General features: G+C 40.1%; 2 protein-coding genes across 3 annotated transcripts; both read left to right on the top strand.

The window, feature by feature from the left end:
* The first annotated feature begins 16,501 nt into the window (after positions 1 to 16,501).
* fjx1 (four-jointed box kinase 1) lies at positions 16,502 to 21,334 on the top strand. The gene has a single exon (XM_006789565.3). The coding sequence runs from the start codon at positions 16,930 to 16,932 to the stop codon at positions 18,226 to 18,228; it is 1,299 nt and encodes a 432-aa protein (XP_006789628.1). The 5' UTR covers positions 16,502 to 16,929; the 3' UTR covers positions 18,229 to 21,334.
* Positions 21,335 to 43,112: 21,778 nt separating this feature from the next.
* trim44 (TRIM family member 44) lies at positions 43,113 to 91,532 on the top strand. 2 transcript variants are annotated; one of them, XM_006789566.3, is made up of 6 exons: positions 43,115 to 43,354; positions 44,117 to 44,798; positions 45,851 to 45,928; positions 53,825 to 54,121; positions 61,061 to 61,083; positions 90,146 to 91,532. In XM_006789566.3, the coding sequence occupies exons 2-6, from the start codon at positions 44,154 to 44,156 to the stop codon at positions 90,228 to 90,230; spliced, it is 1,128 nt and encodes a 375-aa protein (XP_006789629.1). In that variant the 5' UTR covers positions 43,115 to 43,354; positions 44,117 to 44,153; the 3' UTR covers positions 90,231 to 91,532. The 2 variants fall into 2 exon arrangements, with proteins under 2 accessions (XP_006789630.1, XP_006789629.1); XM_006789567.3 differs by lacking the exon at positions 61,061 to 61,083 and having other exon boundaries at positions 43,113 to 43,354; positions 90,146 to 90,178.
* Positions 91,533 to 112,478: the final 20,946 nt, after the last annotated feature.

Genomic DNA, 112,478 nt, shown 5'->3' with positions numbered 1-112,478 from the left:
ACTCAACTTTGTAAACTGAAGCCATGCTTGCATGTTCTTTTGAGAGACAAGAGGCTTCCTTTCTGGCCACCCTTCCAAATAAAGCATACTTCTTCAGGCTTCTTCTAATTGCACTACAATGAACTTCAACATTTAACATAGTAACTGATGCCTGTGGAGTCTGAAATGTAGTTTTTGGGTTTTTTGCAGTTTCTGAGCTTTGCACGGTCTGAACTTGGGGTGAATTTGCCAGGAAATCTATTCCTGGTAAGACTGTAACATTGTGTTAACACACTCTTCAATGGTCCAGACCAGCAAACTGCCAAAACCTCTAGTTTTACAGAGGTGGTCACACTTGCTGATGTTTAATTAATGGAGTGTATTTGATTAGCAACACCTTGTTGTTACTTATTCTCTTGCTTTCTATAAAATCAGTAAGGTTGCAATTTGTTTTTTACAGGATTACTTAAATAAACTTTATTTAAATCAGGTTGCAAATACCCTTATTTGACACTTGAAAACAACAGAAAGGTAGCCAATGAAAACATTTTTTGTGTCTGTTTACCATTGCTTTTATTATTATTATTTATTTATTTATCTATTTGGGTCTGCTGGGTGGGTGTGTTTATTTCTGCTGGACGTGACACTGGAATTAATTCATTTGTTGTTCTTTTCCCACATGGAAAGCTGCATGTGAGAGCTCATGGTGAGCACAGATCAAACAACTCAGAGAAAGTGAATCAAATATCTCTGGCAGTTTCCTGAAACAGCAGGGCTTAAACCACAGAGTGCACACAAACTGTAGTCTATGTATTTCTTTGGTAGGAAAACTGAATAAAGACTGAAATGGAAATAGTTTGTAAAGAAAAAAGTATAACGGCAGTGGGATGAAGAGGGAAAAGCAGCAGAAGGAGGAAAGCAGGAGAAGAGAGTAAAAGGAAATGGTATTTGCCTGAGTGCAGTTTCTACCCACCTCCCACCACCCCTCTTCTGTTTATCCAGATGCATAATAGTTTATTATGTGAAACCCAAGGCTTTGATTGTAGAGACCTACTACAGCTGCAGTCTTCTGTCTCTAGAGAGCACACACTAGATGTGGTATTTATATTACTATTTTTTATGCATAAAGAAAATAACTCAAGTCTAATACTGAATAATACTGATTCTGCAAATCATTATAACACTTTTGTGTGTTTAAGACTCATCCAGCAAGAGATGTGTTTGAAAGCTGTGTATTATTTTAGTTATAACTCTGTATTTTTGTGGTTTTTTGTTTTGTTTTTTAGAACAAACTATATATGGGTAGGTAACAGATAAACAGATTATCTGTGTTCTAGACAGTAACCCATTCTGTGTCCACCGAATCCAAGTGACAAGTAAAGGGGATGAGATGGTTTAGGTATGTGCAGAGGAGGGATAGTGGCAAAGTAGATTTAGTAGTCTGTCTCAGCTACCGCTGCGAACTCAGTCAGCTAACTTAGCGAAGCGGCTACATTAGCTTATTCCATGTTAGCTTATTAACTGTTTGCTAACCGTATGAGAATGAGAACTGCTTTGCTTTGCTTTTCACCAAAATGGCTTGGAAAAAAGACAAAGCTAAAGAAAATTAGAATACTTACTGTGATACAACAGTGATGAAGACTGAGCCACCTGACAGCTGGTGTTTCTGGCTTTTCCATGAGTCTTTAATCCCACTTGCTCACATTTCAAAATCAAACCACGTGCAGTGGGCGGATCTTCATATGTGACTGGACATGAACAAAATTAAAAATCTAAAGGCCAGTTGACTGTTTTTACAGCTTGAGAATAATGCAGATTTTGTAATGTTTATTTTTTTTTTATATTTATGTAATATTTCACAAAGAAATAAAATCAACAAAAAAAAGCAAAAAGAATTTGTTAAACTTTATGCGTAATATTAATGCAACAACCTGTGAGCAACTGATAAAAGACAAGAACATTTTACTTTTACTCTGCTGGCTTTTCTCAGAGGCTAAATAATGTCAGCTGTTATATCAGATCAAAGACTAATATCTCTAATGTTTGTTTATGATTGTTTATGTTTATGAGTAATAATATTTTTTTAAGTAGTGGGTACTTAATATGCAAAATTATTGAAGTTGATCAAAAATAATAAATTGAACTAACTCAAATGGAAGAAAATGTAAGATAAACTTAAGCTAATTGAGTTACATTACTTAATTTATTCCAGTACTTTGAGTGTTTGGGTTTACAGTGCAGTAGAAAACATTTAAAATGTTTCCTTCTGTGCTATGTCCTGTATAGACGTTTTGGAGTCGGAAACCACTGAAAAACTTTCAGTAATAAAATAAAATAAAATAAAATAAAATTTGATGAGCTGTTATGTGTAATTTCATTTTGGTCACACTACCTGACAAACAGAAGCCTGCTCCATCCATCATGTTACTGTAGTTAAGGCATTTTCACAAAAGAAAACATTTTCTCATGACCTAAGTTTATTCTGAGCTGCATTTTTCTCAGGTAGCTCCACAGTGATTGTTGTTTATGAATGCCCACAGCACATAGAAAAATCTCATTACCAAGTACATAAAGGAAGCAGTGTAATGGGGGTGCATTTTCTAGGGGCCATTACGAGAATTCCCATGTTGGCTGCAGTTATGTTACTAAATCTGTTCAATGTTATTTGTAAAAGTTCAGTCTCAGACTGGCGTCTAATTGGTTTATTAACAGTAGCATAAACTTGTGTTTGAGGTCTGAGGGTTCTCGTGAGGTCAGACATTAGGAAGGTGTCTGACTACGGAGACATGTGGTTTTAATATGAGCTGATTTAATCATGACATCACATTTCATTTCTATGGTTACACACTGGACAAAGACAGCCCTCCCATCCCCCCCAACAATTAACTGTCTGGCCTTATCATGCCCCAGCCTGCCATGTCCATTACCTTACTTTCAGTATGTGGAATTTAAGCCATCTGCTTCGCAGGTAGGCCAAGATGCCAGTAAGAGCTTTTACGCAAAGCCAGTGACAATGTTTTCCAGTAGATGTAATAATAAGGTGCAGTTTAGTAACTTAACGCAGCAGAACAGTTTGAGGACACGACTTTTTATAAATCCACTCATGTATTTGCTGAACTTTTTGTGAACTCTTTTAATGTTAAGCACCCTCCTCTTCACAGCTGTGTTTATACATAGTTCTGTCACCAAGAAGGAGCAGAGCCATTTCTGTTCTTTTCACTTATCCATCATTCCCTTTTTTATATAATATATATTCAGCTAAAGAATAGGTGAAAAGTAACTCATGGATATTATCACTAAGAGGATGGATGATTGGATGGATGGATGGATTTAGCATTTTGAATGAATGAAGTGCCCTACACATTTATATATGCTTATGTGTACATTTTCCTGATTTCACTCACTCTGCTTGCATAAAGTCCATAAAGCCAATACTCTAATATCTGATCAACTACACGTGTGTCATACCAGATTCAGTGCTTTAATACTGTCAAAGTCTGATTCATACTTCAGTATTTTCCATGACTGAAATGCATACAAGCTATGTTAGACACATCTAACATACCTTTGACTCACACGTTCTTACTTGTTGCGTTTAAGTCACTCTCCAAATTGTCACGGTCTGTTTTTGATTTACTTGAATCCATATTTCAGGTCAACATTTACACACGACTTTACATAAAGCTCTAAATCTGCCCTCTTTAGTCTCCACCCAGTGACGTTATACAGCTATAGCTGCTCTGTCTGTAAATGACAAAGACTTGGATTTCATCTGGTTAATCCCAGAACAAAAGATCCATCTGTGGGATATTTGTAATAGCAAGGAACTACATTAGAGTTAATACCATTACAGCACACTTAGAGTCATCTATAGACAGAATGCTGGAAAGACGGATGCCTGTCTGAGCGTATGCATATGTTCCCGTATGGAGGAGGGGAGGGGGGGGTAGTTAATTTTTTTGTTTTACTGAATGAGAACAAAGCTGAGCCGTACTGGTGATGTTTTTAAAAGAAGCAATTTATTTTAATGGAAAACAACACCATCTAAATTGTGGCATATGAAAAATATCTGCAAGCCTCAGCTTTCTGTGCTAACTCACGCAGAGCAGAATATAAAATCTGCTAGTAATTACTTATAAAGCAGTATTAAACATATTCTTTCGATCTTTAACTATTTATTCAAGATTTAAAAACTTGAAACCAGATGCTGTATATGCTCAAATAAGGGAAAATCTGGTGCAGCCTTAATGAGCTTTGGCTTTGGATGAGCCCATTCATGTCCTTGGATGTGTTACATGTCATTAGATTTATATTATGTGAATATACTGTGTGCTTGTGTGATACTAAGCATTAATTTTTATTATTATCCTTATTCCCCTCTTTTTTAATAACTTACAGAATTCTATTAATCAGATCACTCCATCCCTCATTTTAATTACTAAAGCAAAGATGCTTCTTTTTAATAATAAATCTTTAGCTAACGAGGTTTCCACAAGGTCACCTTGTCTTTCCGCGCTCTGAGAGGGAGTTGTCTCTCAAAGAGCCGTGCGCCATCATCTAAATGGCTCTCAAGATCATAAATCCTGTCCGGTTAAGTTTATAGGAAGGCTGAAGACGCTGTCTTCTGATCATAGTTTCATGTTGTGACAACTGAATTATTGAATGGGAAAGAACAACCGGAGCTGGTGGCAGTAGCACTGGAAGCTTATCCAGTGATTGCAGACAAAGCTCTCCTGCTTGGAGAGCTGGGATAAAGAAAAATAAATAAATTAAAAGAAATCATATAATGGAAATCTCGGAGGGACGTGCAAGGAGAAAGAGAAGGAAAGTTTGGCATGCCGAAGGAAGGAATCTATTCTGGGCTCCAAGTGGGAGTTTTGAAGTCTCTCTGACATCTCTGCCTTTTGCATTAGACAACTGCATTTCCTTCCCTTCATCTGTGTTTCCCTGGAGTGACCTTTGTCGTGTCATTGCCACTAAATAATAGCCACGCTGAGAGTTTGTTTTGGTGTGCCATGGAAACAAGGTTTCTGTTTTTATCCCCTTCCTGTCAGTGCACTCAGTGGAGCACCAAGTCTGTGCCACTACGGTGGAAATAATTTGGTCAGCGAGATACAGGGGAGGCAAGAGAAAGGAGAGGCCAGACTCGAAATGTGAGGCTGAATGAGGTCAGCATGAGACACCACAATTGGAACCACTAAGCTACTTTAAAGTGAACCACAGCAACCCAGAACCCATTAAGAGAAAGCCCAACGTTTAACAGCACCTATTCTCCTCCTCTCCAGCTTTGCTGCTTAGAGAGCAGTTTTTCCTTCTGATCTCTCAGTGTTTTGTTGACGGTTTCCATTGGTTATAGCGCTTGAAGAGTCTCCAGACAGGAGCTCGTGATGTCAACATCTTCTCAGTGGCATAATTTGGATTTTATATAAGGAATGGAACAACTGACAAGAGGAATTTAGATTTTTATAAAATATAACCTCTTATTGGGAAAAAGAAACAGGTGCTACCAGTCAGGGGGTGAGGTATGGACATGAAGCTATGCACTCTCAACACTTGATCTGTTGTGTGTATTTATAGAGGTATTAATTTGGCATTATGTTTTATGAGCGAGTTTGTTGCTTCGCAGCCATCATCATAACAGTGGACCAGGTTGGTATCTTTTTCCACTGAGCTAAATATGAACCTACCATGTATCACGCAAGAGCACACTTAAAGAGATTTAGCATAGGGAGAAAAATATCTCTGTGCTTACACACAGATATTCTACTATTAAGCCATAAATGATGACTTTCATCCACCTAATCACTGTTGCAGTCCAAGCACATCACAAACAATAGCAACAGCACACCTTAATGGGAGCAGTCTCCTTCGGCAGGTTAATGAACCATGCCACGTCCCAGAAAGTGCTCCGAAGCAGCCAAGAACATGACACAGAGCACAAGGCGTTGACCCGGCTTTCGAATGCACCAAATTTCTGATGTGCTGGAACAAGCCTGATCCAAAGAGGGCCCACCCACTGCAACACCTACAGCCCCAAAGGATCCATTAACAACATCCCATTCCCAAGATCCCACATGGGACATACACAAGAAGAAGTGTCCATTGTTCATTCATACAATATACATATATACACACCTTTTCGTATAATGTTTTTTTTTTTCATGTCTATTTACATCGTAGATTTTCACTGAAGGCATCAAAACTAAGAATGAACACATATGGAATTATGTAGTAAACAAAAAGTGTGAAATAACTCAGAACATGTTTTATATTTTAGATTCTTCAAAATAGCTACCCTTTGCTTTAATTACTGCTTTGCACACTCTTGGTGTATCTCAATGAGTTTCATTAGGTCGTCACCTGAAATGGTTTTTCAACAGTCTTGAAGAAGTTCCCAGAGATGCTGAACACTTGTTGGCCCTTTTGCTCTTGATTGGGTTTAGGTGAGGTGACTCTGGAGGCCAGGTCTATCTGGCACAGCACTCCATCACTCTCCTCCTTGGTCAAATAGTCCTTACACTGCCTGGAGGTGTGTTTGGGGTAAATAAATGATTGTCCAACTAAATGCAAACGGGATGAGATGTTGCTGTAGGATACTGTGGTAGCCACCTTGGTTCAGTGTGCTATCAGTTTTGAATAAATTCCCAAGGCATCCCCATCCCCATCACACCTCCTCCTCCATGCTTCACAGTGAAACCATGCATGTAGAGTTCATCTGCTCAACTTTTCTGCGTTGCATAAAGAGGTAATAATGGATTGCATTTATATAGCACTTTTCAAGGCACCCAAAGCACTTTACAATTCCACTATTCATTCACTCTCACATTCACAAACTGGTGGAGGCAAGCTACAGTTGTAGCCACAGCTGCCCTGGGGCAGACTGACAGAAGCAAGGCTGCCATATCGCGCCATCGGCCCCTCTGGCCAACACCAGTAGGGTAAAGTGTCTTGCCCAAGGACACAACAACCAGGACAGACAGGCAAGGGATTGAACTGGCAATTTACGGTTATGGTTACAGATTACGGCTACAGTTACAGATGCGCTTCCCAACCCCGTGCGCCACGGTTACCCCCTTTTCTGCGTTGCATAAAGAGGAGGAACCAAAGATCTCAAATTTGAACTTATGAGACCAAAGCACAGATTTCCACTGGTCTAATGTCCATTCCTTGTGTTTCTTTGCCCAAACAAATCTCTTCTGCTTGTTGCTTTTCCTTGCTAGTGGTTTCTTTGAAGCTATTTGACCATCAAGGCGAGATTCACACAATCTCCTCTGAACAGTTGATGTAGAGATGTGTCTGCTACTGGAACTCTGTGTGGCATTTATCTGGGCTCCGATCTGAGGTGCTGTTAACTTGTGATTTCTGAGGCTGGTGACTCAGATGAATTTTTCCTCAGCAGCAGAGGTGACTCTTTGTCTTCCTTTCCTGGGGCAGTCCTCGTGTGAGCCAGTTTTGCAATGTTCTGGACTGACTAACCTTCAGTTCTTAAAGTAATAACAAACTGTCATTTCTCTTTAATTTGATCGATGGTTCTTGACATAATATGAATTCTAACAGTTGTCAAATAGGGCTGTCAGCTGTGTACCAACCTGACCTTTACACAACACAACTGATGGTCCCAACCCATTAAGAAGGTAAGTAATTCCACAAATGAACCCTGACAAGGCACACCTGTCAAGTGAAAACCATATCAGGTGACTACATCATGAAGCTCATTGAGAGAAGGCCAAGGGTTTGTAGCGCTGTCAACAAAACAAAGGGTGGCTACTTTGAGGAATCTAAAATATAAAACAATTTAGAGTTATTTAGCTTTTTTTTTGCTACACAATTCCATATATTTAGTAGTATATATATTCATATATTTGATGTTGTCAGTATCTATCTACAATGTAGAAAGTAGTCAAAATAAACAAAAACCATTAAATGAGAAGGCATGCCCAAACTTTCACTGGTAGTGTATGGACATGTCCACCCTGCAAAAAAATAAAAAATAATAAAAAAATAATGAGCACAATAGCTTAAAGAGCAACTGTGTTCTTTAAATCAGTTTCTTGAGATACATGTGTGCAGCGGCCTCTTGTGGCCAGACAGGAAAGTGCACAGTATGCTTGTACTCGAAGGGGAAAGTGTGTGTATATTCAGTGTGTACGTTCAGTTACAATGTAGTAATTCAGGAGATGAACTAGTGCCGTGTCTACACGTAACAGACAACTTAGAAAAATTAACTATTTTAAATTGTATGTTACTAACAGACTATAACCTAACCATAAAAAAACTCATAGCTTTTCCAATTTCTTTAGTTAAATCATCTAATAGTATTTTTGTACAATGAATGTTATTCCCAAAGACCTAGTAAATAAAAATCTATATACCTAAAACATTAAAAAAAAAATGGTGTCAAATAAGTCCTTAAAAAAGAAGAAGAAAAAACCTTCAGAAACTGGAGGAGTGGGGAACAATAGGCTCTCCATTCTCCACTCACAGGCTTTAAACTGAATATGCAGATGAATGAACAGGGATAAAGGGCTGAGCTATACAAAATTCTAGAAAAACTTGACTGAAAATCAGTCATGTTGACTCCAAATTAATACATTTGGAGGTCATAAAGAGAGAGGCACAGTAGTAACTGTCTACATGTATCTATATAACATGGTGGAGGCTCTGTCATATTTTGGGGCTGCATTTCAGCCAGTGGTGTTGGGGATCTTGTGAGAATTCATTAAATTATGAAATTGGTGGAATTAAAAGTACTATTAAAAGTTAAAAGTACTATCATGGATTGATTGACAACAGCTTCATATGTTTTTAACTTTACAGTCATCCCAAACATACCTGCATACCTGGATAGAAAAACACATAATGGCTTCCCCAGAAACTGCATCTCAACATTGTAGAAAAAGTGTGGGATTTTGACTGAAAATGGAATCAAAGGCAGCCAGTATCCAAGGAAGAGCTTTGGAATATTCATCAAGAAGCCTGTAGGACTATTCCTAAATAAATAACAACACACCTCAGGCCTGAACTCAGAGAGTTCTCGCTGTGTTGAAGAATGAAGGTGGCGATACCAAATATTGACTTTCAAGCTTGTTAGAATTGTACGAACTGGTTTTTGTTTTCAGTATATACTGTATTTCTAATTATGTTTGCACATCTTCCAACAAATTACTGCACGTCTTTCACATTATCCTAGTAAAATATGAAGAATAGGAAATGATTTCAAGGCCACCATTATTTAAATAAAAAAGCAAGGCACATTTGGAGCATCTGTATTATATTTGTAATAAAACTGACATAACAGAAAGAGAGACTGTGCTTGCGAGAGAGAGCCTGGTCAATTAAAAAAAAAAAAAAAAAGATCTATGAGAACAATGAGGCATAATCAACACATCTAAAATCTAAAAATGAATCTAACAAAGAACAAAAAGTGTGAAAACGTGTGTAAGTCGCTGAAAAAAATGAAATTGCACTTCTATTTTCTAACGTTCGTACCTCTGCACTTGTAACTGCTGGTGTCATTCTACTATTTAACTTCAAAAGACCTTTGATCTTCACATGTGTTGTCTCTCACTGGAAACTTTGGAGAGGAAACTCCATAATGTTAAAAGGCTAGATCTAAATGAGTAAAATATCAGAAGATTACTTATCTATTATTGATCTCGGATCAAAATATTTTAAGACTTTTAAGACTTTAATCAAAAAAAAGCACCATGATCCTGATAAACCCTGCTGATAGCTGAGGATCTGTTTCTCCCTAAAGTTATCCTTACAGACCTGTTACATCATGTGTTGCTCATGCGGATGTCTAAGCTCTTACAGTGCAGGCAGCTGAAGCACAGAGCGTGCAACATCGGCTGTGGTCTGACTGAGCCTTCTGATGTTGATGCAAATATATTGTTTTCTCTTCACTTACTCGGTTGTGACTGTGACAGCAAATTGACAAAAATGCTGCAAATAATCTCAAAGCATGACCATAGAAAAGGACATTTCAGATGTCTAAATTGTGCAAATTGAGTCACCAGTGTGGATGTGACTTAATGTATTGGTAGAATGCCACTGTGTCACTGAAAAAGTGTTTTAAGTAATTTATGAATACATTTTAAGACAGAAGCAGCTGCAAAAGTAAGCCAAAACCCCCCAGAACAGCAAGCCAATACTGAACTCAGCGGTAAACTATATATATATATATATATATATATATATATATATATATATATATATATAAATATATATATATATATATATATATATATATATATATATATATATATATAAATATATATATATATATATATATAACAGCATGTTAGTGTGTTGATATAAATATGAGTACAAAATAATTAATGTCCTTTCATTTCATTATTAACACTTGGTACGTGCCAGAAATTCACAAAAATGTGTGTGTGTGTGTGTGTGTGTGTGTGTGTGTGTGTGTGTGTGTGTGTGTGTGTGTGTGTGTGTGTTGCTGTTAATCATCAGGGCCTCTAGGGGGAGTCAGAGCCTGCAAATCTATTTATTTCTTCTCCAAGAAGATGAGATCAATCTCAAGTATAGCCCATAATAGGCTAACAGGAAATGTAGGGTGTTTTATTTTATTTATTTATTTTTTATTTTATTGTAACTTCTGCAGCAACATCACACAAACCAGATCAAGGAGAGAAGAAGAACCAAAACCAGCTTTTGCATTACACAGAAAACACATCCCATCATTCCTACTTCCATCTGTTATGGAACATATTGATTTGCCATTGCAGGCAGAAAAGCAGAATCACAATTTTGACTAAATGTCAGAGCGAGAGGGATGTAAGCACTAGGCGCCGGACTGGAACGGGGCACCTTAACTAATTACTCTGATCTTATTTTTCGTATTTTTATTTCCGCGCCTTGCGTGAGAGCTGTTTGATCAGTTCTCCACTTCTTTATCAGCAGCGAGCCACTGTGAATACCCACTGTGCTAAATTATTCAATTGGGCCTGCTTTGTTGTTAATAGCAGTGATCATTCTTCTTTAAACCCCATAATGTATGTGCTGACAGCCAGCAGTGATACAAACCTGTCCTGAGGGACACAAATCTATCAGTGGTGGGTGCTATCAGCTACATTAGTGATTCCCAGCAGCAGTGAAGCATAGGCAAGTAAAATACACTGAGCATCAAGGCCTGTGGAAAAGACTCGCTCTGCAAGGCCACAGCCATAAATGATCAGGCTTTCACTCCACAGCCGGCTTCAGAGAAAATTGCCAGCATTTTGAGCCTTCTCTTCATAGTTAAAATGACAAAAACTATCTAACATCTCTTTCAGTTCTACCAAATATTTGTTGATGCAGCACATGTAAAAAATACAGAACAAAGATTACAAGATAACAGTAAAGGGATTATTCCTGATTTAGACATCCTGTGCTGTGAAAAGTCTCCCAAAACCAGCCAGTTCTTTGAGTCAAGTCGCAAACAGCCTATAATGCATGCTAATTTCGAGCAGAGGACTAAGCCAGCTTTGAGAAAGGTTTTCCATACTCTTGTTGGTCTTGCAGCACTTGCCTGCTAGCCTTTTCCATGTGGCTTGTTTGCCTACCCTCCCCCACTAGCGTCCTGTCAACACTACCAGCCTCATGGGTAGAAAAAAAAAGGTCAAAATGCAAAGGGGTCAAGCTCGTGCCCGGGTATTTGGCCTTTTCCCTCTCTTACTACAGCTGAGGAACCGTAAAAACAAGACTACCACTGGGAAACGCAAAACATAAGGTTGAAATAACAGAAGCTTTTTCAGATGTTACTGACCACAAGGTTTGTATTCAACCTAATGTGCCTTCATTGTATCTGGCAGTTTGTGATCAGCAGATCTGTGGCAGCCTCATACATTGGTAGCGTATTGCAATTTTTCTTTCTGCCCAGTGTCCAGCTGCTAGATCTAAGGTGCATTTTGAAGTGACAAGATGAAATAAATGTGCAAGCTATAGTTACTGTGTAAGTGTGTATGTGTGTTTGCAGTGTGCTCCATATGGTAAATTAATAATATTACAGATCTGCACTGTCCTGTGGACTTTAGCCTTTGAATTTGAGCTTAAATAAGTCATTGAAAACACTCTTTGTACTCTATCTGGAGCACAGTATGGAAAACAATAACTTAAGTTTTTCATGATGTGAAATATGTCATGTTAATATGAATATCTGGATGCATCAGTTTAAAACGAAATGTGACTGTGTCCCCTCCTCTCTCTGTGTAAGCTTGGGCCATATGCTGAAAAGGTCCCATGTTTTTCATTAGTGGTTGCTTTAAACTGGTTTGAAATCCTGGGAGGGTGGGGAGGAGTTGAGAGAAGATGCATTTAGACCGCTGCACTCTTCCCTCACACATGCAGCGGATTCATTCCAGTGTGATATGAGAGCAAGCACTTCACGCTGTTCTCCCATTAAATTTGAAGCTGCTAAATTTTTCGCTGAAACGCTAGGAAGACATTCAACCTCCATCTCTAATCTTAACTGACCACATGACCCCCTCGAGCACTGGGGAGGGGAGGGGAACCAGATCGCAGCATCACATGGTGCATTTCGTCTGAAAAAATACCAAGGCTTGGAAAGTCATGACTTTGTAAATAAAGATCAGATGTTCCTAAACCCTCCTTTTAGCCAGTTGAAAGGCGGACCTCACCACAAGGCACTGAGCACACTTGAGTCAATAAGCCAGTTAGCAGAAAGGAAAGAAAAAGAATTCAATTCTTGACTTATTTAATAGGGGATTTGGCATGGCAGGTCAGAGGGTGTAATCCAGGAGATTGGACACTGATTCTTTAATCAAGTGGCTCCACAGTACATCTCCTTCCTCCCCTCCTGATTTCACTCTTGTAAGAGGGTCTCCCTTGTGTAGCGCTGAATTTCAATGGCCCACTCCTCAGCTCGTTCAAACCTCCCCTCTCTAACTTCTGCTGCATGGAAGCCGGGCGGAGACGAGGGTGCAGTACATGAATAACCCAACCATCTTTTCTTCTGTGACTGCTGGATAAATTCAGCATTTATTAACAATAACCCATTCATTATTAGCAAATGGCATCCAACCACTCTTTTAAAAACCTTGGGCCTGCGTATCAGGAAATTGGCAAAGGCAGCCTAGCGAAACTGCAGTGAATAGTGGAAAAAAGGCAGCCGTTTGGTGGCTGTGTGCCATGTTCAGCAATGCAGTGGATCGCTTGTTGTAGCAACAGCTTCAGTTTGATTCTGCACAGGCTACTTGTTTCTGCTCACTCCCCGTACTTCTGTCTCAATGAAACCACGAGTGAAACTGCTTTTAAAAATGGCATCATTCTGGGAAGACTCTAGCCGAGAATTAAACTGAATTACCTCTCACATTTAAGACCAGCAACATCTGCCGGCTAATTGAAGTCAGGATAATCTGCTGACGATAAAATCAATTTTGGGCAATGTATGCAGTATTCCAAAGCATTACTTGAACCAAGTACTGAGAAGATTGTATCTGTGTCTCCAGTACATAAAATAAATGTCTTATGTCTCTCTGAAGTATTCATTGCAATACTCTGCTAAAGCTATTCTATATTAATGTGATGGGAGAGAAAGAGAAGAGCATGTTGGGTTTCTTGAACAGATAGAAATGCGCCTCCTCTTGGATTCAAAGCTAGTATTGACACCTCACATATACATATACATTACATAATCCCGTCAACTTCTAATCCCCTTGGTATCATCTGCTCCACTCTCTTCTTTAGAATAAACACTTGTAAGCATACATCCACATGCAGACATCTCTGCACATACATAAACCAGGAGACACAAATTCATCCCCATGGATCTCCTCCGCCCTGTCCCCAAATCCCAGAGCATGAGTAATTGTAAGTCCTAGTGAAATAATCGTAGCTTTCAACACTAATGGAAGTCCTGCACATTCATTATTCAGTCCAGGAAACAGAGTGCCACAAAGTGTCAAGGGACCCATGAGTTATTACTCAGCATGAACAACCTAAGACTACAGGGGAAGTGATAGAAGCTCACTGCACTCTCTCTTCCACTGTCTCCGTCCCTTAATATCTCCTTTCCCTCCCTGCGTCCATCTGCGCTGGCAGACAGGCACCACACAGACTCCACGAGATTGTATCACAGCTATGGCGTTGTCAGGCGACTCGTGATGGGTGTACTGTGTCGCTGCAGACAGAATGACAGACGGTCTGAGCTCTCCCGTGTCACTGCGGCACTTGACTACGGACAGCCATGACCAAGGGGAGAAAAGGTTTCCATAAGTTACAGCCCCCCCGGGACTGCTGTGGGAGGAATGCAGCAGCAGGGGGCATGACAGCAGTGGGATGTCTGTGTGTGTGGAAGAGGGTGGGGGATGGGGGTGTAATGAGGAGAGAGACATAGGGGTTAGATGACCTGCAGATAACACATAGCAAGAAAACAGATAGGTTTGATATGTGAACATGCCCACACTTGTGCTCGGGAAAAGCGACACCAAGAGCCAGCCATTACTGTTAGTCCACACTCCTTTTAAGTAACAGCCATCAGACAGAATTCCAGCAATGCACTTAAGCCTTCTTCATTTTCTATGTCTAGACACTGGAAGTCTTAAATCTCGCTGTTACTCACTTTTCATGTGGAACTGAAGGAAAGTGGCAAGGTGGTGAAGGATTGTTATGACTGGAGATCAAAGAGAGAGATATTTCAAACTACTTCAAGGTACCCTTTCAACGTAATTATAAAGTTGTATATATTTAGCGAGCCTGCTGAGTGCCCTAACTATCTGCAATCTTGAGTAATTGGCGGCATGCAATTAAGAAAGGCTAATTTGTTCTACACAGCAGGTGGAAAAGCCTCACTTTCACCAGGAGTGACTCTTTTGTCAACATGTCAGAAAAAACAGCCTTGTACCACTCACCGCTACACAAGACTGTTGCATTCGTTATTTCCTCTTTGCTTGCACAGAATCGAGAGGTTTTTCCGTCTCTCTCCACACTGCTCCGTCAAGCTGCAATGCAGAATCAAACATGCTCTCAGAAAGGAAATTATCCTGCTGATGTTAATGTAAGCACACAAGAAGCATGTCCCAATCCGAATCATTTCGCCTGCCTGTCTGTAGGAGTTTTTCTTCTATATGGGATTATAAAAGATAAATTCGATTTATTTATTTTATTATTTTGTAATTCACTATGTCTCTGTTCAAGCTATGATATAATATGAATGTCAGTGGAGATAAGAGTTTAAGCGCTCTGGGCATTTCGAGCAGACATTAGTGGACATCTAGTTTACTGGCTGTAATTGAGTATTCTTGTCCGTGGCTGTCTTTTCGACTCAGGCAATTTAGCATGCCAGCATGTTGCTATAAAAATGACCCAATTAATTTGATTAGGAAACCAAGGTTCAAGATACAGAGAGTGAAAACACGAGTGGAATGGTATAGGTTGCAGTGGGATGTTAATGAGAGAGAATATTAGTGAGGGAGAAGTGGATAAAGGAGTTTATGTGCACGCATGTTACATCTGGTTTAACAAAAAACGTGAACGAAGAGCAAACAAGCAGGGGTTCACTTTAGTGTTCATAGGAGAATGGTCAAATGCTTAGCAGCAAAAAATGGAAATAACTGTGCTCTTTTTAAATATTAATCAAGAGTGCAAACTATTAAAAATACTGGAATAGTGTATTTGTATCCGCTATGCATAACTGAGCAAGTCTTATCTGCTAATAAGGACTTGGCCTTCTCTTAAGGGAATAATGTTAAAACTGTATTTTATAGAAACTGGGGGAACTGTAGCTCAATTGAATTAAAACAGAATGTAAAAAATGGGCTCAAATTGTTTATTACTTGTGATTGCATTGTTCTTAAAGAAGGAGACTGCATTTGGCTCCCAACAAACTGCTTGAGTCAATAAATTGGAATATACTGAATCCTTTGCCAGGTTTTTCGTTTAAGTATCTGCTTTTTGTGTTACTCTGGCTCTTGGCAGAGAGGCAATCAAATCATCGTGATTAGATCATTTGGTTTATTTGTTCATATATTGTTGCTTAGTTTGTATGCTCTGGAACAAAGAGTCTTGTGGCCAATGTAGATATAGATACTCCAAAAAAAAAAAAAAAAAGCGTTAAAGCTGAAATTCAGTACTGCCTTGACTTTAATCTGAAATCTGCTGAAAAATACAAAGTAAAACAACAAAGTAAAATACTTAGTGGTTTCTCTTATTCATAATGACTCCTTAACAGACATAAATTAAAAGATGAATTCGAAAACAATGAAAAATGCTATGCAAAAAGAGTGAGGTCTGCAAACTCTCTCGCCTGGACTCCATTCTTGTCTGCCTCGCTGATGCAAGCACAGCTTTCCACGCAGGTACGTAATACGAATGTATTAAAATGCGGAGTATTTATACTCTGGATATCAATTATCATAATGGCTACCTTTTTTGTAATAACACACAATCGTCTGACATCACACAAACACATAAAACGCACAGCGGTGCACTTGCTCCGCTCCTCTTGGAAGCCTCCTTCCCACGATCCGCCCACCATCTCGGGACTAAAGTCACGTGTCTCACCGCCTAGTGTGTCTCTGCTAACCGACTCCACCACAAATCAAACTCACCCAGCGCCCGGTGGAGAGATAAAGGCAGATGGGAAAGAGTGTGGCGTGCACGCACAGAAAGCCCTTACGACGCCAGTGGGCTGTAACGGAGAACGTCCAATAGCGGCTATCGGGGTGAAGCGAAATGCGCTCTTTTTTTCCCCATAGAGTAGGAATATGACAAGGCGTGTGAACAGGACGGGAGATGAGCTTCACACAGTTTCGGAGACCCTTTTCTCCTTGTGATCTTACCCAGTACGCCTTTGAGCCGCAGGGCTTCGGGCGTGTAGAGGACAGAAAGCGCACCGCTCAAAGCCGCTCCGGCTCAACTGCGGATCGGAGAATTTTTTTTCTGCCTGTATCTTATTAAAATCTGCTGGAGTACTGTGTGCCAAGAGGAATGGTGGCCGTCACCATGAGGGTTCTTTCAGCGAACTTGTTTTCTCTGCTCCTCCTGTGCGCCCTCGCAAGTGTTTTCTACGTCTGGAGCGCACTGGAGGACCGTTTGGAGCGACACAAACGGAGGTTCTCAGTACCAGGTGCAGTGTCCTTTCACCAAGCTCTCCCAGTGGACCTTTCAGCCAAAACTTTCCGTGCATTGCTTGCTGTCCCAGCGGCACAGAGACTGCACTTTGGAGACAGACTGAAGACTCGCCTCAACCTCACCAATCAACCTGTCTCTGCAGGAAATCGAGATTACAATATGAATGGGGATAACAAGAGGTCAGCCCCGCGGGAGGGCCCGGTCAAGTTGTCCCCATTGGAAGACGGAATATTTTGGAACGAATGGCTGGAAGATACCCTTCCTGCGGGATTCACGGAGGAATATGCTGTGGCTTGGCAAAAGAAAGCGAGGACGTACCGGGTGGTGAAGCTGGAGCCGGGATGCGGCAGGATATCCAATCAGCTTGCCACGTTTGCAGACGGGACCAAAGCTTGTGTGCGTTACGGGATAAACGCTGACCAGGTGCAGGGTGAAACTTTGACTTACTACCTTGCACGTTTGCTTGGCATCACAAACCTGCCCCCTCTCGTACTGTCCCAGCTGGACAGTGACAGTGAGCAATGGGAAAGTGTGAGGACGCGGATAGATGGTTTACAGTGGAATGACCGAGCCGTGGTTTCTCTAACTCAGTGGATCTCCAACCTGACAGGGGTCATCACACCTGCGCCGCTGAGACAGGAGAGCAGCGGGCTGCATCCTGCGCTCAAGGGGCTCTGGAACAAGACAGCGGCGGAGCTGCTGGAGCTGATGCAGTGGACAGACCTGATCGTATTAGACTACCTGACGGCAAACTTCGACAGGCTCGTCAGCAATTTGTTTAGTCTGCAGTGGGACTCCCGTGTAATGGAGAGAGACACGAACAATCTCCTGAAAACCCCTCGCGGTGACCTCGTATTCATAGACAACGAGGCCGGATTAGTGCACGGGTTTCGAGTGTTAAACATGTGGGAGAAATATCACAATACAGTCCTGAGCTCTGTGTGCGTGTTTAGAAAAAGGACCACGCAGCGCGTGGCAGAGCTGCACACGCGCAGAGACTCCAGGCAAAGGCTGCTGGAGCTCTACAGAGACAGCGAGCCTTTGTCTCAGGAATTAGGATTTCTCTCAGATGAGCACGCCGGTGTTCTCCAGGACAGGATAGACAGATTATATAAACACATTGTGCATTGCAAAGGCAAGTACGGCCAGCTGTGAACATTCAGCATGCACAGGTGATGGATTTGTTGTCTGCCTGCACAGTAATGAGCTTTGCAAACGCAGCTGGCACACCTGTGCTAAGCTGATGCGCATTACACAGAAAAAAAATGTCTTGAATATCCAGCTGAACTACCTCCTGTGAATAGAATGTGTTTCCTAGTTTATCAATGAATCAGTTTGACACGTTTATAAGCTGAGATGTTCACTGTTCGCCTCACTGTGAAGAATGACCCTGTCTTTACTTCACCCCTCTGATGTTCACCTGAATATGACTAAATATAAAGAGTAGACTATGCGCGTTGGGTATCATAAACTACCCCTTCATGTGCGGTTTGGATTGTTGATTTGTGTTCAATAATCCCAATGATAAACTCCTAAGCCTTAATGTAAGTTGACTCTTGAATATTGTATTTCTGTTGACGTTCAGCTCGCTTTTTTAGAGAAGATCTTTTGCACACACATTGCCAGCACCTGCACTCTTGTAATTGTGTTTGGATAGCGTACTTAGCCTTAATTTCACAGGTGGAGCATATTCATTTGTGCATTTGTCTGATGTAAATACTGTCTGCCAACCTGTTTTGGAAATTTGATGCTAAACTAATTTAATGTGCTTTTTAACATTCCAAAAAACTCTTGTTTTTGTTTTTTTTTATAAATATGCTGTAATTTAACTTCTCTGTTAATGCGTATTTTGTATGCAGTTTGTTCTTAACTGCCTTATTAGAACGCATCAAATATTTACCTATTTTGTGTGGAGTGCTGGTTTTTTTTTTTCCTTTTTCCTTGTTTTTGAAGCCTCTGTTGCCTCCGTACTTTCCCATACAGTGCTCTCATTGTACTGTAGAAATATCTTGCACTGGCACACTTCCCCAGGAGCCATTCTGTCAGCCACAGGCACGCTACAACAGGCGTCTCTAATCCCCTTTATAATCTCACCCAGAATGATGAACTGAAGGAGACGACTGACATTATTTGACATCATTTGAAAAGGAATTTGCTGTTCCCTAACTATATTATGACATTTCCTAGCTATACCGTATATTGCAGAATATTTGTATATTCCAATATAAATTGGTCAACCTATAAGCAGTCTGCCTTACTGGTTGCATGTGCTGCATGTGCTGTTAATGAGTGTTTTGCCCTCAGTGGAGAGACTTGTTTACGGCTTTTTATGGGTTGGAAATGTAACCGTGAAAGGTTTCGAAGAGAAAAACATCAAGGCCAGCTGCGTTAATTCGCTGTATAGTCTGTGCTGTCACTTTACATCAGCACATAATTTTTTTAATTTGAACCTTATAGAGCCATACTTTTCTTATTCGTTCCACTACAGGCCTACTTCTGTGTCTGATCTCTGGTTCCAGACTTATGAGCACATCTAAGGGAAAGACAGTGATCAAACTTTTGACAGACTAATTCTTTCCAGCCTTTTGCTATCCTGCAGCCCATCTGGTTTCTTTTAAAATTTCTTTATATATGTTCGAGTCCAGGACACGCCACAAACTGTTTGCGCGACTCCGCGAAGAGAGATGAATGCACCTTGTAAAAATAGTGGCTCGATTTTTGTGCTTATACTTTATTTCATGGTTTACGGCATGTTTCAGTGAATTGTTCTTCTGCCTGCTAGGTCACTGCGTAAAGGGAGACAGGCAGCAAAGGTGTAAATAGGTGTAACTAGAGGCATTCTGCTGTGCTTCAGCTGTAATAGGGACTCGGGGATCAATATGTGCACTGACTGGTGTGTAGGCGAAAGAAGGTCATGTTAATGTGCTGCCTTTTCAGTTAAAATAGGAACATGTGTTTCAAGGCCCTTGCAAAATCTACACTTGCAGCTGGGTACGGTGCTCCAGGCATGTCTGTTAATACCAAACTCTGCAAAGAGATTTACAACCGGCTGCAGGCTCCGGGGATTAAAAACAATGCAAAGCTAAGGTCTGCATGTCGAAGACAGACTTGTGACCTTTCCTCCTTTCTTGCCTCGCTTGATTTCCCCTTCCGTATTCCATCCACACCATGCCCATCTTTTTGTGCATCTGTCTTTGCTCTTAACATCACTGTCAGCTTCATTTATGACCTAAATTGAAAATGAAAGTTTCATTTTCCTAATTAGTTTTTTTTGTGGATTCCTTTGCACAAGAAAGTCATTTTTTAACCCGGGTTTCCTGCCAGCTGTAATCACACTAATGGGGTATTTCAAAGAGGTCGTTGAAACACCCTTAACTGTTCACATATGTTCTTCCTTCACTCTTGCCGCCTTGCTTATTTCAGATAACCACACAGACTTCATGAGGTCATATTTTTTCCCACCCAACGCCAACAAAATCTTCATACAGATAAGTTTGTGTAGTTGTGTAATGAATGCAACCCGTCCTAGCTTGTGGCATCAGTGCAGCAGATTATTTTACTTACAAGTTAATACGCGTCAGTTTTCTTCTGTTTCCTGCAGATGTGTTCGTTTTTTTTTCTGTGTAAGTACAGACAGCCGGGGGCTAACAGCAGGCTGGAGCACAGACCCCAGGTACTCGAGCCAATCTTGTTCTTCTTTGTGCAAATTTCAAACATTCCTGAGGAGCCGAGGGAGGATCATCTCCACGGACACACCAGCACACACAGACACTTCTCAGGCACTGAAGCGTCCCAGCTGTGTACACAAACCGCTGTCAACGTTGACTCGGATCCTTTTTCATCTTTTTTTAAAAAAAATAATAAATTACAGCATGCTACATTTTATTAGGAACAGAAAGACATTTCAGTAGATGCTAGTTATTGTTGCTTTCTTGCTGTAAGGTAAGTGAGAGTACCAGTCTAGTCAGTTTGGCGTCAGGAGGCTATACAGCCACAATCTTATTAACTAAAAGGAAAATCTACTTATCAGCTCTTCTAAATCTCACAAATAAACCTTTTACTGTATCTTGTCTGCTGAGTCCATATACATTAAAGAAAGAGTAAAATGATGTGACTGTGCTGGTTTAATAAGATTTAAGATTAAATTTTTCTTTTGGCCAAGAGGAGTGACTCCTCCAAATTCTCAGCCAACGGCCTGGCAAACCTATGGTGACAACAAGACTATGACAACACCTGCCAAGAAATATTCTGGCACGCACTACCCTGTAAATTTGCTTTTGTTTTGTTTCTACACTTGTTGGTCTGTGCATTTAAGAGTAAAAACAAGGTGTAACATATCAGTTACTGAGTTCTGGAGTTATTTAATAGACTTTAGATGGTTTTTTTCTATTTTATTTATTTCAAGAAAACAGGACTGCTTTTGTCAGACCGTGCCAAAAAAAAGAGCATTTTCCCAGACACTAGGTGACAAACTGACTGGTGGCCCGTTAGTGGAAGAACACAACTTGCATTGTTTCACAGCTACACAGTACAAGGAACTTCCTGCGCATGACTGAATGATTTCATTATGAAACTCAGGAAGAGTCACTTAGTCACAGCTGAGTGGATTCGGGCCATGATGGTTAAACTGGGGGGGGGGTTGGGGCAACGACTCGAGGGCCTTTGACAATGCAAGCACTGGACACGCAGGCTGTGGTGTGCCTGAAGAGCTGGCACAAAGACTGAATTTGTCCAATCCAGGGCTGGAAGTGCGAGGCCAAAGGCTTTGTGCATTCTTGTACAGCAGAAAGTAATGAGCAACAAACTAAGGCGAGAAGGGGAATGCACATGCATCATGTGATAAATGGAGAAATATCTGAGAATGTGCAAATTACCTGAAGTAAAAGTTAAATATTATTTTATGTTATGTTGAACATTTGCTAGTTTTATCACTAGTTAAAAATGTCTTAATTTGCTCTATGATTTTGAGTAACAATTCATGAGACCTCCGATCCAAGCTATAACCCCTCTGTCCAGGTTTTCCCACCATTAAAACCATGCTAGGTTAATTTCTTCTGCCACTGTGCCCTTGACCAAGGCACCGACTTACAATTTGAGGTGATCCCTGGTGTCTCCATGGTGGCTGCACACTGCTACTACTAAAGTTTGCTAATCCTGCTTGTTGTTTTTCCACACTTTTAAAATACATTACCACTGCCATTGACCGCTATTGAGCTTTAGGCTCCCAGGTGCTGAAAGACAAGGATTCTTTGTCCCTTTCCAGTCATCTCTGTACTCTCCCGCAGCTGCCACCCTTGCAGATTGTCGAAGAGATTACAGCGAACTTGTTTGGTTTTTTTTTCAATCACAGAAGTGTGTTACCGCTATTGCAAACATCTTTTTTCCCCCCTCAATCTGTGATGACAAACCCTAAGTCAAATCTTTGATCTCAATAGTTTACGTAGACAGAAATATAGACAAGTCACTGTCTATATATAATGATAGTATAAGGCTTGGAGCAATGTTGTAGCCTACAGAACACAGATGCAGATCTGCAAATAATCCGTTAACAGTTTTAGAAACAAGAACTGTTTAGCCTCAATTTGATTTCCCTCTATTTTCCCTTAATGCGATTTGCTTCACGCTAGTCATAGGATACATAAAAATAAATCCCGATTAATTTCAGCACTTAAATCCATCCTGTTTGTCATGCTGCGCTCATCAAGCTCTGTCTCCAGAATGTCACACCGTAGCCTGCAGACAGTCATAAGCTTGAGTTGATTTCATGTTCAACATTTATATTTGATAGCATAAACACTATGTCTACAGATATGAGAACAGGCAGGAAAGTCTACTGTCCAACATATCTACAGCACATTTATCATAAACGTTTCGTCCCTTCTTCACTTAGCAGATGTGCAAAATGGGAAAAAAGCAATTAAACTAGTTTCACCGTGATGCTTTATGCCAGCATTTTAGCGAGTTTTGTTTTAATTTCAAACCAGGAAGTGAAACTTAAGATTTCTAATCTCTTTCGTTTACTTTGGCATGACATTGGCTCCCTTGTAGGGGGCCTTGTTGTGTTGAACTGTTTTGCTTCTCCCCTCTTGCATAGCATTTGATCAACATCCTTGATAAAGGTCGATATTAATCTAGGTGAAGCTTGTCAGTACAGAAAGCGGACCAGTTTTAAGTAACATGCAGCTTTTCTCATTTGCATCTGGATTCATCTCTATCTCTATGTAAATGTGAATTAGTATGCTCATGGAAATGACTTTTTTCCACCCCCAATCTCTTGCTAGGAAGGAATAACTGATAATATTCATGGGGTGATAATCTATCATTTTGTTAGTGAATGTGCATTTCTCATCGCCACCTGCACCTAGCTCAGGCTTTGACCATAATTAAGATATTTCTGTGCAAATGCTATAAATGGGGAGGCTATGAATCAACCCCAGCACCGGACTAATTAGCAAGCTGGACATGTGTTTTGAATGGGAGGGAGGACTTTTTCTAATTCTGCAAAGCTGTATGTAAATGCTGAAACACGTCAAACAGACTTTGTATCTTATTGTTCAGATTTTAAAGCGCATACTTACTCCTAAAGTAGCCGTTTCTTTTTTACTTTGTGTACTTTTTCTCAGTTGAGTATTTTAATGTGTTGTGACCTTGCCATAAGGGCTTTACAGTTGCCATGCCTGAAGCACAGGGAGAATCGATACGCAGAAGGGCACGAGGACGTGTGATACTTGATGCCAAAATACCCACAACCTGCTGAAACAACACATTCCTTCCTGCTTGCTGACCACTTGCTCTCTGAATGTTAGTGTTAGCTGGAGGCTATACCCTGTCGGAGATCTGAACTCGGCTACTCGCAGTAGTCATTTTGAATTATAGCACTTATTGCCTGTGCTGGGCTCAGTAATCTGGCCATTTCTATGTAAATTGGGCTTTGTGCCACCATAGTGGGCCTTTCTGTTCGCTTATGCAGCGGCTTGCCTCATCCCATAATGGTCCACCGTTACAATGAAATGATTAAAGCTAACTGTGAGAAAATGTCATGACAGTCAATCAGCTGAGTAGATAGGTCAACATAAGTATAGAAAGAAGAGGAAAGCACTCAGCCATGTGCCGTTGAAGACAGGTATAAGATTCAAGCAGCCATTTTTGGGTTGCATCCAGGTGCTTGCGTGTCTCTTTACATGGGGGAAGAGGGAAGAGCTCACTGGAGACAAACATTAGGGGAGGTTTATGGCTGACTCTGCGGTATCATTGTCATTTGCACAAGATTGGACATGCCTGAGCGAAAGAAAAATTACACTGTAGTTTACGTAGTGCTCCTGGCCATCTGGTACAGCCAGATCAGCTGTGAGAACATTTCACTCTCTTATTCTGTTTACTATGCTTATTATCACTTCTAGTTTTGCTCTTATAACTGCCTGGGGCCGATTTTCTTTCAGAAAGTTTTTATGTTTTTCGCATAAATCCTGATTTTTTTTACTCTTTAATACCACCAAACACTCTTTACCAAATATATATGGTGTCAATATATGCAAACTAACTGGGGACATCTTCAGGCTGGTCGAGCTAAGGTCCTCAGTAATGTTTGGCCCTGACTGTCGCAGATATGTGTTGGCAGTGTTGGGAAGGTTACTTTTAAAATGTATTCCATTACAGATTACAAAATACATGCCCCAAAATGTATTCTGTAACGTATTCCGTTACGTTACTCGATGAGTGTAACGTATTCTGAATACTTTGGATTACTTAATATATTATCATGCTGTTTACAACTACGTGAATGTACTATTGCTGTGATTTATTACTGTTACTGAAGGTCTGCGGCTCCGAACCGTAGTAAAGGGACCTCTGGCTAATACGTCGGGTTCGTGTCGGGCTCGTAGCCGAAAACTAGCTTTACTTTGTTGTCTGGGTCAACTTTGCTAGCGAGAGACAGAGAGAGGCGTTGAAAGGCTGCTCCAACTGAACTTATTGTTTCGGAGGAAAACACGAACACAGTGTACAGTCGAGTCTTAATAGCTTACTTACAACTGGGCTCGTCAGGCACTCTTCTTGGCTGCAGTGGTTATTATTATATTTACATGCTTCCAGCTCCCGTTTTTGCTCGATGACAGCTCGTACTTTTCCTTTTTCTCCCTCCCTCGCTCACAGACACATAACGGGTATGGCAGTCCATTCTCCCTGCAGCACGGACTACACAGCCTATGATGCTATATTCTTTAGAGCATGTAGCATTCTGCCTATTAGCTTAGCACAACAACAAAAAGGCCTCTCTCACCCAGGAAACACGCAGCGAGAGAGCGTCACCCTGTAACCATGGCAACCGTAACGCTGCCCCCGGGAACAACAGAAGTAGCTGTCAAACAAAACCGAAACAGTCCTGACCCGCCACAATATGAAACAGGGAAGTACCACCGTGTAATCCATTTATTTCAACAAAGTAACTGTATTCTAAATACCACCTTTTTAAACGGTAACTGTAACGGAATATGGTTACTCATATTTTGTATTTTAAATACGTAACGGCGGTACATGTATTCCGTTACTCCCCAACACTGTGTGTTGGCTAGTCTGAGCTGTACTAACCCACATCTAAGTCCAGTTCTTTGGCCGTGGATACTGGATCACCCACCATATTCCATGATGAATGTCCCAGTTGACACTGGTCACACCCAACCAATCCATTCTCCAACTCTCCTTCCCTTCCTATCTTTCTCCTTTGTCCTTCTCTATCCTCTCGGCTCCTCTCAGTTCAAAACAAAAGCATGTTAACAAAATAAACTTTACCTTAATTAATATGGACATACAGAGAGCTAAAGAATGACACTATTCATCAACACTATTCATAGATACATATTAGAAATAAATTGAGCCCACAGGGCTACATATAGGATAGAGAACAATGTGAGAAAGTATAAAAATTGAAATATTGTTATATGCATATAGATTAATGACACCAACAGGATTTCTTGGTTGTAATACTTCATGGTTTATAAACTTGGGGTTAGGTCTAAATCTCGGCAGTGTCGCAAGCCAAGCAATCATGTCTCTTACAGATATTATCTTCTCTGTGTCCTTGACAGCAGTATCACTTAAAGGCATCACTATATTGAATTATCCAAAGAAAATTAGGTTTCTTTTAACTTTTTCTCTTTTCAAATCAAACACAATGTCAATGAATTGCGAAACTTTTTTGTCTCCTTTTTTTCATCGTCACTACTCAGTTCTCCAACCTGTATCACACTCTACTAAAGCAGATCTCTTCAACATCGTGTTGCTCTGACAGACAATTTCAAGAACTGCCTCATACGCTAACTGCTTCCTATCGAAGATGATTTATTAATATTTTTATGTGAACATGTGGATCGTGTGGTTTGACTTTAACGGCAGCAAGTTAGAGTAGTTTTGCTGCTGTTATTGCCTCTTGTGTCATAAAACTTTAATTTAAAAAGCCAATACAGTTCCATGCAACTACACCGTGATCACCCTGTCTTCCTCAGATATGCAGCTTTACTGATAGATTTTTGAGAAGTGTCAAACAGCCGCTGCCTGCAAAGGTGACTTCTTAATAATAATAATAATAATACATTTTATTTGAGGGCGCCTTTCAGAAACCCAAGGTCACCTTACAAAAAACACAATTAATAAAAGGAACAATAGTCATAAAATACATAAAATAAGTTAAAATTACAAAACAGAGCGTGACAACAGATAAAATCAGCATTAAAGCAAATAAGCCAGTCTAAACAGGTGTGTTTTGAGCTGTGTCTTAAATACGGAAAGGGTGTCAATATTTCTTAGTGCAGGAGGAAGAGAGTTCCAGAGCCGGGGAGCAGAGCGACTGAAAGCTCTGTTCCCCATAGTGATAAGGTGTGAGGACGGAACGGTAAGATGAGTAGCAGATGATGATCCGAGAGGGCGGGTCACACAGATATGAAGGAGCAGATTTATGGATACATTTGAACGTGAGAAGTAAGATTTTAAAGTTTATCCTGGCTTTTATGGGCAACCAGTGAAGCTGCTGAAGAAATGGGGTAATATGAGCACTTAACGGAGTATGGGTTATGATCCGAGCTGCAGAATTTTGAAGAAGTTGGAGTTTATGAAGGGACTTTTTAGGGAGACCAAATAGGAGGGAATTACAGTAATCAATACAGGATGTAATAAGACTATGGACAAGGATGGCAGCAGCATGGGGAGTAAGGAAGGGGCGTAGTCGGTTAATATTACGTAAGTGGAAGTAAGCAGACCGGGTTATGTAATTAATGTGAGACTGGAATGAGAGAGTATTATCAAGTATGACACCCAAACTCTTAACCTGAGGGGAGGGAAGGGTGGGAGAATTTTCAATGTTAATGGAAAAGCTGTGGGATTTGGTTAGGATAGATGGTGTGCCAACAAGTAAAACTTGTTGGCACACCATCTTGCAAACTTCTTGCAAACTTCTTGCAGTTGCTTGTGTAACAACATGAAACCAACAACCATTAATGCTAACATCCACATCCGCTGTGAAGCGACGGAGCTAACTGCTGCACTGCTGTATCATAACAGCCAATATAAGAATCATAAAGTAGCTGGAAAGTGGACAAAATCAAGAGAATGGATGATATATGTATGTATATGAGCGCTGAGAAATGTTTGTGTCTCTCAGAGATGTTTCTTTTCTTTCACACCTGTAATCTGACTCATCTCAGATAACAAGACGAAGGCATTCAGGCCTCCCACACATGCCGCAACAGCAATTATACTCTGACACAACTACAGGGTGAGGCTTGGTGTCTAGCATTCCACGACACCCTCAAATTACCCGAACCAGAGGGGAAACAATACAGGGTGTAGTGGTTCATGTTCATCCATGCTAAGAGGCAGTTCAAGCAGCAAACCTTTGTTTTAGCCTTACGTTGTGCTATTCTGCATAAAATCAATCAGAACTGAAATCTGGAAAGCGGGAGGTTTCAAATATGAAAAAGAGCACTTGACAGAAAAGATGTGGTTATGTGAAATTCAGACAGACATATTGATTTTATGAATCAGCAGGTCTGAATTTATGAAAACACACACAACAAAAGCTTTAATATAGAGATGTGGCTCCTGACCTTGTCCCAGTTTTTTAAGGGCTCTCGCTTTTCAAGTTTTCTTCTTTACCTTTTCCATTAATAACGCTATTTTCTCATCTCAGTGTATTTCTTCACATCTATTTGGCTCCTGCAAATATTGCCACTGTGAGATCCTCTGAGCATTGACTGTATGTGGGGTCTAATCATCTGGGTTGGTTACAAAGACATCTTCCCCATAATCAATGCCACTGAAAGGGAAACTAAATCTTCTTAGGTTCCCACAAACCTTTGTAATATAGCACTGTCTGCCACAGGGGGAATATCTATTTTCTCACATTTTGACTCTTCTTTTTTTTTTCCCTACATCTTCGATTTTTGAACCACTTCATTTATTCTATATAATTATCCTTTAAAAAAAGAAAGAAGGAGATTTATTGTATACCTGGGATTTGAAATACATCATCAAAGCATTGTATACTGCATATAAATCAGTTTTAATGGTACAAATTATGGCTTCCAACCAGGAAATAGAAAGGTACAGAAAACGTCCACCTACAGAGCGCACTAAAATGAATTTGGCAATTAATGTGTTGACTTATCTTCCTCCTGTTTTGCCTTCTTGCATAGACGTAGAGTACACTTGTCATGTCGCCTGCAAGTTGTCGTTCCAGACCAAACAAACAAGGTCATGCATAGTAAAATGATTAGCAGATGAAATGACAATCAATTGACAACAATTTTGCTAATGAATCAATCACTGATGTCCGTTTTGATTTATGCAAATTGATGTGGATTGTTTGTCAGACAAAACAAGCAATTCAGGGATGAGTTCAAGGAAGCTGGCTGTGTGTGGAACCCCTCCCCCAAACAGTGATTATCCATTCATAGGACAGCAGCTGTAACTGGGGCACGGCAGGTCTGTCCAGCTTTGGATCTCTCCATCTGTTGAGGGAGTGTGCGTGATCATGCTGTAATAAGAGAGATACTCAACATTTACACAATTTAAATGATATATAGTCTCACACAGAGTACATTCAGATACGAATATACGAATTAGTATATAAATATATGAGTAAGGCATTTTTTCTACTGACCTTCTCTTTATTAACAAGTATAATCTGCATTCTTCCCAGAACAGTGTTACATGCTATCATGTTTAATGATTACTTCTCATTAATAAAACTTTGTCCTGAGGAATTACTAACCTATGGCTCAGCATGTTTGCGACACTGAACGTAACCTCCTCCTCCTCACGCGCATTAGTTACCATGATAAATAAGCCAAGTTAAAAGAAAGCCATCTTTGTGATATTAAAAATCCTGGCTTTAGGCTCATACATCTCACTAATCCATTAATCTTGCTTCATACTGCACCCTTTCTCCTTCATAATGATTGCGGTTAATTTCCTGCATAGATACATTACCACGGTCATTTAAGCTGTACACGTAATAACTCGCTAAGTAGCAGGTTGCATTTGAGGACATAGAAATCCCAATTCACCACCGAATGAACATTCGCTTTTCAAAGAAAATAAGATCACCATTTTCACCGAGAAGACATCATGGGCATCAGTGCATTAATAATGCGAAGATCACTTAAAAGACAAGAGCTCTTAGAGACTGTTTTTGGCTTTCCCTGACAAGCATCTGTATAAGTGACATAAATTCTCAGGGGAGGAAGCTGCTGTTTTAGTGTTCTATAATCCTTCTCATATAAATATAACCCTAAATCAGAGACTTAAAGCACATTATAAGATTTAAAATGGAGCCAATAAACAAAAAACGAATGAATCATGCACATGCCTTTATGGCAGGCCAGTGATTCTGATTAATTCACTTGCGCATTTGCCCAGTTTGATATTTCTTTCGATCCTTTCTGGCTTCAGCTGGCTTCAGCTTTTAGCTGACATTAAGAATTTAAACTCTTGTTTGCTTAGGGAGCAGCGTGGTGGTCCAGTTGGTAGCACTGCTGATTCACTGCAAAAAGGTTCCTGGTTCAAATTAAACCCACAGGTTGTATAGGGTGCCTTAGAGCATGCCCATTTGTGCCTTGGAAATTTGCGTCAGTTGAAATGTCTTACTCTATTAGAGTTGCACAAATTGCAATTAACTAAATTTACATGCAGTTTACATTAGCAGACCTTAAAGGGGCTTAGGCGGAGCAAGAAGGGCAACATTTGCAAAGCAGTAAGAAAGATCACTTTATGAGGAGCAAAGCACAAATAATTAACACTACAGGAGTCCTGCTGGGCAGTATGATTATTTGATTTCATATTCACTGTACTGTCATTATTTGATAAATGAGAAGAACTCATTTATCAAATGAGATCATACAGAAGCTGTTATCCACTGATGTGCAGATGTGCCTTGAAATTTTGGCTTGCCCTTTGGTGTGCCTTGGGCACCAATTTTTTGAAACTTCTTGGTCTAAAGGCATGCATGCTAGGCTAATTGTTACTCTAAACTGGCTGCACATGTGGATGTGAGGGTGAGGATGGGTGTATGCTCTTTGAGGAACATGCAACCTGCTCAGGGTGTACTGACACCCAAAGCTGGACAATCAAATAAATAAATGGGTGGATTGGCGTTGCTGTCTGCTATTCTCATGAGAAATATGCACAAATTTGTGCTTTGATAATTTTGGTATGTTGAACTTGTTTTGCAGTACTGGCCCCAGGGCTAATTAGTTCTGTGTTGAATAACAAGAATATTCCTATTTTCATGTCTTTTCCATTGATTTTTGGCCAGAGAGGGATTTGTAACTGTAGTCTAAATCTTCAGCATGCTGTTGAAAGTACAATAGATGTTCTCACTTTTTCACATTTTAAAATGAGCTAGCATTGTCAGGGAATTTATGAATTAACGTTAGCTTACTTTACTGCCAATAACAACTGCCGAAACTAAAGTTCACAGAGATGAGCCTTTTTTTGGATACCTGAAATGAGATGATTTCATACATGTTTGTCATCATCATTCTAAATTGCCCATAGAGAATGAAAATTTGACAGGAATAAAAATTAAATTGAATAAGCATTTTTTTTTCTCTACCAGAGGGGGGAAAGGTAGGTAATGGTGGAGAAATCCTGGCTAAAAAAAAATAAACACAGATTCCTCAGTAATGCAAAAGATCAGCAGTGGTTCTAGACAAACAAATTCAAATTGTATTTGGTCGCATATTATAGCGTACCAAGGAAGACCTAAAGGCAACACATCTGGTACATAGATTAAAACAAATTGCTGCTCACATTGACACAAATGGAGGGCACTGTAGCGTCTCTGCTGGTAGACACATGGGTAACTCAGCTTCCAGCACAAGAACAACAGAGTTAGGCCAGGTCCCACGACCCCGGCCACGTTTCGTTTTTATAACCCTCAGCCTTTTCCAAAACAGCCCACTGTCATCATTTATTTCCCTGCAACTTCTTTCCGTAAAAGATCGCCGCTGGACGTGGAAGCCTGTATCACACGCCGTTGTTGTCATCTTGTAAAAACAGTAGCTGTGTGCATGGGTACAAACGTGCATGCTTTCAGCAGGCTGTTTTCCACGCTTAATCCAGTCTTCAAAGGCATATTACTTTACATATAACACCTAAGATCCGCCAGAACTAATGCATTAGCTTTGTTGGCTGTCAACACGTTGCCCCTCATAGGTAAGCATGCATGAACCTCCCCCCCCCCCCCCCCTCCCTCCTTCCTGCTCCACTTTACCCCTCCCAGGTGTTCCCATAACTCACCCGGGCTCAAATCCTATACGGGCATTCCAGAACTTCAGAGGCACACCGGCAGATGAGAGCCTGGATTTATGGCTTGCTGATGGACATTGGAGGGGGAGGCAGACTTGCTGCTAGGAGGGTGACAGGGTCCACTTCAAAGAGGAGGAAGCGTTTGTTGTTTTACTCCGTGGTGCTCAGTGGTGCACATGTATGAGCGCTCTCTCCCTCTGAACGTCAGACAGCCGGAGTGTTCAATCACTCGTTTACACATTGTTATCTGTTCAGATAGCTTTCATTACATTTTTTTTGATTCCTGTATGAAGAGAGATGTCAGTTTGCACCTTTTGAAGTCCGTCTTTCTCATCCCCGCACATCGATAGGCACACAGAGCTCTGATTTAGCCTGTTATTTTTCATATCAAAGGTCACCCTTCAAAGATTGCTTCAAATCCTTTTTTTAGCGCACCTGCATATAATATCTTGCACTTAAAAGCCACCTTGTTCTGCGCTATTAGAGTTTGCTTGTGTGCCTTTGATATAATACGATAGGTCACAGACTAATGGGTGTGTTTGTATTTGCGCGTGAGCACTAGCTGTCGTTCCCATCCAGCTAGCGTTACATCGCAGGGGCCCACGTGAGTGAAGTTGATGGATGTGTGGAATGCTGTCGTTTCTCTGAGCAGATGTGTAATGAACCCCGCTTTGCTTCCGTAACATTTGGGTTGACTGATTACAAACAAATGCCATTTAATATGCAGGGGTGCTGTCTCTTAACAATGCAACAAAGCTTCATAGATGAGATTATACATAAAATATGAGTAAAGACGCCCTGCTTTTGTCCACAGCGTGAAGCTTTTTAAATTAAAGCTGTGCCATTATCAAGTTTTCTCTCCACCCGCATGAAAGCACCACCCAGGATGAAAATGAAGCTGTGTGATGATTCATGTACAATTTCCCCATCTTATGTATTTCTTCAAAGCCACTTTTCACTTTTTATGGAAGAAAGCGTTTCCAAGTATATTTATTGTTTCAACTTTAAAGGCTCACATTGTTGCTTCTTTTTCTCATTCCCTCTGACTTTGCTTTTCAATTTTTCGTCTTTGAGCATTGCAGTTCTATCCGTTGTTAAGGTAGAAAAACTGCAGTAAATCGTGGCTGTTATTCCCAGTAACCAGGGTGACTCAAAAGGCTCCAATCCTCCCGCTGCTTAATCAGACCACTGTTTGTTCAATCTCCTTTTTCTCATGGTCCTGCCTGCCAACTAAAACTAATCAGGTATTATAAGAAATTAAAAACAGGCTCTTTATCCTCTCTCACACATGTGAATTTCAGACACTTCTACACACCCAGTATTCATTCCTATAGAGCCACATCATATATCCTGCTCCAGTTTTCTCTCTGCACATGCTCTCAAATCATTTTTCATCTCTACCCCATGCTGGGAGCCTCTCTTACCTGCCTCATCTGAGTCAGTAAGGGGATCTGCAAAAGCCTCATACTAGATGTGTGCACATTGTGAGTGTGATGCTGGCCCTGAAGTGACACGGAGAGGGTATAAATAGAGCAGGCCCACAGATCACTGTGCCAGACAGAATGTGGCATCTGCTGTGCTGGGAGTGCAAAGTGTTTGAGAGCCTGTAAACTCCCCACCATTTCTCTTCCCTCCCCTCTTCCTCTCATCTTTCTTCCTCCTCTATATCTCTGTCTGTCAATTCCCTCCCCCTCTCTCCTTTTTTCCGTTACTTTCTTACATCTTCTACGTCTCACCCTCCTTCTGTCTTATATTCCCTTTGCCCTCACACTCTCCTCGCATATTGCTACGCATCTGCTGCCATGTGTTGAGTGTTACAAAGCAGTCCCACTTTCGGGCTATAAGATCCTATTTCTAAACACAGGGAGGAAACGAGAGAGGGGGGGCAAAGAGAGATAAACACAGAGGAAGCATGAAAAAAGCAGTGGCCCTGCAGTGGTTCACATCAAAGCCTCGATTTCATATTTAACATGGTTGAAAGATTCCTCTGATGCCGTGCTACACATGTTCCTTAAAAAAAAACAAACAGCTAAAATAAAAAATAATCCTGTGGGATTATGTGGTATATTCGCGAGGAAATTTTAAGCAAGACACGCAACTCTGTAAGCACAGGAGATAAAAGCAAAATCTCTGCAGGTTACTTCAAAAGTCGTCATCGATGCTTTGATTTATCAGTTTACGTCCCTGTTCTCGGTAAAGCTTTTATAGAGTGAAGTTAACCTGCACGGCCCTCTCTTTGTCAGAACATAATGTGTGAATATGACAGTAATGCATAGCCTCTTCCAATGTCAGTCATACTTTACTCCTACGTTCCTCCTTTTACATCAACGCATCACACACAAAAAATCAATTAAGAAGAAATTTCTTGTAGTGCTATTGTAGGCTACTTGCTATATTCATTCACATACCTCTTTTTTTTATTTATTATTTATTTATTTCCCAGCAGCACACCACTTAATCTCATAATCTGCTTTTACTGTGACTTAAGTTGTATTCCCTCAAAGGACAAACAGACAGCACAAGCGAGCACACATGCGCACGCACACATCTGCAGCGTCAGCCAAATTATTAAGCGGCTTAACCGTCTTCAGAGTTCCATTTCTAAAATGATTCATCCATTCTTCCTTCCTTGCGTCTTTTTTTTCCCCCTTCCTTCCTCTTTCCCTCCCCTGCACCATTTTCCTGGACCCTCTCCACGGTCTGTGACAGGTAGTCTTCCACGACTGTTTGCTGACTCAGCGCAGGAGTTCATATTGCACAGTGGCAATAGGACATTTGCAGCAACAAAGGGAGTTAAAGGGAGGAGCTGCCATCAGGAAGATGGGGGACCATCCAACTGTCAGTCTGAGAACAACGGCGGGTCATCTTTTCATCCTTTTGTTTGCTCGCAGACAGTGTTCTCGCCTGTGAAGACGAAATTCAATCTTCATCCTTTCACTCACTGCTTTTCTGTCCCCTCTTCACATCATCCCGCCCTTTTGCTGAAACTATTCTCTGCTTCTGCCCTCCCTCTTAAACTGTTTCCCCTTCCTTCTCCCGCTCTTCTTTCCCATATCTTTCTTTTTCTTTCCCACCATTCTGTCAGTCACAGCAGCAGCACACACACACTCATACACACATACTACACACACAAAAACAGCTTCTTCGTTTCACTGGCCTCGGGCACAGTTGTTTGAGTGAATCTCTTTTCGTCTTTAAATCTGTAATTACCTCGGTGATTGAGCCAAATGCAGTCTCACTCCCCAATTTTCCTCTCTGTCAGAGAAAGAAATAATAAGGTTTGTGTTGCCACCTTTTGACTGGCAGGTGTAGTGTTACTGTACGTGGGGAGCAATGCTAGAATTTGATCAGAGGGTACAAAAAATAATGGGATGTGCTTTAAAGATTGATTTATTTTTGGTCAGGTTTCTTTGGGAAATACATTTCCTGTTTCCTTCTCCAAGCAAGAAGTGTGTAAAAACCATTTCAGTCATTATCAGCCCAATTTATCTACAAAATTATGCATTTCAGAGTAGACTTACCTTTCCTTGTTGCAAGATGGCACTTTTTAACTATTCAAAGGTGTTTCTTTCTTTTCCTCACTTGCTTTGTCTATCTCACTAAACACACTTACCTTAAGGCAGTTTTTTCTTTCAGCATTTTTGTAAGCTGAATCCCAGACAATCAAGCATGAGTCCCAGAGGATACCATCTAGGGATTTGGAAGGTTTGAATGCATTTGGCACGAATATTCATCCCAAGAGCCTTCCAGGGCCACAACGATGCCAGGATGCCATACTTCAGGGGGCACAGAGGAGCATTGTCAATTGGCGCCCACATTTAGGGGCCTGCTAAGGGAAAAACACTGAATGTCATTGTTATGTAGCGCCAACGATCTGTTCTGTGTCCTCAGCTATGATGTCATGGCAGACACTAATCCAGCTGTGGCCAAGCACGCTTGACTATTGAAAAGGGTCATTAATCTTAGCGCTCTATGATTATGCACTTGAATATTCTTGCATGCAAGCTACTTAATCAGATGTTAACGTCACTTTGCAACCATATTTGTATTCACACAACTTCTTTCTAAGTTCTAGAGTTTGGAAAGTAATCAAAGTGGAAAAGATGCAAGTGGCGTGTGCTCTACTTTGCAGAGTGTGACTCAGTGGCAAGCACACACTTGTTTGCTATTGATGAAGCACAGATGTAGCACAAAAAATGAGCATGTTGTGAGTAAAGCCACGACATAACAACCTCAGACAAAGCACCCGTTGCGTATGACACACTGTTTTCTTACATTTTGGTCTGAGCAAAGAGGCAGAATGAGTGTAAGCACAGATAGGTAGGTCTACTTTATTAACCTCAGACTCTTCTATTAAGTACAGATAATTCTAACACATAGTAGGGAACCATCTAAATAAGAAAATGTAGCAACATTTCATGCGATATAAAATTTTTTTCCTTGTTGTTGCTTCACGGCGGAGGTCTGACTGCTTCCACAAAGTAAACATTACTAAGCATCTGTGTTTTCTGCTATTTTTGAGGCAGCTTGTGGAAAAGGCCAAATCAAACATTATGACACACGGAAAATAACCCTCAGAATTTTCCTTCAAGAACATAAATGAGTTCAAACTAGGATATAAATGAAATATGACAATTTATTTGCGCTCTCATGCACATGACGATTCATGCATGTCACTGCAAAGCTGTTGTGATCACCTTTTCCTGGTTGTGAAACCCTTTTACCCTGATGGGGTAATGCTCTTATCTGTAGGGCAAAGGGGAGGCTGTGAATAATGACACTTTGGTTTTTGCCTGAGCCAGATCCCAGCCAAGCTACACCTTTGGAAAATGCAGCTCTGTACTAACATCTTCAAAACACCAAAAGTTGGGCGATCGTGGCTCAAGAGTTGGGAGTTTGCCTTGTAATTGGACGGTTGCTGGTTCGAGCCCCGGCGTGAACAGTCTCAGTTGTTGTGTCCTTGGGCAAGACACTTCACCTGTTGCCTACTGGTGGTGGTCAGCCTTGCCTCTGTCAGTGCGCCCCAGGGTGGCTGTGGCTACAATGTAGCTTGCCATCACCAGTGTGTGAATGGGTGGATGACTGGATATGTAAAGCGCTTTGGGGTCCTTAGGGACTAGTAAAGCGCTGTATAAATATAGGCCATTTATCTTTTTGAAGAACTGAGTTTCAGAGATGTGTAGATCCAATGTCCATTGAAGCAGTTCTGGCACCTCACAAGGATGATTTGGTTTGGTTTTTTTCCTTTAATTTGTCACCAGGCTCTGTCTTCTATCCACTGTATGTTCACACTTGTGATTTCTTGACAAAAAAAACCCTTTCTTAATACATGCATTTCTGTTCTCACAGTCCATTACCAAAATCCCTCTTTTGGGCATGAATCCAATAATAACTTCAAGGATGGTCTCCTCCTAAGATATCAGTCTCTACACAAATCACCTTTTCAGCCTTGCAGATTAAGTTTCTCTTGGAAATTTCTTTTTCTCTGGAGCCCAGAGGACTTCAGCACTATTGCTTGTCATCAAATATATAGTTCCGTAATAAATACTGATATACCATTCAGCCATAAGCGTTGTAGCTGTTTCTATGAATGTATACAGGGGAATCGTCTGATAACATAAACATTAAAGATGAGGTCCTAGATGTTTCTGCGACATAAAGGTCAAACTCTTGCAGTGGAACAATTATGCTGACCAAATGAAAAAATACAAGGGCCCAGTGCTTTGGGAATGCAGCCGACACACAAGAGTGGACCAGCTGCTGACATATTTTATTCAGAGTTTTTATTTTGAGTCTGAGAAATCTTTTATTTTTTCTAAACAACCAGAACACAACTGTATCTGTTGATTTATTTGAAAAGACAAAGACATCTAATATTTCACGTGTGACCGTCACGAAAAGTTAAATTAGTCATATACCAAAAAAAAAAAAAAAAAAAAACTATGTAAAATACTTAATCAAGACCATTTGGCATAAACTTTCACCACCTAAATTACCCAATTAATTACAATAGTTACTGCCTCTTTTTTTCTCTGTTCTTCAAGAGTATCATTTATTTTATACTATTTTATTTTCACATTTATTATATTAATTCAACTTGGATTAAACAAAAACAAAAGCGTGCATTACTCATTACTCTCTTGAAAGACAATGAAAGAAAAGTACAAAAACAGACTTCATCAAGTATAAATGTTGTTTTATATATATACCCTATACCATGTAACCTTCATGAGTCATTCTCATTATGTCACTCTAATTAAAAGAGGCTGATCAGGTGCAGGTACACGGGGTTGCTGAGCTCTTTAGAGGTCCCAGCTGACACTCAAGCTGCTATAAAAACAAAACAAATGAAGAAAAACTAAACCCTTCTATACTTTCTGAAATGTTCTCCCACACATAGCAAATAAAGAACTAGTGATGTATGATACATTTCAAATTGCTTTAGGAATACAAGCTTAAACTTAATTGCTTCCACACATTAAACTGTGCATTGAGAATTCAGTGTCATCATATTAGCTGAGCTGGATGTTTGAGTCTGTACAACATTATTACCATCACCGTCCAGAGCAAAAGCAGACCTGGTTGCGCATGACTGCGCCGCTTCTATTGGTGTAAGACAGTAACTTTAGTCACAGAGCGTGTGTAAAAGGCTGATAAGAGCCAGGCACCGACAGTGCTTTGCTAGTTCAATTGCTTTGTGTGTACATTGCATAAAAAGGCAAGGAAAAAAAGAATGAGAGCAGTTGCTGACTTAAGTGTAAAATAATTTCCTTAGATTATTTAATAAGGCTCTGTGATTTTTTCATGAAAAAGCCATATTCTTCTTTAAGAAGTTAAGCACTACTAATGCATTACAGGGGAATAATCAAGTAGTGTTGTTTTATTGCTAATGTGTAATAATCCAAAGACTCCCAATTCAGTACTTGATATAACCCATTGCTCTCATTCTGTCCATCTGCACCCAGTAATCTCGTCCAAGACAGGAAACAGGCTTGAAAAGCAAATACGAGGCAGGAGTCCCATGCGATTATTGAATAAATGACGTATTAATGTGAGGCCGCAGTCTTGTAATTTTAACTATTTTAGGTAAAGTACTTGCATCCAGCTGGAGGAAATGCTGGCGCTCTTCCTCACTAACTAAAATATTTCCACTTTCATGAGAGAGCCTTCAAAATATGTTTTTCTCCTTCCTCTTGAAATGAAATGTTAGTGAAAGTAGACAAAATATCTCTACCCTCTGTCTAAAAATTATAAGGGGGGGACAAAAATCAATGTAACACGTCCAATAAAACCTCAAAATTAATTATAAAGGCAAATAAACACCTCTGTAAAACAACCTCTACAAAACTAAACACTGAAGCCTGTTTAAATGTTTTCTTGTAGGGCTGATGTATTCAGCTCAGTCTGTTTTAGAAAATGCTGCGTGAATGTCGTGTATTTTCACTGGCTTTAGAGAATGTGGTGTTTAAAGTACCGTATTAAGATAATGTAGTTTTCCTTTAAACTGAAGCACATCGACAAGTTGAATGTTGGAATTGAGGGCATTTTGTATTCATGGCGAATGCTGTGAGCTCTTGACTGCACAGTATTTAGGATGACAACACTTTTGAAAAATGCCGCCCGTTATCTCAGTCCTTCATACATATATGCGCTCTGCTTGCACAAATTGTGCTTATTTTCATCTTCCCTCACCATAATCTCGCTCCTCGCTGCCTCCGATCAGTTGTGACAGGTGTCGCTCCCTTGCCCTGCACTCACGCACACACACAAACACGCAGATGCACACACAGAAAATAAACATTAAAGAGTTCCTCCAACGGGCATATCTCATAAAGCCGAAATACTAATTTGGCTGAAAAACTCCACTCGAATGAAAATAAAACTCCAATACGTCTCTTTTCACAGCAGTCCGTGTTCCAGATCAGCGTCAAAGGGGTTCGAGGTTTTATATTTATGAACATTTAGCTGTCCTTCTTAATAAGACAGGTTACAGTGATGTACAGACAACCTCACAAAACATCTTATTGACTCTCTTTCATGTTTTCCACCTATGACAGGTGGAAAGAGTTGTGGCAAAGTCAGGAGCATCTAGGGAATGATCCAGAGGGCAAATGAGGAGCAGGGTGACAGAATGAAATATTAGCGAATAAGAGGGGAGCCATGGGGGAGGGGATGCTGTTGAGGGGCGCTAACTCATTTTAAGAGTTCCTCCTCTGACAGACCAGTGCTGTTGCACTGAAGGACATTTAATCTTAAGACCCAAGGCTGACCTCGTGCCAATAAAACAATGTTAAAACTGAGGCATTAGGTAAGTGTTTTCTGTCTGCTCTGCTTGTCTGCCAAAGCTCCTTCCTTCACTCTTGGCTGGCATTTCTGAGAGCTCAATGTGCCTTGTGTTTCCAGCATCCATGTGCAGGCTTTTCTGAGCTGCACAAGCCCATTTTAGGTAAATAATTTTTGCTCCTATCGCGTGTCACGTTTTGTTTCACTACAGTTCCTGGGTAGAGAAAAAAAGAACAAATCTCTCTACCACAGACCCACATTGTAGTTATATTGAGCGCTTATCCTAATGAATTGCAAGTCAATGAGCCCTTTAATTGTTCTCCGTTTTATGCAGAATGCAAGATGATGCTGTCTTTTGCTGTGCTGCAAGACAGTAATGACGCCATTAAACTTCACACTGACGATGCAGCGAGGCTCAGTCATATAAGATAACACAAAGCCGAATGTGATTTTGCTGTGACGTCTGTGCTAACAGTTACAAGCCTTCGACAAATCGAATCCCGATTATGATTAAATGGCCTCTGAAACACAGCTTCACTTTCAATCCTTATGTCAAGATGCCAAGGCAAATGTGATTTTGCCAGTTAAATGTTTTTTCATTGAGACGAAATCTTTTCTGGTAACAAGATATATGGGACGAGAGCTCTCCTCGACAAAGAAGCTCACAAACTTTGGCAAAAACAGCAGCAGGATCCATACTGAGTGGATGCAGAAGGCTTTTTTGGAACACGGTTCATGGCTATTTATGACATGCCATTCAAATCGGACTAACAGTCAACAATTATTTGCCAAATATTGCTTGTGTGAAACCCAGCTCAATAGCCTTTTTAGCTCTCTCTACAGAGAACAGCTTGTTTTGCATCATCTCTCTGTGTCTCTCTCCAGACCTCTAATCCGGTTCCATTGTCTCTCAGTGCAGTTTTATGGATGGTAAGGACATGAACAGAAGGGTAAAGCAGACATCATAATTAGAAATTCCCCATTAACACCCATGCTAAAATTCTCAATTCGTCTACTCTTCCAGCTGAACCTTTTCCAGTATTGTATAATGAATACATTGGAGTTTATAGCTTCCACTCACTTTGTTGTAATTTTTTTTTTTTTTTACAAATGTGTGCATCAGCTGTAAAGAACCCTTCGTTTACTACCCTTTAGATGAACACGGATGGCATCCATTCTTTCTGTTAACTACACTACTACTACTACTACTACAAAATTAACTATAGCAATGTCTTCTCATTCTCACACCCTATTTTGAGCCACTGCAAAGGATTACAATAGGAGCCAACTAAACACATAAAAATATAAGGTTGCTTTCAGGGGTTTCTTTTGCATTCAATTCATAATTCCAAGGCTACTGCTATGAAAATACTCAGTTTTAATTAACACCTTAAAAATGTTTTTTTACTTGTTGGAAAAATGACTTATATGCAAATGTGTGCTTAGGTTTTCTTATCTTAGTATAACAACACTATATTTTGGTAAATATTTGTCATTTTAAACCTACTGCACCCAGTTAATTTTAGATACATTTATTTATGTGTTTAACTGATTTAACGGCTGAACTTTCTTGTGAACTAGAAGATTTTTGTGCAGCTTTAAGTTAGCATGTGGAGATGCTTAAAAGAGTCAAAGTTGTGTTAGCAGTATAATATGGTTGCTTCTATCATAGATGGAGTGTACCTGTACCATCATGCTTGTCATTTAATGCAAAAAATAAATAAATAAACATGTGAACATCGCTACTCCTCTACACATCCCACCATTTCTCCTTGAACACAAACTAACATCAGCTGTTTGTAGAGCGTAGGAAGACAACAGCATGTTTGTGATTTCTCTTTCCCATCATCCTACGTTCAGGTAACTAAATCTATGTAATGCAAGTAATGACAGTGTGACGATTAAATTTAGTACAGTAGCACATTACATTACTGAAAAATGTAATGGGATTACAGTAATGCATTACAATGTCATGCATTGCACGTAACCCAGAATTTGGGGCTTTTAAGTTTGAGTTCATATAAATTGGTTGGGTTTCTGGCACAGACCTTGCTTTTAAGTATAGTCCACAAATTTTCAATACAGTTTATGTTGGGACGTCCAAGAGATTTATTGTCAGCCTGTGCAGCAATGTAAAACTCTTCAATGTGGATATTGATGTTGGGGTTCTTGCAGTTTCCAGTTCATGGCAAACTTGAGTATTGGTGGTTGCTGAACATCCTAACCAACTTCTCATTTAAAGGTGACAGTCTCTGTCTTCTCCCAGCCCTTGGCAGTGGTGACACACCCAAATAAGTTGTACTTACCGGTACATACAATTGTTTGAACTGATGAAGGCTCCAAAATAACTTCCCAACTTGTGCAAATCTCCCTCTCAGATCTTCCGTGAGTTCCTTTGATTTCCCCATTGTTCTGAGTTCACTTGAGTCCAGTGAGCGCTGTTAAACAAATCCTTTTGATGCTGGCAAACAGAAACTGCCAGTTGTTGTCAATTATGATCTCTACCAAGAAGTTAATGGGCCATGGCTTTGTGAAGTCATCACAACCACTTATTAAAATATTTACATTAACGTATGCATACATTTCAGCGCATGTGTATATTTTGACTCTGTGTGAAAGTCCACGTAGATCTTGTTTTGAAACCCCTTAAAGATGCATGCTGTGCAAAGATTTCACTACAAAACAGTATGCCCCTGAACACCTCATCTAACCTCTTGACCGGTGATATATTAGCTACATGACAAGGTCATTGGGGCTTTTGGTGCATTTGTAAAGTAAAAATAAATAGTTAAAATATTTATATGAATAAATAAAACACGGAAAAATGTTAACCCACACACAAAAAATGCGAGGCTTCGGGTCAGAGTTTCTCTGTCTTGGTTTTACTCGTCAAACGAGTTTTCTCTCTCCCGCCTCTGTGTGTCTCTACCGTTCCCAAACACACAGGAGACTGCTAGCAGGAAGTAGAAAAAAAGAAGACAGCAGCTGACAAAAATAAGGAAGTAAACGTTGTCGGTTTAGAGCAGGAGCTCCCTTTGTGCTGTAAAGTAAAAGTAGATAAGTCGACAGCTCAGCAGCAGAATTCAAAGTACGACGGCTGCGCTAAGGAAGTTAGCCGTCAAGCTAATTCTTCACAGACTCCACATTAGCTCAGAACAAGCCCTGGAGAGAAAACACGAGGGAAGAGGAAGACAGACGAGTAAGTACACTCTGCAGACTGCTGCAAACTGCCCTGCAGGATGAGGGAGAAAATGTCTGTGTGTTTGTGTGAGGAGGCACTGTGTGAATGTGAGTAAGAGACAGAGAACTGGCAGAGAGGGGCGGTGGAAGAGCGAAAGAGGGGGAGTTTTCTCTCCATTACAGCACTTTTTCTATCGGTTGTTTGTGTCAGCAGTGGAGAGAGTACACAAACAGAGCTCAAGAGAGGAAGGCTTCGAGGAGAAAGAGAAAGGAGACAAAAAAAAGTGTGTACCAGCCAGGCATGCATCTGTGCTCTCTTTATTCTGTTCAGCTTCACTCCTGCAGAGTGGTCTGAAAAGGGGGTGGTGGTGAGTGCACATAAAGGCAAAAAAGAACAAGATATGAAAAGGTCAAGGCCTGGCGACATAACCAGGGAGGTGAAGGAAGGAGAGCAGGGGAGTGTTTGGTCATGCTGAGGGCACACAGGAATACACACTCAGCACTTTCTGTTTGTGAGTCAGTAAACAATGTGAGTGTGTTTGCACACAAAGGCAGTTCAGTGACTGCAGATGTGGTGTGTGTATGTGTGGGGCTTGTGCTGTAATGTGGCACTCGATGGCATTTTGTCTAGATGCCTGACAACATCTGTTTCGGGAATATTAAATCAGAGGGGATTAGTCCTGAGAATCTTGGACTTTCCCTTGTGCAAAGATGAGATGTGTTTACAGAAGGTCACAGCTATTTATAACCCGTCGTCTTCTCACTGTTTCTCTCCTGTCAGACTTGGCTATCTGATACCTTGAATTTTTTCAGCCGCCATGGAGCACAACGGAGAACCTGAGACAGGTTCTAATGAACTGAAACAAGAAGAGTTGCCGCAGATGGACGGTTCATGTGATGCGTGCGAGCCTGATGAGGCCCAGCCAGCGACACAAGTGTGTCCCATCTGCAGTTTTGCCTTCTGCCCCATCCATGCAGACAGACACGCCAGCAGCACGCATCATGCGCTCTTGCCCTATAACCCTGAAGGCACCCAGGCTAATGGTCTTGGCACAAACAGGGACTCCAGAGTTGGAGGCGCAGCTGAGGATGAAGCTGTGGGAGCGATGGCAGCTGGAATGGGTGCAAATCGTGGGATGGCACCTCTTGGAGTGGCAGTAGTTAATGGGAATGAGAGGGTTGATCTTGAGGAAGGAGAAGGAGCCCATAACTCTCCACCTGTGGAAGCAGAGCTCGGTGAGGGAGCTGAGGGTGCAGAAGCAGGGCCGGAGGCTGGGGCTGCTGAAGAAAATGGGAAGAGAAACACTGTGACAGTAGAGAGATTGCGTTGCAAGGAGCATGGCCAGGAGGGCTCCCTCTACTGTAAACCTGATGAGAAGATCATCTGTGTGGTGTGTGCTGTGCAAGGTGAGCACAAGGAACATGAGATCATAACTCTGCATGAAGCCTACGTTTGGCAGAAGGTGAGATGCACACTTATGTAAGGTTTATATTTATATATATATATATATAGTGCACCTAATCTTTATGGCATGCCCCCCAACAATATCTGCTATGAAACATACAGTGTCACATGTCTAGTTTGCATTTCTAATTTTGTATTAGGTAGTGTGCCAATCATTATCTTCAAGTTAATTTGAGAGGGCTATGTGCTCCATTTTAAATATAACAATGTCCCATGATAACGCGGAGTTCTTCATCAATAAATTAATTCTTACAGACACTTTTATTCCTGTGAAAGCTGTGAAAGAGAAATGAAACATTAAGAATACACCCCGATGTCCCTTTTGGTTTGGTGCCAATTATGGCTTCACCCTTACTCTGTTTTCCCAGATGGCCTTTTCTCTTCAGGCATTTTAAATAGAGCCACTGAGTCACAAGTTGTTTAGTGAAGCACTGCATTTGGTCCAGTAAGTCATGTTAATCTGTTGGATTTGTGGGGGAAAAAAAGGTCCATCAAATCTGGGTTCATTTATGCAGAAGCCTTATTTTAAAATGGTCATGCAAAGTCAGTGAAACTTAACTGTCTAGAACTGCAGTGTTGTCTTTGGTGGTACAAACAAAAGTAGAGCAACACACTTAACTGACTTACATTTACAGACACATATGGATTGATTACAGACAAAGAGGGTCAGACATACAGCCCAAGGCCACAGTGTTTAGTCTAAACACCCCTTAGCTTTATTCCTGCTTCCTGTGTTAATGTACTCTTGTAGAGAAACGTTAACACCTTGTATGTTGCATATCAAAATATGTAATATTTTAGTCTGTAGTCTCCTCAAAATGTTGTCATACTACCAGAAGAGGTTTTTTTGGCACTGTCCTTGTGTAGAGTTATAAACTAAAATGTAAACTCAGTGGTGCTCTTTTGATTGAGTGCAAGATTAAGGTCAAAAAATAATTAGCCTGCTGCATGTCTTGTTTGACTTGCACAAAAAGAATATCTGTGTTTGTGCTGTTATTATAGTGGCCTACTGTGCTGTGTTTACCGCTTGTTTGTCTGTTGTATCTGCAGAGCAGGCAGGGTTATGACCTGCTGGGCTGTACACAACAGATGGCTGAGAAGATCAAGACCAAGTGGACCAACCCTGAGGTGAGTGCTAACTCCTGTGTACAGAAGCCTAACACTTGTTATACAGCAAAGAACCATTTTTAGAAAACCTCTCCCAAAAAAGGTGCACGCATCTGTTCTTAATTATTGAGCTCATACCGGCACTTATTTAAATGAAGTTTGAATATATTTGTGGTGATAAAAGGTGGTTTTAAATTCCATGCAAGGGGTGACGGGACACCATTTGTATATTAATTTGGATTTTAGTGAGATTGTGCCATGTGTTTCAAATTTGAATATGCAGATTGTTTTTGAAGCTTACATTTAAGAGACAGCTGAACAACCAGTGTATTTAACATTAAGTGTCCAAGTGTTACAGAATATAGATATGAGGTTTGAGTTAGAGATCAAACAGCAGTGTAGTTATACAAATAACCAGTTGCTTGAAGGTTTTTTACTTACTTGGGAGTGACTCCAGAGTCAAGAAAATGATGGTCGATTTTAAGTCATATCCATGGACGTATTTAGGGCAAGCAGTGTCAGTCATCCTAACAAACTGAAGCTGCAGGCACTGGGCATTTCTATATTTTAAATGCAAATGCATATTTATGCTGGCACAGTTGGGATGTCACTGATATGAAGTTCTTGTATGCATTATTTCTTTGGCATGGCTTCTTTAAAAAAAAAAGATGAATAGCGATTTTTTAAAAAAAAATCAACTAGGTTATATCTGTAGCAGCAACTTGTTTGATTTTGTAGGTTCTGTAGCTACGATCGAACATTATTTGAAGCCCTAACAAGGCAAAAGACAAAAAGATATTAGTCTGTTACATTTTTTTGTGTGCAGTTATAAATATGTAGTATCAGAAACGGCAGTCTAAAATAGAAGTAGATTATGTCGTAAAGGGATTCAGCATTGTGTATATTCATTGTGCTGCTCCATGCACAGACCAGAGATATTCCCTATTGTGTTAGGTTTCTGCAGATAGCAGTCAGCTTGAAGCGTGGCTTCATTGTGTGATTACTGAGTCATGACGTTTTTAGACTTCGGTTGATTTCACTTTTTTGACTCAGCACTTCTGTGCCAAGTCAGAGGTTGTATTTTTCAAAGTGACTGTGATCTAGGCATTGTCATGTAAAAAAATAAAGAGTGCTGAATACTGAATGCCCCGTAGCTGTTGTTAAACCCTTTTTGAACTGGGTAAGCTGACAAAAAGAAAAAATCAAATGTTCAGTCTTCGACTCAGAATATGCATATGGTGTAAAATACAATAAAAATTGCAATGAATTTTTATTATTTTATAATTCATAATTAAGGCAATAAGGGGGATGAATTATCCAATATAATAATGAAGGTCGTATCTTTACAGGACTGTTGTGCTATTTCACTACTTTTGTTTACTTGTTAAATCCACTCAAATTCTATGCAGGGCTGGCTTTGTGTGCCAGCATCTTACTGTCGGTTGTGCCTTCTGCAAAGGCACCTGCTGGTGTAAGCATTGAGAGGCGGGATATGTGACATAGATTTGTTTCTTCTTCTCAGATTGTCTCAATCATCATGACACAGCTGTAACCTTACTTTACCATTTTCATCAAATCTTTTCCAGGTTGCCCTCCAAAAACAAACACGGTAACCTTTTTCTTAACGTCAGCCTAAACAAAAGCTATTCAAACTGAATTTTCATGACAAGTCAACCTTGAAAGCAGTTGCTGTATTTCCATTACAGATGCTATAGCGGGGGCATGTTCTGCCACTGAAAATAAAACCTGACCACATATACCTAGGAGTTGTGCACTGAGAGGTGTGACAAACAAATGCAGGATTGGGAATGTGCGTCCGCGGTCTCGGCTATTTACCATTTAAAGCTGCAGTACCTGTTCTCTCTCTCAACCACCTCTGCAGCCCCTGTTCTGCTGTATGCTCTGCTTTTATAACTGTGTCAGAACCCATCGGTGAGCCGTGGCACACGAGAGCATTGTTGAATACATGCAGAGATGTGACCCAAGCACAGTGGCGTAGTGTAACCGGTTAATTAGAGTGGCCTGTGAGAGAGAACACGTTTTCTGGCAGCCAACACCCCACCCAAGTTCATGTGTATTATCATAGTAAAATATCAGTGCCACCCCAAGGACTTCCTGAACATTTAGTCTGGGGTTGTTTCGCTGTGGATGTGCAGCAGTGTGCTTACTGAAAACCTCTTACCTGCTTGCTCACAGGGCACTGTGTTAGAGACTATTATGTGGTATGTCGGCATGTCCTCTCGGCTCTCTCAAATGTCAGCGTCGCTTATTATGCATGACAGGCAAGTCAGAATGACTACCTGTGCTGAGAAAAGTTGGGTGTGTGTGTGTGTGCACGTATAAAATAGAGGGTAAAGAAAAAGAGGAGCTGGAGGAGTTTAAATAGCATGGTATTGACATCTTAAAACACTTCAGAGAGAAAGAGGGTCTGAGTGGCTCTGTGTGTAGGTGAGAGGTGGATAAATGATTTAACCCTTGGCTTGCATTTGCTTATTAATTCTAATCTGCTTATGTACTTTGCCACAGGCTTGGGGATTTTAATCTCTGAGCTCATATTGTAATTCTCCACAGGGGACTAGAATATAAGGGGGGAAAACAGTGATAAAGCTGCATACATATTAATAGAGGGCCAGAGGCGTAACATAATTTGAGGAGTAACGATGGCGGTCTGTCAGTCAGCCAGTTACCTGAAGTTTAACTATAGTAAGAGTGCAGGTGAAGCATGTTGGGGTTTCAAACGACAGCAGTACGTAGTCAGCATATTTACCTCGTCTCATGTTTTATTTACTTTTTACTTGTTTCTGCCAACCAGGATGCCGTCTAGGGCACATGCAGTCCACAGAGCCTCTCAGCTACAGAGAGAAGAGTCCATTAGCAGCACAGCAGTAGCAGCTCAGTCACAACTGTGTATGTGTGTGCAGTGGCTACATCCATTTTCCCTGCCTCATAAAATCTACAAGAGCAGCAGACACATTAAAGGTGTCTTAGGAAGCTGAGGTTGAGGAATAGACAGGAGAGACGTGAAAAGACTTGGCAGACTTGGTAGTGTTAGGTTTATTCACCCCTCTCTACTAGGGCTGGGCTATATCATACCGTTCACGGTAATACCGGTGTAATTTTGGGCAACGATAGGAAAATGAAATGTGGCGATAGAATATGGGTAAAACGCGCATGCGCAGTGCCTTTGTTTACATACGCACATGGTGGCGACGCAGAATGAGAAGAGCGAAAGTGGATCGTTGAATGAAACGGATGAACCAGAACTGGTTTGTAAAAATGCTGCAACTTCAGTGGTGGAACTGGTTTAGCTTTCGTCCGTCAGATACACAACAAAACACTATTTTTGGTAGCGCATGCTAGCGGGCCGTCGTTATTACCGTGTTGTTTGGAAAATACGGCACACTTAAAATCAATCCTTTGATTTTTCTGAAAGTCGACAGAGCCCCTTATAATCCCGTGTTTCTTATGTATGAATTCTAGTTGTGTTTACTGACATGAAACAATTTTATGTACACGGCGCTCAAAAATCTGTCAAATGTTTCAGTATGACTTTGCTAAGCTACGAACCCGCACCGCTTGATAGATTGTCGGAGCATTACGGCTATCGTAGGCGGAGCCTCGCGGAGTGATACGTAATGTGCTTCAACATAATATTATCGTATTGTGTGTGTATAACCTCTTTTAAGTTTTGTGGATATTATACATGGTTATGCTGAGGATATATCGGCCAATTTCCACTGGAAATGCCTTTTGGTTAAACTGTCAGCGAGGAATTTGCATTTGCACTGTTACATGTTTATATGACTTTAATGCACATAAAAAAACAGCTGCTTGTTTAAGTGAAAATACATTGATGGGTTTTTTTTTTTTTTGCACTAATAAAGTTGTGGAGTTGTAAAGTATTTTGTCTCGTGTCAATTATATCGTCAGTTATATTGTTATCGCAAATTTTCAAATGTATATTGTGATAAATATTTTTGGTCATATCGCCCTGCTCTACTCTCTACCTTGTCCTATTCTTTCTCTTCCTACCTCCTTTTGCTCTTTAGAGCTGTCACTCCCCTTTTATTTTGCCATTTTAATTGAATTTATCATGTATAATGATACATGATAAATTCCAGAGAATTTCATGGCTGACATTCCTTTAGTCAAAAACAAATAAAAAGGTGTTGGAAATTGAAACTATGCTAATTGTAAAACCAAACACCTCATGTTTCATTTTATAACTTCCGCCACTTCCCTTTTTTCTTATTGTTTTATATGACTATAGCAGAGCTGTTTTTATTCAAATCAATTACCTGTCTCTTGCTTTGTTGTGTTAGAGGCTAAATTGGAAAATCTAGTTTCTGGGAGAGATAAAGGAGAGCGAGGGAGAGTAGTGTTCACTTGGAACAGGGCCACTGTTGCTAAGGGCAAGGACAGTTCAAATCCATTTAGTCCTAATGTTCTATTAATGCTTTTTAGGCCTTTTTAAAAAAGCATCACACCAAACAGAGCTGTGAATAGGTAGTAGAGTCTGCTGTGATTTGGAACAACACAGCAACATATCTATCTGAACTCTGTTGCTTAAAATAAATCCCTAAAGCATAAACCTTTTTACCACTACAATTTAAAAAAAAAAAAAAAAAAGAGATGATTATTTATCATCCGTTAAAAACAGGGAAAGTTTGAACCTTTGTATCAGTCAGTTAATTTTAGATGTTTTGATCATTGTGCTGATAGACCGTAGCAGTCTTTTGAAACTTTTGGAGTTAACTACAAATTAAAACGGCATTTTATTTTTATTTTTTTTATGATGAATTTAATGAAGTTTCATTGTGGTTTAAAATGTTAAGATGAAAAACTCCTTTGATATTGTTGTGAGCTGTATCCATCTTAGTGTGTCCTGATGTCTAATCATAATCATTAAAGGAAAGGTAGTCCCTCGAACATATTTTAAAACCAGAGGTGATAGATCTTTTAGAGCAGTGGCCCCCAGGTTGTGGAATGCTCTCCCTCCATCATTACATTGCCTTGATTGTATTTATTCTTTTAAAAAGCAACTTAAGACTCATTTATTTAGATTGGCTTTTAATTAGATTTGTGCTGTGTTTTATTATTAATGTATTTTATGTATTTCTGTTTTATATTACTGTGAAGCACTTTGTGGTTTTTATCCTGTGAAAAGTGCTATATAAATAAATTGATTTGATTTGATAATCAAAGTAACAGAAACCTGGCAATTATTTTTAAAGTTATGTTGTTTATTTTTCCTTTCAATGGCCTTGGTTCTTTTTCTGAATTTTTTTCCCTAATGAATAACACGACCAGTCACAAATTCCAGTCTTAGCAGAAAGTCGAGGCCATTCTCTGTCTTGCTGTGTAATTAACACAGCTGCTGCTTTTATAATTCAGTCACTAATGGTGTAAAACAAGGACGTAGCTTATGGGTCACAAAAATAAGCTAATGCGAAAGTGTTTTCAACTTGCATTCTATTTATAGGCCACCAGGTGGCGATAGCTGTAGTTCCAAAAAGACTTCCGATCTTTGGAAGTCTATGGAAAAACAGCTTTTTTTTCTTTCCCTCCAACTTTGTAAATCTTGGTCATTTTGTTTCAGAATGGAGGGTTTATTCATGTAGGTTGCAATTTTACAATCAGTCCCTCTCCTTTTTTCATGTATTTATTTGTTTGTTTGATTTGGATTTTTTTCTAATATCGAGGCTTCAAAATGGCACTTAAGAAACAAATGAATGCTCACGCTGTATCTTTACTCCATCTAGTTCCCAGTAATAGTGGACTGTTGTCCCTCCTGAGGCCTCATTTTGTGCCTTTAGTTTGCAGCATTGCAAATGAAGATTAGCACGCATGAGTGCTTCTTCCTTCTTACTTTCCAATTGGGACAAATTCTCAGAGAAGCTTCATTGCTGAGTGAAAGGTCCAATGGCAGAGAGCTCTTGCTTCTCAACAAACAAAGAACTGATCCAGGATCACAGCCTCCATCTGCCTCAAAGGCCATGGGGCCTCACAGAGAACCAACAGAGATGGTTGAGAGAGAGGCTGCCTAATTCTGTGTATTCATACCATAGCGTTGGCTTTGGGAAGCTTTGTTCTTTATGGTTTCTCACTGTGGCAAAAAAGACTGTGTACAGTCCTTTTGTGTACAGGCATTTTCCCAGATTATTAGAATGTGTAAAATCGAAATTCTACAGTGAAAAACGTTCATCTGTCCATGTTTTTGCTCACATAGTTGTGAACCCCTGCCTATTTATAGTCCTGAGGCACTCACTGTCTCAACTTCACTCTGTTGCATCTTTCCTGACATATTAAATATTTTGCCTTGTTAGAATTAACTTCAGAGTGTTGTTTTTTTTTAATAAAAAGTAATACAGCTTCTCAGTTTCAGCATTGGTGTGTTTCCTTGGTACTATTTTCTATAAACTTTAAATTATTTGAAAACTATTGCATTTTCTTTTTATTTACATTCCACACAGCACACAGTTGTTTTGGCATTTTAGAATAAATGAACTCGGAGAGAGTCATCTAGTCCAGCGGTCCCCAACCTTTTTTGTGCCACGGACCGGTTTATGCCCGACATTATTTTCACGGACCGGCATTTAAGGTGTCGCGGATAAATACAACAAAATAAAACTAGTACCGGTACTGAAAAAAAGAAGATTTATTCATAACACACATGAAAAGACCAAGGAAAACCGAGTTAACGATAAAAACGATAACAAAATAACGCTGAAAACCGATAAAAACCCTGAAAACCATACATTTCACACCTGAGCCTCAACTCTCGCGGCCCGGTACCAAATGACTCACGGACCGGTACCGGTCCAAGGCCCGGGGTTTGGGGACTGCTGATCTAGTCAATGCTGGTCCTTTCTCTCCTGTATTCTACAATGGGGGGCTTTAATACAAGTAGGTCTTGACAATGAATGAAACTTTGTTACTAGTCTAACCCAGTTGTAGTTTTTTGTTCTTAATCTGAGAGAAATATATTCATGGCATTGATTTTGGTGAAGATAAGAGAATGAGCAATGTGCATGTTTTTCTCTCCTCACACAAAGAAAGTAAATTAAAAGTGTTACTTCTTGCGCTTGGTTTAATGGGCAATTTGGAGAATCTGATTGCTTGTGCAGAAATGGCAAATACACGATAAAACTTTGGGCCCCCAGGGGCCATGGCTCTGCCAACCTTAGTAAAGACTGATGATTCTTTGCTTCACTGGAGAGAGGGAGACTGAGGGGAAACAAGATTAAATAGATGGAAAGGAAGAGAGTGAAGTTCTGCTCAAGGGAAAACGGGAGACAGAGCAGCTGATGTTCATAGATTGAAGCAATTATATTCAGGAGCAGAGATCATGACAAGGGATTTTGGGTTATTTTACCTCATGACAGCATCTTCATTGGAGGTGAAGTTTTGTCTAGACAGAAGGACTGCAGGAACGAGTTTGTTTATTGAGGTGTTTTAACGTAATGAGTCATAGCTAAAGAGAGGCTCGTTGGGGAATGGGCAAAGGAATTAAAAAGGTATCTCAGTGAGCAGTTCTGCTGCCTTGAAAGCCAAACAGATGGCTTGCTGTGGTAGAAGGAGCCTCTGAGATCTCTATCTGCAGATGGGATGCATGGAGTTTGCCTTTGGGGAATCTAATATATGCTATCAATTAGTTAATGCATGACAGGCACCTGTAGGCTTGCTGGAATAATGTTCACATTTAAATGTATAAAGTCCCTATCTGACCCTCACATGCATTGCTTTTAATTGCTTTTCCCCCCGCATTCAGATTCTGAGTAGCTCATTGTGGTTTATTCTGGTTAATTTATGGCGGCTGTATATCTGTGTTTTGTGGCGAGTTAAATTTGCCCTGTTTATTCTTTCTTTCTCATTGTTTCCTTCTATGTCTCTTTGAACTCTTTCTACATATCTTAGATGTCTACTGAGGAACTTGAGGAGTATGTGAACAGTCAGTTTGAGGAGCTCCGCAAATTGGTGCTACTGGAAGAGAAGAGGACCCTTCACCTGGTCGACCTTAAAGAAGCCTTCCTCACAGCATCTGCTGCTGAGAAAATCGCAGAGATCACTGTTGAGACTGAAAAGCTTCAGGAAGAAATGGCCAACATAACACACCAGCTATGCCTGCTGGAGCAGGCTGAGGCGCAGGCCATAGCTCCTGTAGTGGCAGTAGAGGCCCTTTTAGCAGGGCCTGGAGCAGCTCACAGAGTGCCGGTAAGAGTAGCATTCATAACATTTTCTTTTTTATGAGGGATGTTTACCTTCTTAAACCTTTTAAATGCAATGGGGAATATAATTGTTTCCTCTAAGTTGGTGCCTTTTACGCTACCTATATGTTTGACCAGTTAAGCAGGAACTATAGTGTTGCAGAGACTATATAAAAGCAGTCATTCCTGTTTTACTATAATGAAATCTGCCTGTGGGACACATCCCATCTTGATGCATTGTAATGCAAAGTCACCAGACGAGTCCACACATTCTCAGACACTAACATCTACCTAGAGCGTTAAGCTTACCGTCAAAATGTACGTCGTGAATCAAAGCATGCCAGCAGGCTCGCAGCCACAGAAACTATACCGTACCCAGTACACTGGAGCCTTTCCATTTGCATATTTAAACAAGCTTGTTTACTAACTAGACCTAAAAATGTCATTTACATACCAGTCTTAGAACATTAACCAAGTGCTCAAGAAATTTAATGAAAAGCCAGTGTCTTACTTGCATGTTTGATTGAACTTAGCACCCTAATTAGCAACATCACAGCACAAGGTCTGTTGAGAGGATTTTGAAAGAATGATTAACTCATGTAACATGAGAATATGCTTGTAAAATCAGTGCTATTGCTCTTATCTAAAAAAAGGTTATAGGTAGTTTTAAGGTAGGATGATTAGAGAACAAGAACGGCAACACAGAACAGTTATCAGCGTTACATAAAGCTGTGTTTATTTGCTTGTGATTAGGCCTGAAAACGGTCTTGCACATGAGGTCTTTGTTTAAAGATGAATGCTGTCAGCCATGGGCGCTTGATCCCAGGTCGTCCACTTGAAAGGATTTTCTTCCAAGTACTTAAGAAACCTTCTGCAAACAGCAACATTTATAAGGAGAACAGGTGCCATCATACACAGCTTTGTTCCAAGTGAAAAGAGTATTTATTCATTATACATTATACTTATATATATTGAAATTGTGTTTTCAGAATGTTCTCTCTTCTGTTAATGTGATGCATGTAGATAGATGCAGATAAAGCCTAAGCTTTTGGCTGCAATGTAAGGCCAAATACTAGGGATGCAACAATACCATTTTTTTCAAACCGATACGATACCGATACTTGGATCTGAGTACTTGCCGATACAGAGTACAAAAAAACGATACTTCTACCACACACACACACACACACACACACACACACACACACACACACACACACACACACAAATGCAATGAATTGGAAGACAGGTTTTATCATATTCCCTGCCGATAAAAAATAAAATCTTAATAAAAATGACCACAAAAAAATTTCAAGTGAAAAATAAGCACTTCTGTTAAATTATTGCAGAGTCTCCACATTGTAATTTTACAAAATATCACTGAACTATTGGCACTGTCTCGAGCTTTCAGAATAATAAATAAACACTTCTGTTTGGAATAAAATAAATACAAATTAGGTTTGCGAATAAATTAAACTTTTAAATTATTGCAGAGTGTCCATATTGTAAACAAACAAACAAAATAATTATTATAAAATAAATAATAAATAAAATAATAATTGGCCCCCTAGTGGCCAATCTAAAAAAACTACAACAGAAATGACAAGCCACCCTCTGATTAATGAAATAAGTTGGTATCAGTTCATGGTATCGGTTAACTTTTACGAGTATGAGTACACACACATTTTACAGTATCGGTATCGGTGCATCCCTACCAAATACCCTTTTGCTATAGTATTGGCAGTTATAAACACATTTAGTCTTTTTACATCTTGGCCCCTTGGTGAAAGTTTACACCTTGTGCCAAAGAACTGCACACACCTGCACATGTGTGCAACTACACTATATATTATAGAGGTTTGCATGTATGTGAACTCTTGCACAGTAAAGGGTTGCAACCCATCTCCTCACATGTGCATCAAACTCTGTGGCACTCCACTGCGTGTCTCATTTGAAAATTGAGGAGAAGGCTTTTACTGCTCATGGCCCCAAATTAAAATATCACATTGGTCCATTTGTCACTCTCTATATTTCAGTCAGTGCAGTTAAGAGAGGAGACTTGAGTGTTCCCTGGAGGTTCTGTGCACAACTAAGTAGGTTGTAGTAATAGCGGTAGCTGATGTGTAGATTGCTTTATGGCCCTAAATGAATGTTGATGGGTAAGCTGTTTGTCGTCATGTGTTAGTTATTAATGAAGTAACTAGAAAGCAGCGTTATTCGTTCACTGGAGATTTGTGTCGGTACAGAAAGAGAAGTTAAGTAGCTGCTCACTTATTACGTATCTTGCTGTGTACTCAAGCAAATATACACTGACGCTATCACTCACTTGTTCATCTACAACATTTTGGTGCTCTCACAGCGCTTGTAACTGTTGCATGTTTCATGTAGTCCTCCTGCAGTGTGTTGGGTAACAACCTTTCATGTTGTCATGGATGAAACTAACATTTATGATGACTCCACCAATTATTGATAGGACTGGATGTTTAGGCAAATTTGGTCTTTTTAAGGGGGTTTTTAAAGTCTTTTTAAAGTTTTATCTAGGCTGGATGGGAGCCTTAGTACACAACCATTTAAGGTCCGTCTATGATGGTAGATGATAAATGGTATGTTGGTTGCTGGTCAGAATCTGGTTGGGTCACACTATGAATTTCATAGAATTTACCCAAAACCACACTTGTGTTTACTTGGTGCCTTAGGTAGTTTGTTAGATTTTGTGCTTTGGATCCATTATTTTCCTCCTTTTTTGGGACTAGTTTCCACACCATGATGCTGCAACTACAGTTTTCAATTGTGTGGATTATACTAATGAAGTGAGGCTCAGTGCCTGGTTTCATGTGGTTGGGAAATGTGGCCAAATGGTTCATTTCAGATGCTTTATAGCACTCCATATCTCTATAAAAATCTTATTGGTGAAGTGCCGTGCTACTGATTGTGCTTCTGTAAGGATTTCCCGTGATGAATTAACAATATATTTGCCTTCCTTTGGTTTGACATTGTGGTGAATTACATCCAGACTTATACAGAAGAAAATGTGTTGAATCCATTTTAACAAGATTTGGAAAATTAGAAAGGGGTCTGAAAAGTTTTCACATGCTGTATGCGGTCCCTGTTTGCTTTTTTGGATTACTGTTTATTTCTCTTCTTGTAAAGCTCAATCTAATCCTGCTAGCCCGGGAGCTACAGTTCACCCTCCAGCCCTTTTGGAATTGGTGCTCTGAGTTAAACTTTTTACAAGAAAAGAAGGATTTATTTTTTCAGACAATTGCTGTTTTGTATGCATATCAAGGCCAAATACTGTGGCCATGTAATTGCAAGTCTGTGGGATATATAAGCTAGGATGTAAAATATATCTTGCACCCATCCTTTTAACATTCTTTGGATGAAAATTAAACAATTGGAAGGAGTTAGACAAAAATATTAAAAGTTACAGTCTGTTTGTTATCACATTGCTCAATTTCCATCTTTTCATTAAAAAGTGGCTGTAGGTACTCATTTATATAATCATTAAATTTGTGTTTACTTAAACAATTACTGATGATAGTACAGAAATTAAAAAAACACATATGCCCCGGGGCAGGAGTCTTACAGCTAAAAGGGCGATATGTGTCAGCTAAAATATCCATACAGATACACAGAGAGCACAGCAAACACTGTAACTCAGTGGTTCCCAAACTTTTTTTGCTGGGCCCCCCTTGTTTTACAAGAAAAATGTTCGCGCGTGCGCACGCACGCACGCACGAACACATCCTCCAACCATACACACCCATATTTTGCTCCATTGCGGTTTATTTCACACCTCAAACATTTAGTAAACAATTAAGCAAATACAAGTAATCTGCAATAAATTACAGGTAGTAAGAAAATAAACTACTAACTCTTTTACGCTACGTCCACACCTACACGGGTATTTTTGAAAACGCAGCTGTTTCGTCCACACGTAAACGGCGTTTCGAATCACCGAGAACGGAGATTTTTTAAAACTCCTTTTTTGCGTTTACTGGACGAGGAATACAGAGTTCGTCATGCAATGTCAAAGGTATGTGCCTTTTTTCACGTCACGCTGTGTGCACGTTATTGTTTACATGAGATGAATTGCAGAATGGCAGGTAGAGACGAAATACTGAGACGAAAAATCCGTCTGCAAAATGGGTTCAAAAACATAAACAACTGTTGGATGCTGTTTGTCCGTGATTTGAACCGGGGAACAAATTGTGGCAGGATCAGCCTGATATTATTTGTATCCCACTGTAACTTTACTGTATAAAGAGCTAACATCTCCAAAATGTCAGGAGTAGTTAGTCATTACAACAAGTGTTTGTGAACTACAAATCAAGAATGTGGGATACTGTTTGTCCATGATTTAAACAGCCCAGCGCTGCTCCCAACGAAGGGAAAACCAATCCTGCAAGGAGACCTACCTCGGCACTTGTGCAGGTGAAACCAAAGGGAAGATTTGCTTCACCATATTTTCTAGTCTTTGGCTTAGAATGAAGTTGGTTTGGAAACATATTCAGCTATGCTTCATCTCCTGCTTTGCCTTTGTGTGGGCGCCCGTGCTAGCAGTGTCCAAGCCTTGTTTTTTTTTTTTTCCCTTTTCATGCCGCGCCCCCCCTGCAATGGCTCTGCGCCCCCCCTAGGGGGCGGGCCCCACACTTTGGGAACGTCTGCTGTAACTGAACATGCACACTAAAACGACAGGACTATAGAAGATGGTACACAACAGGTGCATGACTGTAGACTAAACACAGTTAATACTGTGTAGACAGAGTTTATGTGAAATGCTTAGCGTATAAGTACTGAATTGGATTTCGAAGTTCTCAGAAATATATCTTCGAAAAACAGACACAGCCTCTCTAAGCTATATAGAAGATGCAGCATGAACAGAAAGCTAAGAAGCCTCATTATTCAGGCAATCTGAGTCAGAGCAAGTGACCTAACCCTCACTTAGTTCTGACCCAAGTCTGCTTTGTTCGGTTTTAATATTTTATACGTGTTAGCAGGATTTTGGTTTAAACCATTTGAAAATGATAAGAAATAATATTTTAACAATAATTTTTCTTTTTTTGCCTTCATTTTTTCTATATCTATTATTTATGACTGTACAAATGGGGTGTCAAATGAAATATATTTTTTTTGCTTCAGATCATTTTTTACATTTTTCAGTTGATGCTTAAAGCTTCAAATACGATTAAGTTGTTATTTGAAAAACAGATCATTCTTTTAGGATATTTTCGTTGTAAATTCTCTGAGCAGCTCCTGGTTGCATTGTTTGATGACTGTTTGACTGTGGTTTCTTTCCAGCTTTGAGAGACCAGTTTTTATGTGTGCACATAATAACTAAGTTGCCCCAGGCCATGTGAATAATGTAGGAAATGTTGAATCTGGGCTTATTCAGACCTTAAGAGATATTTTTGTCTCTATTGAAAAGGTAACCATAGTCCTATAGCTGAGATCTTCTTTCAAACTGCACATTTCTTTTCATTTTGTTCCATTAAAAACTCTTAATTGGACAAAATAAAAATGACGAACACAGCAGTGTAACACAAGCCTTGTTTGTACTCATAAACTGATCTAGTCAAGACAAAGAAATGCGTTATGTGTTATTAATAGACAGTTGGCCTGCAATGAAAAAAAGACTTGCATGATAAGGTGAAATGTGAAACGGACATGAATATGATATATTTTGCCTTTAACAACCAGTATGCATAACCCTATTAGGCCTTTTTAAATAAAACTTCCATTTCATAAATAAATGAAAAGGAAGTTTCTATTAAAATGCGATTTACCTCATTAAAAAGCCATATTTGCTTTAACGGCACAGACAAAACAAGATTACCAGTGATTCGTAAGCATCTGCCATCTACAGAGGCAATTTATCATTTTGTATATCACCGCAGTAGATTTTAAATCAGACAACCAAGATTCGATTAAACTGCAACATTTCAACTTTAATTTCAAGGATTGATACAAAAAACAAGTTTTGTATTAGCTGTTTAGGAATTACAGCCATTTTTATACACACTCCCTTATTTTCAGAGGCTAGAAATTAATTGACTTGCAATCAGTTCCAGGCTTGTTCCCTCAGTATTGCACGACAAATTAAGGGGATAAAAGATCTAGAGTTGATTCCAAGTTTTGAAGTTGCAGCTGTTTACTGGAACTTTCCATATGAGGTCCGAAGAGATGTCGATCATTAGGCTGAAAAATCAAAATAAACCTATCAGAGCGAAAGCAAAACCTTTAGGAGTGGCCAAGTCAGCAATCTGGTGCTTTATTAAACAGAAGGAATATTGGCCAGTTAAGCAACACCAAAATGCAAACATCTAGCCAAGTCAAGAACATTTCAAGGAGGTAGGAGTGTCATTGTTTAAGTCTATACCTTCATCAATGTATAAACAGGAGTGTTCAATATAAGCACATGTTAAACATGTTAAATTCTGACTGTAAAGATTTCATGTCTACAGTCGAGCAGTAATTTAAATGTGACAGATTTGCTTCAGGAAATAATGAATTTGCATCTTCTAGGATTGGATGAGATTTCATTTACTTTGTTGTTATTCACATAAAAAAGGCATTTTGCTTGCAATGATGATATGAGTGTTCCACGCCGGCAGTGTGACATTGAAAAATCTTTTAAGCTCCAATCAAAATTAAACAGAACGGCCTGCACATGACTAATGTTTGCAGCTTTGTTCCAGTTTGCTCCTTTAAAAGCTTATGAATATACATGAGCACAAGTGCAAAATGAAACTAAAAATTAATGGGTCAGATTTTAAGCCACACCAGCTGTGGACTGCACTGATTTAAATTGAGTTATTATTTTTTTTGTTACTCAAAATGCATGCAAAAAGATGTCAAATGTTTTGTTTTGTTTTTAAATATGTTTTTCTTTCTCCCTCTCTCACTCTTTTCTTTCTCCCCCTTTCCCTCCATTTATTATTTTCAGCACAACATTGAGGCCAGGCCAAGGTAAGACTGCCCGTATGATTCATGTTCAGCTTTTTATAGCAGAATAGTTTAACTGTGACTGAAGACCCCTCTGTACCTCCTCCTTCTCCAACATCATCCACTATGACTCTAACTAGCATTCATCTCACATACAGTCACACACCTTACAACTTTTTTTTCCTTTTTTTTCCACCTTCCCTCTAACAACCTGTCATTTCCTCCCTCAAACATCACCCAAACTCATACACATCAAGCCATTCCATGCCTCCAAACCTATTCAGTCACATGCAAGTCACATCTGTGCCCCAGCAAGGCAATTAGTAGTCCTCTTCTGAGTGTCCCCCTGGAATCAGAAGAGGTGACAGTCTGCCTGGTCCAATAAAAGTGCTCGGAACAGCTGCTGGCAAGATGTATGTGTGCGTGTGTGTGTGCATATGTGCATCTGAGCCATTTCAAAAAGCCCAAAAGTGTCTTTAAAAACAAACAAAACACAATCTTTAACATGGTTCCTAACTAATGTCTGGATCCATAGTTAATCCTTGAATACAATATTATCAGTGATAATTTTAGGGCGTATCTAGGCTTGCATGCATTTCTGACAGGATTGCTGCATCATCAGCAGGATCAAGTCTCACTATCTTATACATCATTGTATTTACATCTCGAATGTCTCAAAGCGGGTAAGGTGTGCCTACAGACGTGTAGAAGGGAGATTTCTTTCTCAGCTACTATGTGTTAATTTGCGTGGTGGTTTGTCTATACTTTGTCTTTCACCATTCTGTCTGTGTGTGTCAGACAATCTGAAATGGATAGTCTCACACTTATTGATCTGTTGACATGAAAACCTCTCTACCTTCTTCCACCAGAACAGGAGCACTCCTAACACCATCTGTTGTCTCTGCCTTCCTGCTTAGCTGTCTCTGTGGGCTTTCATCTCAAAAGCACTCTACAGACACAGACAGATACACAAATACACACAATACACAGATTCAGACAGTTACAGCAAATGCCAGTTGATCTGTCTTTTAAAGAAAAATAATTTCTGTATTTATTTAACATAAAGGGTGATATATAAATATAGAAATAGTCATGTGCCGTATAATACACTTTTGAGGGACAATTTCCTTGTTTCCAGCAAATAGAACTTTAATTTTTAATTAAACTTTGTACCGCTGACATTTGTGCTGCCTGATTGTGGGAAATGTACTTTATTTTCTCCCTGGAGTGTAATGTTCTTTATAATAAGAAATGAACACATTGGCCAGAGCTGGCGCATGGTGCCAACATGCAGTGTGTTATTGATTGGTCAGCCACTATTATGACCCTGAAGTTCTAGACCAGATGGCGGCAAGCTTGGACTCGAGGGTGAAATGAAGCTAATAGTTTGCCTTTGGTCAAGGTTAACCTCTACATCTCTGTGCGCGCACACACACACACACACACCCGGATATAATTACTCCGACATGTTACACTAAAACGCAGTGTGTGCAGAATTTACCATGGCTGGTGTAAAATGGCACCAGAAAGGTGGAAAAAAGCAGAAATGTGTGTTTGAAAGAGCTTGGTGTAGGACTGTGTTTGTTTGTTTGTTTTGGGGTGTATTTTTTGTGGGGGGGGGCTTACTCATCTTACAACTTGAAGGTGAAGCAAACAAAAAGGTAAGCAGGAAAAAGAGATGAAGTGGAATAGGTGTAGGGAGGAAATAAAGAGAAAGAGAAAATAGATTTTAGAGGATCAAGCATGGAAAGGATGTTTAGGGTTATGTGCAATGGGATCCAGACAGCAAATTGATTATGGAGCAGAAACACTAATCCGCTGTCTGAGCCCCATATCGCTGCCGTAGACAGAGCATTCCCGTAGGACCACAATCCTGCACCCACACACATCTTTCCTGGTCTTGCTCATCAATACAAACCCCTGCCTCTCCCCAAGCCGCTTAACATAGGTACTCCATGCCTGCCAAGATTTGTCCTCCTCTGAATATAAATCTTGCTTCGCTGCCTCCTCCTCCTCCCAACCATTTCTCTGCTGGCTCTAATATGATGCATTGCAAATTTCACTCTTATTCCTTAGCTTTAGTCTGAGCGCCTTCCTTCCAGCCCTTGTTCCTGACTTTTAAGTTTTTACATATGTTTGTATATGTGTTTGTCTGGTGTGGATTTAAAGTATACAAAGCTTTTTGAGTGTAATGTTTGTATGAATTCAGATTTGCGAATGGGAACATTATTTGTTGTCATTTATCTAATTTATCTCTTAGACTCTTCATGAATCATTTTGGTGGTTTTATATGCTGCATGTGCTCATAGATAAATGCTTAAATGTGGAAATATCTCATGCTTGCAGCCTTTGACATTTAATGTATCAAATAAATTTAATTTTACAAGTATTTATTAAATTAAAGCTAATAGGCATTCCTCTCCCTTTCATAGCTTATCTATGTGCAAACTGGAAGAAAAAGTTTGCAAACTCTGGGCAATTAGCAGAATTTCTGCATTGATTACTTCTGCAAAGAACCGTATCTTTTCAGCAGTCGTTTGTCTTGCCTGTTGCAGATTTTCATGAAAAGTGGGAGAGCATAGGGAAAGTGAAAGTATATTCATTTGTGCTGTCTGCATTTCCACCATTCTTGCAACACAAACTGGTTGAAGCAGAATGAATGCACAAAATTACAGTGTTTTTGATTTCGTAGAGATTACTGTAGGTGCTTTTTGTCGTTACCCTTGCCTACCCCATTTCTTTCATGAGAGCTGCAGCTGTTCTGTATTTCCATCATTTGTTGATTTTGTTTCTCTGTGGATTGATAAAAATCCATGTCTTACAGGGTTTTTTGTAGTGTTTATTTTTTTTTTTCTGTAATGCTTCATCTACATTACTGCAATTGAGGTTCAAAACAGCTAGTCATTTTTAGAGAGTAGTCTTTACCAGTAGCCAGTTTTTCTATTACTTCATTTGTAGGTAGTGCATCTCTACAGTCCACTCTCTCCCAGCTCAGCAAGTAGCTGTTGAAGAAGCTATTAGCACTGAACTTATAAAGAAGTGAAAAGTATAGTGGTGTGTTTTTAGTTCAGTCAGTTTCTTAGTGTTCAGTTCTGAGTTACATAAAGATCAGACCCATTTTATGATTAATCAGTGAAGAACTTGATTCCAAAGAGTTCAGAAACTTTCTTGCAACTATGTCTACTTGCCAGTGATCATAGACGTGTGTTGCGTGCTGTCTGAACACACAAACACGCATCCACAGTCAAGGAAAAGATGGGGAGAAATGGATTTACTAGTATAGCAGATTTTCAGTTCCTGAAAGGCACTTTTAAGTTGTCTCCCGAGGTATTGCTTAAGAGAGAAAAGGAAGAAAATAAAATAAGACATTGACAGAAAAACACTAAGGAATTCTACGCACTAGGCTTGCATTTGCCTTTCTGTTAGACTTTTTGGAGGCCTATTTTTAGCAAACGCGTAAACAGATTGAACTGCCTTTTGGCTTCTAGGACTGAATGTGTTTTTGAGTGAGTGGGTTTTGGAGCTCCGATTGCCAAAAAGAAGTTAGTGGGGCACCGTTCATGGGATTATTTCATTCTGCTCTGTCACGTTATCAAGCCTCTAAGCAAGGGCAGAAGTCAGCCTTAATATAACTGTCGCCTGCACATGTGATAGATTTGTTGATGGCTGATGGATGTTTGCCCGGTTTGACTTTAGTTTTAACTTAGTTGTGTCCGAGATGTGAATATCTAATGAACACACCTCTATACATAACTTGCTAAAGTAAATTCAGGATGGTAAATGGTCCCAACACTAGGCCTAATGCCTATATTTACTCTGTCAGATGTGTTTTTGCTACACTTCTTTAATAAAAAACTTACCCAAGCATTTCTGTAACTGTCACACTTTCTAGTGTGACAGTTGTAACTCTAAGTATTTTTGAAAGCTGGTCCATCTTTAAGTTAGGTCTTGTCAGAGAAGGCAGGTTTCTGTTTTCTTCCCACAGTGAGCTGTACCTCTGATTTAGCCTGTCATCCTGGCCATATGCTACAGTACAAATATAGAATATATTGGGAAAAATCATGCATCAGTGTTGACTTACAATTGTGTCTATAATAATAGGTTTAAAAGCTTTTCAAGCCACAAAAAAAATTGTTCCCTATTCAAACAAATACATTGAAATCAAACAACAAAAGTGTTTTAAGTGTGAACTTTAAACATTTGAACTTTGTATTATTACAATGGATATTAATGAACCAGTGGAAATAACGAACGCTTAAAATCATCTATGTGTTAATGTGTCACTTAATCAAATGAAATTAAATTCTGTGTCTATATTATGTGTGGAAATATCATTCCTACTAAACATGTACTTAGATCTTTGGTAATAAGAATTATCTTATGTATAGAGGTATATTTAAGACTTTGAAACAAAAGTAATTAATACATAAAGTTGCATTTGCATGGGAAGAAAGTCAGATCGAAGGATAAAAGTGCACTGAAAAGCAGCAAAAAGAAGAAATACACACAAATAAGGAAATAGGATTAGGACACTGGAGGCTATAGTTGTCTTTAACTACATCATATTGCTCTGTTATAGCTGCTGATAATCGGGTTTGTTTCTCAGGTCAGTATAGGCAAAGAAAAAAATATTTTTTTTTAAACTGATCAAGGCCTGTGAGCTTATGATTCTCATGGTGCAATTACACAAAAAAGGTAAAACTAGCAGGAGAGCGCAGCACTTCTAATTCCAGTGTAAAATTCCCCCCATTCGTTGCTTTAATCAGTCACGTCTCTCTGTATCTCAGAAGTCCCTTTGCTTTGCCTTGCTTCACTTACCTTTTTAATGCATTTCACATAACACACACAGCTGAAAGTAAAGATTCTCTCTCTGGTTCCTTCAGTAATCTTTTTGCTTTTTGCTTACATAAACACAACCATTGCACTGAATAGCTACCATGAATTTACTCTAATGTATCAGTAATGTACTTTCCAATGTTCCGTTCTTTATTTAGTCATTTCTGTACATTTTATTTGTTTTGTAATTTTAGATAGTCTCTGTTTATAATAACATCACACTAGATATAAATGAGCTCAGGAAAATATATGAGAACTTAAAAGATTTAAATGGGCAGAGCAAGGTGGGGATTACTTTTTTTTACTGGTGTGTGGGACTCTTATGGGGGGCATTATCCTCACTGTGTCGTCGGTGTCTCACAGCGATTTTGGCAGCACGTTGTTTGTTGCACCGGCTGGACTGAAAATACGATTGTGTTGATTTTTACAACCATTATACTTATATTCCAGTACAGAAGCTGAGAGACATACAAACATACAGAGGGAGATGTTGCAAAACAGGAAACTGTTGTTTAGGAGAATACTGCAGCAGGTTCTTGCTCCTTAATGGTGGATATAAATAGACTGTGAGATGAGGGTGTGTCTGTGACTGAAGTGGCCATTCTCTACTGCAACATTCATATGTAGGTTCAGAATTTGCCATAACAACAATAATAATAATGATGATGACTGTATTTATATTCCACTTTTGAAAACACAGCACAAACACAATACAAATTGCTTCACAGTTCAAATAAAGTCAATATTAAGTGTACTTATTAAGCAGACAGACACAGAATCAGCCATACTGACAGACATGCATGCATGGTTGTAAACTCTGGCCAAAAATAAAAAGGAAGAAGTTAAGAAAATGCTAACCTAAATAAAAAAAAGAGTTTTCAGTAGTCACTTAAAACAAATAACAGAGTCATCTGACCTGATTGATTGCCAGTGAACAAATCAGAAACGGTGTAATGATGTCATGTCATCATGGAGCGAAACCTCTAAGGAATGTTTAAGCTAAGAATGAAGCGAAGAATAAAGGCAAAAGGGCATCCAGTCCAGTACGAGGATTGTATACAAGGTGTAAAAGATGAACATAGAAACCGAGGGATACAACTAAAATGACCCTGTTTTATTGGTCTTTTTGATTTCATTTGGAAAGATAATTTGCAAAGTCTCCAAAAGTTGATTCTGTTCATCTGGACGTAGCGTTTTCTGGGAGAAACATTTCGTCACTCATCCAAGTGACTTCTTCAGTCTCAGCTGACTGCAGGTTTCCCCAACCTTACAAACAGTACATTTGCATAATGACTGAAACCAGCCCACTGAAGGAACGATGGGCTGGGAGGTCAGTTCATTAAAATTTGCAAAGTCATTAATTTTTTTAAGAATATATTACTTAACTAATCAAAAACTGTCAAGAGAGATACAAGATCCCCTTTCCTTGGATTTCTGTACAATTTGACTGATTTCTTTGCATTAAAGGTAGTTGCCCCCTGGTGGCTATTAAAAAGAATTCAAGTTTATTGCAAGTTTACTGTTGCTGGGTTAGCTTTAAGCCCAGGAGCTTTTTTTATATATGCAGTCTATAGGAATGACAAGGCACAGCAGTAAACATAACTGTATACAGTAAACGCAGTATGTCTGTTATTTGATTTGGCAGAAATCTGTCCAGTTTCCTGGTATTTTGGACAGTTTCATGAGCAAAAATTTCTATTTTGTTTGACAAAGGAAACACTAAAATACTAAAAGAGACATGTGGTCAACATTTTCAGAGTTTATTTCTATTCTTCTCCTTATTATTATCATTATTGTTGTTGTTGTTGTTGTGGATTTGTATTATTTTCCTGTTTTATGCTCCTTTTTTCTGTTTTTGAGTGTTCTTAAAACACTACATCATCTATCATTGCACGTTTGCTGACAGAAGTGAGAGAGAGATGGGGGGGAGAAATCACACTGCCTCACTATGTGAAGGCTGCAGACCACCCAAAATCATGGCATGCATTCACATGAACACACAAATCAAGAAAATAGGTTGATGTGGAAGCAAAGCGGGTACTTTGGGACACAGCTTATCTGTCTGGGCTGCTTGCCCTTCGCTGGGTCAAATAGATGTGTTGAGTGAAGCAAGAAGGTGTCAGGGGAGCATGGCCGGAGGACACAGGACAGAACCCAGAGATGAAGGCACAGAGAGAGAGAGCTGCATTTCCTCTAATGAAAAATTTACATTGCTTTCTATAAAAGGAGCGCCTACTGGTTTTGTGCCATGTGTGTTTGTGTGCGCATATCAACATGCCCTCATTTAATAATTAAAAATGTTTTAGCTAGATGCATCTGTATCTGTTTTTCTGCATGTGTGGTTGTGTGGTTGTGTGTGTGTGTGTGTGTGTGTGTGTGTGTGTGTGTGTGTGTGTGTGAGGGGTAAGGCTCTGCTCTTTTTTTATGGTTTCACCAGATCCCTTCTCCCTCTTGCTCTTTCTCTGCATCTGCCTTGCTTTCTCTCTGCCTTCTTGTCCTCTTTCAGTCTGTCTTTAGGCCATCACCATTCCACAGGGGTGGATCTGAGGCCCCCAATGAATGCAAAGCACACACAAACCTTCCTGACAAATGGATAGACATGCATTTAGATGATAAGAGACTATAAGCATGCATAATTCATGCCACGGGCACAATTTTCCTCCAATTTTTAAGATGTCATTCATTTGTGTTTGAGTGTGTGGGCACATGAATACTGTCAGCATAGCATGACTCACATCAAACAGTTTTTGGGAAGCAAAGGGAGAGAGGTGTATGTGTCCATGTGTGTACATCTGTTACAGGTTTGTCTGTTATGGGAGCTAATGACTCTTTGTTTTTCCTGAATCATTTTTCTTTTATATAAAATTAGTTGATATACCTAGAGGAAAAACACCTCTGATGATGCCCATGTAGTTTGCTTTTGCCTGTGGACACACATTACAATATGGTGGTTCCGGATCAAGTAGGGAAATAGAAACTGTCTAATTGAATCATCTGTTAGAGTCGCAAGAATCATGACTGTACACCACCTGTCAAAAAATGAAATAGTCCAGACAGGTAGGAATGTATTTTTGTGAAAACAGACATGACAGCGCTGAAAGTATTTTCCAACAGAAAATCCTTCTTTTGATATTTGACTTGACTGCCATGGGCCTGATAAGTCACCAGATAAGTCTGATCTTACCTCAGGAATTTCACCAGAACTCTAGGGCACTTCTGCTGGATATTTGTAGTTTTTCACTGCCTATAGCCCTGTAAGGACCAGAAGCACGGCGTGTTTAGGGGTACTTCTAGTATTGATGTGCTGTGTAGATATACACGAGTGCTCTACAGAGCGCTCTGGGATCACAGACAACACACAGAGAGCAAAGAGTCTGCATTAAGTGCTTAGGATTTGTCCAGGGCTAACGTCGGGTTATTGCTCTGTTTGTGTTGATACTGAGCCTGAAGTGTCCATGAATAAAATATTCTTAATCCATGTATGTAAAATACATCCACCTTCCACTCTCCCCTTTGTTCTGTGTGTGCCAAGGTGTGTTTGTAATCTGATATTGTTCTGACTGCTCTGTGTGCATCTGCTTTTCTTAAGAGATCCTCATCAGCATACTGGTCTGAGAAAAGGAACGGTTGTCAGTTTTGATTTGCTAACACTGGGTAACTGTAAGAAAGAGATATTTAGCAATTTAAGGAGCACCACTGAACTGTTTAAATATTCATATCTGTTAAACTTTGCCTTGAAGTATAAAAGATTGGATTTAACAGAAAGAAATGGCGTGGGAACCTTTTCAATTTTTCTAAAATAATAAAAGTTTTTTGTTTAAAAAAGGCTAGTGTTGTTCTCCAGAGCACCTTTATGAAATTTGAAAGTTAACATCAGTCTAATGTGTCTAATAGAAAAACACGTGCATTGACTAAAGCTCTATTATAAGTCAATTGTAAAATACTGTTTGTATTGGTACATTGTGCAAATGAAATTTAGCTGTGGTAGTGTGTAACCAGGCAGAGATGAGATGAGCAGAAGGTGAAGTCTGTAGAGATCTATTTCCACTCTATCAGGGAAGATGTGGAGCGTCTACTGAAGAGGAAAAAGGAAAAAAAAGAGGGCGTTGAAAACGGCAGAATTACTGTAAGACTCCGGAGCAGGTTGGTTCTACAGAAGGAAAAGGTGGGAAAAATGAAAGAAAGCATGGCAAATCATATTTCAGAAGGCTCTGTTGCACAAGTCTGCAACAGTAGGTTAGTTCAGTAAACTTCACTGACCTTCGTAGCACAAAGCATTTTTATCTCTTCCAGTGGACCATATTTTGTCGTATCTGCTTCACCAACTACCCTTCCTGATAACCTTGCACTACCTACTGTAGCTCTGTACTGAAGATCAAAATGAGTCACTTACACTAAGGAACCACTTTCAGTTTCTTCAGGTCTCACCTTCCTTTACAGTTGCTGTGGCTGTAAATTGAGCCAGGACATGTCATCTTTATGTCACGCCATAAAGTGTGTTGATGTGTTATTATGTACTTTATTATTTAGGAGTACAGAACAGTGTTTCTATATGCTGCTTTTCCCTTTTTCATAGCCTGCTCCCTCCCACCGCATCCGCTCATTAAATTACTCGTCGAGACATCTGCAGCTATTTTGTCTGATAATCACATTGTCATAGATGCCACACAAACTCGGGGAAAGACCATGAGGAATTGGTATCAGAAATATATTTTTTTTAAAAAAGAAAGAAATCCAATTGTGTTAATTGCAGCTTACTTTCCCCCATGAAACTAGATACTTGTTGAGTGATTGTCTGTCTATTCTGCAGAGTGTGAATCTTGGTGTGCATCTCTGCATGCATGTAATTATTTGAATAGGAGAAAGCAAAAACAACAAAGAAGAAGTGAGGAAGGTGATTGACGATGCACATCTGCATATTCTCCTTGTACGTACATCACATGCCAAGGCACATGCCGCAGTGGTATTGAAATAACCTTCTGTTTTGGATTTTGTTGTTGTTGAGGAATATTTTATTGTCTGGTAGATGTTATAGGGTTTTTTTTAAGCTCATGCTTTACAGTACAGTGGTCCCTCGCTATAGCGCGGTTCACTTTTCGCGGCCTCACTGTTTCGCAGATTTATTTATTTTTTTGTGCCATTTTGCATGCTGTTTATTTTAGTTATTTATTTTAGTTAGTTTGTTTGTTTGTTTATTTTTTGACAGCGCATTGTGTTCTGCATCCTGATTGGCTGTAGACCATTGTCTGTCAATCTCGTGCCGTGTCTCCTGTCCAGTACAGAATGCGTAAAGCTTTTTAAATTTACAAGTGTGAAAATGTTCATGCCTGTCTGAGAAAAGTGTATAAAGTGTGTAGTGAGGGGTTTTACAGCTTTAAAACATCTATAATAATTGTAAAACATTTATTATATAACAATTGTGGAACATAACTCCGGCAATAAATGAGAGACCAGTGTAAAACGTAAGGCAGACAGGAAAGGGATTTTAAATTTTCAACTAGCAAAAAAACAGAAACGCATTAGGTACACCGACCGCCGGTTAAACCATAGGTCATAACCACATGCACATTTGAAACCCTACATTGTACCTACACCATAACATGATGTGCAGTAGGGCTGGGCTATATCATACCGTTCACGGTAATACAGGTGTAATTTTGGGCAACGATAGGAAAATGACATATCGCGATAGAATATGGGTAAAACGCACATGCGCAGTGCCTTTGTTTACATGGGCGATCGTGGCTCAAGAGTTGGGAGTTCGCCTTGTAATCGGAAGGTTGCTGGTTCGAGCCCCGGCTTGGACAGTCTCGGTCGTTGTGTCCTTGGGCAAGACACTTCACCTACCGCCTACTGGTGTTGGCCAGAAGGGCCGATGGCGCGATATGGCAGCCTCGCTTCTGTCAGTCTGCCCCAGGGCAGCTGTGGCTACAACTGTAGCTTGCCTCCACCAGTGTGTGAATGTGAGAGTGAATGGGTGGATGACTGGACATGTAAAGCGCTTTGGGGTCCCTAGGCGGGACTAGTAAAAGCGCTATACAAATACAGGCCATTTACCATTTACATACGCACATGGCGGCGACGCAGAATGAGAAGAGCGAAAGTGGATCGTTAAATGAAACGGATGAACCAGAATTGGTTTGTAAAAATGCTGCAACTTCAATGGTGTGGAACTGGTTTAGCTTTCGTCCGTCAGATACACAACAAAACACTATTTTTGGTAGAGCATGCTAGCGGGCCGTCGTTATTACCGTGTTGTTTGGAAAATACGGCACACTTAAAATCAATCCTTTGATTTTTCTGAAAATCGACAGTGCCCCTTATAATCCCGTGTGCCTTATGTATGAATTCTGGTTGTGTTTACTGACCTCAAAACGATTTTATGTGGTAGACGGCGCACGAAAATCTGTCAAATGTTTTAGTGCGACTTTGCTAAGCTACGAAACCGCACCGCTTGATGGACTGTCGGAGCATTACGGCTATATCGTAGGCAGGCACCTCGCAGAGTGATGTGCTTCAACATATTACCGCACTGTGTGTGTATAACCTCTTTTTAAGTTTTGTGGATATTATACATGGTTATGCTGAGGATATGTTGGCCAATTTCAGCTGGAAATGCCTTTTGGTTAAACTGTCAGCAAGGAATTTGCATTTCCACTGTTACATTTTTATATAACTTTAATGCACATAAAAAACAGCTGCTTGTTTAAGTGAAAATACATTGATGATTTTACACTAATAAAGTTGTGGAGTTGTAAAGTATTTTGTCTAGTGTCAATTATATCGTCAGTTATATCGTTATCGCAAATTTTCAAATGTATATCGTGATAAATATTTTTGGTCATATCGCCCTGCTCTAATGTGCAGCTCACTAGAAATGTAAATACATGTCACATTTATACAGCGCACATCAACTGTGATAGCCTCAATATAAGGACTCACAGATGTTGCCAAATTCCTGGAGGGACATTAATGAAATTACCGGAATAGACGTGAGAGAAAGTACAAAGAAGTGCCTATAAAGAAAAAAAAGGAGCACAACAAAGGGTGGGGATTGAGGAAGGAGCAAAGTCCCCCCATTTTATGTGTTTTATGTCTGAGACACAGTAATTAACAGATAATGCACCACACATGCTGACAACAGCATCAGTCACTTGCACAAGTTACTGTATGTCATAGGCTCCTGGAGATTCACTACACAAGTCTAAATCAATAATAAGGCTGTACTTAAGTATAACCTAAGCACTAAGTGCCCTTGTGTGAACGTCCCAGTTTTCATTGCAGTGTATTTAATAAACATGTCACACGATGCACAATGACCTCATTAATTAGCATTTGCCATATGGGAACAGTAAATGGCATTACTTTACTGTGGACAACATAAAAGTTATTGGAACCACTAAAATCATTATGTTTATTTCTGTAGTGACTGGGAATTTTACAAAGGGGGGAAAAAAGTACTCCCAGCTGGTGGGCAGACGATTGGCTACACATTAATATCACCCCAACCGGTCACAGCTGATGGCCCCGCCCCTCCCTGAGCCTGGTTCTGCCGGAGGTTTCTTCCTGTTAAAAGGGAGTTTTTCCTTCCTACTGTTGCCAAAGCGCTTGCTCATAGGGGGTCAAATGATTGTTGGGTTTTTCTCTGTATGTATTATTACCTTACAATACAAAAATTATTGTAAGGTAGAATACAAAAATACAAAATTCAGTACATCCAGGTTTTCTTTGCATTAGCTGGCTTGACAAAACGTAAAACTCCAGCTTCAGTCTCTTATGACTCTTCCACTCAAAATGGTTCCTGCGAGTCCCGCCTACTACAACCACAGATGTTATCGGATAATGATGATAAAATAGGGATTAAAAATCACTACAAATCATGGAACATAAAAATAAATACAATACTGCAAGATTGTTGCAAGTAAGCACAAAGAGTGATAAAATAAACATTTTAATTCAAGTTAATTATTTTAACAATGCGAGCGCTGTGGGTACTGATGAGTATTTCTAATGTGAAGCTCAGAAACTTTAAAATCAATCCCTTTACTAGAGCCATCTCTGTATCTCTACCACAACACATCTTTGTTCTATTTTCCTCCACTCATCCCCCCCAACCGGTCAGGGCAGGGCCACCCCTTCCTGAGCCTGGTTCTGCTGCAGGTTTCTTCGTGTTAAAAGGGAGTTTTGGGTTTTTTTTTCCTTTTCACTGTTGCCAAAGCAGTTGCTCATATGGGGTCATCCGATTGTTGTTCTTTTTTTCTGTTTTCTTTGTATTTATTGTAGGGGCTTCACCTTACAATATAAAAGGCAACTGTTGTTGTCTTGTGCTATATGTGCTATATAAATAAAATGGAATTAAATCAAAGATGGCTCTTCCATACTCTTATAAAAGAGATGTGAAAATCACTTTAGTTTGTTGGAAAATGACAGTGAAATTGATTTTTATTGATTGAACAGATATTCTTGGTGTGAATTCTGTTCTGCAATTCCAGCAGTGCAAAAGTGTCTTAACGGCAGATTAGAATCAATTATAACAACATTTGTGTATTTTCTGCATCACCAAACATTCCCATGACACTGCGATGCACAGTTTGCACTGTAGTTTTAGGTAGTCATTGCTTAACAACTTGGGCATATAAAATCTGTTCCCCAGCAGAGAATCTATAACACACTTTAACATTTATTGATCCATCTATGCTGTAAATAAAAGCATCAGTAAAAGCTGTCACTCCCAGTCAATTTTAAATCAAAACTCTGAACACATAACCCGAACAGGTTATGTGTTCAGTATAAGTTACTGCAGTGATTTAGCCAGGTAAAAAGAGAGCCACTTTTGTGACACAGAAATCTCAGAAAACTTTAAGATCGACACGGCTCTCTAAGCCATTAATCTCACTTTATAGTATACCCCTCTGGACTATAAGGGTTTTGGAAATGTCAGTGAGGCTGAGAAATTGACCAGCCAGATAATAATTAGTGGATTGGGCATGTTGCATATTCAGTCTAGTAGTGCTTGGGAGTTTTCTTTGCTCATGAAAATAAAATAATTTGGCCTTGGGAAGGCAGAATTGACATACTGTACAGGAAATTGATTAGGCAATTAGAGTTCCTCTTCTCCTGTCTTGTTCTTGTCAAAAAACTTTTCCCATTTACAAATAGGAAAAATAGGTTCTCTGTAATCTATTTGCTTATTCTCTCATGCACACGCACACACACACACACAGTCCCTGCCTGTTTGAGGGTTCTGTCCACAAGGCAGATTGTCATATTGGATCTGATAAGACTTGGCCATGCACCCTTTTGTGCATGCAGTGCTCATGCACACACAGTAAAATCTCTCAAAAGGTGTCACACTCTGTATAAACATTCATTATTCATTCTAGAAGCCACACAAACAACACTCAGACACACGCACACACTCGCATGGATGAGGTAATTAGGGAGGAGACGAAAAGAATGAGGAAACCATCTCTTCACTCTGTTCCTTTCACGCACAGATGCCTTCCTCATGCTGTCTGACCCATGTCCACTTTAATCAGAGACACATGTACACATGCGCATCACATCGCGTTACTCTTCGGGTGAAATTACAGGTCTGATTTCAGCTTGGTGAAGATGTAGCAGGGCAACAGCAGCAGGCTCAGCCAAGGGGCTATGAATCAGTGGCTTATCAAACGCTGGCTCTAGGTATGAACTGTCATCGCAGAAAGTGCAGTAACCCATACTCTCACACTTCTGGAAAACATCTCCCTTCCACATTTGGACATAGGAAACAATGTCACATCACACACAAGACACTGTGCCTCTTCCAGTCCCCACTTTACCCCTCTGATCAGTTATTCTGGCGGTGAGAGGAAGTAGGAGTGTGCGACAGTTGGCATGTTTAATTCAGCAGCCTCACGACAAGCCCTGTCACCATGTAGATTTATAGTATTGGGTAGAGAGGAATGAGGAGATGCTTTGGATTTAACTACCTCAGGATTCTAATGGGAGATTTAGCATGCACTTTACAAAATCACCTTAATCCAGCATTATTCTCTGAGGGGAGGGATGTGAACGAAAAATTAATAGCTTTTTCCGAAGTCAGCCCCATTTGCCCGTCCTCATTTCCCCTTCTAACGATTTGTTCATAACAGTTTTTTTGTAGGTAATTAACACGCAGGGTTTTTTTTATGAATGTTGTATATCATATAGAGAGTTGTGCATATAAAGCAGACGTTTTTATTCACCTGTGATTACAGATAAAGGTCTAGCTTTCAAAAACAAATAAATAAATAAATAAAGTTAAATAAAAAAGGAAATTGCTTCCCGTTTGCTGATGATGAAGTATGCAATAACAGCATGTGACCTTCAAAAGGCAGAATTTTATGACTGATGTTTTACAGGATGCATTAGTACACATAAAGTTTTATAAGTCAGGGGACACTGGGGAGACTTTAAGCCCCAACACTTTGTATTTCACTGTGTGGAATTTGTGCATCTAACCGTGCTGCAGGAGTAAAAACAAAAGAACTGTGTCCAGGCTAGTCTTAATTTGTGAAGCACCATCTTTAAAGCTCGGTGTTAATCTTTGGCATCGTTGCACCAGGTTTGCATTTGAAATTTGACCTTGAAAGTCAGTTATGTGGTAGAGATCATAACTGTTGATCTTTTTGTTTGTTGCAAGCGAAAGATCTTCTTGCCGCACTCTGAGGAAGTTCTTTAATTCCACAGTGTGTTTAACATTCAGTGGAGGAAAAAAAAGCGGGGAGGGCCGCATGAGGCATATGAGGCTTTTATCTGGCAAGATGAGCGTTGTGACAGTCTGGAGCCCAGGTTTTCTGGGCTGTCTGTCTGGGTGTCCTTCACAGTGAGGGCTTGGATGCAGGGGAGGGGGAGTTTTGAAGCGACAGAAGGCTCTGCCTAATAGCCAGTCTGTTCTCCAACTCTGGCCACGTATCTCGGTCTCATCTTTTTTTTCTCCATTGCTTTTTCTGTCCATTTGTGTCCATGACATCACTTCGTATATGAAGGAAGAGATTGCAGCCACCGTGATTGCTGCAAATCTAGTGTAAAGAGGATTTAATTTTCAAAATCTCTCCAGATTCCAGGATAGCTCATTGGGGCACCTGAGCTCTCCACTTATTAAGGAGGCGTCAACATTCTGCTGTTAAAGAATGGGGTTGTTTAAAAAGAGGCAACAGAGGGCAGCCGTGCCAGCCTGCCAAATGTGTGGGCGCTGCTTTGACTAGTCAGTCTTCATAATGGCTGTCTGCCTCTGGGACAGAGCCAGCTCACTGGTCATATAACAGACTGTATAAATGAGGCAACCAAGACCTCCCTTCAGAAACCCTGGCTCAATCTTACTGTAGTTCCTTTGGCGTCAGGAACACAGGGTGGAATCTGACATAGGATATAATAAAGGACAGAGATTGGACCAGGAAACATAATTACAGCTATGGTGGAGTAGGAAGCACTAGGGAGAAGAAATGCAAGAAGTTTTAAGTAAAAAGGAGAGTATGCATATTGTAACCTGTCACTATTCATTACCTGTAAGGTGATGCTGCCTTCTTGAGAAACAGATAAAAATTTATTTCTTCAGTGTGTTTTCCTCTCCTATTTTCACTCTTGTGAGCTTTAGATTCAAACTTCAAAGGTACTACCGGAATTTCGATTTAAACCAAACACATAGTCTGCATTTAAGATTTGCATACATGTTGATTCCAGAAGTTGCACATCTGTTAGGCTCGCCCATCAGTTAGTCCAGAGCCATGCTGCCAGTGCAGTGGTGCTCTTGCAGGATTGTTTCTTTCACAGTGAAACAGCAAACAGCAGTGTTTGCATTTTATCACAAGACTGTGTAGGTTAGACCACAGTGAGCAATTTATGATAAGTACCCTTAGGGTTTAGAAATGGAACCTAGTGTTTTGGTGTTATAAAAATGAATACCGGCATATTTGTAACAATGTAGAAGTGTAGAAAATGGCAAAGTATAATGTCCTCAAGATCAACCCACATCCAGTACAGTTGTCTTCGTATACCGCTCCCTTTGTTAGACATTGGAGAACCATTACGGTGATTCTATTATCTGCTTTTGCGCTCCGCTAAGGGATCTTTTTAATGCCATTCATTGCCATTTAATTTGTGACCAAGGGTATAATGGTTGTAGAAAATTGAAAGGAAAAAGCAGGGAGGGATGGATGAGGCATACAAGCCTATAGGGGTGTGCTATTCAAGGTAATTGTTGACAGATTAAAAACCCCATGGTGTAGAAGAGCTTTTAAGAAAGTATCCCTTGTCTGCACACAGCTATTTACCTAGCAAGTGACAAGATGCTTGTCTTCTTGTTGAAGCAGTTTTAATTCGCCATTAACACTAATCAACAGTTTTATGTTTGTGGGCTACGGGATTGGATTGCTGCAGTTCTCCTCGATTAATTTCTCAATTGCCCCCGTGGCCACAGAAATTTCAAACTTACCAAGTGAGCCAATGTAAGATAGAGGCTCTACAGTGGTTTAATGCTCTTATCTGAATGGCTCCGCATTAATTCCTCTGTATGATCAACGGCAGGTAGCTGTGTCGAAACGATCAAGAATTTAGTTTATGGGATAATGGTGTTCATCCAACTTCTTATACGTGCCGCGGCACAGACAGACCTGTGTGATTGTTCTGATTGGCTAGGCGTCAGCACACCATTTTATTCTGCTTCACCCACCTTTCCTGTCTCGCTTCGTGCACTCTCTACAGGAGAAAGCATCCTTGGCAACACATGCATCATGCGGTCCGTTGCTTGCACGCACTTCTTGGTTGGAGTAGTAAGCAGCACACTTCCTGATGTATATTTAAAAAAAGAATCGCATGCATGAACATGAGTTTGAACGGGTTCTACTTAAGGCGATACATCTGGTGGATGATGAGATGGATTTTATCCTCGCTGCTGCCGTTTTGTTCTGATGAATAAGCTGTGGTGCTCACAGAGGGTCATTTTAAACAGCCCCTAGCTCTCTGTCCCCTGTACCATGATTCATTGCCTGTTATTGTGCCTTGTCTCTTGACTTCCTTCGCGAACTGATTAAGTCTTTGGAGCAGCATGAAAACACCACAGGGTGCTGCAATGTTTATTGGGGACAGACAGTCCCAGCGAACAGTATGAATAGACCAGTGACTCTGAGAGAGGCAGACTGTCATTGTTTATAGCAATTAGTCAGTCTTTTCACAGTTTGCATCATATTAGTCGGTCTTCTCTTTGGTCTACAAGTTTGTTTCACTCTCTTCCAGTGATCACCAGAGTTTAAATATGAATATTTAAAGACTTTATCTCAAAATAAAATTGAATTAGAAAAAGGTTTGTGTGCTTAAATCATAACTGATTGGATAGAAGATGACACATTTCTTGGATTGGAGCCGTTTAAAAATTAAATAAGTGTATAACAGTATTTTCTTACAGTTTTGCAGTCTGCTGCAGTCTAAATATTGTGATGGTACCAGTTATGTTTCCTGGGGTAAAGAATATTTTCAGCTCAATAAATCACGATGTAAACAAAGCCAAAATTTCTACAAGCATTGTTCGACAAGGGTTAGTGCACACATGCAAGCGGGGTCGCTATGTACGGATTTGTCATTAAACTGCCCGGGGAGTTTTAACAGCCTTGTAGATGATCTCCCATCTCAAGGAGGAATAACAGTGTTGTGGTTATTTTATTTGTCTCAAGGCACAAGACTCTAACATCATGCATTTTTTTGCAGAGTATCATAATGTGTTACTGATTTCGATATGGCTACTAATGTTTTTCTCTGGGAACCCATCTCGTTGTTGTTGTGCTTAAATCCTCAGTGAATTAGGAAATAGAAAGCAAAATGGAATATTTTATGCCAAAATAAATGAAACCATCCAAACCCACCCAGCGTGCCACCTATTTGCGTGTCATTATGTTAAAGTGACTCTCAAATAATACAATTGCAAAGTGTATTTATGCTTTTTCGAATATGAAATACAGTGCATCAGTCAGTGGTTTAAAAACAGATGAATTTCCAGCTGTGACTCATCGATTCTTACATCCACCTCTAATGCCTGCACTGCATGTCACACCTTTGCTCAAACAGCAGCCTCTTGATTACTGTTCTCACACTCGGAGGTTTTATTTTTCTGCCATAACAGACAAAAACCTTGTAATATTGTAGGTGTTTTGAATTACAAATAAAACGAAACTGCAGAAAGAACAATATTGGAGACAGAAAAAGGTGGCCAAAAATATGCACATAAAATGAATCCTTAAACAGTAGATAAAGGTAAGTACTTTACTGACCTGTATAGCCTGATGTTGGGGTGCGTTGTTGTGAATTTTTAGAGCTCTCAGTGCAGAAAATAGTTAGCTTTTCTCCTCAGTCTACTTGGCCAAATTGGACAGATTTTGTCTGAAGGTCAGAATATAGAAAAATCATTTGTTGTCAAAAGAAGCAGATGCAGTCACACTTTGAAACTAATCAATGAAGGCATAGAAAGTGATAGAAGAGTGAGGGGAAAATGCATCTGTGCCTTTTAGCCGGTAGAATCTATATTTGCACACACACGCACATCATTTAGATATTACTGGGTATACCATCAGAGATGTTTTGGTTGTTTCCCCACTTTGAATTTCCATCTTGTGCCATTGCCATCAGACCAGAGAGATCTGGGCATCTGATACTAGTATTTCCTTTCTTCTTCACTATATAGAGGTGTTTTTAGTTGTACTGCTTTTGCAGTTGCACTATGGTTTTAGGGAACTGCTCGTAGTTGAGCTGCAACTCCTCTGGGTGAGGGTCTCGAGGATCTGTTCTTGGGTCCTTGAATCCATCTTCACCTAGTAGAAGTCGGACATGCTTTGTAGTGCACAGTGCACAGTTCCAAACAAGCTGACTTCTTCGTCTTAATCTCATGCTCCCACCACATCCTCCTTTTTTTTTCACCCTTACTCTGTATCCTATATATAAAGGTTTAGTGCTGCTATCTGGGCCAGCCTTTTCACATCCACCAGAACACCATGTCTTACTCATGACCCAGTGCCTCAGAGCTGAATAAAGAATCCTGAATTTTTCAGGCTGTGTGCAAGGGAGTTTCATTTGTTGTTCACAAGATAAAAAAAACTGGCCTGTAATGTTGGTATGTTCAGGGAAGTAACTTACTTTGTAAGCATGACTTGTTCAAACCAGCAAGCCTGCCTTTGATTTGATGCCAGGTCTCTCAAGGTGCAGCAATCACCTCTTTATTTGTTTTGGGGTTTTTTTTAGTGCATGGATAATTTCTCTGTGACCTTTCAAGTGATCTTTCCTTTCCTCAGCATCAGGGATTTGAATTTCGCTGGCTTCACTGATTCATCCAGCTCAGGAGGTCTGCTCCTCAAGGCATTTTAGGATGCATCTGCTCCCTGAGATAGATGCCATTCTCACAAGCATTTATCTGGAAAAGACATTCCTTAAAAAAAAGAATCTGTGTATTGAATTAAATTAAATTCAGCTCCTAATTAGCCACATGCCAAAAATCAAGAAACATCAGCGCATCTAGATTTAATCTTAAAGAATAAACCACATAAATGTCTGTCAGTGGTGCTTGCCTTAATCTTAAGTGATCATGTTCTAATTTTACACCTTCGAGACAAACTAAACATTTCATTACACAGCCAACAAAACAGTTTGTTGTTGTTCCTTAAGGATATTACAGAGGACATCTCAAAGGATATTACAAGAAATGTCTCAGTTGTTAAGGATAGGGGAAAATAGCACCAGGCTTAAAGTCCTGAATGGATTGCAGCCAGGACCTTAACAACTGTGTCAGGGCATTTAGAAATGCTCACACTTATTTTGTTCTGCTGATTGTGAAATTAATCCAGCACATTTTAGGGGACTAAAATCAATAGACTTACTTAATTATGGGCATGCTTTTTCCCTACGCAAGCTTCTTTCTATAGCTTGTGTCCTTGTTCTTGGCAACATTCCTATTCGTGCTTGACTATGCAGATGTAATTTATATGGATACTGTTGCCCGTGTTCTTAAGCCCCTTGATACGTCGCTGTTCTCTTAAATTTATTAAAGGAAACAGCTCTAACACCCTTCACTGTATCTTATTTGAATAGATGTGATGGCCATCAATGGAACATCTTATTCTTTTAATAGAAAAAGACATTTTTAATAAAGTATGGTATCATTTATTGACTTAGAAATATTGGATACTGCACTCGAAGAATGCATTATGTTGAATGTAGCACTTTGAATTTCCTTAGGTTAAACAGATTTTTTTTAACCTTGAAACAGTTTTAGCTTATCTTCAGGTACTCTTTTTTTCCTTAACATGTCTGCTGTGCTTATTATATTCCTTTTTTAACCCTTTAAAGGCGGCCGGAGCGGGCACGCTCCGTTTTGCGTAACTATTTTTAAATCCCGGTAGCTCTGCAACCACATAAGCTAGCACAATAATTTTTTTTGCATATGAAACCGGAGGAGTTGTACTTACACCTTATGCCATCAGCTTGTCCTCGGTCACAGTTTCCTTCCACATATAGCTTTGCAAAAACTGCATAAGAAGCGCTTGCAGCAACAAAAACATAATATTCCAGAAACACGCTTTGCCGATCCGATCAGCTGTTCATAACACTTCCTACGTCCATCAGCTGAACTATCGCATGTCCGCCACGACCTGCCCGAAACCGGAAGTGACGTTATTTTCGCGGAAATGTAGTTTTTTACCATCAGGGCCTCATGAGCCTATACTGGTGTTTTTAAAAGTTATCTTTGACTTTATGACTTTCTGTGTCGTTTCTGGGATGCTTAGGATTCATATTGCACTGCTGGAAATAGTTTATTTTGATGCATATGCTGCTTTTTTGCAAATTTGCACTATAATATTTATTTTCGTTTTTCCTGCAGTATATAAAAATTGGTGTATTTCAAAAATAAAACTATGAAGACACTCAAAATAAATTTCCTGTGGTGGGAAACTATTTTGTGCAACTTTTTTGTATTTACAGTTTTGAGGGATAAGCCTCTTAAATTTCTCTAACTAGAAATATATGTTAAAAAAACAAAAACGATTTTCAATTTTTTTTGTAGTTTATTGCACTTTTTTGCAATTTATGTAAATACTATGCACTTAATGCATACATATTATTAAAAAATCTAGGCTGTAATGGTTGTATTGATGTATAGCAACTTGAAATGCTCCCAAAAATGGCTCCACAGCATGTAAAAATATAATATAAGCTCTGGCGGACTTGGTTCTATGGTAGGTCTTAAAGGGTTAAATGCACTACCTGTTGAGCTTGTATTATAGCCTGCTAAAAGCTGTTGCCGTTTTGTGTGTAGTAAATAACCTGAAGAATGTGGACTAGTGGAACTTTAAAAGAAACTCTTTAAAATCTGTTATCCACACCTTTCACTCTTATTTATTACCGCTTCCTTCCTCATGTCTCAGCAGCACACGTTTAAATCAAGATAATATCACTTTTCTTCCATCACTCTGGCTCTCCTTTCTTTGTTCTCTGATATGTAGCGTTCCGAAGCTCAACCGAATGGTCTTCCTTCACCTTTCCGTGTCACTCCTTTTCCCTCTTCTGACTTGCCCTTACATTTCTCCTCATTAGAATACATTCATATCTCCAATTCTAGCTAACAGGATCATCGCAGTGCAAAGTGCTGGGAAGATCACAGGGGTGCTTTTAATGAAAGGTGTGTGTGCATGGGCCATTTCTAAATTACTCATCCGTAGACAAGGTTGTCAGATGAAAGGAAAGAACATAAATCCACGGAGAGAAGATGGATGTTGATGACTTGATGGCAAAAGAGAGTGAAGGATGTAAGCCTCTCTAGGACTATTAGATCAAGCAATAGTGCGTAGATGGTAGAGAGTCTGTCTTTACTTTTTTACATTATACGTTGCCATTTACATTTTTTTCACCATCTTCCTTCGTTATTTCCTTAATGTTCTGCACTCCTTTTGCTCGTCATCTCTTGTCAGAAATCTGTTTTTAGTGTTAAATCATCCTTCAGAAGCAGCAAATTTTACTTCATTAAATAGTAGCAGAGTGCACTGCTTGACTGGAGAGTAAGGGTAAGAGTCTGTCCTCATGGGCTCTATCAATAACCATTAAGGATCCTCTCTCATTAGACCAAACCTCATAGACCCCCAGGGCTTGAGGAATGGGCTCAGCCATCTTATGTGATGGGGTACACTTAGATGGCATCACCACTGTTTGGAAATGCAAATTGCAATGGTTATTTCCCCCTCCGGATGATTGTCACGAGGCTTATGTACATAGCCTTACTCTCGTTCAACCTCTTTGCTTAATCAAGGAGAACCTCACTCCCCTATCAGCGACCTGCAGTTTGCTTTTCAGCTCCTCCCTTTTCCGTCTCTCTATTTACACACACACACACACACACACCTCGGCCCCATTCAGCATATCTGAGCTACTGCAGTATGATTATTCATATGGCAATGAGGCTGGCCCAAGCTGGCAAGGCTGCCACAGCAGGATGGGACTCTTTCCGGATGATGACTTAGGAGTCTCGCGGCTCCTCTGCCAAGAGCAGGGAATTCAAACTTAATCAGGGCAAGGACCTCTCCCTCCTCCATTTACTAGAGAGCTCCCTAGCCTATGGACAAAACAAAACAAAAAGAGTAAAAGAGACAAAAGTCAAAGTATAGGATCATCACATGCTTGCCCCCCTCTGTTTTCGTCACAGGTAGACGGAGGTTTTCTCTAGTGAGCGATGGAGTCACTCTGGTTCTACTGGTGAAACTTTTCTTTGTCACTCAGAGAGGAAACATTAGTAAGATTAGCTTTTTCCTACTCGATCAATCCTATCTAAACCCGTATCTCTTTCTCCCTCACACACACACACACACAATGCTTATTGTCCATCCATCACCCAGAAGCATAGCCAGCACGTTACACTGAAGACCATACCTGCTCTGTAGCAGCCCTCTCAGCCTTCAGCTCTACTCTTATCCGCTGGCCATGGTCACATAAAGAGAGGGAGGCAATGATCAGTCGTGATCAATAAAACATCAACTGCATTAAGGCTTATGAATAAGTCATGGATGGAAAGAACTGAGTCGTCAGAAGACATGCACATATACAATCAGCTAAGTGATCTTTTACTTAGGCCAGGGAAGATGAACAGACAGAAAAAGAGAACAAATCAAAGCCTTTGAGTTATGGAGAACTTATCTCCAATCCACTGTATGTTGAAAGCTCTACTGTCTTTTTTTTTTGTCCACTACATGTCCCATTCACAGCCTCACTCTCACTCAAGTAATGGCATTTTCCTCTGGGTGGAATAAATAAGTTATAACATCCATGTGTCCTAAAGCTTAGCAAAGACCATCTGAATATAAATAGTTCATTTGCCTCCGTAGTGTAGGCCTCACTTTGTGCCTCTCTTTGTGTGTGTGTGAGGAGCAGGGTGACTGTTTTGGTTGACTGGAGATGCAAGATGAAATTGCCTTGCACAAATAAGTCTGTCAACGTTTTACCCCAAACACCATCTCAGACAGGACAGAGCTTTGTGAGCTCAGGGCTCAGCTCAATATAGACTTTTGTGTGCTATGCTGATGACAATGAATGAAAAGCCTGTGTGGTGCAGTAGACAGCTTGAATCCTCAGTAAAGTTGGTCTAGTGGATAAAAGCACAAAAAGGTAACTTTGCCAAGAATTTGAGTTTACAGAGATGTGGAATAATTCATTATTTTGACGCTTAAGTGAGATTGTACAACTAAATAGAAACTTACCCTGTGCTATTTGTCTTGTTGACTCTAATATCATTACTTTTGGCAGTCAGTAAGTTGGCGCTGGATGCCAAGGTGTGTGTGTGTGTGTGTTTCTGCATGATTATTATAGCTTCTTGGTTTATAGTGTTGTTTTACAGTTTGACCAATAACTAAACTGGTGTGAACCCATTGAGGTCTGGAAGGCTAATATGGTTTTAATTACAGGTCATACACATAGAGACTACCAGGTATTCTTGCATGTCATGGTGTTCTTTGATCAGCTTCCCTGTTTTGAGTTTCTATTATGATCTGCTCCTTGAGGAGGTGCAGAAAGGGAAAGCAGTTCTTTGTTTCTGCCAAAAAAGTGTGTCAGACAGGAATATTCAGGGAGCAGAGCTCTGAAAGGTTTTGCTTCCTGGTAACAAAAATTGGGATTTTTTTCACCCTCAAAAATTGTGCTATAAATGACATGGACAACAAAGATGGAGGAAGAAAGGTGGCAAGGAAGCTTCAGGGAAGCAGAGATCGAAGGAAATGTATCTATAACAGAAAAATGAGGTAACATTCACAAAATAAGGTCTATCCATCCATCCATCCATTCACTTCCACTTATCCTTTTTCAGGGTCGCGGGGGGCGCTGGAGCCTATCCCAGCTGTCATAGGGCGAGAGGCAGGGTACACCCTGGACAGGTCGCCAGTCTGTTGCAGGGCCAACACACAGGGACAGACAACCATTCACACTCACATTCATTCACACAATCACACCTAGTGACAATTTGGATTATCCAATGAACCTATCCCCACAAGTTGCATGTCTTTGGACGGTGGGAGGAAGCCGGAGTACCCGGAGGGTACCCACGCAAACACGGGGAGAACATGCAAACTCCACACAGAAAGACCCCGGCCTGATGTTGGAATTGAACTCAGGACCTTCTTGCTGTGCGGCAACAGTGCTAACCACCGTGCTGCCTAACCCGAACCCTAACTGCCAAAATAAGGTCTAGAATATATTTATTAGTTTGCTGCTTTTTTGTTCTTAGATGAAAAGTTTCAGTGTAAACGATGTAATATCTTACATCGTCCTGACACTTTTAAACTAAAACTGCTCTGTAGATTACCAGACTGCTTACTGCTCATTTCTTTAAACCGGTTTTGGTTGGTTATTGTGTCCTATCAAAACATCTTAGTGTTAATATCTTTAGTATTCTCTGCGTCAGTGTTTTGGTGGTTAGTATGTAGTAGTAGAACTGAAAATAGCATTTGGGTCAATATCAGGACTCAAGGTTTCCCATAAACACTGCAGCTTATTTCAGTATTCTGTGTTTTAAGAGTGTGGCTGGGTGTTGTATAGAGTACTAACTGTAGCTACCCACAGGTAGAATACTACTACGTGATGTAATAGTCTTTCAATAATATATTACATTAGTCAGTGAGATCCAAGCTCTGGGGAGACCAATCCATGACTGCTAGTGTTCCATTGTATGTTTTTCTATCCAGACATGCTTTTACTAAGAGTGTGTTTGGGATCATTGTCACTGAAAAATGAAACCCATGCCAAGATCTGATGATTCATAATTCCATCAACATTGTCAAGACATCCCTGGCTAAAATGCTGCTAAAATGCAGCCCCAAACCATGACATTCACACACATGGGGTTAGATACCAACTTGGAGTTAGTATCTTCCCCATGGATATTTGGCATACAGCCTGGAGCAGCCAGAGGTCGAACCACCAACTTTCAGTTTAGTAGACGACCTGCCCTCCGTCCTCCATCACTCCATAAAACATACTGCCACTGATTTCCAGTCCGTTCTTCTGCAGTTTGCCATACTTCATCCTTTTCTTTCTGGTTCTCTTCCTTAATAATGTCTTCTTGACAGCGACCCTTCTGCTGAGACCATCTCTGATGCGACTTTTTTAACCCTTTAAAACCGGTCGGAGCGGAACGCTCTGTTTTGCGTAACTATTTTTAAATCCGGTAGCTCTGCAACCACGTGAGCTAGCGCAATAATTTTTTTTGCATATGAAACCGGAGGAATTGTACTTACATCTTATGCCATCAGCTTGTCCTAGGTCGCAGTTTCCTTCCACATATAGCTTTGCAAAAACTGCATAAAAAGCACTTGCAGCAACAAAAACATAATATTCCAGAAACACGCTTTGCCGATCCGATCAGCTGTTCATAACACTTCCTACATTGGATTAGATGTCAGCGCGAACTATCGCATGTCCGCCATGACCTGCCCGAAACCGGAAGTGACGTCATTTTCGCGGAAATGTAGTTTTTTTTCCCGTCCGGGCCTCAATGAGCCTATACTGGTGTTTTTAAAAGTTATGTTTGACTTTATGACTTTCTGTGTCGTTTCTGGGATGCTTTGGACTCATATTGCACTGCTGGAAATTGTTTATTTTGATGCATATGCTGCTTTTTTGCAAATTTGCACTATAATATTTATTTTCGTTTTTCCTGCAGTATATAAAAATTGGTGTATTTCAAAAATAAAACTATGAAGGCACTCAAAATAAATTTCCTGTGGTGGGAAACTATTTTGTGCAACTTTTTTGTATTTACAGTTTTGAGGGATAAGCCTCTTAAATTTCTCTAACTAGAAATATATGTTAAAAAAACAAAAACGATTTTCAATTTTTTTGTAGTTTATTGCACTTTTTTGCAATTTATGTCATCACTATGCACTTAATTCATACATATTATTAAAATCTAGGCTATAATGGTTGTATTGATGTATAGCAACTTGAAATGCTCCCAAAAATGGCTCCACAGCATGTAAAAATATAATATAAGCTCTGGCGGACTTGGTTCTATGGTAGGTCTTAAAGGGTTAAACAGTAGATGGATCAGCTGAAGGGTCCTGAATGACTGACTTTTGGATACCTTTTTTAGACCCGTCTCTTTTTTTCTCCTCCACTTGTGAGTTTCCTAAAAAAAATTAAGAACATCATGTCGAGATACAAGTTTTCTGCTAATAGCTCTTCGGGAATCATCTTGTTGGCTGTCAAACTGTGTTATTGTTGGTATTTTTTGTACATTGAACTAAAGAAATGGGAACACGTTATGTGTTTTTGTGACAGGCTGCTAGTGACACAGTGCCTAAAGGTACAATTTAATACACGATTCTTTGCTAAGCTTTCTGTAATGTATAGATTCATCGCTTGAGTTTAGTGCATAGATAAAAGGATTTCCACTGAAAATATTCAGGTATAAGCACTAGATTGGCTACTTTTTCAGTCATTTTCATTGTCTAATGAATGAATAAAGAATAACAAAAAGTAGCTCAAGACTGTTGAACAGTCTACCGGTGATTATAACAAATCTTTCCATCACATCTCCTATACATCAACTTACATACATTTCAAGACATCAGAGAGAATGTTTTATGAAATGACTCGTGTTGAACCCACATCACACTAATATGTCCTACAAACAACTGTTACTCGCATTATAACAGTTTTCCTACTATGTGCAGAAGCTTTCCAATTATTAGTTCCTGCACCGAGTGCTTGTCTGGGAATATGTTCATTTGTTTTATTAACTATCATTTGTAACCAGTTGCGTGGAAGAGATTATTGATTAAGTACCTGTTGCTGTTTGCTCGTTATTAAACCTCCAAATGTAAAAACTGAAAGATATGAAAAAAGCAGCACTGTACCAACACAACATACTATTGAGAGTGATAAAGAAAAGGCATTAAAAGCTTGGCATTCATGTACATCTTTAGGTATACAGGCAATCAAACCTCCATAATAGTTTATTTGTCCTTCTACTGTAGTTTGTGGCCTGCAAAGTAGAAAGTCAGAGGTTTATTTGAACTAAGCTCTTTTTTGCGTATTCATGCTTTGATAGATGAGTGTAAATTCACATATATAAATGCAAACTAACTGCCCAAGGTCATAGAAAGCGATTGCTTTGAATTGATGTATTTGAACGGCGAGATTAAATGGCATAGCCTTAAAGTGCACTGAATCTCTGTGAATTAAACAGCTTCCACATACTGTGAATAAGTGTGTGTGTGTGTTTAGAAAAAGATGCTGACATGTAGTCTTTTAAAAATGGATGTTGGCCTGTAGATTTAGATGGAAAATCATAATGAGAAAGATGGGGTGGGAGAGAAGTTACAGGAGAGTTGCTTATCTAGCATCACCAGTGCTCCGTCACCCTTGCGACATTGTCCAATTAGAGCATATGATTAGTGTAGACTGTCTCCAGTGAAATTGAATCTATCAGCTGGGCTCAAATTACAACAGGTCCCTGCAATTTAGCTATCACTTTGTCTCTGTCAGCTCCGAGCTGCTGATATAAAACCGACAGAATGGATGATTTCTACTTAAGGCGTAGCTTGATTGAAGCTGATTACATTTCACAAAAGGTTTATTATATTTTCATAATATGCGTGAGTGTCGAACTGTGTGGGTGGCCAATCTTTCAGATGTTTGTGGAAAAAGATAAAAGAGAGGAAAAGCTGGAAGACTGGATATGATATAACATGTGTGTTTTTCTGTCATCTAGGCTGCCTGAGCCACGAGCAGAGCCCATGAACCCACGGGACTTTGAAGACAATGATTCTGGACCATCAATGGACCACGCCCCCTGATACAAGAAGATCAGACTCTTATTACGTCCACCTGTCCTTCACTGTCTGCTTCAGCCAGCCATCAGCTCGCTTGAGCTGTCAGGCTGGCCCTCTCTCTGTCAGCCATCTCCCTGGGACCTCCCCCCTCCCCTTTCAGTGCCTGCTGGCAGTAAAGTGACCTTGAAGAAAGCTACTGTGACAAATATGGATAGCCACATCTTTTCTACTCAAACTTTTCTAATTCCTCACTAGCTACTAACTTTCTTTAATTGAAGCACGCAAGTTATGTGCAATCAATTACCATCAGGCTCAATTTTCACAGCCAGTCAGATCCTTGGCTTACTGGTGAGCCTGGCCGCCTTAGACGGTAGCCCGGGTAGGCAGCCGAGCAAAGCATACGTTAAGCCCAAACTGATGTCAGCAATAGGAAATTCTTTGACACGGTGCGCTTCACTCTTCATTTATTTGCAATATCATTTTGGCTCTGCTGTCTTGACAAACCCTCTGGACACTCTCAGATATAAAAAAGGAGCATTTCTCAGATGCCACAATGCCTTAGATTGTCGAGAGAATTTATTGTTCTGGGTGTTTTATGTTGATTGTATAAAAGGGGGGGGGGAAGGAAACTGTCATATCTGCTTTATATCATCCTGTTGCTTTCACCTTCTCTTTTCCCCACATCCTCTGCCCTACCCTGTCTCAGAAGGCTTGTAGATTTGTGCCACTTCCTCATGTGCTTGTCAGATTTATTATCAAAGGTGGAGGGACATTTTGACATCTATTGATCGGTGAATGTTGCTGACTCTTTGTTAGGTGAAAATTGAACCACATTTTGCGCAAAACAGCTCTCCAGCAGTTATCGCCTTTTATGTACTGTAATGTAAAGGCTCATTACTCCAGCCAATCTGCACCGAGTGACAGATTACAGTCCACACAAGTGTACGCACCTCCTACCTTGACCTGCTCATCCATACCCTTCATTTATGATGTACTGCCATGCGTCCGTCTGTATCAGCAGTTTGTTTTTAATGTGATTGATTCTGTTGCCTTAAATCCACAATTGAAAGCTGTGTCACCCATAATATGTGGAGCAAGTTTGACAACAACATGACTTCACCACTGTAGCACTACACTAAGATGCACTGAGCGTATACCTTCCCAAGGGAAATGTTGGTGTGTCAACAGTCTATTGAAAAAACTGAAAGCGCTTTTTTTTTTTCCCTAGTATAACAGCACACGGGAGTCTGGCTATCTGATGTTTTCACTTGTTTTTATTTGTCTATTTTTGTCTTAAATCTATAAATAAACTGCTTGTTTCTTAGATTGGATGCAGATGATGACATTCATATCTCCACTTTAAGAGCCATTGTTTTTATCTCTTGCAAAACTCTAGAAAAATATGAAGATCATCAGTCAACCAAGTCACCATTATCAGAAAACCTTACAGGCATGTGAGACTTTTCCTTTTTCTGATAGATAGAGACAGGAAACAAGATGAAATGCCCTAAAGAGGGAAATCGGGAAGTGGAGAATTTTTTTTTCCATTAAAATTCAAAGAAGCAACACATTCAGAAAGTGCTGGGAATGGGAGGTTTGGAAACAAGAGGGGGTGATGGAGCAGGAGAGCTCTTTAGGGTCTCTGCTTCTCCACAAATGCATTTAAATGCACACTAGCTTCATGCCTGTAGTCTCAGATGAGCTAGAACCCACTTTGATCAACTCCTAACCTGAATCTGAAAGGCTTTGTCTCTCCGTCACTCGTGTTCCTTTCTCACATTACTTTTCTGACACACCATGTGACGCATTTCACTTCACACCCAGTTTCTCCCTGAGCTGCTTCATCAAGCCAAGAATGCTTTCTTAGAGCATAATTGAAATATTGACTCAAACAAAACACTGAGACATTGACTCTGACAAACTCATTTAGCCTCTGGTTGCTATCTAGATGATAACATCGAGTTTGGTATTCTCTAATTGGTTTAACTTTTGATCTTCCAACATTTACTAAGCCATTGCCTCCTGTCAAAGCCCCAGAGCACTTAAACCCCTTTAGAGATTCTCTTTTGTTGTGAGCGTTTTAGTGTCTGCAGCTAAATTGATTTAAGTTAGTTAGGCGTGGGCGTAGTCAGATACAAGCTCCTGTGTTATCAAATGGAGTCTGGTTTTATTATCCCTTCATGTGCGTTGCTTATGTCATGGAGCAATAATGACGAACCTGAGGAGGAAGGGGAGGGGGGACAATGTGCCCGTTGTCAGGGGAGAAAATGCAGAGGAAACGATTGTCGGATCTCATTTAGCTGGGAGACCACGAGGTTTCTTTTTTTTCCACACCCAATTACACCTGCTCTTCCTCGTACACTTCACCGAGCATGATCACACGGCGTCACAAAGGTGTGCAAATAAACAGAAGCTCAGTCTTAAGACCTCCACTTTCCTTATGGGGCAAGAAGGAAAAAAAGCTGTTTGTGTATTTGTATTGACATGAATTAATTGCTTCATGGGTTGTGAGATTGAATTAGCTACGTGACAGGCTTGCTAGTGGTGGGGATGAAGCTTTGATTGCCGCCATTAACGGAGCCTGTTTCTCTGCCGTCATTTTAAAAGGCAATCAGAGTCTGTGGGTTTCCCAGTAATGGAGCAACTCCGCCACTCACCAACCCACCAAAACATGCCCTAATGATTCTGTTTATTAGCGTGCAATAGCGGCAAGAGAAATAGGAAATTTCTCTAATAACAGGCTGCACACTGCGCTGAAATGTATCTTGCACGTGCACACTGTGTGTTTATTTATGTGTGTGCTTTTTTAAGTATTTGTTAGGATGTGCGTTTGCAGAGACCCACACCTCCACCCTCGCCCAGTTGGCATGTATCTTTGAGTAGAATGTATTGCTTCTCTCACAGTAAATGCACTCTCTTATTCATCTTTTCCTCTGGTCTCTTCAGACGCACACATGCGCACCTGCACAAATACGAACAAGCAAACAGGCATCAGTCTGAGGTTGCTAGTTAAGATTTATTTATTTTACATTTTCATCAGTAGGCTTTCGGTTTAAGCACTCTCGCTACAACCAGATATAACTGCTATAACACCTGACGTGGTGGTGAAAATTCAAAGCTAGTGTCACCTTGAAAGCCAACATTTTCATCACCTGTGTCGACTTATAAGGGTTTTCAATCTGCACCCTACAGAGAGGGAGATGAAGAGCAGTGGAAAAATTTGATTAGGTTATTAGGGGTTTTTTTTCCACTTTGACAGTTGAGGTTTTCAGGACATTTTTAATTCTGTAGCAAAAATTGCAAATTGTTTTGCACATTTAGGCAAATGGGTAAGCATAATTGTCTACAATCTGAGTAATTAGCCTATTATTTCTGTCTTTGATTAAACTATATTTCTTCTTTGTTGAATAGATTTTTTTATATCACCAAAGTATGCTCATATTCACACATATAAAAGCCAATTTAGGTGTGAAAATCCACAAAACTCGCAAGCGCACATCATAAAAGTTGTGTGAACATATTTATAAGACTTAAATGTGCTTTGTAACCATGGAGGAGCCTGTTTCACCATCCATAAAAGAGGCAAAGGATGTGTGGCAATGAAGCAAGAGAACCACAACAGAGCAGAAGATGCAGAAGAGTGCAGCTAATGGTAAAGTCGATGAGAATCAGTGGCCAGACAGATAAGGATGTGTACTGATTCCAAACACCGGTTTGCTACTGTGGTATCTACACATAGTATTCCACAATCTCAATATGAATTAAAGGGTGGACTTTCCCATTAAGATATCTTTAGTAATCCCAAAGAAGTCTATTTTTTGCAGCTTACACAAAAACCTATATTTGTTCTACACTGGGGTTCAAATTAGCAGCAACCTGAGAGCAACAATGTATTGTGCCTCCTTTAGCCTAACCATGTTTTATCATCCGAGTTCAGACAGTTGCTCTCAAGAGTACTACTTTATCAGCTAATGCTACAATAGTTAGCTCGGGTAGCAAGACCAATCTTTAGTCAGATAATCAGTTAAAAAAGCTCCAAAGGGCATTGACTGCAAACCCACACAAGTAAAGAAGTGTGTTTAGACAAGGTTCCTTAAACGGACTCAGGCGCAGACCAGGGATTTCTTGGGCAAAAAGCAGTGTGTTCATTTACAGTGAAGAAAACACCAGGTGAGCATATATATATATATACAGAGTTCCCTGGGAGAAATGGGTCCAGGGCTCCAGGGTGGTAGGGAAACGGTGGAAAGGTCAAAAACGCTCCTCTCTTTTTCCAAAAAAAGTCCAACTCTTCTCTTCAGCCGCTCCTCTCGCTCACTCGTCCAAATGGTGTCACAGATGAGTTCTGGGATGATGCCGATAGCTCAACGATCCAGCAATGAGTAGCAAAATGCTGCTGTCTTAAGTAGGGCTCATGATTAGTGGAGATCAGCAGCAGGTGTGGAGATTGATAGAGAGAACAGAAAACAGAAAAACATCAAAACATGTTGCCTAACACGAGGTCAGCCGGCGAGACACGGGGACCATGACATGTTTGATTCAAAGTACTGGATGAGGCTTAACAGACACTTATCAACTTGTGTTATCAATGAGTTAGTTTCTTAAAAAAAAAAAAAAAAAAAAAAAAACTGAACCCACTTGAATCAATCACTCTTTTGGCAAAACCACGAGCACTTTTCACCTGTTTAGACACATCTTGTCAACACATTGTCATTGTGATGCACCTGTGTTGCATAATGATGAGCACAGGTGGCAAAAGTCAAACACAAGTGAAGCTCAGGTGTCACCAGTTGAACACAACAACTCAAAATTTATCACACTTGTTGCTGAGGGTACATATAAGCCGGAGCACTGGTTTGTGAGGCACTACAATGGATAGACATCCAAGAAAAGGAGTTCGTGTGAGAGGAGGTCGAGCAGGGCAAGGTGGTCAGCAAGGACAAAGAACAGTAATTTCAGATGAAATCAGAGCAGTTACCGTTTAAAAAGGTGGTATTTAGAATACAGTTACTTTGTTGAAATAAATGGATTACACGGCGGTACTTCCCTGTTTCATATTGTGGCGGGTCAGGACTGTTTGGGTTTTGTTTGACAGCTACGTTCTGTTGTTCCAGGTGGCAGCGTTACGGTTGCCATGGTTACAGGGTGACGCTCTCTCTCTCTCTGTGTTTCCTGGGTGAGAGAGGCCTTTTTGTTGTTGTTGTGCTAAGCTAATAGGCAGAATGCTACAGGTATAGCTCTAAAGAATGTAGCATCATGGGCAGTGTAGTCCGTGCTGCAGGGAGAGTGAGTGAGCGAGGGAGGGAGAAAAAGGAAAAGTACGAGCTGTCATCCAGCAAAAACGGGAGCTGGAAGCATGTAAATATAATAATAACCACTGCAGCCAAGAAGAGTGCCTGACGAGCCCAGTTATAAGTAAGCTATTAAGACTCGACTGTACACCGTGTTCATGTTTTCCTCCAAAAACAATAAGTTCTGTTGGAGCAGCCTTTCAACGCCTCTCTCTGTCTCTCGCTAGCAAAGTTGACCCAGACAACAAAGTAAAGCTAGTTTTCGGCTACGAGCCCGGCTCCGAACTCACCGTATTAGCCAGAGGTCCCTTTACTACGGTTCGGAGCCGCGGACCTTCAGTAACAGTAATAAATCACAGCAATAGTACATTCATGTAGTTGTAAACAGCATGATAATATATTAAGTAATCCAAAGTATTCAGAATACGTTACTCTCATTGAGTAACGTAACAAAATACATTACAGAATACATTTTGGGGCATGTATTCTGTAATCTGTAATGGAATACATTTTAAAAGTAACCTTCCCAACACTGACTGTTATTGATCATGTCCTAGTCCATGGTATGAAATGAAGGAGGCCGGACTAAGGGTACAACCAAACATCAGTAGATTCCACCATACTCCTCTTTCCTGAACCCCATTGAAGAAGTCTTCTCCTCGTGGCGGTGGAAGGTATATGAACGCCAACCTTACACCAGGGTAAATCTCCTGCAAGCCATGGAACTGGCCTGTGGTGACATGGGTGTGGAGGCATGTCAAGCCTGGATACGGCATGCCACAGTTTTTTTCCCCTATTGCCTGGCAGGGGAAATATGGCCTGTGATGTAGATGTCCTGTGGCCTGACCCAGTACGGAGAAATGATGCTGTGGTTGAGTAATGCACTTCCTTTCTTTGTACTTCATTTTTATATTTGTGTGCTTTATTTCTACGTACAAGTGCTACATGTAAATGCACAGGATTTCTGTTTTTTGGCAAATTCTCTTTTCTATGTACAAGTGTTAGAAATGCCCAGGTATTTTGTTTTGCAACAATCATTTAGCCTAAATAAACATTTATTTCTACCGCTTCATGTCCTGAGCATTGTGTTTTCCTTTTCTCTGTGTCGTGTTTAGTGACTACTCAGTAGAGTATTTAATTTAGATTGATTTGATGGCATAGTTCAGTTTTGAGCACAGATTGAACTGTTTTGGGGTGAAAGTTTGGTTTTGCAAGAAGAGTCCGAGGTTTTGTGAATGTAGCTTGAAAATTGGGTTTTGTGTTCACAGTTTGGGGAAAAGGAGAGCAGCTTTCCAGGAATGTGTCTTAGCAATCGAGAAAAACTGTAAGCAGGACTTTGTGGGGACGGATGCCTGTTTGGAGCCATCCTCAAGCGGTATCTAGAGGAAAGGAACTACAGTTCATGCCTCTTCTCCACAATTTGTTGTTTGCAGTGCTGTATGAGTTTTTATTTTTACCTCCATTTACAGAATTGGCTTCAGTAGTGTGTCTGTTGCAGTAAAAGTATGGTTCCTTCATATAGGATTTTATAAATGATCTGTTTGTTTACAAAGTAGACATTGTGTCCTCTTTAAATCAGATTCGGAAATATATACATTTAATATTTTTTAGATATATTTGGTGTCATTGAGAGCACTGGACAAAGCTAAGACTGTGAGGAAACTAGAAGATGACGAACACACTTTCATTGTCTTTCTGATAAAACACATTTTGGCCTCCTCGTTTTGCACCATTGCTTTTCAGACTCTGGGGCACAGAGCAAGTGCAAATTGGTGCAAGCAACCAGGCGAAAATCGTTAAGAGTATCTAAGGCAAATTAATATTGAAATGCTATAGTGTTGACCTTCTATGAATTTTTTAATGATTTTAGTTTGATAAAATTGTGTGGTGGAGTCATGTCAGAAAATGTTTGCAAATCACTGGTTTACACAAATGATCTTTTTTATTGTGGTGGGAATGAATCGATTAAAAAAACTGTTTAAAACAGATTTAAAGGTTATTTATGACCTTTGTCTGCATTGGTTGTTAGCCTTTTATGTCACAACCTGCACCTAATACCTCTAACTTGTCTCTGCTTCATGTAAAGTGCCTCTGGGAAATAGTAACAGGGAATTAATCAATCTTTTCCCATTCATTGGGGGTTTTTTGGGGCTCATGTGAGATCCAACTGGAGCGAGAAGGTGATGCAGATCGTGGACCATCCCAGACTGACTGACAGCAGGCATCAGTCACAGGTGGCAGGTACAGACAGCTGTCTGGAAAACCTAGCTCATGAACAATGACTGGGTGGAGACGAGACAGGCCAGAGAATCAATCTCTCTTTTCGACGATCTCCATCACTCTTTCATCCCAGATTCAGCTAAGACACCTTTAGGGCCCTCAGTCTCCAACCTTTATGCAACATTTTCCTGTCAAAGTTTCCTACCTGGAAGAGTAAATGAATGAAAGAGTAGAAAAGGTTTACACCCAGGTATGTAATAAGGAATGAAAGTTTCACATTAGGAAGGCAATTAGGAGTCATAAAACTGGTGGCTGGTGGCTTGCAAGGTAACAGAGATGATGATTGTGATGGGCTGGTTTCCTCTGGCGGATAAAGGAATGTGCCCATGAATAAAACGACATTTCACCTAGATAACACCTACTGCCTTTCCTTCTGGGGGCTGTAACACATTTTAGTCTCTCTGCCACAGCTGTGATGAATCATTTTCACAACAAGGATGAATGCAGAATGCAAAGGAGATAGAAGCGTAATATTACATTGTTGCAGGCTCACTCCACAAAGCCTCTCCCCGAAGTTACATAAGCGAAAACAATACATATACACGCTGTAATATGAAAACATAGAACAAGCGTGCAAGACTCCTAGAAATTACAAAAACCTTTGCAGCAGCTACAAGTCTAGTCCAACCCATATTAAATGTTCACTAAAACCTGGCAACCAAACCTGATGTGTCCTTTCTCGTTCCTCTCATCATTCATGCTGTGTACACAGTCTGTCCCTCTCTGGTTGCCCAGACTCCTCCGGAGCTTGTTAATTGCGTTGGTGACACAGGTCTGCGTGTGAAGCAGCAGTAGTAATTGCTCCAGCCTGGCCTGAGGGGAAGGAAGGGTGCGGCCATCTGGCCTCCAGGTCTGCCTTGAAGCTAGGAGATTAGATACACGCCTCCATGTTTGATGAGATGGATGGTGTTAGCAGTTTTATCAGGGACAGTGTCTACCATAAAACCTGATACGCTGTCCTCTGTGGGTTTGTTGGACGATACAGAACGGAGTATGCTGGAGCAGCTGAAGTGATGTGCTAACGCGTCAACAGATGGTTCGCAAATACTGATAAATGATTTAAAGTCATCAGCACCCTTTAATATCCCAGCAGTAGAGGGATAATAATGTTCAAATCTTGTATTACTGGAAATTAATTACATTAGACTTTGTAGATTAAATCTGACCATTTTTTAATCAAACAGAAGTTACTGTATGTATAAAATAATACGAGAATTTGAGTCCATTAGACCTTTACTGTGGTTTTGGGATTGTTATATTCCGATCATAAAATGCCTCTTTAAATTCTCTAAGCTTTATTTAATGACAAAGTACAAGAGCTAATCATCTTTATATTGAAATATGCTTAACTGGAGATAATTTATCTGAATTTCAGGAGTGGAACTACACCTCACACACACCCTTTCTGGTTCTATAACTCTTTCCAACCCTTTTGTTCAGTTTTCTCCTCTCTTATTACACTGTAAAAAAAAATTCCGTAGAAAAACGGAAAATGTCCTGGTAATTTTCTGCCAGTACATTTTCTGTTTTTTTACGGACGTTTGATGGAGTTTTCTGTAAATGATAAAACGGAAAATTCTGTAGATTTACAGTATACTCTCTGTACTATTTACGGACATTTCCTTCAGCTATAAAACGGAAAATTCCGTTTATTCACAGTATAATTTATGTATCATTAACTGATATTTTCCGTTAATAGAAAAATTGAAATTTCTGTTTATATTACTATTTCAAAGCACTTCTTTACACTGTAACTCATTAAATATAGTTCTTTATATCCTTAAACATATATTTCTATGCAATTACAACCTAGTACACCATGTACTCAAAAATTTACAAATTAAAACTTAAATTAATTTGTGCTTCGTACACAACAACATTGGTACAATGAATGTTAAATATTCTTTTATTCTCCTTAACTCAAACACATTATAAAATATAATGACAGCATCCATCTTGTCATAAAACGACTAAACAGCTGATACATGAACAAAATAACTCACAAGCTTTCAAATTTGAGCATTTTTATTTCCTCGAAATCAGGTTGCTCCCAGGCCAGGCAGGTTCCTATGTACTATAGTACATAGGAACCTGCCTGGCCTGGGAGCCACCGCCATTCCTCATTGAGTCCTTCCCTAAACTGCAGTCTCAGGTTTCGAGCTATTTTATTCCATTCTATTATAATCACATACAAAATGAAGCTTTTCTGCAATTAATTAATTAGTTCGACAGCACCTGTTTTGCTTTAACTGAGGAATGTTAGTTGCTTATCAAGTATGTATACGTTTTTGTGATTCACATAAAGCAAGCGTGTCTATTTTTGGGCCTGTGAGCCGCAAATGCAGCCACAAATCACAACTCCGGGGTTCGTTAGGCACTTGCAGAGAATTGAGACTCACCACATTTGGCTGCATGCAACAAGGTGTGATCTGAAGAAGAGCAGCATCCCTGGAAGTGGTGCAGAAGACGTGCAAAAGGAGAACTTTGCTGAGAATCATTAAATCGGGTAAGCCTTTTCCCTTTTTTAATGGCCAGAGTAATAAAACCTTCGGAGTGTTCCTGTTTTACTGGGCTGGGCACTTGTCGTCCATTTCCCAGCTGCTCCGGGTCCAAAACAACCCAAAAAAAAGGAAAAAAAAGAAGGCATTTTCACCATGTGAAAGATACATTTTCATTTAGTTAATGCAAGACTGGATCAGCCTGAACATTTTTCTGTTCTGCTGTGACTGGTTGTTTGAATGTCAGCCAACCGATGACTGTCAGGGAATTTAAAAAGGTCACGCAGCAGCTGGGTCACATGTGATCCTGGCTGCAGAATTTCTAAATAGGAATGTAAATGCGCTCTGATTTGGCTAAGTCGCTCGTTTAATGTTGTTTTTATTTCCTCATTAATTTTAATTGCGTTGCTGAGAGGTGGCCTAAATAAAGTTCTAATAATGCTTCTAACTTAAGCTCTCACAGGGGTCAAACATAAGACCCGGGGGCCAGAATTTGCCTGCCAGAGACTCCAATCTGGCCCACTGCACAACTTTAGAAAATGTGGAAGGATTGCATAAATATTTGGATTTCGGTTTTTTTCATAACTTTTACAGCTTCTGTGATTTATTACAATCTCCTCCATTGCCATTAGCTACAAGTAAATAAGAAATACAACAACTAAATCACAGAAAGTTCTTGTTTTTTTACTATATGCTGTAGAAATGCATTTTTTTATTTACAGTGATTTCACAAAAAAAAGGACAAATTCTGTCAGTTAACAGCATTTTCACATTTCATAATTACAGGAAAGTATATGCAATGAGCTAACATAACTTTTTCTGTAATTTTACATATTTATTTCTTACAATTTGACCGTGGAGGGTAGTGCGGCCCACTTAAGATCAAAGTGGGCTGTATGTGGCCCACTATTCAAAATGAGTTTGAAATCCCTGGTCTAATAACTAGTAACTATGTTATGATAATATGGTTACATTAAACAATATTTTCCAATGTAAGGGTTTAAGTAAGAAAGTAAACTCCAGTAAACTGAACATGAACAAAATAACAAAAAAAACCCTCTTTTTGCACGCTGGACCAAAGAAAGGCTTGAAAAGCTTTCGTGTTGGCCTTCAGATTACGGTAGGGGCAATGTGTTACTCATTCAATTTATTTGTTTCTCTGTTTCTCTCTAAAACACCGAGATCAAATGCCACCGCTTTGCATAATGTGTAGAGCCACATGCACGAGAGCAGCAGAATTAAATGCATCCTGTTGCACAAATAGCTTCCTCGCCAGATTGTTAGCTAGTGTCGATGGCCTCCATTTATCAAGTGTTCATAGAAAAGAGAGAAAAAACAGATGATTCTGCCTAAATCGTGTCCTAAATAACTAAAAAGGACTATTCAGAGGGAATAATGTCAAATCTGTCGGCTATTTATTCATGAAATAATCTAAAGAAAGCAGTATGATTTTTTTTTTCCAAGAAAAGGGAGCTTGGTGCTGTAAAATATTTATAGATTCCTGAAATGTACTGAAATAGAAGCTGATGGCCTCATTTTGGTTTTGGGGTTGCTGTCAAGTTGGGCCACAATATTACCCATCTGCAACGAAATTTAAAAAAAATAATAAACTCTTGATGCTTGTAAAATTTGTACAATTTTAAATAATGAGAATCAATAGAGGCCAAAGCCTGAGAAGCTGGCTGTTTCGAGCTTGTATTGCCTGGGTTTGAACCGGACGTGAAAGCCTTTCTGTCTGCCTGGACTTATATTACTCAGCAGCAAAACTGTTCTGTGCCATTAAAAACAGCAGCTGGGTCAGTGGATAAAGTAAAGCACAGAAGACAAATTTCATCATAGTGATTAATGAAGTATAACATGATGGGCTTTTGCTTGAGTTTGGCATACAGGTTGCATGAATTGGTGCCAAGAATAATCATTTTCTTTTTGGCAGTTTTAAAAGTGGTTTTAAACAATGTCATTAAAAAAATGAATATTTGGAAGCTGTAGCGTAATAAATCTGTTGTGTTTTTATCACGTAAGCCCAGCATGTGTCTCAGAAATGAAAAATGTAAAAGCAAAATTTAAGCATATCACTCAGTATCCTAACCATTTTCAGGTAGGAACGAAGCAATCTGCTCTATTTCACAGTCTGCCGTTGGGTTTTAAGTCTGCTGTGCTCTGGAGTGGAATAGTACATTGAAATTTACATACTTTTCCATCCACCAAGCTCCTGCCTGGTATGCAACTCGTAATGGTCTTTCATTTCTTCAGAAAAACCTGCTCGGAGTCAGCCACCGTGTGTCGAGCTTTTCTGCTGCTCCTGCTTTTTGGTATCCTGTGAGATCAGTTGGCCTCGAACATGCACTTCAGGGCGTTATATCACCACGGTGGCAGGAATTCTCGTGGTTATCTGTGCACAAATCAGCTCCTTTGACCTTTCATGCTAGTGTGAGGAATTTCCAGGCAAACATGGCTGTGATTTACACTGAAAGAGCTCCCGTTGTGAAATCAGAGTGTGCTCGTTTTCGGCATTCATTCAAATAGGATTTACAAGAGACAGCTTAGCAGTTGTGCAAAAGAACAAACAGTACCGCGTCATACTTCACTGGTGTTTTATATCTAGGTGTAAAACATTTAATCACTGATCTATAAGTATATTTTGCAACATCGTGTACACTATAGTATTCACTCAAGATTAAATGTGTTTTGGGAAGGGCAGTGATTGTGATTAACTCACAGTTTAGACAAATGACAGAAAAAACTGCAGAAAGTACACACACAGGGAATGTGAGTATCACTAAGAATTTGTGCAGTCGACATAATTTTATCCGTTTGGTTCTTTACTGACATGTTGTATTTATGTCTGTCCTTGTACTTCCCACCCACGCAAAGTGTTTCTTCAGAAGGCTCCCCATGGTGGCTGCTTAATCGAGATGACAAGCAGCTTAAAAAACACATCCTAATTGGATGCGGCAATGATAAGACATTAACTAAACATGAACGCTTTATGTATTCTGAAGAAAAACCCCGTCTCCCTCTCAACAAGAGATATTCCCTCCTCTCAAGTAAAACTTGTATAGAATTAGACACACATTCTTTTATGCCTTGATTCCTGTTTTCTGTTGATCCATGTGTCACTCCACGGCGCAGCTACACTTGTTCTCCAAGGGAGCGACATGTAGAGAAAAATACTCAACTTTCCAGAGTATGTGCAGCGTCGGCAGTGTTGGGGAGTAACGGAATACATGTACCGCCGTTACGTATTTAAAATACAAAATATGAGTAACTGTATTCCGTTACAGTTGCCGTTTAAAAAGGTGGTATTTAGAATACAGTTACTTTGTTGAAATAAATGAATTACACGGCGGTACTTCCCTGTTTCATATTGTGGCGGGTCAGGACTGTTTGGGTTTTGTTGTTTCCTGGGTGAGAGAGGCCTTTTTGTTGTTGTTGTGCTAAGCTAATAGGCAGAATGCTACAGGTATAGCTCTAAAGAATGTAGCATCATAGGCAGTGTAGTCCGTGCTGCAGGGAGAATGGACTGCCATACCCGTTATGTGTCTGTGAGCGAGGGAGGGAGAAAAAGGAAAAGTACGAGCTGTCATCGAGCAAAAACGGGAGCTGGAAGCATGTAAATATAATAATAACCACTGCAGCTAAGAAGAGAGCCTGACGAGCCCAGTTGTAAGTAAGCTATTAAGACTCGACTGTACACCGCGTTCGTGTTTTCCTCCAAAAACAATAAGTTCTGTTGGAGCAGCCTTTCAACGCCTCTCTCTGTCTCTCCCTAGCAAAGTTGACCCAGACAACAAAGTAAAGCTAGTTTTCGGCTACAAGCCCGACACGGAACCCGACATATTAGCCAGAGGTCCCTTTACTACGGTTCGGAGCCGCGGACCTTCAGTAACAGTAATAAATCACAGCAATAGTACATTCATGTAGTTGTAAACAGCATGATAATATATTAAGTAATCCAAAGTATTCAGAATACGTTACTCTCATTGAGTAACGTAACGGAATACGTTACAGAATACATTTTGGGGCATGTATTCTGTAATCTGTAATGGAATACATTTTAAAAGTAACCTTCCCAACACTGAGCGTCGGGAACGCCGCACAAAAATCCAGTCTTTGCTCACACTCTTTTATGAAAAGTAGTGCTATCATCCAAACTGCTGCTAAGAGACTACAGCTGATACGCTACAATGGCATATAGTATTTCATGGTGGTTAGATAGTAAATATAAGCACGAGCCAGAAGTCGGAAGAAAAAGAAGATACCTGGAGACCTCTGGGATCTTTAATGGATTTCTATACCGGAGCAGCAAATTGGCAGAACAGGGATCTCAAGGGGTGATATTCTTCTGCAGGAAAAGATGGTACAACAATACAGGTAGACAGAAACCTCTCTACCCGTATTGCAGAGGTGCATTTTGAAATGCGTGGAAAGTAGAGAAACTAAAACAGCTAAAAGAAGGCGTGTGGCACATTCTACACCTATGCGACGCAGATAGAAGACGTCTTGTGATGTGCATGGAGAGCACAAAGCAAAACTACAAATGCTCTGGGATGTTTTTATACCTTTCCAGCAAGTAAGGAACACAGTGACGTGTTTCAGTGGGTAGCCGAGGAGCGCCTATTTAATCATCCTTTAGCATTACTGATGCCTCTTTTATCTGCAGTAGGGGAAATGGGACACGGGCCTCATCAGAAAGAGCAGACAATGCGGAGACGGAGCAGAATGAGAAGTAACGTTATCCTCCGAACTGACTGCACTCAACTGACACATCAGGGTTACTGAAACAACGGCGAGAAAGAAAAGATTTGTTTTCAAAGCTGAGAAGATGCAGTTGTTGAATTCAAATCGTGCATCATACCGGCTTGTAGCACAGAGGGATTAAATGTGTTTTTCAGTCATGTCCACAGGAGCCTGAAATCCTGTCTTTCTTCGATTTCATTGTCTCTCCAAAACAGGCTAACATCCATTAGTGCTAGCAGGCAAGGGGATTGAGATGAATGTGTTCCAATTTTAACCACCCCTCCGAGCGCCCTGCAGGGTCTCGCTGTATACTGGTTTGTGAAGTGAGGAGCTGGAGCTGTCCCAAGGTAGCTTTGGACTGCTTTAGAGTGGCCTTGTGATCCCTACCTGTGGGTGGAATACCAAGCGCACCTTTGATTGTGCTTTGTATGCTTTCATACAGTTACACAACAAAAACTCTCTCCCTCCATCTGTGTTTCCTGCTTCATTTGTCGTGTACGTGCGCGTCGAGGAGGCCGCGACTACAAAAGGTCCATCTCTAAACCTGCATGTAATCACTTCAAACGTCGCATCTCTTTCGCCATTATACAGTGCGGGGCTTGCATGGTAAATAATGGGCAAGAAGATGACAACAATGCGCATGCAAATTCACACACTAAAAGCCTACCCTACCTAATCATCGAGGGGAACATGTATAACCAGCTTGTTTTGAGAGCCAGTATCTGTTTATCCACACTTCACTTGAGTCATACTCCCACAGTATACAGAATCCTTTTGTGTATGTCTGAGTGGAATAATGAGTAGATACAATAAAACTGTTTTGAAGCCACGCTCTATCCTCGCCATTCACAGTGCTCATTTAACCCCGGCGTCAACCTCACGGGACAGCTCGGTGAACAGGGTTCGACTTTAATCTTGATATATGAGTCGCCATTAAGGTAATGATAATAAAACGGCCGTCTTATTTAATGAGCACCCGCTGAAGTTAATTGTTCTTATGACAAAAGGTCAGACTCGGCATGCGCCTCAGCCCAGGCACCATCGGCAGTGGGGTTTTTTTTTTAATGAGACTTTCTCAATTAAATTATCCGCAGGGAAACAAAGACAGAAGGCAGTGCTTCTTGCACCTGGGTGACATTTAAAGATTTGTGGGGTCTGTTTAGATTTACTGCCAGAACGGTCGCACTAAAAAACGATGAAAGCAGGAGGCTGAAGGGAAGTTCAAGGGGTTTATTTACAAAACGCAAGAATATGTAAAGATGATTCTCAGAAAGGTCTGTGGCGGATGAGATGGAGTCCTCTGGAGAGAAATCGGGGAGGTAAGTTTCTTGCGTGGCGAGGATCCAAAGCTCGAGCGACACTTGTAGTGTGGATGTGTTCATCACTATCCGAAGACTTGACAGGTAGACAAGTGGCTGGCACACACCGGGAAACTAAAGCTACTAGATAACATGATAGGAGGCGCAGGAGGTGTAGCTCTTAAAGTTGCTACGCCTCCTGGAGTCATGGGGACTCTGACCGGGTCGAGCAATGGAAAGTTCCTATCCCTATCAAGTGAGGATGACTCATTCTCCACAAGGAAAAAAAAACACACACAAACATAAACAATTTAAGCTTGTAAATAGTAATTTCAAGTGTGTGCAGTTAAGCTACGATATCCACCCTACATAAACATGCAACACAGAACTCCTCCTTCAAAAATGCTTTTTTGGCCTTCCCCTGGCAAAACGCTGAGGTTGCCCTCCACCTCCTTTGAGGATTAGAAACGATCAAAGCTATGCTCGTTCCACACTCACTTTTTATCCCTCCTAACAGCAGGTGGGAAACCCCCATTGGCCCACACACACACACATACGCACGCACACCTCTGCATCAGTCAGTGGGGTAAGCCTCGGGCATGCTCGACAGGGCAGCGAAATACAAAACAAAAATTTGCAAAGCAGTTCGGAATATTTTATATTCCGGTGTATTTTGTGGCCATATGAAGACTCCTACACAACGTTTCTGCTTGAGTGGCTGCATCGCTGTCAGTCAGTGGAAAACATAAACAGACCCTGTTCGATGCTATCAGAATATGTCCAATATTTCATATAAGCCTTCTTTCTGCCACCTGTTTTCCAGAGTGTGGCAGTGGCTGACACACAGATGTGTGTGCTTGTGTTTGAGGCACGCCTCCACACTATGTTGCCTCGTGTCACGGCCCTAAGCTTCACAGCAATGACTCTAATGAGAGTTTGCCCAGGGCAACTCATCAGAACAAAGCAATTTATTTGTGTGTCTTTCAGTGTGTAGACATTGTGCATGTATTTCAGTCTAGTTGGCTGCCAAAAACTGAATTAGGCATGTGGTGGAAGAAAAGAAGCTGATATTTGAATATGAACATTTCCCATAGTGCTTTAGGGTTGGGACCCAGCAGCAGTGGGCATTGAGCTGGCAATTCTTCACCCAGTGATCAAAGGCCCAGTTCCCAGCAAGCTCCCCTAACGCCCTCACTCTGTTTCCTATTTTTCCCCCTTCCCTCGTCTCTCCTCGCTGCTCCGGTCATAGCCAAGAGCAGGGATGGCTGAGCAATAACCCTGTTATGGTGTTCCTCGCTATCCCCGAGTCCTGCAGATCTTACTGGTCTTGCCTGACTGACAACCCCTCACTGTGCTGACTGTTAGCCTTCCAAACCCAACTCCCCCCCCGTCATGGTCAATCTGCATGCTTTAACTGCACCAAGACATAAACTACTGCGTTCAATCCAAGGATTTTTTACAACCTTAGGCAGCTACAATGCCGTTACACTGCTCGCCGTCCTACCCTGTGTTTAGTCTCTTGAATCCATTCCAGTCTGTCATACTCTTGATGAGTCCTCTCCAAGTGCCAATAACTTTCAGTTTAGTTAAGATATTTAATGCTCCCTTTCCTCCTAAACCATTTTACAGACACCTATATTTATGCACTTTACTGCTGAATCTCAAGTGTGAACCAACTCTTTTTTTCCCAATGTTTCCTATAACTTTCACTATTTTCCCAGCTGCTTTCTGCTGCTCCTCCTATTCTAACTCACACTTTAATTGCTCACTACCAAATTCAAATTCAAATTCAAATTTTTATTTGTCACATACACAGTCATACACAGTACGATATGCAGTGAAATGCTTAGACAACTGCTCGTGACCTAAAGAAAAAAGAAAAGGCTATGAATAAGATAGGAAATAAATATGAAAATAAAAAAAGGTAAATTTAACCAGGAAGGAATAAAATAAAATAAAATAAAATAAAATAAAATAAAATAAAATAAAATAAAATAAAATAAAATATAAAAATTAAGTTAAGAATGAGATAACTGTACAACACAAATTAGAATGAAGGGTAAATTTAACTGGGAAAGAATAAGATAAAATATATAAATTAAAGTTGAAAATAAAATAACTGTACAACAAAATACACAGTATAGAAATATATAAGAATGTATGAAGAAATATAAATATATATATATACACACAATAACAGCAGCTGTACAAGTATTAACTGGAAATGAGGAATATAATGTCCAGTGTTGTGCAATCCACATTATTTAGTGTCTTGTGCAGTGCAAATATGCTTAAAGTGGTTTAAGTGATGAAGTGAAAGCACACCAAGCACGTACTCGTTGTCTTCGACAGACATTGTTACTTTAATGCTGTCAAGGTTACTCTCCTGATGCTAATCTGGGTGGTTTATCTAACAAAAAAATATATGGAGCATTTTGATTTGAAAAAGTAGCATAGATTAGGGTCATGGCATGGCGAGGAGGCAGGGAATGAAAGGCCTACTTTCACCCATAACCCCCCCACCTGTGACAGTTGGTGGTCCAATAAATGAAGGCGGCCTGCGGGTGTGAGCAGTGGGCCAAACCAGAATGCTATAAAACAGGCCAAGCCTGCTGGGAGCACTGCCGCCTCTTCTCATCCCAGCCTATCTCTATCACATGACCCTCGTGGCCCCGATGCTCTCGTCTGTCCTTGTCCCATTTTCTTCCACTCTCTGGCTCGCTCTCTGTGATATTCCCATTCCTTCTCTTAAATATTTTATTAGATTTTGTGTGTGCTGTTAGTCACGTGTTGCTCTGTGCAGTGGGCAGTGAAGCAAAATGGAAAGGGTTCAGTTTTTCCAATTCAGCTCATTCTGAAACCCATTTTAATGCTACCTCGGCTAACTAAAGATCTTTTAGGACCACTGTTGTCAAAATATGACTGTTATTCCACCTGCAGTGAATCCGTTTCAGCCAGGACTTTTTTTTAATGGTAATAAAAACCGACATTAACTGGTTCCACCGACACACTTGCTTCATTTATACCAGCAGCTGATCCCACCCCTTAGCGCAAGACTGAAATATCTTTTGTAAATACTGACTGAGCACCACCTTGATGTTAACAATGTAAGTATTAAATGGCTCAGCGATTAAATATATGTCGTATTATTCCTGTGGAAGATAAATCAAATGACTTTAATGTTGTCCTCAATTTTCAGTTGGTATGCCAAGGTTTTCAGCTATCCGGTAAAATTCCACAACATGTACCAAATGACGTTTACATGATGACAGATTAGAAAGAAAAGATACTCGAGAGGCAGCTTGTCATGTACTTTCACCGTGTGCCAGATGAACCTGCGCGCAGAGAAGCTCCCGACTAGCAACGCAGAACAAACTGAAGGGTTTAGTCCTTGATTTGATTCAGATATTTATGCTTTCATTATCCCCCAATTGTACATGTAACATTATCATTAGGTAACTTAATTTTTAGCTTAAGAACTAATACTAAAATCGAACAACATTCCCAACATCCTCAACTGTACTCTAAATCCTTTTCGTTCAGAGCGGAGGACAGTCTCATTCTGACAAGCTGCCCCTGGTGTATCTTTTCTCTCTAACCAACTGTTGTCGATTGACAATAATTTCATCATTTAGAGTGACATGTAAGGTTGTACGAGCATTAGCTGAGATTGAATTTTTTTTCTTCTTCCTAAAATCAAGGGCGGAATCCGAGGGAAGAAATCTTGATGACTATTCAAAGTTAACTCAATGTAATTATGTATAAGCGAGAGAGGCCATCACTCAGCTCAGTTTGACCTTGTTTAAGGCTGTTATTTAGAAATGCCTCTGCCTGTTGTTTGGGGACCAGAAGCGATAATGGACTGCTGTGGCCTTGGGAGCACACTGAGCTTCTTTTGCATTAAGTTATAATGTGAACAAAATCAGACTACAACAGAGTCCTGTTTTCTAGTGGATGCTAAAGTGCTGCTAAAACATTATATTTAATTTGCCATAACACGATTAAATCAATAGACTTACTGTCACGGACCCGGCTCTGGGGACTCGGGGTCCGTGGGCAGTGGGGACTAGGATTGTTATTATTGTTGTTATTATTATTATTATTAATTATTATTATTATTATTATTATTTGGTGTGTTGTCTGCACTGCCCCTGTGCACATCTGTATGTGTATGTGGCTGTGTTGCCTTTCTTCCGTGGCCAAGTTACAGGCACCTTCAGCCCTGGGGGCGTGGCCTGACTTGAGGCCTGGCCACACCCGAAGTCCTTGCCGCACACCTGCTCCTCATCTGGGCTCGTCGGTGGAGCTATTTAGAAGAGTGATGGAGCTTCCACCGACGCTGGATTCTTGCGTTTGACTACACGTCAGTCTTCAAGCATAGTCAAGTGTTAGTGTGTGCCTGCATGGATACAGTGTGTAACGGCTGCCTCTATTGTTTTCCCCTCAGGAGGAGTGTGGGACGAGAAGGAGCAGTGAGCACGGGGAGTGCGGGGACACTGGGGCAGAGAGCACTACACGGGGACTTTTAGGAAGAAGACACTACACGGGAGTCTGGGAAACTGGGGATTTATTGTAGTTTAATTCAATTCAATTCAATTCAATTTTATTTATATAGCGCCAAATCACAACAAATGTCGCCTCAAGGTTTACTTCACCACCTTGTAAATAAACACTGTTGCACTGAAGAGTCCGGCGTTTGGGTCCTATTTCCCCATCTCCCCACAGTCTGCCAGCCAGACCGTGACACTTACTTTTGCTGCATTATAATAACACTGTTCTATTTGTCACATTCTTCCATCATCTTGATTTTACACTTTATAATGTAACTCATTCCACGTGTTGTTTTAAAATCTAGATTAATTAAGAACATAATTGTTGATGCTTCAGGCATTTCTGTCTTAAATTGTTATTTCCCCTTGTCTCTGAAATCCCAAATCAATATCTGTTCCTAATTTGACTCTCAGCCTGAGACCTGTATAGATTGATATGTGTGCGCACATGCACACACACAGAAGCTAGTCTGCACATCTCCCTGTGATTCAATTGCTGGTGCTTATCTGAGGTGCCTGCAGCAGGCAAGACAATCAGCTTTGCTAACAAATGTCAAAGAAACACAGCATTGATCACATAATTGAGTAATTATGTGATCAATGGCTAATTAACCCAATTAATGCATTTGGAAATGCATGAAGGAGGCTGGGTGTGGTATCCCGCAGTGCATAACTATGCTCATGCTTCACACACCCATAGGGTAGTCACTAAAATAAACTTCTGAATGGCTCAATAGAAACTTCTGTTGAAATCATTGCTGCACTGACGCACGATGTGTCCTCACTCTCATGTTTCTCTTTCTCTCTATTGCTTTTTGACTCATACACTCACAGACATCGCTCCCATCACTACACTGGTTATTAAAAATAACACGAATGTCAAGAGATTCACACTAGAGAGTGAACCTGCCGTTGCCAGTCCTTCAGGGGCCTTGGCATTTCGCAGCTACCTTGATGGCAGCCTGACACGACAAGGACGTGTCACCCCGGAGCTCTCAAGAGCTATATTTGTGCTCGCTCATCCTCAGCTCACGTTCTCATTAGATAAAATGATTTATTAGCAGCGCCCTCCGTGGCAGCGGACTCAGCTATTCTTGTTGGCAGAGTTACACTATATTTACCTTCAGTAGTACACCACAGCTTGCACGTAAGTCTCCGTTACATGAGGCAACACCTGAGGAGTCGAGGGGAATTTTGGTCAGGTATATTTTCCTCTCTCACTTCACTCCTTCTATCACAGCATACATTATTCCCACACTTTCTTTTTCACCTTCTCCATCTAACTTTCTTCACCCTCCTCCTGATACTTGTCTTGCCGCCGGCATACTTGCTCACTGTCTTTTTCGCACTGCTCTGTAAGTGTTGTTTTCTCTCCCCACACGTACACACACATGCTTTTTGCGCACTTCCCATTATACATCTTCTTACCCCTCCCTGTTTCTGCAGCTGAATCTTTCTCTCAGTGCCACTACTCGCCCACAGGCAAAGTCATCCCAGGTTGCTACTTACTACCTCAGAGTCATTTTCCAAATTCGGCCACTAATTGGGTTTCTCCTATGATTAAGTCAATAACAACCTTCATATTAGAGTTTAATGTCCCTTAACGAGTCCATTT

Source organism: Neolamprologus brichardi, chromosome 7, assembly GCF_056152115.1.
Source record: "Neolamprologus brichardi isolate AB-2024 chromosome 7, ASM5615211v1, whole genome shotgun sequence".
NCBI classification, from domain to species: domain Eukaryota; kingdom Metazoa; phylum Chordata; class Actinopteri; order Cichliformes; family Cichlidae; genus Neolamprologus; species Neolamprologus brichardi.
This window is presented reverse-complemented; position numbering and strand designations above follow the sequence as displayed.

Coding starts and splice junctions, on each gene's coding strand:
- fjx1 (XM_006789565.3), top strand. CDS start 16,930: ATGGTGGCCGTCACCATGAGGGTTCTTTCAGCGAACTTGTTTTCTCTG.
- trim44 (XM_006789566.3), top strand. CDS start 44,154: ATGGAGCACAACGGAGAACCTGAGACAGGTTCTAATGAACTGAAACAA. Junction 44,799..45,850: donor AAGCCTACGTTTGGCAGAAG/GTGAGATGCACA, acceptor TTGTATCTGCAG/AGCAGGCAGGGTTATGACCT. Junction 54,122..61,060: donor GAGCAGCTCACAGAGTGCCG/GTAAGAGTAGCA, acceptor TATTATTTTCAG/CACAACATTGAGGCCAGGCC.